General features: G+C 35.8%; 1 protein-coding gene across 1 annotated transcript; it reads right to left on the bottom strand.

Annotated features, from left to right (window-relative positions):
* Positions 1-54,482: 54,482 nt before the first annotated feature.
* On the bottom strand, positions 54,483-102,573 carry LOC124353667 (frizzled-2). Its single transcript, XM_046803616.1, has 3 exons — positions 102,474-102,573; positions 82,112-82,166; positions 54,483-71,173 (listed from the first exon to the last, which is right to left on the bottom strand). The coding sequence occupies exon 3, from the start codon at positions 71,131-71,133 to the stop codon at positions 69,214-69,216; it is 1,920 nt and encodes a 639-aa protein (XP_046659572.1). The 5' UTR covers positions 71,134-71,173; positions 82,112-82,166; positions 102,474-102,573; the 3' UTR covers positions 54,483-69,213.
* Positions 102,574-144,179: the final 41,606 nt, after the last annotated feature.

The raw sequence follows: 144,179 nt of genomic DNA, 5'->3' as shown, positions 1-144,179 counted from the left end.
AATGTCCGAGAAATCCTGTTATCCTATCAAACCTTCCATCATCAATAACAAACAAAGGTGGTAACAGTTTCGTTACCTTCCGTACAAAGAGTTTCAGCGCGGCGTATTGTTTGAAAATTGAACAGGAAACACCTCTAGCAAGTTCCTATAGTGGTAGGCTGTTTCGGTGTCTGCGTAACATCCGGTCTTAACCATAAACGTGCGAGCCGGTGGAGATTGCCTCCAGTGACACGTGCCAGGGTCACGTATCACGTATCACGTAGCGCATGCGGTCCCCATGTTAATTCCGAGAGACGTCAATCACATGTCTCGGACATGAGGACGCATTAATATGGTGACATCATATGTTTAGCTTACCCTCCATTCGTAGCAACGTATTACCCAATATCCGTTACCCAGGCGTAAAACACCGAAATGTTGTTTTATTTCTTAATAATTTACAGGTTGAATGATAGTGTTTGTGGCTATTACGTGTAGAGATATACATTACGTAATTTACGAGAGTTGAAGAAAGAAAATAATTTTAAAACAGCTGCACAACCAAAATAATAGCATCATGTATTTCTTTGTTTGAAGTTTATTTTCGACGATGGATGGATTGTAAAGGAAACAGGATTATTCCGGACATTTTCCATCATTCAGTGGAACAAAAAAAAATCAGTAACACTACGTTTCGAGATCGGCAATCTGATCTCTTCTTTAGGTAAATAACTAACCTAACACATAATTACAAACTAGGCTAAAATAAACAAATCATACCAGAGCCTAAGTTAAGGCAACATAACCACCATGTTGTGTGTCAACTTCACTAGCTCTAAAACATGTACGTACTAAAAAACTAAACACAACACTAATTATTAAAACTGAACTACAGAATACAGGTCACAATACGTCTGCATTCGTCGATCAACCACCTACGACTGACCAACGGCCAATAACAAATGGCGATCGTCACGGTAGAAACAAGATGGCAAGATCATTTATTTGTCAATTAAACATTGACATTAGTTTTGACAAAACAATTAGCAAATGTATAACTTTTTACATACAGATTTACGTGAAGATAGTGATAAAAAATGGAAAATCGTTTCCACAGATGGGCATACAACTAACATTATTGGAACAAAAGTCCTCAACTCTGCAAGAACTCTTTCAACTGCCTCTCAAACACCCATACACTACCTTCAATCTTCAGCGAATGCAGCAGAGAGTTACAGACCCTAGAACCATTGCACAGTATCTCCCATAAAACGCGGTTTTACGTCTTGGAATTGTTATTTGTATGGTTAGTTTTTCAAATCCAAATTAAAATACTATGATTTCCCCAGATTCATTTCTTTACATTGACTACCGACAGAGTGTGTGTTTTCAAAATCAAGCAAGATATACATCTCCCTCAGGACGGCTCACTTCTGGCTGGTTTATACCTTCCAGTTGAACCCACACTGGGCACAACAAAATCCGATATGTCACTTAAATCTGGACAACCTTATGGGTGTCCAGGAGCGGCACATCACTAACCGCAAATGTCTAGGTTCTGGGGGTACAAGGGTAATTCGATAGGTCTAGTCAACTGCGGGAGATGACTGTGGGATTCGTACCCTAAGAGTCAAAGGATCTTGCTACCCTAGACATAAGGGTGTACCACCTCGTCTGCTTTGTATAAAGAGGCTGGTTCAACACTGGCTTCCCCTTCTTCTGGGGGAACATGACTTGAGATTAGTGCCCTAAATTTGTCCTCATGGATCTCGACAGGAGGCGACCCCTACCCCCGACCTTACCCATCCAGAATATCCTGTCACTCCGGAAGCAGCGCAAAGGTCCTTATAGGACTAGGTGCCATTTTCTAAGCTTCTTGTCCTAAGAGAATAAAAAGATATATGTGCAGTTTTGAGAGCTACATGTGCCCGTCTTCTTCGTGAATCTTTCGCCATTTCAAGAAAACGGTTATGAGGCCTTTTACAAGACTCGTTTTATTTTGTCTATTAACACTTTAGAAACCATAGCTATATGAGTCGTAAGGCATATTTTACTATGGAGTAGGCTATATCACAATAACACTTACTAAACAATAAATGATGACAGGAGTGCGTGAATCTTGCGTGAACTTTGACACTTTAACAATGTAATTGAGAGTTTCAGTTTGTGGCTCACCATTCATAATTTATTTATCAGCAATAAAATATATTCTACATTCAAAACTATTCGTAATTTATCACTTATGAGTGTCCTAAAAGAATCCTTTCATTTTAAGAAACATAATGTTTAAGATTTTATTTATTTTAAACATTTATAAAGGTGAGAATACTGTTATGGTTTCAACTTTGGAGTTATGCAACTATAACAGAACCGTTTACTTTTCTTTTTTATCCTCCAGTAGTGTTTTGATAATGAGTGTTTCGGAAACGACATAATTGTTTAACAAAAATGTGATAGTTTGGTAGTAATTTTGGGTTTTATAGCCTTCTCTAACACTTAACTTGTGGACCAACGGCTTAAAGGTGACTTCCGAACCACCACCAATGGCCGGGCAGGCGAACTGCTTGCAAGGACAAGATCGCTCAGCGGTCACCCATTCAAGCACCGGCCCCAAGCTTTAAGCTGCCTGATTCGGTTATCTTGCGATAACCTCTACACCCACTAAACTGCACAATTGGCAAATTTGTATGGCTTATACTAAATATGTACAATCAAATAACAAACACGTAATAGAATACATAATATAAAGATAGAAATGAACATAATACATGACTTTTTGTACTATTTTTATTAAATATAATAATGGAAAATCAATTTATATTTTATGTTATACTTCCGTTAAAATTTTGTATGTGGCGTGTAACAGGGTTCACTAAGGTTGCATGCAATAGTTGTAACAAAACTACATCTGTTCCTACGTCACGAGTTAAAACGTTTGTATACAAATTTGTTTATGGTGTGATTTTCTCACTGTCATCATTGTTACATATAGGACCATTGTAAAAATGTTCACTTACGGTCAGCCAAAAACCCATGGAATAACAAGAACTATCATCAAATTTGATGTTTTCCATCTATATAAATAAAGCTATTTCCATACATCGTCCAAAATTTTAGTCTATAAGTTGGTTTTCTATCGAGGTAACGCGCGGACAGACAGACAGAAATGAAATATTTTCCAGCCTCTCGAGTAATAGGCTTTGCTAACGCGTTCTTGGCCTTCTTTCATCTCTAGCTACCATAGCCATTATAATCGCGACATTATATCCGCTTATCCACGGAAAAGCTGCTACATGTAGACTCAAAGCATAATTCGTAGTTTTGAATAATATAGTTCAACACGAATAAAAATTATTGAATATATCTTACAAAGTAACCTCTAGTAGGACTAAAAACTTTGCCTTACAATTTACTCGCCCAACGTCAAAGGAATAATTCATGACCTTCGAGCATTACTGGGTTAAGTGTTGGATAGAGGATGGTCATAAGAACCAGCATAGCCCGTTAAGGACGTCTTCAAAGCTGAGTCCCGTATGACCAACGCCCGGTCAGCTGGAAATCCACTGGAGGTAGATGGAATTTATTACAATAGGTAGGATGAGATTGGTGGGATCAGAGAGCTCATAGACTAGTAAAGAATAGTACAACAGCCATGCTTGCAAAAGGCCTTACCTACCAGCAATCCAATATTTTCAATGTCATGACGCCCTCAATATCCATCTGTGCTGATAAAACGACTGGGTTTTCAACATGAAGCTTACCAAATCACAAGTGACGGTTTAAAAAACTGTCCCTGGATAGCTTTAGCGAGCCATCTTTCCACGGTAGTAACTAGTCCACTGGGTCTCCAAACACAAATTCAAAATCTTTATTTGTCTCATGGAATTAATAGGACAATACAATAAATTGCCATTGCACGAGACCCCACGTAGATTCAAAGATTGTTAGTGGGGCCGAGTTCATTAAAATATTATGGTCTCAAGGGTGGCACAGATTAAAACAAGAAACTAAAATTGTTTATAAATTCTGTAACGTAAACAAAGCTATTGCATTATACGGAACAGAAATAAAGGTTAAAATATTGTAGTAGGTGTGAGGATTACAAATCAAATAGTTAAACAGTACTAAATGTTAAGAAAACTATGCTTTCCAATATGGTTTATTTTTTGGACGAGGCCCTTCGAAACCAAAGGTTTCATCATCAGACGACTCCATTCGAAAGACTTCGTCCAAAAAACAAACCATATTGGAAAGTATTGTTTTTATTGACATTTAGTACTATTTAAAGGTTTTGTTCCAAGGGAGTGCCGATGGCCGAGCAGTCTAAGTCGTTAGACTTTAGGTCTGAGTACTCTAACTACAAACCTGCGCAGGTTCTCTATCTCTATAACGCAGGTTCAAATCCTGTCTGTGACCATTGCACTTTTTATCAGTACCACTGACCTTGTACTGTATCGACTCCCCCTTATTCTGTTTGATAAGATCCTCGCACAGGCCAGTGGCCCATAAGGGCGGACAGAATAAGGCTTAAAAGGGGATCGGCCTCCCCTTTAAAAAAAAAAAAAAAAAAAAAAATTGCTTCAACAGTCTTCAAATCAAATAGTGCCAAAATTATATAAATAAAGAGGAATATACGATGAAGCTGTACAAATTTACTAAAAACAACAACCAATTAGGTAAATAATAGGAAGATGACAATATTGAAATAACAGAAAAATAATATCATTCTACCGCATGAACGCACGCACTTACACACACGCCCACACAAAAAACTCATGCACTTCTCACTTCAAGGAAAAAATTAGATTAAATGCCCGGAGCAATCTTTAAAATGCTTGGCCTGTTCGAGTCCTTCATCAGTCAACAGAATTCAGACGTTATCATGGCTTCGTCGGCGTGCCTACCAGCAGAGAATAACCAATCAGCAACAATCTGTTTATACAACACCATGCTGCAGGGGCTCACGTTACGAATTTCAATGGGTAAGTGTTGATACAAGGTGTGTGCTAGATAATAAGAGTTTGTTTAATTAATTGTTTTAATTGTCACGCTTGGGTATCTGGTAGATTAGACATGGTAAGGTACTTCCAATAAATTGAAGTTGTTTTGGAAACTATATTTGATAAGGGTTTTGCCAATGGCGCAGTGTAGCGGGTACGGCGGTTATCACGAGATAACCGAATCAAGCAACGTCGAGCGTGGCTGCTGCTTGGATAAGTGACCGCTGAGCGATCCTGTCCTTGCAAGCAGCCCGCCTGCCCGGCCATTGGTGGTGGTTCGGAAGTCACCTTTAAGCTGTTTGGTCTCAGGTTAAATGTTAGAGAGGGCTTTTTAGCCCTAACTTCGCCTGGTAAAATAAGATAGCTATACAACTCAAGAAGAATTAGTGAGCTACCAACAACGGGATCAAGACCGTAGCTAGGACTTTGGGGGGGGGGGGAGGGGGTCAAGACAACTAATATTTTCCCAAAGTGCACAGACAGTAAGGCCCTATTTTGTTCCTAAAAACATTCTTGACCCGTATCTATGTTGAGAACGACCTTTCAGCAGTACATGTCAGTAATACTGAGTTATTAAATGAATAATAATTGTTTAGTAAAATATTAATTTAAAAAGTTAAAAATTTGGGGGGTCCGGACCCCTTGAACTCCCTCAATAGTTACGTCCCTGCCAAGAATTGTTAACTCCGGGTAGCTTGAGAGTTAGCCGTTTAAAATATGGCTATAGTATTCAGTGTTTGTAAAAATGAATAATTTACTACCGGAATACCACTGCCATTGCTACGCCCCTGGAGGTGAGGACATGAGCAGTGCACCTGGGCGCTACGCCACGCCGAGCGTACGTGCGTACTACCGCGACTTACCGCCAGGGTGCGGCACGGCCCGGCTTCATTATGGCCAGTTACGACCGACATTTGTGGACCGTGAAATGGAATCGAGCCGCCTACTCACGCACACGCATGGGCTGCAGACAAAACATCGCGGGTAGCCGCTTGGTCAGAGCACAACAAGAAGGCTGGGTGCGAAGTATTAACGTGACCAAACATTGGGTACATTAAAAATGGACAATGGATCCCACACATAAAAGTGAGAACGTTAATAGCGACAATTTCCTGAGAAAATAACCAGGTTCAGATTGTTTTGTCTCAGACTAAATATGACTCCTAAAGCATGACTTTATGGAATTTTGATGCATACGGGGTGTCGCTTAAGTCTGAAACGATAATTCTTTGTTACCCGCAAGTTATATTTTTCGTAGAACCGAAGGCATTAGCATCATGCCGTTTGGGAACTATAAATACTATTCTTGCTCAAACAATCAAAAGGCGGGTTTTCTTGATTTGCATCATTATTTAAAGTATCAAAAAAGTTTACGTTTTGTGGACAGCTAACCAAGTTTCACCCATTAAAAGGGCTTAAGGAAGATTACTGAGGGATGGTTAGAGAAAACACTGCAGGATTAATACTTTTGGAGGACATACGCAAATGATACGGAATTGTACGTAACTACTTATTTTCAATTTGCCAGTAACACAAATTGAAAGACTGGAGAGTAAGGATATAATAGAAAAGCTGATAGGATGGGAAATATTACGCGTAATACTGAACTTAGTTTTACTTACCAGGGGATCATAATGGGATTTTGGATTGAGCTGGAGTGAAAAATGTTCTTGTATCCCAAATAATTTAGCAGTTTTTCTGTGAACATAGGTAACAGATTGTTATTACTGGTGAAAATTACTGCCCAGAGTTGAACATTAAAACTACTTTTATATAATATCTAAAATAACGTAGACTAAATTTATATAAACGTTACCTTTACACATAGTGAAGCTACAAAGACCAGCTGTTCAAAAAGGACTCCGTTACGATTTACAGAGTGATCCGTAATGACTTCAATATTTTAGGGTATGATTCACGTCAAAATGAGAAACAAATTCGATTGAAGGATTGTCCAGAAACGCACTGTTTTACCCACTATTTACAAAATAATAGTTTGATCATCTACAATAAAATTATACACGGATATAATGGGAGTTAAAGGAATTAGTTTTGCAACGGTATTGTTTGTCCAAGTCAAAACTATTTGATTAAATAACGAAACTACCTACTACCACCTTGTATAAATATTCTACAAAAATACTTTATTTGTCTAAATCTTATTGCAATACCAATAATAGGTCTACCTAAATTAATTGAAATCGTACAACAAATAAGAAGGCTATGGCATTAATCTTAAATTTATGATTTAATTCAGTGGCGTAACTAAAGGGGTGCGGGGGGAGAATGGGACGGAATCTTCCCCCAAAAGTTCTAAAAATTTAAATAACAATATTTGTGTGACAGGTGACAGGTATACAACTAGTTTGAAGTAATGTGGTTAAATGTTTAAATTTGAATTAAGCTTATCTATTTTATTAAAATTTAGATTTATTTATTCCATACCCCGGTCTAGTTTGCTCTCCAATCATTCCCCCAAACGCAGTTCTAGTTACGCCACTGATAAACATCGTTCAACTTCTTAAAGGTACTTTAGTATACTTAAGTCACTGTAGACTCAACTAATAGCCAAAATACTAAATAGTTGATTCGTTGTTGCAATGACACAGCTGACTAATATTGTGTCATAACAAAATAATAGTAAGGGATTGTTGCATCAAGATGGAAATCTTACATGAAGTGCTGACACAGTGTACTTACGGATTTTCTAATGGCAACGTCCTTCAAGCACAGGAGTGTCGACGGCTATGTTCAAATAGGCATCATCAACTAAAGATGCGTTTTGCGACACTTTTCTGTGACTCTCTGGAACTGGGTCTACTAAATGTTCCAAGACATCAGTTATAAATTAGTATCAGTTATAAATTTTAAAACTTCATAACTATCAAAAATCAAAGCAAATATAATTACAACATCAAATCATTATCATTTGTTATGCATGATCAAGAATATTAGTGATTTAGTTACATGTATTTATTTATTTTACGGAAAATAACACGATATTCATTGGTAAAATATCTAAAACAGCTGTCTAGACAGTAATAATCGTAAGTGTCTTAGTCATTAATAGAATCATAATTATTCGTTGTGAAATCTCTATAAATTGGGAAGAATTGTATTATAAGTTGCTATACAAATTAATCATCAATATTAACTCGACTTTAAGGAAGATCAGTGCAAATCTACAAAGAAATCATAATAATCTGATATAGTACACAGCAAACTGTAGCAGCTTTGTGTATTTGCATTGTTTGTGTCAAATGCTATGAATATTATTTGAGTAGCAATCAAACACCGTGAAGTGTTAATATTAACAGCTCTTAGTTAATTTTCGTGTACGAAGAGTATCTTGTTATATCTGTAGAATAAGAATATACTTTAGCAGGAGTTAATACTGAAGCTTCCGGTATCAAACTCCGAGAGCCGAGAGCTAATTTCCACTCTACAAGCACTTAACTAGTTCTTTGCGACAGGGACGTAGCCAGCGAGGGGATTCAAGGGGGTCCGGACCCCCCAAATTTTCAAAATTTTCAATTACTTACTTAGTAAACGATTATTATTATTTAAATAACTCAGTATTACTGTAATGTACTGCTGAAAGATCGTTCTCCCCAAAGAAACGGGTCAAGAAATTTTTAAGGAACAAAATGGTGCCTTACTCTCTGTCCACTACGGGAAAATATCAGTTGTCAAGACCCCCCAAAATTTTTTCTTGGTTACGTCCTTGCTTTGCGAATTTATATTGGATTTTCTCTTAAGAGTTAGTTTTGGTGGAGATCAAAATGGGAACTTGATTCCGGGTCAGATTCCGTTATATAACTCCAACGCTTAAACTTTTTTCAATAAAACTATGTAGTTGAGTAACAGAACTAACATTATGCCCCCAACGCTAATTTTTCATTTACGGATGATTATAATGAATTACAATTGGTTACTAGCTAAGAAAAAAGGGTACTTACGTATTATATCAACCACACCCCTACATTTCTCCAAACACAAAAATTCAAATCTTTATTGAAAGAAACACACCAAACTTGTTTTTATTCTTGATCACACTCCGCCACCCAAAATGTGAGTGCCTCCGGCCTTGATGTCAACGAAAGAAAAATATCCCTCGAGATAGTACCTATCAGTAAAATATCAAATTCTAAAGGGGCTGATCAGAAATATGAATTGAATTGTAATGGAAAGGCAATTATGTACCGTGCAAAAAACTTAAATAATCATGTGATGCCACGCGGCCTGCCGTAATCGGGATTCTCGAGAAAGATAATATAACAGCGACAACAATACCGATCGCAATACCTGGAAATGCTTGTTGATTGATGAAATGTTAGTTCTGTTACTCAACTACATCGTTTTAAAACATTCTAAGTTCATTGAAAAAAGTTTAAGCGTTGCGTTGGGGCGTATAACGGAATCTGACCGATTCCGGGATTAAAATGCCGAATGATAAATTCGTTAGTAGGTGATATGTTTTGGTTGTAAATACTTATAACTAATCACCACATACATAAATAATAATTACTATTTCGGAGTCAGCTAACGAGAGAGATGTGGAGACTGAAAATTTGTCACTTTCTACCAAGTAAATAGTCGGACTTTGTTTTATTGGCTGGCAATAATATTAAATCTATTTAAATATTTACCCTACGTTATGTATTGTTGTAAATGTTGAAATATAAACAATTTGTACACTCACAAAAACTAGCGCTTCTAATCAACATTTGTCTAGCAATTTCACGTAGATGTGTGTTTATACGATACGATCCGGCTTCCAAACTACTAAGTTTAAGTAAACTCTGATAGCGAACTTCATAAACTCAAGTGTTTGAACTAATCCTATATGAAAACATATTTCAGCTATATTTCAGTCAGGACACTGACTGGGTTTGTTTATCATATGCAACTTTCATGACTTCCATGTGTTCATACTTAGTTGCGTTATTTGCGTTTGTAAATTCTTGGACATTTCCTTTTCAGAAACATTTCAAGTGTTTTGAAACTTCGGATAACTATTTTCAATAATCGGTAGTGGATTTTAAACTCTAAACTTCTAGTTCCACTAAACACTGTTACCGTGTTTTCTTCTGGGAATGTCTGAACAATTAAAGAATTAAATAACATAAATGAATGTATTTCGAATGTGTTAATTTAATTAAAATGTTTCATTGATCTTATTGTCAAGAAACTTAAGATTGAAAATGAATGGTGGTCCATAAAATTCAGTTAATTTCAATATTTTAACTGGCATTGGATTGTTTGATAAATTTCGACAAAAAGTTATGTTTGAAATTTTCTTCTAAAATAACTACTTTTGCAATATTTCGGCTCACATACTTTAAGTGGCCACCATTTTGTTACTGTTATTTGCAAATTCGACCAAATATACAGACAAAACGAAAAGGCATATTGCATTTGATTCTGTTTCAATTCACCATCGGAATAATATCATAAAGTTTGCACCAAACTCTGCATCACCTAACAATTATTCACATGCATTGATATGGTGAACACATTACACAATGCATTGCTTATCATACTATTTTCACAAAACAAAGTTTTCTTAGAAAATGTTGACTTTAAACTGAAAAATACCCAGCCGATTAGTGTATCTGTACTTAATTAGAAATCAAAGTCTGTTTCCGCAGATATGATCATGTCACGTTCTGAGAAACTGTGATGAAAACATCGCCTCTGGGCTGAGCTTAGTTAGAGTTCAGTGGAAAGTCAACGAACGGAATAGACAAAGGGGGATTGTTCACAACAAGGAACAGCCTGTTCTTGTCAATCGGTTCTGGTTATCAGTTGATTAATTTATTAGCCGATAACATCTGGCCCTCGCTCGGTCAGTTCTTGTGGCCTTCGGTAGATTCTCCGCCTCTCAATTGACTTTTGTAACATTTCTTACTGATTAAACATATCTCTCGCCTTTGAAAATTGAAATAGGATCACGTACAATTAAATCGCAAGAATGGGCCATCATAAATCTTTTCTCACATTTGACATTTATACAGTCTCGAGCAGACAACACATAACACTGCGATAATAACTAATAGTGGTGACATCTGAATTGTAAAAAACATGCATTCTGGCGTAGTCAGAAAAAGGTAAATTTTGATGTAGTTGAAATTATGAAAAACCAGAATATGTGTTATTAATTTTAAGGTTGGAAATAAAAATGCTGTACAAGGAAGAACGAGTAACATTCAACGTATGCTTTCCAAATAATTTTATTTTTTCATATTATATTTTGTACGTTTTCCAAAAATAAAACAATGATATTATATTTAAAACGAGTTTACTTAATTGAGCACTTTTCTTCATAAAACTCTTTAAAACCTAGATAAAAAAGTGTTAACGGTAAAGCCATATTTAGTCTCTAAACATTCGCGAAATAAATTGTTATTTTACCTCCATGTCTATAGGATATCTCGACGAATTGACTTGTAGACTCAAATATAACTTTATTACCGTTCACTAAGGCAAGACCAAGTTGAACGATTGTGCATGTTTCTCCATGTGACTCGTCAAGTTGAACATCAAAGAAGTATACATTTAAGGAGGATATTCAAACAAATTTATATATGGGCTTCAAACTTTGTATTAAACATAATTTTTATACAGGCAAGATTTAGTTGATGGTGCAATTCTTTACAGCAGTCCTTCCTGATATTATTACAGGACAACTTATTATACTTTTTTGGTGATAGCTAGGTGAAGTCAGTTTTTTTGGAATATGGGATGAACTATATTAAAGTAGAAGTAAAGTAAAAAATGTTTAATTTTAGTTATCATACGTAGTTAAGGCTAAGAAGCCCTCTCTAACACATACTGGTGACCAACGGCTTAAGTGACTTCTGAACCACCACCAATGGCCGGGGCAGGCGGGCTGCTTGCAAGGACAGGATCACTCAGCGGTCACCCATTCAAGCAGCAGCCACGCTCTACGTTGCTTGATCAGGTTATCTTGCGAAAACCTCTGTATTTACTACACTGCGCCCTTCGCTATTAGATTCCCCGCTGCATGCAATCGAGAAAACGCCAATGGTCTCGAAAGTTAGCGAAACCTGTCACACTCACGTGTTCTGGCGTATATTGTCAACATTAGTAGCAATCAGTTGAGTTTCACAATTAGCATATTCTCTTAAATTTTTGGTATGTTATTATATATTTCACAAAAATTTACATGACAATCATATGTCAATTATACCAAATATCTAAGAATTATTAATAATAATGTTTTACGATTCTTTGAAGTACAATACACATTCGAAATTTTTAACAGTCGCTTCTACGAATGTGTTAAAAAAATTATGGTTGCCTGTAAAGTCGGTTTTACGGGCGAAGATTTTACGTGACAACGTCTTTTTCTCGGTAGAATATTTATTGATATGAATATTATTAAATTGCACAATAGGAACAAGGAATTGAATGAAAATAAGAATTGCACAAATTTTAACTATAGAAATATATTTTGTTTACTAAAACATTGTACATAATTTGAAATTAATTAATATTTGTTATTGTAAATGGTAAAGTTGAATAAAACATTTACTAAAATTGGAATTTGAAATTCTTGCTAAACACAGTTAAATTCTAACTCCGCGCGTGGTGATTGGTCAGTTTAGTTCGTTTGTTTGGTCGCACTGTTATGACAGGTTAGAGGTTATAATTTGTTATTTTAAATGTTTGACTAGCAATACGCGCTGTTTCTTCTCAATCGACTGAATTACGATTGATTGCAGAGTGATTTAAACTAATAATTTACTTAACACTATCAACATTTGTCAATAGTATGACATAACCTATAAACTCAGTTTCTCAACTTTTGTGTCAATCTAACAATTAATCAATCAATCATAGTTTACGATAATGAAATATCAGTGTACAATTATTTACCTTTATTGTTGTAAATGACGAATCTAAGCACTCCACATTTTCACGAATAAACATAGTTATCTGCTTTATCCCGTGCGGCGGACCCACAGTTATCTGCTTTATCCCGTGCGGATCCCGTGCGGCGGACCCACTGGACGGGCATCGTAACGTTACCGGGCGTTACACTTTTTCATGAGTGACTCCGAGCCGCAACCTAATTTAAGACGTTGTCACGTCAAAAGTTTACAGTTTCTAAATATCAATACAGTTTCTAAAAGAACTTTTGGTTTGATCTGTAATGCGTAATATTCGACATAAACAGCTACACAAGTAATAGACCAATTATGATAAGCAGTTCAGAATTACGGTAGCTATCGTGTTTACTTGGATGAGTCACTGATAGATACAACATGTTTGTTTGTTCCCTTCTCAAGCCTTATATGGCCAGCACTAGCGCGCTTTTTGATTGCATGTGCAATTTATGTTTTTAAACACAAACCGTGTTGAAGAAGGTTAACCAAAGTAAATAAAAATATAAAATATTAATGTGACAAACTAATAACTAATGCTAGGTAAATTTCACTATATAGTAACTAATTATTTATAATCCCTCAATTTTAGTTTTGGTAATTAAGTTTGATATTGTTTGAGTTCTTACATTTACTTTTATGTGTGTTCCCTACATCACATATATAATATTAATGGTATTGTTTGTGATATTATATGTTAAATTATTGATCCGTCTGAGGAAGACATCATATATTTGTTTTTAAACAATGCTTCTCACAGTTTTTAATATCAAACAATGAGAATGTGTTTGTAACAATTTAATTACACATTCAAATTCTGTGGTCGTTAAAAATAAAATATCACTTTTTTAAACCATAACAGATTTTTTTAAAGAAGTAATGTTTTAAGCAAATTTGTTCTCTTCTTATTTTAAACTACTAAATTCACATTAGAATAATAATAAATTCCATAGTTTTTGTAGTATTAAGGACTAAATTTTTAGTATTAGGGACGTTTATAGCACCATGAGTAACCAGGGAAATAATTAAAATGGACTATATGCTTTAAAAAACTTATGTTTCAACTGTTTACTTTTAGCTTGAGAAGAGGAAATCATGGATAAATATTCAACCTTTTTTAAAATAAGGGAACATTTTACGATTTTTTTCCATACAAAAATAAGTATTGTTATATTTAATACGAGTTATTACGTGCCGTTCCCACAGATATTGTGCTTTCTTGTTAATTAGTTATCGTTTCGTTATAACAAAATGGCTTAGCTATTTCTAAAGTTAGAAACAATTACGTAAACAAGTTTTATCAAGTTTATAATCAAGTATGATATATTTATGTGTCGAAAACAATTTGGTATATCTTTTAAATATAAAACTTCAATTCAGTATTAATTCAATTAGATAAATATCCCTTTCGGCTTGATCGGAATAAAGGTAGATTTAACATGTGGGTGTTATTTCTAAATGTCAAACTGGACATTTATTTAATTTATACGTTTATTTTGTACAATACTTGTTCATATTCTTATAATTCTTCAAAATATGTGTAAACTCCATCATCATCTTGAAATTTTACACAACAAAATTCGTCCTAACACATAAACTTGTTTATAAAATGTAGATGTATTTCAGCTGACAATAAATTAAAGGAGTGTCATAAACATGAATGCCGTATTAAATTAGCAAATAAATATTACTAAACACATAAATTCTCACATTTTATTTGATTGCTTCTTTTATTTACATATCAAATTATGTTTGCCACTGAAACAATGCGCAAACATCTGGTCTCAGTTTATTACCTCGGTTGATTGATTCATGACAGTTCCGGTTTATGAGAGGTGTTGATCACGCTCAGCCCTCTGGTGTCACGTGACCATCAGGATCGTGTAGGATGTAGGTTGTGCAACTTGAAGATTTTTGTTGAAAAGTTTGAACTAAATCAGATCATTTTTAATGTTACATGTAACACAATTATTTTATAAATACACATTTTTTAAATACTCAAGTAGCTTTTAACAACAATGTAGGCTAATTTTAAAATAATACATTTACCTAAGTTATTCAACGATGTATATGCAGGTGCTCTGGCCAGAATGTAAAAAGAGGAACACAGATGCATCTTATGCCTAAACTGTCTGGTCTAGGTTTTAAAATTAGCTGATGGGAGATTTAAACTTACGTTCAATTTATTGTATTTAAATAGGGTTTAGGATTTTTTTCTCAAAGAAAAATTCCTTTTAGCTTGAAGCGAAATTATTTTGGTTATGAATGAATCGTAAGTGCAGATAATGACCATTAAGAATGTTGAAGAATGATATTAAGCCAATGATTAGTAATTCTTACTCTAAAAAGAGTTACTGTTTTGCAAATAGGATCTCTGGGACAAAATTTATAGGTATATGTAAATCCATACGTTAGACTGAGAATCTTAGCTCAGATAAAAAAAGGCTACTTCCGACGCTCATATTCTACTGCAGAGTGAACACTTTCGGCTGTTCTTTACTCTTCTATAACCCTACATTGGTGCAAAATCTCTTCATTGTACGTCAATAGGTTTTCGAGACAAAGTTTAGACAAACCTATGCATGGATATAAGGTTTTTTCATAAACGAGTTTTTAAAGTACCTAAAGTAAATAAATCGTTATTTAAGCATTCATATCAATACATTGGGCCCAAATTGTTCAACTGTTTGCCTTTCAACAAAAATAATTGTAAAAATTAAAAAAAAAATAAATAAAATAAAAGTTTGGCTTTCTTGTATTGATGATGCGGATCTATTAAAACTTAAATTGTAAAGATATTATTAATTGTCAAATGTCAGCAGAATATATTAACATTACTACTGGAATTTACATTAACGGTTTTACCATGAAGTTTTGTATTATGTTTTAAGTTATTTCTTATTTCTGTAATTGTTCATGTTTTAATTTTTTACAAATTTATATTCAGAATATGTTATTATTAAGGCTAAAAGTGCCAGTTTACATTCTTTGTACATTTATAAGATGGGTTAGTAATTTACTATAAAAAATACTTCTTATTAATTATAATATATTATTAAATGTGACTGATAACTATTGTAATTAATGCCGGTAGTGATAAAGTATATACAGATTTTCATTTTTTTCTCTATGAAATAATTTTTCTTGCAAGCGCCACAGATAGCGAGTTTTTTGACTTTTTTGACAAGTTGACTTGACTCTTGTTTTTTAAGTGAATTTTGTTTTTAGTTGTTTTTTAGGTTAGAGTTGGCCACACATACTTGTAATTGTGGTTAACTAATATTCCTGTTTGTTAATTTTTTTTTCTCATTATATTCAGTACATTTTATACTGTATGTTGTCATTTAAAGGAATAAATTTCATTATTTTACATACTCAATCACATGAAACCATATCCAATAAATTTACATAATGGATCGTATTTTGTAGACGTGGAAGAGCATGACTTTTTTGTTTGGATTATAATTAATTTCGAATTTATTTTAAATTCCATTTCAGTAATTTACTAATGTTTATTATTTTAAGAAATATTTTGTTGTGTTTGAGTATGTTGTGTTTATGGTCGCGTTTTATTTTGCGTCATATTATAAAGCAACTTATATTAGTTTCTCAATGCTTTTCTCAATAACTTTTGTTTCCGTTAAACATCCAAAAGTTGGTTTTAATACATCCTACTCTTACAAGAAAAATATTTATTTAATATTACAAAATCTGTAAATCCGAATAGTTTTTTAGTTAGTTAAATTATAATTTTTTGCTATAATGATGAATTATTCGAAGGGAGACCTTGCAGTAGGGTATTTTTTTCGTAACGCAAGTAAGTTTTTTTTTTACATTTTTTGTACCTTTTTATATGCGGTTTGTAAAATTAGAAAAATACACAATTAATTACTAAAGTACTCTAATAATAAAGAAAATATTCCTCGTTATCGTATTCTCCTCGTTATCGTTTCGAGGAGAATACGAACGTACTTATAATCGTATGAATTGTTTAGTTTACGCTGTGTTTGTTAACTAAAAGAGGGAGTATAGCATAGAGTTATACTCCTATGTTTCATATACTCAAAAATAGGTTAAGGTTCCATGATTGAAATTGGTAAATGTTTAAAATATAATTATTCAGCTACTTAAACGGCCCTGGGATATATTTGGGAACAGTGGAAGATCCACTGTAAGGTATAATATTCATTAAACCCACCGAAGAAGAATTCCTTAGCAGGTATTCTTGAGGTTTTTTATTTGGTGATAAAATTCTAATATTTTTAGCTCATACATTTTTGTACAGTTCCAGAATTTATAACCTGCGAACGATAACATAAATGGGGTTGTTCAATCCGAAGGCCCCGAATTCCTCGATAGTCAACGTTCCGGTAAATATCGTCACCGACGCGAAATGACAGCAAGTAAATTCAATCCCGAACCAACTTCCCTAGCAATCCCGCCTGGAATTGGCAATAGGCTGGCCGGACGATTCCGTATGATCTGATTTTTCGGCTGATTGCTCTCCTACCCCCCCTCCCCCACCTTTCCGCGAACATATCAGCAACCGCGGGTAACCGCATTAGAGTGCTCCGAAGTCCGGTTTCCTTCCTCTCCGAGGTATTTCGTCATTGGACGGTATTTATATATCGATTGAAACTAGAATCCAATTTCCTAAGATGAAACTTTTCAGTTCGGCAAATGGTAGGTGCAAAAGCAAAGTATTCTATGACGCTCTTTTCCTTCCTCAGATTCACCCGAGGTCAGATTCCGTTATATGCCCCCAACGCTTACATTTTTTTTAATGAACTTAGAACGTTATAAAACGATGTAGTTGAGTAACAGAACTAACATTATGCCCCCAACGCTAATTTTTCATTTACGGATGATTATGATGAATTACAATTGGTTACTAGCTAAGAAAAAAGGGTACTTACGTATTATATCGACCACACCCCTACATTTCTCCAAACACAAAAATTCAACAAAAACAAACATTACCAAACAAACAAAAACTAAACCCTTTATTGAAAAAAACACACAAAACTTGTTTTTATTCTTAATCACACTCCGCCACCCAAAATGCGAGTGCCTCCGGCCATCAGTGAGGCCTTCGGCATCGGTGCTGCCCCGCGCTGATGTCAACGAAAGAAAAACATCCCTTGAGATAGTACCTATCAGTAAAATATCAAATTCTAGAGGGGCTGATCAGAAATATAAATTGAATTGTAATGGAAAGGCAATTATGTACCGTGTAAAAAACTGAAATAATTCCCTAATCGGGATTCTCGAGAAAGATAAGATAACAGCGATAACAATACCGATCGCAATACCTGGAAATGCTTGTTGATTGATGGAATGTTAGTTCTGTTACTCAACTACATCGTTTTATAACGTTCTAAGTTCACTGAAAAAAGTATAAGCGTTGGGGGCATATAACGGAATCTGACCTGACCCGAAAATTAAAGAATAATAGATTCCATTGTGTTTTGGCCACGACTTTTTTTTAACGCACGAAGATACGAGTAAAGCTAACTAATCAACAAATGTAATGAATGCAAAACTGTGATGTAAATTATACTTGACACTGATATCAGACTCTAACTTTCAGTCTGAGTTAGAGAGAGAGCAGGTCCGAATTCTGTCTGTGACCTTAGCACTTTTTATCAGTACCTTCGATCTTGTACTGTATCGACTCTCCCCCTTGTTCTGTTTGATAAGATCCCCGCACAGCCCAGAGGCCCATGAGGATGGACAGAATAAGGCATACAAGGGGATCGGCTTCTCCTTAAAAGTGTGGAACAGGACACGTAGGTTGGCACTGATTTGGACTGTAAAAGATATGTTAAAGAAATGTTGGTAACAATGAAGAATTAAGTGAAATTCCTGTTTTATATGGTTTCTAGGCTAAGGAATCAGTTTTACAGATGCTAGTGTCCATTAATACTCTAAGTTGGTTGGTAGAGAATCTGAATTCTCCGATAGCAAAGTTCTTGGAACGTTAAGACCGTTACTTATAGGAATCATTACTGAGCACTAAGTCAGCCATTTATACTCTGGTATACTAGTAACAGTACTGCAGTAGTTCAATCGTACACCATCCAATCATCCCTTAGGATGAAGTCGGGTAATTAATAACTATAATAACTGCGTCAAATCATCCATTTCCTCTGCCTTTTATATCCTTTTCCACCCTTCTCTCTGTTGTTCCTTTTATACTGTATAGCTGGCAGTGTAGAAATTAGTTAAACAGATATTACATGAGGTTTTGTGAAATTGGCAAATAAATATACAAAAAGTACAAAGATTAAATTTTTGGTCAAAACAATTTAACATATTTGCGAGAAAATTTCTCTCAGAGGTCCAGTTTCAAGTCCGCTCATAAGACTCTATTTACATCAAAAATCATTTAGCCATTTACTATCTTTGACTAGGTAATATTAGCAAAAATTCAAGTAATCTAAAGTTAGAGAAAACGGGTAGAACAAGTGCGTAGCGCTCTGGATAATTGTGCTGTAATCCAAAATCAATTGATACCTAAAAATGGTAATTAATTGATAAAATTGAAGTTAATATCACTTACTGGAGTAGTAAAATTAATATTTTAATGAGTTTTCAACGATATAAATAAAGCATTAGCTGTGTTGATTAATTGACTAGGTTAAAACTTTGGATGGTTCAGTGGTTATCTTTTGATAACAAATAAAAACAACAACTAGGACGGTGGCGAGTCACTGGCAAGTGTTCTTTTTCATGTGAGCTGCTTGTATACCCAACACAACGATATAATTCAGACGTTAATAATTTAAAGCTATGTTAATTTACTGATAATTTTACTGATAGAGACGGTAGTGACCTTTCCCTTGTCTGGACAAACAAGTACACTTATGATTTATCCGGGCCAAACGTTCTAGAAAATATGCGTAAAAATTAAAGTTTTAATGTGTAACTTGAAAATATTTCAGCTTTGCTGTGGAAAGCCATTTTTAGCCAACAAGTGTTCAACCAAAACCAGTAATTCACAACGCAAAGTAAATTAAGAGGGCGGACCTTTATCGTGATTGGCTGAACCAGTCAAAGACTGGCCAAACACCGGCTATCAATAACTGGTTTCTTCGTAACAGGCTGCCTATTTTTTGATAATCTCTTACTATCTCTTTGTTGAAGTTATTTTCTTCTTTGCGTCTATCGAATTCTCTTTCTACCATTGGGCAATAATGTGGAATTATGTAAGTAATTTGTTTTGTCGTGTGCTGTTGTTTATTTGTAAAACTGTGTCATCTTCTCATGCCTATAATTTGATCACGAACTCGAGTGTGTATTAAACGTTTTTCTTCACTGTAGGATGAGTCGCACATGCGTTAAATTGCATTCACTAATATCGACTGGAAAACATAGGTGACATACATGAGGCAGCCGCATAAACATATGAATTAAGAATACAGGTTCCTATATTCATTGTTAATTATTTTTTCTAATTATATTCAAATAGTAACTATCAGTGAATAATCAATCACTCGCATTGCTCATCGTTTAGCTAGTATTCACCGATGGAAACACCGATTAATAAAAGAATCTAAACTATTAAACTTCAGAGATACATACAATTGTTATTCGTAAGTTAAATTTGTATGTGTCAATCAGTGGCGTAGCGAAGGGGGGGTCCAGGGGGTCCGGACCCCCCCCCGAAATTTTAAGACATATTAAAAAATAAAGCATGGAGCAGGAGGCAAAAGGACAGTTATCATTACTCTTGTCTACAAACATTAAATTGATTGATTTCACTGATTGAAGTGACCGTTGTTAAAAATATAATTGTCCTTTCGTTTAAATCATAAAGTATCAAACGATACTTTTGGGCTCGGTCTTTCGGATAGTGTAGTGTAATCACGGTATTTCTATAGGGCGCGGTCACGTGACGTCGCAAAGTAACCTGAACCGTAACACGACGAACAGTTTAAATTAGCGACCACTTCGTTCAAATTCGTCGTGGGGACGTAAAGTGACTACATAGAATTAAGTTAAGACGTTGATTTTAGGTGTCATAAACTGTAAACGTGTATATAATTATCGAAAAAATCACTTTCGGTCGGAAAATACACTTGAAAAACTCTACTGATTAGAACTTCAACTACTTGGACTTCAATTTTTTTCGATCATCCTCTATTTCTGGTGGTAAAAATTTAGAAGATTTTAAAACGTAGGCTGTAAGTTATGTATCAGTCTTATGAATGAGTGTGGACTGTGTATGAACGGGTATGAATGGGGGCAATTTAAAATAGATATACATATTTCTAAATAATTTAATTTGACGCTTGTATGCAATTTTTATTATTGTTGACACAATAAAAAGTATTATTATTACCTCCGGTCGGAATATACCAAGGAAAAGCTCTACTGATTCAGATTTTGACGATTTTGGGTTTCACTGGTTGAGTCGTTGAGATAAAAGTGGTACTTAGAATTAATTATGTTAGAACATTGATTTTAGGTATCAACTGAACGCCGACTAATATCTATATAATTATCAAATAAAAATTGAAAAAAATCGCTTTTCTGTCAGATAATACACCGGAAAAAAAACTCTACTGATAACAAGTTCCGACTACTTTGGATTTCACTGACTGAGGTATTATTTCATTTTCCGATCGGAAGTGATTATTTTTGTTTTTTTTTTCTTGATAATTATACAGGGTGATTCAAAACTAAACGGCAATCTCTCGAGAGCTTATTCTATAGCTAAAAACAAGTAAAAAAGTTCATATAAACCATATGCCCGGAAACGCTTCCGTTAGCGAGTTACGCCTAGCGAAAGATTTCGCCCCCGGATTTCAGAACCCTTGGTGAAGTCAGGCCGTATAAAAATGGTAAAGGTAGTTACAAAGATACAAATACGATTGTTTTTTATGTTTTTATATCTGACAAATTTATTAAAATTCGTCCCAGAGCTTGTAAATGCAATACTTTCAGAGATATCTTACGTAAAACACAAGAATTGGTGCAAAGAAATAAACACATTTTTGTGTTTAACGTAAGATTACTTCCGTAAATGTTAAATAAAGGTCATTTTTTCTTAAACAGATTTGTAGAACATTTAATTCTGAAAAGATTCATTTGAATTACTTAGGAAAAAAATTAATAATAGGTATTGAAATTTAGCTTTATTTAAAAATAAAACAGACGCACAAAAATGCATATTCTTATCTGCATAAAATAATTAACTAATGTTTAGGTTGTGAGTAACAGCTAACATAATTATAAGTACTACTTTTACCTCAACCACCGACCGGAAGTGATTTTATTTCTCGATAATTATATAGGTAGTCGAGTACAGTTTAATGATAACAAAAAAATCGTCGTCCTAACTCAATAAAAGAATACCACGTTTACCTCAACAACCGAAGTCCGAAGTAGTTGAAGTTCTTCAGGTGTATTTTATTTCCGACCGAAAGTGATTTTTTCCGATAATTATATACTCGTCTACAGTGTAATGATACAAAAAATCGTCATTATAACTCATTCATAAATACCCCAATCAGTGAAATCCAAAGTGGCCGAACTTCTAATCAGTAGAGTTTTTCCGGTGCATTTTCCGACCGTTAGTTTGATCTGTACCCGAGCAACGCTCGAAAATCGCCCTTCTCTTCTAAAGGGTTTTTCGGCCGTCACCAGTGGCCCAATGTCCCCGAAGGAGTATTTCATTTTCTCCACAGAATATAGTTGAGTCAATTATGACGCTTGAGTGAAGCTCTGTTTTGATCTTTTATTTCTTATCCAGTGAATCCAACATCAGCACTTTGGTGCCTTCTACTTGGCCAGAATCGAACTTCGTAAAGTTTTTGTAGCTATACAAGAAAATTTGTGGTACTAGAGTTGCTGTGAGAGTTTAATTTGCCTATTAGGGCCTACTTCTTTCCGCTTTCTATAAGGCGTAGTTACTAAAGCTCCATATTTTTTGGTATTTACCTTTTACCAGTGAATTCATAGGCAAATAACACACAAAATGTCCCCCGGATCCCCCGGTTTCGGACCCCCCCCCCCCCCGAACGAAATTTCTGGCTACGCTACTGGTGTCAATGTATGTACCGTTTAGTAGGCAATATATCACTATCACATGGTGTATAGTCCGTAAAGGCATCACACACGTGTAGAATATGATGTCATCTGGAAATCTTGAATTGCGCATGCGCAGTGCGATACTTGGCCAGAGTTGGGCCACGGGCGGGGAATTTCAATTAATAAATTATTGCTCAACATGCTTCGTCTCACACGTGTTGAATGTGATTAAGCCATTAGCTGCCACGCGAATCAGGCTAATGGTCAAGGCATTGTTATGAATGGTTTGATTCCAAAGTGCTGGAAACCTTTTGGAGATGTGCACTTCAATTTCAGAGATTTTTAACAGATTTATAATTTTTATCTGTTTTGATATGAATGGCCTCACACATAAATAAGAGAAATAGTAACTATTTACTACTCAGAACAATAGCTTCCTTTATTAATCAATCAAGCTTTTGACATTTGACTAGGAGATCGCCCAATCAGGAGATTGGGCGATCCATATTTGGCACTGCAGGAGGAAAATTGGTGAAGGATGTAAGATGAATGAATGTTGAATTGCATATATGAGTCTGTTCCTGATGTGGGGAGAATGTACAAAATTTTAGCTCTGACCTTTTAATATGGACGTTTACTATACGTGTAATCATGTCTTTGCAATAAAGATTGATTGAGATCTACTGTATGTCTGTTTGATCGTAGCTGCCACAAAGAATACCTTTTAGGTTCAAGTGCAGTAGATTATTCTCAGGTTTTTGTACAAAAAAAGGACGGTTGCCTAATTTTTATAAGATCAACAGAACTACCAATGTGGAAAGTCGAATTTTAATTGACAGGAGTAGATAGTGTCCGCATACACATGAATTTACTGACAGTCGTTGGAAAGGAGCAAATGGAACAAAACGTATTCTATAACATTCCGGGTCATAAAGTACTTATTGTGAATCAATCTTTATCGATATTAAATTAGGTTATTGCCTTTTATACATTTTTAATGCATATTAACTCTTTTTACAGGTATTTTCTCTTCCCATCACATGCTTATTCTTTGTTATTTAAACATACGTGTGACAGGAAAGCTTAAATAAAAAAATGAATGGATCACAAAAAGTAAGGCATCCATATTGTTGTGAAGGTGGTTCTTGGGTTTTAGTAACCTGCGTATCTCACAGAAACGTTTATTATTTAAAAACTGTTTTGGGACCAAACTCAATGAACAATCTCGAGAGCGAAATGAGCAAGTTTGGTTTACCATGTCATTTGTCAAGCATAGTTAGCGAAGTCTGTTTCGAGACACGTGGTTAGTAAAATAATTAACTACTCTAACATGAACACGGGTGTGAAATCTTAAATATACGGAGTGCAAATAAAGTCCGACAGATGAAAAATATCCAAAATCCTGTTATTCTTAAAATAAAAAAAGATTATTTACGAGTATTTTTAGTGGAGAGTTATATAAATGGGTTAAATAATGATAAACCACAAAACTTCTAGCAATCACTGACAATTCAGTATTTTCTAATGGGTTTTTATCGTTGCTAGTTCCTGTATTGCTTAAAAATATAATGAAATTCTTTGTTGATTACTCAATATTTTGTTCGAAGATATTTTCTGGTTCCATTACACTTGAAAATATGCAACATCAGGATAAAACAGTTACAGAGATGATCTTTAAGATAAAATCACAGACGAAGCAAGAAGTCAAGTGAAACGCCTCTCGGAAGCGGCAACGGCTTTTTGAGTCATTCCGACAGACAATATCGAGCAAGCCTGCGACAACCCCCGTGTTTACTGAAGGGGCTGTTCTTGTGGGGGAGACTGCACAGAGAGACAGCTAGGATACAGCTGCATCTACAGGATATATTCCTGTCTCTGATAAATCTCTTGGGATATGAATCTATTCAATGTTTGCGGATAAACACGGTTGAGAAATTATATACTGCTTCCCTACTTATAAAATTACCGTATACTACCTCTCCCCACCTTGACAAAGGAGTTGTAATGTATCCATAGATATTCGTAACGCGAGTGGCAAATCATATCGCCTCAAATCTCCCCAGTTTCTAGTGCAATTTTTACTCTTTTTGTCCCCTTTATATGACTATGGTGACAATTATAAATACACCAAAATATCGGAAAATTCAGTTAACTCAAAAATGTGGTCCACAAATATTTAGCAGAAGTATGGCTCATGTTCATAAACGGATCTGTAGCAAGGCATTCTTCATTCGACTCTGAACAAATCTCTCTAAATATCTGTTTTCACATGTTCAATGACATGTTTGTTTAATGAAACATTATTTTACCCACATTTTTAACTTAATCTACAAAATGTAGTTCTTAGATTTCTCGTTGTTGTCTTCCAAGAACTGCAAGATGACTTCAAATAATGTTATTCAGTAACCATCAGCTGTTTTTCAAATAAGATTGATCACAATGCGTTCTTTACGGATTGCCTATATCTGTATATTCAAAGAATTAAAAAAAAAATATTATACTGAGCACTTGAAAATAAATATATTGATATTCATGTTCAATAGCATTAAATTAATTTCCAAATGATATATCTACAAGAATGTATAATATCTGCAAGAATTGATTTACAAAGTCAATACTATTGAATGCATTAGAAGATGGAGAACAACCGTGAACAACGGAACTCAAATAAAGGAGGCACTCCTTCAATGTCTGATAGATAAGGGGAGAAAAGTTTCAATGGAACTGGTGGAGTTTTTATCAACGTGCAGTTGAGTTGTTCTTATCAGTTCCTCGTTCTCCACCCTGTTTCCTGCAAATTCCCAGATAAAATTGGCAGCTTCTAGAATGATAAAGTTGTTTTTAAAATTGTTGTCGTGTGATAATGTCATTACTTTCAACTAACCAACTAACTTTATAATTGCTATTTTAACTGAGATAATAGTTTATTTCAATAATGTATTGTTATGTTCTGATAATTCTTATTCTTGGTAAAAACTTACGTTAACCAATTCTGTAAAGTTTTCCATATTTATGAAATAACTGTTCTTTGAAAACTAAAGAATTTCAATTTGTTGCTCTTACTGGAATATTAAAATATTCATTGAAAGTGGAATATATGAGAAACAGAACTAGTAGTACTAGTACGTTCACAATGCGATTGTTAAGTTTAGCTTCAGTTCACCCTCCACTCAATGCAGTGTCTACAATCTGGCTCTGAATCAACCCTTCCCTCTATAATTACATATGTCTCTGATGCCGAAACAATGCAAAGCTTTTGTTTTGGACGTTTTTGTAGCTGACTTTTCTGGACCTCTTCTGAGGACGGATGCAGATTCCAGAAGTTAAGTGCGTGACTATCAGATTTCAGATGATGCACATAGCTGAGGTTTAAATGAATCTAAACTCCATATTCACGTAATAAGTTCAGTTGAAGTTGGATAAGATTAATATGATTTAAAGGATCTGGATCCGGATAAAAATTGTGCGATATAGAAGTACAAACACTCGAATGGCAAATTTGTTATTATAATAGCTGCTCTGTCTATAAATCTATAAAATATTGAAACTGATCTGTTCTGTTGTATTTTCAGCAAAAAAAAATGGAGAAATGGTGGAGACGGAAAATACCACAAGCAGTGAGAATGGAAATTTTGTAAAAAACCCCGTTTTATAAGAATTTACTCATGGAAATTTTATACAAAACCGTATTATAAGCAGTGAACCACGGGAATTTTGTAAAAAAAAACCCGTATTATAAACATTGAGCCAAGGGGAATTTGTAAAAAACTCGTATTATAAGACATGAGTTATGGACATATTGTACAAAACAGTATTATAAGCAGTGAATCATGGGAATTTTGTAAAAGCTCCGAATTTTAAGTCATGGGAATTTTGAACAAAACCGTTTTATAAGCAGAGTGTCATGAGAATCACGTAAAAACCCGTATTATTAACATTGAGCCATGGGAAATTTGTAATAAAACCCGTATTATAAGACATGAGTTATGGACATACTCGTATTGTACAAAACAGTATTATAAGCAGTGAATCATGGGAATTTTGTAAATACCCATTTTTATTATAAGAAATGAGTTATGTGAACTTTATACAAAACCGCATTATAAGCAGTGAGTCATGTATGCCCCAACTGAATCTTGACCTCAACTCTGGTCCATGGCTTCTTTATCAGTGAGCTAGTTCTGTTATCAGCTCGTGTGTTTATGTCGTCTTATCAGCTCCCTACACAGGTCTGCTTGTCGAGGCACAGATGCTCACCAATCGGCAGGATTTGGCGAAGGATTATCGATATCATCTTTGCTCTTATCTTCTATTTACATTGTGAACGTTAATATTTGCTAAGGTTTAACTTCAGTTTTTGATAACTCTCGTAACTTCAACTTGTTTTCTATGCTTATTCAATTTAAACAAATATTATGATTTCTTAAATTTGCTGTTTTTCTTAAACGTTAACACGACTAAAGAGTTTTGATCTAAAGTAGTATGTTTATTTTACCGAAAAAGATCGTTGGAACGGAATAAAACGTTTGTAATTTAAGCACAAAAAGAATAAAATTTATTACACAATTCTTCTTTTGTCTGAAACCAACAAATAGACCCTCGTAATGACTGTCATGATAATTAGATCACTGTTTTCGACTATGGTTCTTATTTGTAATCTTACAATGACTAAAGGATATTAAAAAGGTATGAAAATTCATACAGTATCTAGTGCTGGTTATAAACATTTCGAGCACATATAGCATGGCTATAGCGAGAAGAGTTGATTCAATGTTGATGTTGAGTTTAGCTCCAGTTCACCTTCCACTTAGCGTAGCATCTGCAATGTAACCCTGTCACATGTATGACTCATGGAATCTTGAGTTATGTGCGGCTGAAGAGCCCAAAAAAAGCCGAAGACGAAGAAGCTCAAAACGAACTCTTTTCACTCGTTTGACATCAGATACACCTAAACTACAAAATCAAGTGTAATATAGATGAAGAGGTGTTCTTGTTGTCTCATCAGGTGCACAATTGAGTTCACTACGATGCTTCAGACACGCCCAAAGCACGGTGGAGCAAGCGAGTTTTCTTCCAGATACCAGACGCTGCAAAAAAGGAAGGTGAACTGGGCTAAACTCAACATTCAAAAGCTTTATATTCTATTTTTTTTGAGATCTCCCAAATCTCACAAACAGCAGTTTCGTTAAAACAACGGGTTATCCTACAATTTCTAATTACGTAAAATTACATTTATGAAGGAATTTCGTTTTGAAGATATTCCAGCCACGGTGGCGTTAGTGGGATGGGAAATGGGAAGGTATTGAAAGGTTTGAGTATACAACAAAGTCTTTCTCAGCCCACATATTTTAGTTATCATATTTATTACCTTATCATCAGACGCCCAAATCATTACTGTAATTATAGCGACATAGATTGTAAGTACCTATTAACAGCCAAATGTTGTATCTTTACCTAACTGGCTGATGCTGCATTAATTCGTTTACGTTTTGACCATTGGTTTGGTGTGTTTTAAGTTAAAAAATAAAACGTGTGAAAGGAGTAGTTTTATATGTTTCGCTTTTAACATACTTATTCATTTAGATTTTGTAAAATACTAGCAATTTTACACAAGGTGGAGTCCTTTTAATTTTTACGAAAACTGGGTTTTAAATAAACAATGCAAGTTAGTTCTCAATTATAATTGAACATACAATCCACAAAATCAAGCCTTTGTATACAACATAAAAATAGACAACGTTAAAAGAAAAACCTCAGACTGCTGTGCGTTTGAAAATTTCGTGTTTAATTGTTTGTATGGTTACGTCTGTTGGATGTTTTGTTTATTGTTCTTGTTTACAATATTTGCTCTACAAACTATAACCTATCAGTAATGTAATAACTTGGGTATCTTAATTTGTTATTGAACCGTTCTTTATTCTTAAATTAATAATTTTGTTTACTTCTTTTTTATTTTGTACATTTATTCAATTAAAAGTAATTTCATGCCGACTCATATATTTTTTCAAACATTCCTTCTCTTATTTAAAATATTAATCTTACACTACAAGTAATTTACTAAGACCACCATATGGGTAAGCGGTTGCTCTATCAAAGTTCTTTGCGATATTATATCGTATATCCAAAATACACTGTGTGATAAAATATAAATAAAATTTATCATTATTTTTATCACTTATCAAATTTATCACTTATGTATGAAATTTTATTAAAACGCCCTAAGCAGTATCACAGCCCAGTTGTGTGTTAATTGGTATTATACCACGTGGCAGCAAACGTGGTTCAATCACGTTCAACAAACAACGTGGATTAGCGTCCGATTCATCGACTATTAATGAGAATCGCTTATTAATATAACTAACAATATGCCCAACCAGGTCATTTAGTACCACATATACCCACCTTAAATTTTACATCTTGTTACATTTGGAAATCCACATTAAAATACCAAACCACTAATGTGGACTTCAAACAGGTTTCGTCAAAAACCGTGATACTTTGGACTAGGACTCCGTGTCACACTGTAATAACAACCTTGAACCCAAGGCAGATCATATGTCGCATAACAGGCTTCGCTAAGTTTTGAGGTCAAGAGCGTTTACTCGCATCTAGCGTGATATGGTTCATCCTATTGTCCTAAACTGCCTTGGACTAGCTACTGCCAAAAAGTTCTAAACGTTGCCCTACAAAGGGATCTGTCGTCTTCTTGAACCCCTGTTTTTAGAGGAGAAGGACGTACCCTCGACGTACGCAGGTTAGATGAGGAACGTTCCAAGAAGGCACAGGCGCCATTGTCAAAATCAATCTTGCTTTTTAAGAAACGAAAGTAGTGGTCTTTTACAGGGACTCGAACTGCTGAGTCAGCGAAAATAATTTGCTGGCGGAGAAGTGAGATGGATATGTTTATGATATTGTGTAAGTTTTATAATTTTCTTAGATGTTAATTGTTGGATGGTGAGTAAAATGTATTGGATTAAAAATAGTACTATTGTTTTAAGTTCAAGGTCACATCGATCTATAAAAAAAACCATTATCTTAAATGGAATGTGTTGGGAGTACACCTTCCATTTAAGATAATGTTCTTTTTATCTTTATTTAAATTGATTGTACTAAATTTAACATTACGTTTTACTACAACATAGTTTGACTAGATTAGTTTAACATATTTCCATAAATAATTAATTATTATCAAATTATAAAGTAACGTCTCTGCAATGGAGAGTCCTTGTTTGAAGGAGTTACAATTAGAACTGATATTTCTCTTGATTCATTAGGATATTTTAAAAACTTTGGTGAGTTGGTTCACAACAGGGGAATGGGGTTAGATCTCACAGTAATTTTTTTATCCCTGAACCGTTCTATTCTTGAACCGTTCTATACCTGAACCGTTCTACCCCTGAACCGTTCCATCCCTGAACCGTTCTATCCCTGAATCGTTCTATCCCTGAACCGTTATATCCTTGAACCGTTCTATCCCTGAACCGTCCTATCCCTGAACCGTTCTATCCCTGAATCGTTTTTCCCTCAACCGTTCTATCCCTGAACCGTTCAGCACCTCAGGCTCGGATCGTTATTCTGTTAGGGTACGAAAACGGCGTGCTCCAACTGGGACTCAATCCCTTGGAGTGATACAACCAATCAGCTACCAGGAACGGCTTTGTCATTACAAAATCTAATGTATTTACTGACCAATAAGTGTGTCATATTGGTGTTTAACATGAGCTAATTTGTAGTCTCCCTCAAGCGATGTTTATCTTTAATGTAAACCAATCTCCCTTTGAGAAAAACAATAAAAGGATATGTTCAAGGATTATCGGTGTCCAGATATGACATCAGTATCTGAAGATGGACACAGTGAATACTGCTATACGAGTACATCTCGACCTTTTCCTGCTTTTGTGTAAATGAATAGGAAATGGTGTAGTATTCCTCTAGAGAGTTATCAACGCCCAAGTAGTCTGCCTTGAGATCATGCGGAAGATAGAGATAATCTCCCAAAGGACTCCGTCTGCATCAACTTTTTTGATAAGACACACTATGCCACTAATTAAGAACTGGAGAGCACAATGCCTCAATAGAATACAGACTCTGTCTATGGAGATATGGATTTATCAGGCTCTTGCATCAAAAAAGGGTCTTTTCCTTGATGGCCTATTGGATCACAGATTTGATGTTACTTAAAGATTAGAGGTTAAATGTATGAAAATTTCTTTCTTCCCTTTCAATATACGCCACCTACAACTAAGCAATAGTATTTATTCCTCTATTTTCCACATCTTAACTTTATTTTTCTCCTGCTTTATCCCCATAACTAAGGCAACACCTATTGTTACGGAAAAATTATTATCACACATTTAATTAATTTTTATTTTATATATTGCAGGTTTTATTATTCATGTACTGTTTTATTACATTTACTGCTTATAATTATTCGTCATGGTAGTTTTATTTAATCAATATTGCTATTGTTATGCCTAATTTGGAACTTTATTGCTTGTTAATGTTATTGTTTTGTTTGTTACTGTTAGTATTAAATCACTACACTATTATTCTAATTGTTTTTGCTTATTACTGGATTGTTATCATTATACTTTATTGGTTATTTGTAACATTAAAAAGCTATTGCTATTGGAAATTGGTTACTGAATTGTTCAGTTATTGAGACAGCCACATTATCTCGGACTTATTATCTTCTCTTAATTGGTTTTTAATCAATAATTTTCAAATTTTACGTGTTGATTGTAATGGAAAATTGTAAATTGTCGTTTGCCGTTGGTGTGTAAATAAATTAATCCTCTAATCAGCTGTTGGTACGGTGGTGTTTGCATTGAGATAAATCACGAGTACTCTGTAATACTAAGATTACTCAAAGATCTAAACAAGCTGTATGAGGAACTCTAGATTTGATAATATTGTATAAGTATCGCGTTTCTGACACTGGTTTTCTCAGCAATACCGAACGTAAAATATAATTTTTATGAAAAATTTTAAACAGAAAGTCAATTACAAAACATACTAAAATATACAGACTATTCAAATTTATAATTAATGGTAAATTTTTATAAATCTCTGATTCGTGTTTGTATTATGAAAGTTGTTTTTTCTTGTATGATGTTAGTGAAGGCATACTGCGAGTCAACTTGGAATCAAATTTAAAAAATCGTTACGAAAATGTATTGTACATACTGGGCATAGCTAGAGTCTATTTATAAACCAAGATATGTTTGACTATATGTTTCAATTGTACTATTACACATAACTATAACTGGAGTAATTTGATTGATTTATATCCTATTTAATCAAAGTTTATATTTAATTTCGAAGTATTTATTTGAAAGTTTATCACGAATATAATATGACTGCATTATTACTAGACAGTATTGACACTTATGGGTTGCTTTCCAAATAAAACAGAACCAATTTTATAGTTTTTTCCCACAAATGTCTTTAAGAGATATTTGCATTATGTGATAAAGCCAGATAAATACATTAATAAATACAGACTTCATTATTTCACTGACGTTTTCAATACGGAACAATCAATATTGGAGTAAATATAAGAAAACATTACACACAAATTTTAACAGTGTGATTAAACATTATGGACACACTCAGTTCTTTTTGTTTTGTTTTGGGTAAATATGGAGGGATGGAACTCGGGACACCTTCCTAGGAAATAGAAGTGAACTTTACCCATTTCCCAAAAATGGGATTTGGTGGGGAGGGGGAGGCTCAACATTTTTATGTAGACCCATTAAGTGACCGATAAGTACTGGATTCAGATAGAAAGATCTAGTTTGCACTGTTCTTCTTCTTTTATCAAGACCTTTCAAATAAGGTGTCACTTAATGGGTCTTTACATTTAACACCTCCCTAAAATCCCATTTTTGGAAATGGGCAAAGTTGTAACAGTGACTAAAATGTTCACTTATATTTCCAAGAAAGGTGTTCCGAGTCCCATCCCTCCATATTTACCCAAAACAAAACAAAAAGAACTGAGTGTATCCATACTTTTAACTCACACATATGTTTGTATGGTTTAATTTTGAACTGACACATACAATTTTCAATACTAAAATGAATACCGACTACAATGAATCATAATGATGTTACCGAAAAATGTCCAGAAAACAATCATACTGAACGCTTCTGAAGCGTTTGTAGACGTGGCTGAGGTTAACACCCACTTCCGGTATAAACTTGGTGAATTCCGTTAGACAAATTGGCCTGTCTCAGTCACGAGAATGAAACCCGTGAGCTCTGTTTGCACGCACTAGTAATTAATTGTGTTTATTACAATATTGTATAAAGCGAAAATTTTAATGTAAATAGTAACCTACAATATTGTACCTGTTGCTTTTTACGATAAATTATGAACCTATTCAGTTCTTTCTTTTATATTTGCGAGGAACAGTGATTTAAAAATCCCGGAAATTGAAAATCAAGGAAATATTCTCGGGGCATATTGCCAGCAATATTTCCAAAATTCATAAATTCACGAGAAATTATTAATTATTAGCAAGATAGCTCAAAAACGGATAAAAATAGGTAAAAACAGTAAATATGGTTAACTTAAATTCTAAAACTAAAATATATTTTTTTATTAAAATTATAATTAAATAAAACTGGTAGTATAAAAATATATAGGTTTAATACTTATAAATTGTAAATCTGAAAAATATAAATAATCAGTGAATTTATAAAAATATGTAGTTTTTTAAATATTTTAGTTCTAGGATGTTTGAACATGAGATGAAATTACTTCTTAAAAATTCTTGAGTTTTTAATGATGGTTTAGAAATCGAAATCCATTTAGTTCTATAAATTCCCAGGGTATTGTCTATACATAAAATTAATGCATGGAATGATAATAATTCTCGGATTAAAATGTATGAATTCTTTTATTTAACCTTATTTTAAGGTTTAACTGTTAAAACATTCAAAATTATAAATTTTTATAAATTCCAAATTTTTTGGGAATCTTCCCGGACCAAAGAAATATTACCGGCAATATTCCCGACCTACACCACTAGTGAGGACCAAAACCAGTAGTGAAGCAGTTTTCATTTTTATTTATTAATGGATCAGCTTATAGCTTGAATTGAATTTGAAAGAAAACGATTTGCGTACTTTGCTCCCAAATTATATAATGAACTGTCCTCCAGCGTAACAGGCCAGGGTGTATCTGAAACGACATACAAAGAAAATATATACAAGTATTTAATGTACAATACAAGATGATATAGCCATATATAACTGTATGTCTAATATTATGTTTTATTTATTAATAACTATAAAATAAGCTTTTAATTTTTTAAGAACTATAATAAGACATGAGTCGTTTTGTAAACCAGCAATTATTGTTGAAAACCGCTCCAAAATAAAGTCCTTATTTATTTATTTATAGCTAATTAGTTTTGGATTTTTTGGGCGGTTTCGTGGTGGAATCTCTCGTTGAGCCCTAAGGATTTCGTGGTAATCAGCACTCGTGGAACCAAGATTTGTGGTCTTGCACTTTAAGGAAAGTATTTTCATTTGGAACATTAATGGGAAAGTTTTTCCAACTTTCAGAACAACTGTCAGAAAGCGTGTTTTCAGGATTGTCTGTATAAGTCTGTGTAATGTATGTCGATCAGATATAATCATCCCAGATAAAGTATGAGTACCGTATTCTACTGTATGGTGCTCACGAGTAGAGTAGATGCCAGCCAGGGCTCCCTGTCAATCACTTTTCATGCATTTCTAAAAACATTATTTATTTAATTTGTAATTCGAATAAACTGCTATAATTTGACTACATTGTTTCTTCGATTCAAACAACTGCATGTTTGTCTAGCACGATTAATAATATGTTTAGGTCGTTGTTCTTGTTTTATTTTTGTCTATTACACTATTTTACTTGGTTTACAATTATGGCAAGGTTAACAATTATGTTAATGTGATTTCAGCATTGCATTGCATTGATTGTATTGCTACTTTTCGTATAAGTTAGTGAAAGTCTAACCAAATATTTTTGAAATGATTATTTCAAGGAATTCGAATTCTGTCCCCCACACACCCATCACTACAACAAACTTGAGCTTCCTACAGTATCAGATGTTGTAATACTTTACTATTACCACTTCTGAAAGGCTAAGATTCATCTACTGGTATAAACGCCCCTGTACTTTGTTGTTATGATTCTTATAAGCTATTTGAAGTCTGTCTGAAACCTATCGTTTTTATGTGCCGTCATTAAAGAATATTGGCCAGCATGTGTACAAAATGGTTGTGTCTACTCTTTCAACAATAATTAATGTTTATTAAAAACAAATCTTTGCATAAACGTTTCTTAGAATATTTCAGTATAAAAAATAAACAATATTTCGTTTGTATATTCATGAAAATTATAGTTACATTCATATGTAAATAGTCAGAGGAAGTTTTTGAAAGTGAGATTACCATTGGAACCAATACGTGAAATACACAACTGCTTTGAAATTCCAAACAGCTCCAAAACTGTATCAGGCCAGTGAAGGGGGTGAGGTGTAAGACATTGTTTGCGCAAATGCTGGAAATGTTTAATGCATATTAATGCGTGACGCTAACATCGACGCTGTGTGTCACTCTTGTTAGTGATTCGAATCACGACTGGGCGTACAGGAATGTGATGTGATAAAAATCCTATAGAACTTGTGAAACACCAAGCTTCTTAACTGTACTAATTCCTGTACAAATTAACTCTATAAAAATTTCTTTTCTTAGTTCTTCTTGTCTTCTGATTACCTGTTGAATTTATGATTTTATAACTTTCACTTCTGTTTAAAAACGATAATTTGGATGTGTTTGGGAAGGATTCTAGCCTGTTTCCGGGATTTATTTAAATTTGATATGTTTTTTTATTTTTTTACATATTTTATTCTTTAATTATTAGATTCCGATGGTTTATTTATGTGCGAATATGAGAGGAAGGAGTGATACTATTACAGAGCGAGTGATGGCACTCTTGTAGAACTAGTCTTTTTACCATTTCCTGTCCTTGCCCTCCCGTATTTAATCAAATATCCCACACCTAAGATACTAGTTTAATGTTTAAGATACTAGTTCTGAACCACTTTAGTATCACGTAACTGTGACTGATATACCAATGTTATGTATGTATAATATAACACAGCGTTAATGAGAGATTTCTCAATATTAGGTCTTCACTTCGGTTTCTCAAATCAAAAGCAACAAGAGGACGTTCTAAGCAACGTTAGTACCGTAATGCTTTTAGAACACTTACTTTAAGCTACTAGAAAGATAGCTTATTACTTACTGGCTTGCTTAATTATCTGGAGACTTACTAGGAAACCTGGTAGCTACACGGTTTAAGGCGAAGCACTTGAAGTCTGGATTAACGTAAGTTCAAATCCTAGATAAGCTACTGTATCGAATCTTTCCCATGTTATGTTGGATAAGACTTTCATACTGACCACTGGCCCATGAGAATAGATAGAATAAGCCTCTAAAGGAAACAGCACATATAACATCTTATCTGAATTAACTTTTATAATTAGCAACAAAAGCTACTATGACCTTGATATTTAATGTTCTGCTGTTATTTTACATTATGTCATCCATCTACACAGTGCACAAATAACCTCTTTATCTACAGTACCTATATGGTACTTCATTAGAATTAAACGTGGTGTTTGGAAATAATGTTTGTAATTATGTGTTAGGTTAGTTATTTACCTGAAGAAAGATCAGATTGCAGATCTCGAAACGTAGTGTTACTGAGTTTTTGGATCACTGAACGATGGTAAATGTCCGGAAAAAATCCTATTTCCGAGGTCGTAGATGGTTGGTCGACGAATTGTGACCTGTATTCTGTAGTTCAGTTAGAATGATTAGTGTTGTGATACTGCGCTTGCCAGATTAGTTTATCACAAATATGTTGCTAGTAGTTTTAAAGTTAAAGTTAACCTTTACAAGCACTTAGGTGATCAGATGCTACAATTTGAGTACTACCTCCAGGAATGTTTTTCTTTTTCACCACAAGTTTGGGGTTGCGCCGATTGTCAGCAATATTTTGGATCGGTACTTTCACGACTTAAGATCGCGTGCCAGATCGTCCAACGTCGGAAAAGTACCGATTGAAAATGCCCATGGCTATCAGTGCGAACTTGGGTGGCGCCTTATGCGCTACCCCGCACTTCTAGCGAAAGAAGAAAACCATAGAGTTTTTCTTTTTATAATAGGCCTACGTACGTCCGTATTTACTTACGTATATCGCGTATAAGTAGTAGATAGATGCGTCGTATGTGGTTGGTCGACGAATGCAGACCTATTGTGACCTGTATTCTGTAGTTCAGTTTCAATAATTAGAGTTGTGTTTAGTTTTTCATTAAGTGCATGTTTCAGTAGTTAGTGAAGTTGACACACAACATGGTGGTTGTGATTCCTGACTTACGCGTGTCACAACGCTCTGGTATTTTTTTTTATTTTAACCTAATTTTTAATTATATGTTAGGTTAGTTATTTACCAGAAGAAGAGATCAGATTGCAGATCTCGAAACGTAGTGTTACCGGTACTGATTTTTTGTAGCAATGAACAATGACAAATATCCGGAAGAAATCCTGTTTCCTTCACAATCCTTCCATCACCAAAAACAAACTTCAAACAAAGAAGTAGGCTATTGTTTGTTAAATTGATTACAGTAAGTTCGGTAATCATTCTGAGACGAATGCATGAAGCTGTCATCTAAGCTAAAGCCTTGATTATGGATGAAGGGCTAAAGCAAAACACTTCAAAATATCCGTCCAGTATCAAGTGGTTACTGTAATCACGTGACCATACGGATAGTGAAACACTTTCATACTACATACTTAATCAAACACACAGCTCTTAACTCAGGATTTCAACACCGGAACAAAGAATACGTTTAACGATTCGCGATACAATGAACATAAACTGTAACCAAACATAACCTCCAAATAGTGGTGTAGTAACTGCAATCGCACGCGCCAATAATAAACAGCTGTTCGACCCGCGCCGACTCCAACGTTCTCTATCGAGAACCGTCATAATTAATTAACTCACGTTCGTAGTTCTCGAGTTCCCCGCACGACGTCGCTGCTCCGTTCTCATTATGAACAAAACGTGCCGCTCTTCCCGTGTCGGCTCTTTATAAACACGCCCATTCAAATCGGAGCGCCCATCATCACATTGTGTTTTGTTTATTATGTTTGGCTGTTATTGCCGGGGTGTCCGTGACTAAACGGAGGACGCAATGGCATTGAGGTCGTGCTGCAGAAGCGTCTGCTTATAAAAGCCAATACGGGACCTAGGACTCAATGCTGTGACAGCAACTTCAAAGTGAAAAAAATATGATGACAGAATGCAACTCATATTAAACTGAAATTGATTACTTAAGATTGTTTAAAATTTCTCAAAAACGTTATTGGACCACGGAATAAAATGTTTTCGGTATCCACCTTACAAAACGGTCTAGGATGCTATTATCCTAGATATCCCCCAACACATTGGCTACTTAGAACAGTTTAAAAGTAATTTTTTCATTCTGCCTCCTACGCTCATTCTGTACCACAGGTTGGTTGATGTGTTTTGGATTTTTAATTACCATGTTCTCACGATAATGGCGGAAGAGGTTTTGCAAAAATGTTTTTCACTCAAATAAAAACAGTAATCGGATTCAAAGTCACTATAAATTTGAGAGCAGTAATTTTCAAATGGCTTAATAATTGTCGAAATTACGAATAATAACAATTGTTCACGTTTACTGTGGTAAAATGTTATTGCTGAAAATCTCTCTTGTTTCATGGGTGTGAGACACTACGCAGAGTAAATAAAAACAAAAATTCTGAAGATAAAAAAACACTAATTTATTTATGTTTAAAAACTATGATTTTAATAGGAATGCACTGTAAAAACAAGCACGGAGGAGTATTTTAAAGCCCGATTTATGTGTGGTAAAAACTTTAATCAGATATGGATGAATCAGTGAAGAGTATTTTGAACAATTTTGAATATTTAGGATATTTTGCTTAGGAGTATGCTACTTCTCTGGCAATGGTTATACAAATGTGATATGTTTCTTACATCAAACTTATAAATGATATACAAATTTGTATATCGAAATTTTATATCAAAATTGTATAAAACTACACTTGATATACGTGTATAAACACAGTTTAATATAGGCCTATACAGGATGTACTGATTGAAGGTTTTCAGAGATTGAAACATTTACCCCCTAAAGATTGAAATACGAACTTGGTTCATGCACATTAACTTATTAGGGCTGTCAACGGTTTGGATTAAAGATGGTAATTTATTCTATAAAGTGATGTAATTATTACATCCAACTTCGTTAAAGTGGACAAATTATTCCTCTGTTTAGTATTTCACTGAATTGCTCCTCAGGTAACATATTTTAGAAGAAGAGTTTTCTTGCTAAAACTTAATGAATTTTAATTGAGGAAACTGGGATAATTTATTTTAAAATGTATAATTTGAATTCAAATAAAACAAAAACCCTACTTTGAAGGGTTTCCTCACAGTATTTAAAAACGTTCGCGGTGATGGCGAATAATTCCGACTACATTTTAATGTATTAGATATAAAGACTTAATAATTGAATAACTCAAATGCTGGATAAACACATTCACCATAAACAACACACACAATCATTTTTAGTCAATGTATCAATCAATATATACTTAGTTTCAAGCATAGACTATTAAACAAATCTAAAATATCAAAAAAATGAAAGCCAATCCGAATCTCTTTTATACAGTTTTTAAGGGGGTTCTTTCTACACAGTTTGTCACATCAATTGAGTGTACTTAACGTTTTAGGGAAAAACGTCAATAATTCACTTAGAAATATTTATTGACTTCCCCGAAAATCGAACCCGTGACCTCCGGGTTAGAGTGCCACAACCTTACCCCTACTCTACGGCGAAAGTCAAGTTTAGCATGAACAAAACGGTGGCAATTAACGAAAAGCCGAATTTGCGTGTACACGGCTAACACAGAATTTAACAACCGCAAAGGTTCATTATCTAGCAGAATATTTAAATTAACATTCATTATTCGTAGACTGTATCTTTTCCCCAAAAGTTTTTCATAAAGTTAAGAGTTTAATTGTAAGGGCTGAAGATTGAATTAATAACAATTAATCACGTATTGACAATGAATAATTTAAGTAATCTAACTAAACAAGAACCATAATAATTGAACAGTAATTGCACATATTCGTCTAACCAAATTATCGATGTTTATTTATCGATAGTTCGTATCGATTTTAACGCTCCCAGTTAATTTCCCATGTAAAGTGTACACGAATACCTTTCTAAACTGCTGTTCTTAGAAATGGAATGGACGGAAAAAGTGGGGCGAACGGTGAAGAGGTATTCCGGTTATTTCAGAGACTCTGAATTAACTAGTGCGGGTAAAAATAGAGCAGTCGACAGTCGATAAATATCCTGGGTCGTATAGATGTCCTGTCTGTGTAACCTGGGGAACTAATAGCGTCAATAAATAGTCTACGTCTACAGTTCCTAGTTCTAGCCACAGGATGACCAAGCGCATTCTTGGTGGAGGCTAGCTGAGAGTAGCCAGAACTATGTTCTCAAATTTCCGGTGATGAAGCGAGCGATTTTGAATGCTTATAGGCATCTATTCTGAATTGTAATGTCCAGATTTAAACTGATGACATTGAGATATACAGGGTGTTCGCTAGGCTTTTGCACAACTTTCCAGGAATTGTCAGTGGACACAAAAAGAAGCAAAAAAGTTATGTGAATATGTCCTATCTGATCTCTTCTTCAGGTAATAACTAACCTAATACATAACTTAGTTTGTAATTATGTATTCAGTTAGTTATTACCTGAAAAAGAGATCAGATTGCAGATCTCGAAACATAGTGTTACTGATTTTTTGTTTTACTGAACGATGGCAAATGTCCGGAAAAATCCTGTTTCCTTCGCAATCCTTCCATCGTCAAAAATAACCTTCAAACAAAGAATGTCCTATCTCGCTTCTTTTAGCGACTGTCTGACCGTGAATGTCATTTTCCTGTCCATAAATATAATTCACTTTCTCAATGTAGTCTACAGTACATACAGTAACTGTTATAGTAACTACTATAAAGTTGCAAATGTGTTATTGTTTGTTATTAAATTGTTCTATTTCTTGTTGTCTCATTCAGCTCTTATTTTGTTGTTACTTAAGTAATTTTGTTTGTTGTTGCTTTTTTATTGTGTTGTTGTCAATTATCATGTTCAGCTGTTGTTAGTGCTCGTGTAATTGTGATTGTATAACATGTATTCGGCATATTGGCTGTAAGAATTTACTGAGTTTTGTCATTTTTTACTGGTTATAAATAACCATTTAGACTTATTTATTCATTAGTAAATTCGTATATTAAATGCCTTATTAGCTAATAATTGTTATTGTATATTATATTTAATTTTCATACCTAATAACATTGGTAATATTAGCTGGTTCTTGGTTATTCTATGCTATTTTTAATTAGTTGTTATAATTCTGTAAAGATAAATTTAAGAACATTTTGTAAATTGTGTTAGCTGTACAGAAAGAATAGCTGCATAGCGTAAATCACTTTCTAACTTATTATTCCATAAACTATGTATTAGTATAACAACTATTCTGCGCCAGTTCAACAGAACTCATGGAATATGTACTTCTAGAAAATAAAATGTTTTTGAACTTAAACTTGAACTTGACATTTCCCATAAGCTGGTGGTCTTGTTTAGAAGTTACGATGGGGACGATTTTTTGTGTGCTGTTATGTGATGGTGTTTGCGCTTTTGCAAATACATATGTTAATATTTTAAGGAACTGTAAAAATTTATTTATTTTCGTCAGTCTATCTGCCTGCTGTCCCCACGATATCTTGAAAACTGACCTATATACTTGACATTTTTCATGAAGCTTAATTTCTATGTAGAAAACACTGAGATCCACGGTAATTAATGTCACTTCTTGAGATTTGGCTGAGCATTATCTAACATCATCACATTGGTCTTATGGGTAACCAAGATGATAACTATAAAATACAAGAATAAATGAATTTGCAAAGAAGTTGATTAAAACCGTGTGTGATTTTAATATGTCTATGTAGCTTACATAAGGTAGCTTATTTATACGGTAAAAATAAAAAATTATAGAGTGTAAAGTGAGTATTAAAAACAGACAAGATTTAATTTCTGCGCACTCTTTCATTGTAGTGTCCTCCGTACCTCACTGGAAGTTTATATTATTTAAACAACGCTATGAAACCTCACTCAATGATCAAAGTTGTGAATGTATCATAATTATGATAAGATATCTTGAGGAAGTTTCATCTGTATACTTTAAACTTGACATGAAACTTCATTTCTATATAGACAAAAATTCGTTCAATGATAATAGTTCGTGTTCAACAAAGGAATTTTAATGATCGCCATTGAAGACTTTCACTTGGTAGGATGAAACAATGTCTCTTTTATCTGGTGTATGTAAAAATTAGTTTTCCGTACGATTCTTTGGCTATCTTTCCATGGAACATCTCCAGAATGATATGGTATACAGACTTGAAATTTTGTTTGAAAATCCCACCACAAAAGCCTCTTATGCAAAACTCTGTGTGGCGTACCACTGCCTAATCGTTATATATTTGTAGAGCACCACCTGATGCAGATGTCGAAAGTCACTACAGTACAACGAAATACGTGATTCACGTATGCTGTGTCTGTAAAAAGAATACGATATTATTCTTTGTTTAAAGTTTGTTATTGACGATGGAACCTTTGAAAGAATAACAGGAATTCGAACATTTGCCATCGTTATATGTAACAAAAAGTAAACCACAACGTTTCGTGGATTGGAATCTACCCTCTTCGTCAGGAGGAGTGGGGATTAATAAATACGTAAATAAAGAAAAAAAAAAGAAAAGAAGGGAAAAATATATAATCGTCTATCTCATTTTGTACTACAACAATTTACTAGTTGCTTACTAGTTACAATTTAATTATTGCTTGGTTAAAATGACAATGTATATTAAATAAAATATATTAATATATTAAAAAAAAACAAAAAAGTACCAACAATAGTATTTTAAAATACGTAAATATTATACAAACGTTCGAGTATTAGAGTGTTTTAAAGGAGTTGGACGTGGAAAGATATTTTGTAACATATAATGTTATTTCTGGGATCACTACAATGTAAAGTGTCATGTTTCCTTGTTTACAAGGTAACATTTAGGCCTGCTAAATAAATATTCATGCGTTACTGTTTTTTTAACGCTCTCAGAGGCTGAACATTGTTATTCGTATATTCCATATCACGTTTGTTCGTGAGAGCACATTTATTCGTATTTGAAAAACGTACTTTACGTACAATACCCAGTTGATTCACTGCTTGCTTAACGATGAACGAGAGATGTGAATACGCCGTGTAACACTTTTACGAGTTAGCGATGTTTAATGCAAAGTGTATCACATTTGGGTCAATGTATATGGGACATCTTTACTCGTACCGTTTTACATTAACATCATAATATATATATATATATATATATATATATATATATATATATATATATATATATATATATTATTGAAGTTCCATATCTGTCCCCAACAATTCAACTTTGCTACTTCACTAATTGAAATAGAAATGCAAACAACTAAATAGACTTTATGATTTTTCGAAGAATATAAAGTATTTTTAGCCTCGTAATCTTATCTTATCGAATTTCTAGTTTCTTGTTATCTTATCAAAATTTTTGGTATACTAACTGTTATCTTATAGAATTTCTATATTATCTTATCGAGTTTATAGTCTCCTCATTATTATTTTATCGAATTTCTAGTCTCATAACTGTTATATTATCGAATTTCTAGTTTCCTAACTGTTATCTTATCGAATTTCTAGTCTCTAACTGTTATCTTATAGAATTTCCAGTTTCCTAATTGATATCTTATCGAATTTTTATTCTCCTCACTGTTACCTTATCGAATCACATTGGATCTGATTCAATCACTATTTATACTGGGCTGACACTGCCAACGAGGAGTAAAACATCCCTCGAGGTAGTAGTAACTGTCACGCATCAGATCAAAATCCTCGAGGGTCTGATCACAAGTTAGAAATTCGCCCAACTTCCTAGTAAAACGTTTTGGAGACGAATAAAGGAATCTAACCGAAACTGATCACTCCTGATTCATCCATACACAGTCGTTATTCTAAGCCTTTCGCCCCAAGTACCCACATGAATCAGTTTGTTTTGACGAAAGTAAAAATGTTCGTTTATAGCCTTATGAATAATTTTCATGTAATGGATCAAATAATAAAACTTACATATGTATATTTTGCTACAATAAAAACCTTTTTGTTTACATACCTTATGAATGACGAAATATATATTGATACCAAATAAGAAAAATGTGTAAGTTGAAAAAAATGTAATAACAAGTATATGTAATAACTTTCTTATTTGACACACATTCTGAAAATTCACTTTTAGATCACATCCTTCCAGTGAGTATTTTGTATGAATTACTCATAGCAACAGTCTTCAAATCCTGTCCACCAAAGGTGGTGGAGCCATAGCATCGATATTTTTGGTGATTAACGAACTGAAGATGTCCCATTTCAAGGAAGCATCCAAGCGTACAATTTTTGTAATCGATTAAATAAAACGTGTACACGATACAAATTCTCCAACTTCCGTCCACTGACGCAGTTATAACGGCAGGGTGGACCCAGAACGAATTAGTAATGAAAGCTTAATCAGCATCTCGTCGCGCACCCCCCAGCCCACCCCACCCCTCACTGTCCCGTCACATAGTCATCACATCTGACGGCGTCACAACGATCAGTGTCAGTGTCACATCGGAACTGCTGCCTACGCAGTTTTGTCACAAACTGCCCGGTGACGATGTGGCAATATTCGCGCTCAAATTGGTTTCAATAATGACGCACATTATGTGTACAACGCGACACACGCTGCTGTGAGGGCATGTTTACAATGCCGGCGCGCGTGTCCAATCGGGAATCGCCGCCTGTTAAAATTCGCGTGAGTCAGTAAATACAGGTGTTGTAGGTCACACTGCTAACTAGATTTTTATATACTGTACATTAACAGCTACCATGACAAGAATAGATCATAAATACACCTTGCTTTGTTTAATTTCACCGATGTTTAATTCTTTCTAAGTGCGAATGTTGTTGAGTTTAGCTCCAGTTCAGCTTCCTTTTACGTGCAGCGTCTGAAATCTTTCTAAGTGGCTGAGCGTAAGCGAAGCTTATCACTCAATAGACTGAACAAATTTCATTTCTGTCTGTCTGTGAATACGATATCTTGAAAATGCGCTGACCTAAAGACTTGATGTTTTGCATAAAACTTCATTTTTATAAAGGCATCACTACGGTCGATAATGGTGCATTTCACTCCATGGTATTTGGCTGAGCATAATCGGACAATTGTCTAATGGATGTAATGTGACTTTAATAAACATGGTGTAAAGTCCCGCACGGGCTTGATAAGCAATAACACTTGGTACATCATTACCGCACCTATACATCTACTTTTTGAAGTAACCACTATTTTTTTTGTCATGTCAGGGCGATGGCCCGCAAGGAGTCGGGAGGAAATCTTAAACAAGAGCATAGGTCGTGTAGTACATCAAATTAAAGGTCTCTATTAGAAGAGGACAATGCCGCAAATCTCACCTAAAAAGGTTTAGCATATACAAAATTACGCTGGTTTAAAGATTGAAACATTTACAATGTAGGTCCTGTTCTAAATGGTTTAATATTCTTGTCTTGGCTCAAGTTGTGAAAGTTGAACTTAGTAAATGAATACTGGACTTAAAAAATAGTTTTTACGGTAGTTATTGGCTCTTCATATCAAATGCTGTTCGTTTAAAATAATGTACATCTTTGTCTATGTTAACCACTATGTTAACGTTAACATTGTTTGCCGAACTCCTTGTCATCCTCCAATGGATGTGAAGAGTCAATAACTACTAAATCCATACTTTTAACTCACACTGTATGTAAAATCGTTTTCCAAAATACCTAATTCACTTTGCATATTTCTGACAAACGTTTGCAACAATTCTTTATTTCCGGCAATAAAACCATAATATATTCTACGTTGACTAGAACAGCCATTTACTTGGATGTAGTCATATTTAGTACAATTCGTCTACGTGTAAAACATTTTCTAATGTATCATATATAGGATATCCCATTCGAGACCTGTAACTATACAGCAAAGAAACAGTAAAGAATATTTTTTTATAGTGTTGAATGTAGAAATTCATTTAGTTACTATGTCCCCATCAGATACAGATGTTAAAGCTAAAACAGTATATTGTAATTAATCATGTATTATTATTTTATCTTCTAGTATGAAATCAATTTTACAATTAATTCTATAAATTTCAGAAAATTGTACTCAGATATATTTTATAGCAACTGTATGCACAGAGGATACAATTTACTAGATTTATTGCTGTCGCCTCGTGATTATATTGCACATGTTATCTACATGCAATACATAATGCATAATACATAATACGTGCAGTTTTTACAATATATCTGGATCTTTGTTCTTAAAATTAATTTGGAATATGACAAACATTTATAAATCAGTTATGCCTATAATGGTTTACTCAGTAACACAGATTTTCACGGAAAAATGTTCGACATGGTAAAGGTTCTAAAAGAATGAAGGTGGTTCTACACATCAGTTGTCAAAGTGTGCATTATCAAAGTGTGCCAGGTTATACTTTTATTCGAACCAAACACTAATTGGTAGTGTGTTGAACGCCTGAATTCAAATGTTTAAACGAGATTAGAACTACTTAACATTCTAGATTCTTAACCTTCTTGAGCATCGAGACAACAGTGAAATCTATTTTCAATTTAGATCACTCGTAGTTACTAAAAGTACTATTTATCATTTACTGACAAAGAAATATTTATAACTCATAAGAATAATATATAAGAATATATAATATATGAGAACGAGCTCAGTTTTAAGCTCACTAGATTTAAAAATGTTACCTGCAATTTGTTCACCGGTTAACACCTGAAGACGTATTGTATTTAAGTTACCTTACAAAACTACAGTATCTTTTGAACTGCATTTATGAAATCGTAACATCAGTAGTGACTCAAGGATTTTATTGAACTCATCTGCAAACATATTTTTTTAAAGAGAAACTATACTTAGATAGTTTGTACCAGGTTCCATCCAAGATGAAACGCAATATAAACCAAAATTGTTCTTTATCTGGTTGCTTGAAAATATATGTGTAAAATCAGTTCTTTTTGATAGGAAGTTCTTGCTCTGATACCATACGGTGTTAAGGACCATTATTTGCAAAATGTGTATACAAAGTTAGCACTAAGTAGGTCCTTGGATATGGATGATTAATTCTAAATTGTTCGTTATCAGGCTTGAATCCTTCTTTTTCACTAAACTCCAAGGTAAATCAGTAAAATAAGTTTTCGCACTGGAAACATATTGGAGGTAGAGTTCCATAGTCTACTTCCTTTTAAACTAAAAGGAGGGGGGGAGGGGTTAGAAGACAATAGGATCAGGATCAGGATAGTAAGATGTAATTTACTGGCCGGTAGAATTTGAAACTATTTCTGCAAAAGTGTCTCTGACTCCAACCTATGTGACAGATGGAATCTGTTATCAGTAACGTTTTTGCCTAATAGGATGATGCAAGATCTTGACGAAACAGCGTCCAACCAAGCGACATCTGTCTATCGCAATTTCATCTCCTTGCTTCTGTATTATTATGCTTAATATCTATTTACCTTATTTACTATCCAAAGTATACAAATATTCCAGTATTTCCAATATTACTCACAGTAGCCTATTTTTTAACAATCAGCAGATACCAACTCATATTGGCATTTGTTAAAAGGCGAGGCAAGTGACTGTTGTCTAGCTTTATGTATGATCTCTGAAAGTACGATATGGATTAATACATTCAGATTTAGTGCCTTATTTATAACGTTGACTAATTGTAAATATAATAAAAAAATGTACAACTTGTCTTATACTTCTTTGTAGATTGTTTACTGCGTTACAGTATTTATTTATCCATTTATGTAAATAATATATTGACTAATTATACCGCTAAATAACTTACTGGTCGAGGGAATTATGGAACATTTACGTATTTACTAAACCAGTGTTTCTATTTACTTGAATAACTACTAGTATTGGTCGATAATTACTAATATGGTTTGATAACTATGATTACTGGTATGATTTATATAAAAATAGCAAGTACATGCGAAGCTAATGACATAACCTTGGTGAATGGAGCACGTAGAATCTGACCTAATTCCAGTTAAAATAATAACATTGCTTATCATAAAGAATATTATACTCGTAAGGATATATGATAGTATCGAGCGTTTCTATTAGCTAAGTGTATGGTGGAAAATGCCTAATTGCTTTCGCGAATAAATTTTATCTAAGTTATAACAAAATTTTCTTGTGCGTCCAAGTAAAAACAGTATTCTCTAAAGCAAGTGTTGATGCCTACATGTTTGAATATAAGAATGTGAATATGTTTAGCAAAAGTAGCCTGGCATTTTTGACACCATCAAAACTTGTTCGTTGTTATTTTCGTTTGACCTAAAATTCATGATTTTTAACCTGTATTTTCCCAAAAATTACTCTATAATTTTTTAGACTTCTTCAATTTGATGCGAAGTAAAAACAACATATACCACGTCTAATTAAAGTTGTAGTAAATTTAAAAAAGGTAAATTAGAATTTGATCTAAATAAGACAATTATTGTGATTGGTATCATGCGAATGTTAAATTGTTACAAAATTCAATATATGACCAATTAACATCTAACTAGAAAAGTTAAAAAAATTTAACTTACTTTAATTTGAAGATTTTAGATCAAAATCAATTATTTTCATAGAAAAAGCATCCTTTAAATAAAAAATTCAATCTTCCTTAAGAACTTAAAACAGACTACTGGTTAATCATTGTATACATCAGATACACATCAAAATTGCTATTTAATACACTTCATTCTGATTGTCTAAATGTGCAAAAACATCAGATCGATAAGGATCACAACGAATTCTAATAAATTTAGACTCTGATAATTTGGAAACGACGATATATGGTGTTAAAAGAAAGTGCTACCGAAGATTGGTACTATTCATTATTTCAATTTCATTAAAATCTGTTGTTAACCAAGTATACAATATTAGCAAAAGTAAAAAAGTAAAATTTCTTATTTTAACACGTGAAGTTTAAGAAGCTCTCTCTAACACTTAACCTGGGGACCAACGGCTTAAAGATGACTTCCGAACCACCACCAATGGCCGGGCAGGCGGGCTGCTTAGTGCTTGCAAGGACAGGATCGCTCAGCGGTCAACCATCCAAGCAGCAGCCACGCTCGACGTTGCTTGATTCGGTTATCTTGCGATGTAACCGTCATATCCGCTACTCTACGTAATTGGTATATTAATGGATATTAAATTAAAATAAAATACCCATAGGTTTTGAATTATTTTTCCTTGTTTATAACCTCAACATCGTTTCTATTCAGTCATCTGTAATATTTTCACCATATCAACTCAATTGTGACACAGACCGTTGCAGTAATTAAATACTCACCCTATCAAAGCTGTTCCTGCGGATGTACGATGAATGTCCTGGAGGAAGTCCTTTTCATGCTATTCGATGAAACTGTATTTTCACATTGGCAGGTGTGGAAGTGAATGAATTGGAAACGACTACTTGGTTATTGAAACGGAATTGGAGTCAGTTCAATGAGTTCGTCACTTCATAACCTGCAGAAACATTCACAGCTTCTGTCGTCTTTGTCAAGAATATCAGCGACGGTGTTTTAATTAACATGAACTAATAATTCAGGTTAAAACTCACAGTTGCTGGCATTGCTAAAGTCAATGCTGAAACGTAAGGCCATTCCTCGTACATTTTAACTATAAAATAGAATCATCTGATTAGCATATGCTAATCATAATAATATTATATATGAGAAAGTGCTTTTTTTATTTTTGCCATCACGAGTAAATTATTCAACCGATTGTACTGGAACTTTACATGGAAATTCTTAAGGTCCCTAAGATGAATTTAGGCGTATTCTTATTTCAATATTCTCTCCGGGCTACGCCCCACTGGTCTTTGAAGTAGTGAAAAATACCATCTTGGTCTCTAAATTTGTGAAATATTAATTGAAACCTGTCAAATGATATCAACTGTTCTGTGTAAACATTGTTTTATGACAGCACAATGATATGTTTAATTAATTTAACCACTGTTTGAAATTTGTTTACATTTATAGTTTGTAAATTCTCTAAGGAGTAACGATTAGTTTTCACGGCGTTTTTAGATTTCAGCGATTAGGTAAGTACTCTACCTTAGCAATATAGAAAATGTCATAAAATATAAGATAATCAGAATTTGAGTCAAATCACTAAATTTGAAGTAGTCAGCGAGAAGTTCGCTGGACTGTGCTTGTTAACTAATGTACCAATTCAAATTCTAAATGTTTTAAAGTATCAAACATATTTTTCAGTTTATAAAGAAAGAAACACGTAAATAGTGTCATTGTTAATAAACTTTTAATTGCAATTGTTTTAGCAAATATCAAGAATTAGATATAAAAAACAAAGGTTACTATTTAACTTTACTATAAATTTAAATAAAGACTGTTATAAAATCCATCTTAGTTGTCTTTTAACAAAAGTAGGCTCAGGCTTATGTATTATATATATATATATTTTTGGATCAGGAAATAAGTTGATCCCAAATAAAAAAAATACTGATACAGGAGTAAATTAAAATGGCCATAAATATACACTTTTTAACATATTTTCTTTCTCGTGGCAAGAAGGCAAACTCAACATTGGCATCGGAAATACAATTCACTCGAACTAGAAGTGCTAATAAAGGTGCGAAGCCGCGAGTACCTGCTGGTAGCGTTATAAATGCGCTAGTGCTTTTGTTTGTTTGTTTTGCGTAAATTCAACCGATTGTACTGAAATCTTAAATGGCATACAGCGTACCTGGGATGAGTAAAGAGAGGCCTATCCTTATTTCCCTCTAGGGCCCACCGGGCTACGCCCCACTGGTCTAGTCTATAGTCAAATATTAACCAAAAGAGCCTGTTAAATGTAATAAGCAGGCTATTTAAACATTATACAGTATTATGACAAAACTATCATATTATGTTTAATTAATTTAAATCCAATTTTAAATATGTGTCCGTCTATAGTCCTCAAAACAAAAAGCAAGCTTTAAAATAACACTTATTATTAATTTGAATATTGGGTTTAGCTCCAGTTCACTTATATTTTATTGCAGCGTCTGGTATCTGACACTTTCTCAGAGTTGACTCCTGGAATCTGCAATCATTTCGTCCGAAGAGATCCAAAGAGTCGACGACGAACTCTACTACATCGTTTCGACATCGTCTCTTCTCGATGTTTCGATGTCTCTAATCTATAAATATGTGAAGTGGTAGTCTCATTGTCTCCTCATGTGCACAATTGAGTACACATTTTTTCTCCAGATGATAAAGTTGGTAGATTTAATAATACTATACATTTAACCGTACATTTTAGCAAACGTTAAGAATGCAATAGATCAGTAGTGCAACGGAGAATTATAAAAGATGTTTCTACCTAGTTTTGTCTGCAGATTTTTAAGATCGTTATAAAACTAATTCAAGTTGGTTTTCGATAGAAGTAGACTTCTTAGAATTGCGCATCTGTATATTTTTATTGATCAATAAACAAGGCAAATTCAACTACGGAACAACAAATAATAAGACCAGAATAAATTGTAATGGCCATATTATACATTTTTTGGCAGATTTTCTTGGTTGTGATAAAAAAAAAAAAAAAAAAAAAAAAAAAAAAAAAAAAACTGAACACTGGTGTCAGAAATATAAATCACTCTAAGTGCTCATACACGTGCAAAGTACACGTAATTGCGTGCGAATCCAGGGGTAACTGCTAGTTGAAAATTTCTTTAACCCTTAAGTGGCTTGGTTATTTGTGACACAATTACTGGTGCTGGAGTCAACCAGACTTTTATTTAAGTAAATTGTTAATAAATATACAAAAATTATTAAATATTAATACGATTTTATCATAATTTAGGTGGTATTTAATTGTTGCATCATAGTTTGAAATACTTTAATCAGATTTTTTAATATTTTACCTGCTTTCATTCCCATCCTTAAAATTTTGTGTAAATAACGCTTTTTATCAAAGTGGTTTAAAAAATGAAGATAATACTTTATAAGCCTTTTAACGTTATAAAAATGTAACATTGAAAATGTATTTTCAATATATTTTCTTTTGATTTATAATGATACATTTCTTATATTTGTTACTTAAAATTAACTAACTTTTGATAAAATATGCCTTCGTGGTTTACAAAAACATAACAGACATTTCTTTTGTATAAACTTGTTTAATTGACCAAATGTTCTGCTTATAATTAAGAGCAAAACATAGAATATATATAAAGTACGGATGATTACCGGGGGCAATTAATTAATTACTTAAGCAAAAATTCTAATTCAGCTTCGGGTTTCAAGCAATATTAAAGAATATGTGCTTTATCCACAAGTGTTTACTACATTTTTAGAGAAAGCACTTGTTTTTATTCCCCTGTTCCTTTGACACACTACGCATTCCATCTTTTCACATTTGTTCTGTTATGTTTCCTTTCTCAAAAAGAACTTGTTCAATCGTCTTTGCAGACTAGCGGATATATTTTGAAATATGAGCAATGGCAGGTTGCTACAGTTTGTTTCTCACCATTGATAATCCAATATCCTTACCCTTGTCGTCCTAGTAGAATCAGTGTCTTGGTCAGAAGCATTGGTATAGTCAGTCCTCTTCATCACGATTGATTCTAGGTCAATAAGAAAGTTATCGGCTTCATAATTCTGGCCTAATTTCACGAAATGTCTAAAACGAACTGACCTATTGATTGGAAGTGCAAAAAGTTTCATTTCTATATGTCAAATTGAATTTAATGATGGTGCTTATTACTCCATGGATTTGGCTGAGCGTTAGTGAACGTTTCTACATTTGTCTTATGAGTAATAATAATGTTTGAAATTAGAAAACCGCAAAATATATGATAAAGTATTGTAAAATGTGTATTTTACAATTTGAAAAATATATTTCACATAACGTAGATGTCAGACATATTATACATGATAAGACATACTATACATAACAAGACATACCACTGTAAGAGATGCCATACATGTTACACAAACATTACATGGTAACGTTACTACACGTTATGTAATCATGGAAACAATACAATGCACATAAAATGGATAAATTTGGATAATTATCGTGCGGAAATTAAATTGATTTATCTTCTCGTACCAACAAAAATTGTATTTGCAATTTCTTATCTTATCAACACTACTAATTAGCTGAGCTTTAGCGAAGCCTATACTTGAGGAGCTGGAAAATTTTCATTTCAATTGTCAAGAATGAAATGAGCTATATGTTTTGACATTTTGTATGCAACCATAGCGAAGCCTGGCATACTTCTACTTTGTACCTGCAATTTCTGTATTTCATTAACCATCCTTCATTTTCAATTGTGTAATCACATACAAGCACATATTTGACACTGGTTTTCTTGGAAACGTATTCTCTCGCACTTGTACTATGTGCTGTATGGTGACTGATTGTATACAAGCACAATGGAAGGCTCACCTACAAGTTTGTATACAATGGATTGTATATACAAAGGCCATGAGAAACACAATAGGATCTAAACGAACAATAGTGATTTGCAATCAGTAATTTGGTACTGTATTAGTCAAGTACCAATGGAACAGTGTTGTTTCAATACAATTTACTACTAGTTTAAATTTTTCCAATTGCTCCAAGAGTCTTCAAGTACAAATGTTTATTTACAACTTTTATCTCTGAAAATGTCACAATTTAATCCTTGACGATTTACAGAGAATACATAAAACTAGTTGCATAACCAATTGCAAGTGATGAAACAGTAAATTTTTCAACAATGCTTGTTGATTGAGGCAGGAACGTTCTTAGTTAATTCATGTAATACTATACAGATGCAACACTACTTACAGAACATAAGTTGGAAGATGTTCAACACATTGCCTTCACAAGGAAGTTTTTCTATAGTCTTACCTAAAACATTTATAAATTTAAAATGTTTAAAACTTCAAACAATTACTCTTTTTATATTTTATATAAATAAATTACATATTTAGTCGAAGAAAATACTGATGATTTAGGCGAATTAAAAAAAATCAATAGTTATACCTATTAAATGAAAATAAATCCACAATTTTAATTTTCTGATGATAAAATTGATTAAAAAGCACCAAAATGTTTTTGTTGTTTTTTTTTTAGTTTGATTAATTTTTGGCTTTTTGATTGTAAAGCCTCTTTTGCAGTAATCACATACATACTTTTAGAGAACTGAAAATCAACTTAACTAAGGGAATGAAGAAATATACAGGGTTAGTTATTAAAAAGTGTATATTTTAATAAATCCAATATCATATATTGTTTATACAGTTAGCGATATATACAACGGAACGGTTGGTTACATACATTATAATGGGATAACACAACATTCACAATAGATAAATCATTACAATTAAAGAGTTTACCCTGCATTTCGAATAACAAAGAAGAACTACCAAAATGGGGATGATATGTATAAAATAACTTTGTGTAATAAAGCATTTTTGTCTTCCGCAGAAGCGGGGCGATAAAATTACTGTACTCACAATGAACAAGACGTAATTTTTATAACTACTGCAATTCACTATTGCGGTATGTGTTTGTGGTGCGAAAGAGTGAAGAAAATCAAGTTTGTTATCTGTTCAGTTCCTACATCTATTTGATTAATTACAAAAAGTATCTGTGTTACAAACAAGATAGAATGTCTAATGGTTATTGATAAAAATCTAAACTGTTTATACTTATTCTAATAAATGCAGATTGTTTTAAAAATAACAATTATAATGGTTGCGTTCCCCAAGTCACTATTGTTAAATCAAAAGTACATGTTGGTTATTGAATACATGAATTTACAAGTACTGATATAATTCAGGAATTCTTTTTAAACCAAAATGAACATATTTTCTAAAAATGCAACAAGAAACAAAGCAGATCATAGAAAATAAAAATAGTTTGTAATAGTGGTAAAAACGGAAATAATTTTTCTGAAAAGCACAAATACACTAAATTGTACAACCTTGACATTTATATGATTTTCTGAAATTAGATAATGTTAAATACCAAGGAGCTCTGGAGAACATTAACCACTTTACAATTAGGTGAAAGTAATTAAACTCCTAGCACAGCTAGCATTAAACCTGCATTTTATAAACATTAAATCAATGAAGAGTTTTTGTGGGTAAAACAACAAAGTAACAAAAGAATATATAAAGAGTATCTTTCAAAAGAGTTTATAATGAAAATTACATTAGAAAATTTATTGGAATGTGAGTAAACATAGAAAATTAGAGTATTGTTTAACAAAAACAATACACAAGATTTTCAGTTTTGTTAAACATTTTCAAAGAATTTGTCTGCCATTAATGTCTATTTAATTTAAGAACTACTTACAGTATAAACAAACATAGCTGACATTTTTAAAGAATAACTCAAATTGTTTAACATACAATAGTTGAGGAACCAGAACAAAAACAGATTCCAACAATACGAACAATGTGTTTCACAAATAATTGCACAAAAATACAGTACTCCTTATTTATCTCCCACTTATGGCAATAAATCAGTAACTATCTAAGCTAATTTAATTATCATCGTATAAAAACACATAACTGGTGATAAGTTGTGATAACAAAGGGTCAAACCTGATAACAGAGATATAGTCGTATACAGCCACAGTGGCAACTTGGTATGGCACTAACATATGACTAGACCATGCCTAACCTAATTAAGACAGGAACATAATGGTGGACTATGGACTGACACAAGGTTCCGTACTGGGTCCAACAATTTTCTTCTTTTTCGTTCAATCGAAGCCTACTTTTCAATATCAATTTTTCGTAGGTCAGGTTTTTAAGATAAAATATTTTTTAACATAATGCAGATTATGGGATACATATTGTCACTAAAGGGTATACGCTTTTGTTTTTCATGTATTAATAATAAAATAACGAAAGGTGTTTAGTTCAAATTTACAATCAAATGCATATTTTTTTACTTAGTTGCATTTAGAATCACCGAAAATATTATCTTTCTTTTAAAAAAACTAACCACCTGACTAAAATTAACACATTAGGCAATAATTCAACAAATCCTGAAATTATAAAACATAATTTTAATACGTGCGGTAATTCCATCCCTAGGCTATTTTCAGGACCTTGCACCAACACACGGATAGAACACGTTGGGGGCGTGCGCTCAGACAGTCCAAATCCAACAATGCTAGGATGTTATTGTTGCTTGGATCAATAAACAAGCTGGAAATAAACCACCCATTATCGGTAAACAACAAGCGGCTGAGAAAGCAGGAGAGTCTGTCTCTCTGGTCTGTCTGTCTATCTGTTTGGGACCTGGGTACCCGCATCTTCTCGGATGTCCTTGGGCTGTACAAGTTTATGCCCATGAACAAGCGTCTGGACACCTCAAGGACAAGCTTAACAATCTGAGCCACCGTTAAGTTTCGGTTTTATGTTCTTGTCTTCTGGGAATCTGTCTATTTGTATTTAAATGTCCAAATGTAATGTACCAGTAGAGGTAAAAGTTTGGAAAGTCAAATTAATTCTAAGAACGGGAAATGTTAGATCTTGTCTAATTGAATAAATCCTTGGAGGACACAATAATTAAAAATTATGTCAGTATGAAAGAAGGCACGGTCTAAAGGCTACCCAATTCAACACTTTTATAATCGCCAGAGCCGAGTAAGTGAACAATTTGAATAGCCGGCTAAAAAGATTACAAGGGAAGCGTATACGTTAAGCCCGGCTGTGCGTCCACTCAATGGATCTCCCTCATTCCCTCATTTGAAAAGCAAATCCCTTATTGTGAAAGCTGTGCCGGGTATTCTTCTAAATTACCGCCGTACTTGGTCATCCCGTCCTGGGCTGCGACCGAAGAAGTGGCCCCACAATGGAATAATTACTCCAGGATACACAGGAGACAATGGCGGTCTTTTAGTGAATGTAATTAAAAACACAATGGGAAGACGGGGGAGAGGGGATGGCAACAATGTTCTGTTGCCATGGTGACCGTAATGCAATCATTGATCTGGATAAACTAATGATGCTGCTGCGAGCGTGTGTGCGTGTGGATGCCAGGTGGTTCTCGTCCCCCGTTCCTTGTCCAATCCATCCTCACTAATTGCCCCAAAAACCACCCCTGCCCTGACACTAAACAAATCAAGTCCCCGTTGGCCCGGTTTTTGCCCCGACGCGCCGGTTTTTGGAAAGAGCCGCGCCCAGACGTTTACTAACAGAGGGTCAGACACTTGATGGCACTCGAGAAGACGCGCGCCGTTCTTCAAGAGGAGCTTCAAGAGGAATTCAGAAAGGATGTGGCCTTTGTAGTTATCACAGGCCGGGCATGATTGTGCTCAATTAGACCTCCATTTTATGACTCCGAAGGCTTAAAAATACCCCTCGCCCTGTTCTCCTGGGAAGTATTTAAAACGGGCAAACGTTTCTTGAATCCCAAACCACTGAGATTTTACTGTTTAGACAAAAATATTTTAATGCAAATTAATTAGTCCTAATAAAATTGTATAGATTTGTGTTGTTCATTCTCAAATTCATCATTGTTCGCAAATTAGGTTTTATCATCGAATTAATTAATTAATGCTATCCGATTCCACCCTCTCCCATTAAGAAAATATTCCTTTGTGTGGGTCCCCAAAATGTAAATTGTACATGCAGCCCTGTCCTGAAATGGACAAATCGGTTTGAAATTTTAGGTAATTAAACAGTTAGTATTTCCTATTAACCTACCCATGGCCAACACCAGAAATATAAATGCAGACGCAACGAATGCGTGGATAACAATTTTTGACGTAATATGTATTAAATACATAAATTGTTTGGGAAGAGTACTAATACAATTTTACTTTGGGAGAGAAATACCAAATGTATTGATCCTGCATTAAGAAAGAGGCGCCTAAATAATGTTAATCCGGCCGAGGCATTGGACAGTCCTCAGGAGGTTGAGGTACACATCTCGTGTAAACCGGCATACACGTACTGGACGATCAATACTGTACCCACCACAAGGAATATACGAGTGTGAGCAGCACCTGTTTTGACGTCATCACAATCCGCACCCCACAAAGACCACGAGAGCGCGATATCAAAGGGGCAGTACAAAGTGAAGGCAGAAAGAAGGCGGAAGGGAAGGAAAGACCCGAGTGATGTGAGTAGTGCTTTGAGTCGCCAAATTGCTACTTGTCCTGTTCCCCTTCTTATTGCGCGGGAGTGTTAAATATTAAACCCAAAGGGAATGCGGAACACGTCCACTAAAAGCCGTTTTCTTACCTCCGCGACTTATCTCTTTTATTGGCCCGACTATGAGCGGTCCGTGTCAAAGGCGTCTTTAAAATATCCTTAGAGGCCGAGTAGAGTTAAAGCGGTCCGTGAATATTTGAAAGAGTCTAGAAGATGATGAGGGGGTTAATCACCCCCTCTACACCACGGTTATGTAACATACTGAGCAGAGACTTATACATCAAAGTCTTCTTATGAAAGAAATCTGGAGAGCTAGAGAGATCCGGGTCAAATTTTGTTGCAATGGTCAGGTGAAATATTTTGAAATAAAACTTACTTTTCTTCAAAACTTCTTTTGTCTCTCCAAACTAAATTTCGAAAAATTAAAGTACGAATGAACTACAATGTTTTAACCCCATAGTTCAATTTTTTCTGTTAAAAAGCATCCAGTGTTTTTAGTATACTCTCAAATATACTAGAACCACTAACTCTCCTTCAATAGTACGGAGTGAAATTTCTCCTGTCTCTCCAAAGCAAATTTCGTAAAAATAAAGTACGAGTGATCCACAATATTTAAACCACATTGTTCAATTTCTGTTAAAATTTTTCTGTTAAAAAGCATCCAGTGGTTTTTAGTATACTCTCAAATAAACTAGAACCACTGACCGAACAAAACAAAGCCAACAAAGCGTAACTTTAGCTATAACACGCATTTTCAGTCGGAGATACTGGATACCCCCTTGTGATAGTATTTTGGAGACAGAAACGAAATTCACAAGATACTTTGTAAATGCCCCGGTAGGGCGCGTGTATCACCCCACGTCGCCCGCAGGTGACGGAAAGAAGCCCTGGGCGATAAAAGCTAACGAACCGCGAACGGGGGTCGTTGTCACGTCAACACACAGTTCGTCACAAACTGTGACGTCAGGACTTCTAAATCATGATTTCCCTTCTAAAGTAAAATGGGCCAATACTGGTTTCCGAAATCGTAAAATTTCAATAAGATGAAAAAGTAAATGTTTAAGAACCTAGAGGAATTTTAAATTATTTTGCTATCAATGAACTATTCTAGATGATTAACGTAATTTGAACTTTTTTCATAAAGAATTAAAGCTTTTTGTTACTCATGCAAAAACAAAGTTGTCGTTACGATTTTTTGAAGATATATTTGGAAGGTCTTTGTCAAAACCTTTCGTTTCTTAACTATGGATGACTACAAGCCTATTACCATTAACTGCAAAATGATGTTTTATCAGCTAAATATTTAAGAGAACCTCTTAAATGAGAACCAGAGAAAATTATCCGAGATGAATAACGTAAAGAGGTTCTACTTCTTAGATCTCTAATATTCGTAGGCTAGCTGACCAAATAACAAATGCATCCAAAATATCTCAAATAAGGTAGGTTTATGCAAAACTTCAAGAAAATGTTTTAAAATATGTGGTCTTATAATACGTGAAAGATTTGAGAGAATAGTATATGTTCAAATTGTATCCTTCCGGTTATGAGAGTTACTAAAAAAGTTATCACAATATTTTATTTTCCATAGGGGTTTGGGAGAATCCGGAATGAAAAATGTCGTTTCGCACGCGAAGTACTTCTCACCCACTAGAAGATGAGTAGCAATACAAATTACACAATTAAACCAAAGATTGCCTGTATTTACACCCGAGGACCGAGAAAAGCACTTCACGGTAGCTTATGTTTGTCCGGAAACTGTGTCCACGCGCTGCCAATCTCTAACCTAACCTAACCCGGGCCTAACAGAAGCTTTTAAAGTGACATAACAAAAGCAGTGGGAAACTGATCAGATGTTCAGCCCTTCTCTTTGACAGGAGCATTTAAGAGCAGCCTCCCCTCACCCCCCGCCCGGCTAGACAATCAGAGGGTGTGAGAGTCCATTAGGGACAAATGGGGAGCTATCCGGTTGCTGTGAGTCATTGGAAATTTGGTCCTCAACCAAATATTTGTTCCATCTTCAACATTATGGCATCAATAAGAGCGATAGAGAATTCAAAGTCATGGGTTCGATTTAGGATGTTCATGATACAGAACTTGAATAGTCTCACCTTTAATTGAATTTGGCATTTTAAATTAGCACCTAAACGATTCAGTTGATACAAATTAACATGTGTGCAAGTTTTCAATTCTTCCTGAAACATATGCTGCCAAGATGGAACAACAAAGTAGAATCCGAAAAAAAGAACTATTGCCAAAACCCCACCAAGTGCTCCCAGAAGGATATCTTGTTCTAACTCTTAATGCAATTCAAATTATGTTGCTCTTGATGCAATGCTTGATCACGACTTGAACTGTAATGTATTTTATAAAATAACTTCTCTTCAGAAGTGTACATCACACTGTGAAAAGTTTGCGGGATATTTTACGACGCTATTGGAATACTGTCGAGGGAATGTTTCAACCCGAAGGATCAAACACATATCGACCGATGGGAGCGACCCATGTGTATGATGAAGCTCACTGGAGGCAAGTACGAAGCCAGCTTTACCTGGGCGGGATAATTAAAATAACACGGGGAGAGCGCGAGCAGGAACAAAAGACGCGGTGACACAAATACCCTCCTTTCAGTGGCCGTGTTCAGATCCTGCTTCGCTCTGCGCCGTTCGGTCCAATTACAGGATTGAAACAGTGGCGTACAGAGGAAGATGAAAGGGAAGCAAAAGGCGGAACTATTAAAGTGATTCAATAATGAAGGGAAAACAAAAGGGGTGCGTGGAAGCGTGCTCTAGCCCGACACCCTTGAGGAGGCATTGTGAGCACACCCCGCGTCTCCCGTGGTATCAAAGGCGCCGGCCCTTCTGGCTGCTTGATGAGAGGGAGGACGTGTCTCGAGTCCACCTGCGTGTGCGAGCAAGGCGAGGGCATGTCAGAGCGCATTCAGTAGCATTGTCCAGTGACCTTAGTTTCCAAAAATAAGCGTCCAACAGCGTCGTTACCGAAGACACCCTAATTAATTTTGGATAACGGTATACATTATTAGGAATTCTGTGTTTAGGTGAACAAAAATTTGAGATCATCGCTGCAAATGAAAAGTGAAGAAATCCTTTGAAATTTCTAAATCTTCTCGCACCTTGCAAAAGGTTTTTGACTTCATACTTCAGACATGCTTGAATGACCTTTTTGGGAACTGTAACTGAATAAAAAGGGAATACCAGGACTCGTACTTTACTGAAAGGAACATCTCATAACAACTTTTGATATGTGTTGTGAAGTACGAAAATCGTTACCAAAACTCACTTCAGCCCTACCGCAGATGCAAAACTACCAGGACTGTTCCACCGTTTAGCAGCTGGTAGTTGCGACCCCTCAATTTGCAGTTATCGGCGGGTGACATCGCCCATACGCTGCGGGAGTGGCTGGAACACGTGCTGTCGCACAGAGGGGAGGGTAGCTGTCGATCACGGCACAAAGCAAGGGTTACTTCTGGGAACGTGGTCAAACACAAGGACAATAGCGTGTCGTTGTCCCCGGCTCTGTGAAGCGGGTGTGGCGAATTGAGCGTATCAGACGGCAAAGTTGTACTTTTACATGATTTCGTCAACAGAGGGTAAGTTTGCTTGTAGGGTGAATTAGCTCATTAATGAAACCAAATTCGCTTACAGATACGTTAGTAAAAGCATCATACAGATTTTCAATGTCTGGTTTCTGAAAGGGGTTGTGTTTAATGTTATCATTAGCCTAAAACGTCCTCAATATGTCATCCTTGCGCTTTACTATCTTGTGTTGAATACTTCTAAAAGTACACGTAGCCTTTGATCCTTGATTATGAAACCTGCTCAGAACCCAGGCTTTGTTTGATATATCACATTATTTGGAGGTTGCTGGAAGAATACTGAAGAAGGGTGAACGCACGACACATTAGATGTTAGGGGAAACACGGATAAGGCTAAAACAATGTTGCAGCCTACGAACTTGGAACAAAGATCACACAGTGAACCAGCAACCTTTAATCATAACATGCTTTCAGTGGAGGCGGATCCAATTCACATTACCCATTGAAACCCCTCCGTAAAAATACTAGTAAAAGCCGCAACACAAAAGTCTGCAACCGCCGATCCCTATAATAACGGCATAGTGCCGACCTGAAAGACACGGAACAAAACAAGGAAGATAAAAGAGTTTCAACCCTTTATATGCACAATGCGTTGCAGCTCACAAACGGAACGGAGAACGTATAAATGTATCAATGGCGGACAGTGGTGGGATAAATAAAAAGGCGACAAAAACCCAGACAAAACCTTTGTAGAACAGATCATTACGCCGGATCGATGCAGCGGCGACATATGGCAAAGCGAGGTCATTTTTGTAATACGAGTGCAGTATTTTCATTTGTGAAAACATGAAAGAAACCTTTGGCGTGAGGGGCTCATTGTGTCAAGTGCTAGAGGGGAGTGAGCCTCACGCCTCCAACCCCCCGGATCCATTACACCCTGCGCCACGACGCTTGTATCGCCGCGACGCAGCTACCTGCCGCCTTCGTATCCGACTGACGGCGATTGTCGGCCGAGCTCACTAAGAGATTGGAGACATGCATTTCAACGAGGATTAAATGGAGACCGGCCCGCTCTGGTGAACTACAGGCCGATATCACTCGTGTCGGGTTTCTGAAATTTTTCCCTGATGACTTTTCACCCCATTTCCACTTGGCGGGAGCTTGAGCTGCTCTTGTTAATGTGATGACGTGTGGGCTGAATCGGGGCTTTAGACACAAGTGTAGAGCCATCGAAGTGATTTCTTTCATCACTATTTCGTTTTTGTTTTCCCTTAACCGTTCCCCAAACTTTCACAAGTGCTTTATGTACATCATTCCTCATCAGTATTATATATTGGAAAAAGCAAGAGGGTTATTACGAAGTGATATTACAAGAAACAATCCATACTGAATAGTAAATACATCAACAATAACGTTAACATAGGCCTACTTGGCAGTATCAAAATGCAGAGTCTCTCACTTCAATTACGGCTGAATAATACGCAAAGCTTTCAAAAGAGAGTAGGCAAAACGATTATTTATGGTGATTAAAAGTAACTGTATATGTGACATAATGTACGAAGTAAAGTATTGGGAAACTTTCAGACAGAGGGAGAGGGACTTGTTGAATAAATAATAGCCACGAAAACATCAGCTCGTAAAAAATAAGCGTTGCATCGTCATTCTTGCGGGACACGCTAACACACAAACCTGTTTGGCCGCATAATAAACGTATCTAATAAATCAGCGGCCATAAATAACGTACGAGAACAAGTCGTGTGATTGTTAGTTATGATTGCAAAACGTTACACCTAACCTATAAAACTAACACGGATTAATTGCGCGCCAACAATCGGCCAGCTGATTAACGCCCACTGCTGCCAACCCAGATCGGCTCGGGAGTGAAAGCTGACGAATTGCGACATATCATAACAGATGTGATTTGTTAGGGAAACGCTCGCAGCAGAATTTGATTAGTTTGAGTTGATCCTTTAATCAATCTTCCTAAAAGCCAGTCACTGATGTGAAGTAACAGTCAATCAATTTTAAAAACATGAACGTATTTATGTAAAAATTACATCACTCTGCGTGATGACGAACATAAAATCCTGTGCGGTTCAGGCGTGCCAACCTCCAAGAGTGGAAACTAGAGTGCGCGTATTATAATAAAATTGTGACAATAAACCCAAGCAATCTCCCGTCGCTCGTAAACGGTGGCTTCTGTCGTCTGACTCTTCTCGTCTCTTGACAAGAATTGGGGTTAGAAACCGCGTGTTCCGTTTGACTGAACCAGAATCTTACATTTACAAAAACTGCATTGTCATCATTGTTTTGTTAGCCAAATTACACTGCACAAATTTTACAACAACCAATAATTTGTTTCTGTAAATATACGATTATTGCTATAAACATTTTGCAACAAATGATGATTATTAGAGGTTTTATACAAGAAATCTAAAAAAATAATTATAAAAATCGTAAAAACATAAATATTTATTAAAACAAGTTTATGTTATTCTTTTGAATTTAATTACTTTGCCATTATTTACAAATACTTTTGTAACTTTAGATTAATACATAACATTTAGATTTCAAAATATACATTTCCTTTGGTATTTAAAACATTACATAGCCCTCTAAATAAGTAATTTCCAGTATAGAAAAGCCAGGTATTAAACACGTTTCACCAGTTGTCTGACAGGGAACAAATTTGGGAAATGATTTGTAACCAAAGTGAATTCCCAGGAAAGTGGCGTGTTTCCGCCAAAACAGCTGTTAGCGCCGGAAGTCATATGCAGGGTTGCCAACCGCTGAACAAACACGTCGTGTTTTGACACATAACAGCGTCCTGTCAGTCCTGAACTGATCGCATTGTACGAGCCAACGCAGGAACAATGGACTGTTTATTTGTCGTCATTTGTCAGGCGTCCGATGGCGTTAAATGAAGCTTCAAAATGGCTCGTTCGTGGGATGGCGCGTGATTTATTTTTATTGGTCCCTGTCAGGGCGCCAAAGTTTCGGTATATTGGGCTTAGTCTCAAGGGATGTGGTGCAGTTGTAACTATACGGGACGGCTATAAATGATTGAACTGTGATACATTTAGTACATGCCTGTTTATAGGGGTAAAGTTGAAATTAAGTGGACCACGAAGGGCAAATGGAATGAATTTGATAAAATCAAAATGAGATCCACCATTCCCTATTTTTTTACCAGACAATAAATTAATTGTAATTGGATTGAAGCTTGGTATTGGTCAGTCTTGAACTATCCTGCTTCCTCGACCAAGAATTTATTTGAAGAATAAATACACTTACTTTTACATATAAATATTGAAAATTATTTGCATAATATCAAAATATATATTGATCTCGACATTTTCTTTGACTTTAGACAAGTATGTTAAAAACGAAAATTTTAGACCTAGCCACGACGAACAAAAGAAACTACAAGAAAGGATGGTGTAAAATAAAAGTAAGCCGGAAGCAGAGGGTAATTTCGACGAGCAAAAAAGCCCTCACGATAAAACATCCGTGTGGAGATCGGTGGTTGGTAATTTGTCAAGGTTTCGTTACTTTCACCCCTCTCCACCCCTCTATCACACAACCCGGGGCAGAACATAGATCACTCTGATAGTAGTCGGTTATTTACGCGCCTATCTCGCAACTGGGGTACCCTCGGATACCGTGGGGGATTTATAGAGAGATTGAGGTCTTTTGGGAACCTGCCGAGCTACACTGCCCCGCCATTTATATCCGGGAACTTCGGTAGCAAGAGAAACGAGGGTGGCTAGCTCCCCAACAGTGACATTGGATCATAATGGGATTTTTGTGTAACTTCTACAGACAGAGAGGGAACATTATATTCCACAGCATTTCATTAAACATTTGGCCCGAGTAAGGAACCTTGTGGTAGTCCATATTCCAAATCTACTCTAAGACAACATACATTACAATAACTTAGCCATACATGACAATAAGCTTAAATACAAACATATACACTCTGTACACATCTATATGTACATATATAATTCTTATGTACACAAAAACAATTTACATATTTACAATCAACAAAGTATAAATTATTGTATTCCTGCTGGCAGTACTACTTACACGTTCATAAAGATTACCTACAAAATAAGTCCACGTATTGTGCATCACTTTATTACGTATATCGGTTCACATATGCTAAAAAATAGTCCTCTCTTTTACGTTATAACACACTTAAAATAAATGATCTGCCCGAGTAATGTGCCCGGGATACTCTCAAGTTCAATATTGCTTCAGTTTCAATACTCCAGAGAATTCTCTTACCACAATAAGTTCAACATAAACACATAGGGGTATTATTGGTAACCCTGCTGTCTACTCGAATTATGTGACGTTTAATACAACATAAGATCTAACTTAGAATGGTAGACGTACGTAAATTTATGGCAATTACTGGTGCAGTGACGAAATACACGTGTACAATGCTGCTATGTGTGACACATATGCTTTATGTAACGAGAAAGAGACGGATTAAAAACCACGAGTTCTCTCAAATGTATGAAGCTAAACGTTGGCCGCGGATCCTATAACAGCACGCACTAATCCTGCGTTAAATGATGGATTGTTTTCCGATATGGGTGGGATTGCGGATTGCGATTGCCTTTTTCATAATTTATTTTCAATCGCGGCTTATTGGAATTTCTCGCATGGCTGCGATCCGGGGACCAATTTGTATTTATGGGTCGGGAAACCTACGCGCGTCGGTCTGGTTTTGTTCGTAGAGTGATTATCACTGATTACAGCTTTGATTTTTGCATTTCCAGTGGCATTGTCATTTAAACTGCGTACAGTTTTTGCACACGTTTGCTCGTAGAAGTTGCTCTTAAATACGAAAATAAATTTTATGAGAAAGTCGAGAGGTCGAAAAGGTCTTGGTGCGAACTATTTTACGATTGCCAGTTGCTATCTTCATAATTATCCAATTGTAAGTAAGCATTAAACGAGGGATCAAAGTATCACAAAGGCTCAAGAATAATAAAGTTAAGGGCTAATGAAAATGGAAAGCAAATTGCAAAAACGCTTTCTTTGAAAAAGACGAGTCTAGCTGTGAACGAAAGCGCATTTGACGTAATAATTGCCCGAAATACAAATAAAACAGAAGTGGCTCAAAGACTTCAAAGCCGTCCAGAGTCAAATGCCGCCAAGGTGAAAGCGAAAGCGACAGCGAATGGTACAAAGGTTAAAAAGACGATTTGTGACTGAATTACTGTTGCGTACAGTCAAAGAAAGGGGATTCAATAAGCGCAGTACTCGGCAAATTGCGAAAGTTTGCGCAATCAGAGTGAACTCCCGCGAACGTGCGAGGGGGTAATGCAATCAGTCCCCATACTGCGACGTTATTTGATTTCTGTTGGCGGCGCTCCGTTTGACATGCTTCTTGAACTACCGTTGAAATGGTAGATTATCGGCCAATTTCACTCTCCTATCAGTCTGCAAGATCTAATAATCTTCACAATCACTTATGGAAAAAAAATTGGTCCAAGTAAGGAACATTGTGGTAGTCCATATTCTTAATATACTCGAAGATAATTGAAGTTAAAATAACTTAGAGGTACATATCATACGCAACTTCTACCACAACTTATGTTGGAACTTGTAATTGAGCTGGGAATAATGTGCGTTCATTATTAGATCTTAAGGGAGCAGACAATGAAAACACTCTTTAAGAAAAAGAGCACTGTTTGCTAGGCGAAGCGTTAAAATTTGTTTAAAATAATTTTATCAACTTCTAAATGTTTAAAGGTTGAAACCAGGATGTCGTAAAAGTGCATGAACAATGAACTCGAACATTAAATTAACTCCTTATGTTCCATTACTACGGAACAGTCATAAATATGAAGATAATCGCACACGAACGAACCTAACCGGAGTCCCAGAGGTAATAACCTAATGCGGATTCTAAACGTCGATCAGAGGATAAATTAATAGAACTGAGAGGCTGCAGCGGCTATAAATTCCGGTGAGAACCGCAGTACAAGATACAGGAGCACGCGATGCAAGTGACGCAAGCGGATGGCTGTGGGACACCGACATGACCGACGATGTGATCAATAAGCGGGCGAAGCGATGTAATTGCATTCCGCCGACGACGGAATGTTTATTAGAGGCCAATCCAATTGTCAATGTTTTCCCAGTGAATTTGTCAACTCCGGACGGCTGTCAATCGGCCTGGAAGTTTACGCCTGGGATGATACAAGTTTCAATCAATCATCTGGTAACGCTTTGGAACGGCTTTGAAAATACTAAATGCTTTCAACGCGGAATTGAGATGTTCAATTTGATATTGAAGGTAAATTGAGACTGAAACATTTTTTAATTTACAAATGTCACGCGTTCCTACATGCTACTACAAAGTGTGGAAGTAGACCTAAATCGGATAGCTTTTCTTTTTTCTTTTTGGCAAACGAAAAAGAAAACTGGTGGTGAAGGTTTTGGAAATTCCTAACCCCACGAGAGCACTCGAAAATCGCACAGCTAAGCAGGAACAAAAGACGAACGGCTCGCAGTCAAGTGCTTGTCCAGGTGCCATGACTGGCGTGTCTCGGACAAACTAGTTACAAATTCACCCGAGTCGTGGCAGCGCCAAGAACTCTCCAGCTTTGTTCCTCGGTCACGGCTCGATCGGAGAGCACTCGTGGTCCATCCAATCACTATGACATCAGGCTTTCGCCTGCCTTCTTGGGAGTGTTTGTTTTCCTCTCGGCCTCACAACTCGTCATCCTCTCAAGAGCCGATTGTGTTTAGTCACACATCATCGAGAAGCGAGCATCGGTATCATTCGATGTGGGATGATCGAGTATCCAACAATGAAGGTTCCGGATCGATTTCTGTATCACGAGTGAAGATATACCAAGTGGGTTCAAATGTCGAAATGCTTTGTTGATTTATTAATCCAAAAGCTTGCGCGAACTCAAAATTTACAATAAAAAAGATTAGTATTACATGAAAGATCAGTCGTAACTGATCACAATTGAACACAGTTGACTTTGAATAGAGTATGGAATAAACGTCACATAATTCAAGTAGATGTTGAAACTAACGTTTAAAATAAAGTGAAATGTCAAAATAATGTAAACAACAGAGTCATGTCTGTTCCGGCTGAGCTAAATCTGAGTTAAGTTAGAACTTACAACCGAGTCACCTGACCGGCCCACAACTATATGGGCCCGTAGTTGCTGAGGGCAGGGGCCGAGTCGGGGGTCTCGGAGTGGGGCTTCTGTCATACGTGGGTCAGCGGGGCTTGCTGAGCCTGCTTGATCATGTGGTGGTGTAGGCTCCCGGACGTGGGGATGCTGCCGGGGGCGACGTGGGGGCCCGTGAGGAGGGTGCTGCTGGGGGCCGGCACCACGGGGACCAGGTACTGCTGCTTCATCACCCGTTGTTTTCCGGAATTGATGAGGACTTGCCCGTGACCGTGACCTCCACCGAATAGCCTCCTCCAAAGACGACTCCAAGATCCCAAAGTCTTCCCTGACCAGATCCAGACTCCAGAGGTGATTCCTACGGCGAGAGCCATGAAGTATTTCAGCATCAGCACGGAGTAGAGGGGACGGAAGCGAGCCCTATGGTGAGCAACGGTTTCGTTACAAGGGCACACTAAGGGGGTCATCCAGTCCGTGTAGAGAGTAGACTCGTAGAAGTGGCATCCTATGACCGTGGTGGCAGGGAGAGTGTACAGCACACTGAAAATTCCTATCCTGATCATCAACTTCTCCAACTTGTCGGCTTTACTCCTTCCACCGATTCCACCTTGTTGCTTGATCACGCTGCGGATCCTGAACAAAGACACAAATCCACCGAGTAAGAAAGAAGTTCCGAGAAGCAGGTAGACGAAGAGTGGTCCCAATACGAAGATGCGAAGATTATCAGCATTCTGGTTACCAACATAGCAAATTCCTGCCACAGGATCCCCGTCCACAGCAGCCATTACTAACACCCCAACCGACTTAACAGTAGGTATCAACCAAGCAGCAAGGTGGAAATACTGTGCGTATCCGGCAATAGCTTCATTTCCCCATTTCAAACCGGCGGCCAGAAACCAAGTGAAGGACAAAACGACCCACCATATTGAAGAAGCCATTCCAAAATAGTAGATTAGAAGAAACACTAAAGTGCATGGTATGGGTCCTGACGCACTGTACCTTATCATCCTTCCTTCACATGCAACTTCTTCATGTCCAAGCGCCACTCTTATCAGATATCCTACACTGACCATGAAATAACAGGCTGACAAGAAAACTATGGGTCTCTCCGGGTACTTGAATCTTTCAGTGTCGATCAAAAAAGTAGTCAAAGTCATCAGTGTAGACACCGCACATAGTCCTGACCATAACGTGATCCAAATTGACGCAAATTCTTTTTCCTCCTGGGTGAAAAAGACGCCTCGACATGGGAACGCACAATTGTCTACGCCAGCCACCGAAATACTCCTGTTGTACAGAAAATTGTCTCTCTCCAAAGTGATGAGTGGTGGCCGACATCTGCAAGCACAGTCTTTGCCGTTGGGGTGAGCAAACTCCCCCAGAGGGTAAAGCGAGTTGGGTTCCCGGCACTTTCCATTTTTCCCGGTCTTGCAACGGGTCGTCGTACTACTCGGCTTCTTAGTAGGCCTTGTTGCAGGAGTAACCGGGGCATAGTGTGACGTCATATCGGTCCGATTGTTCTGCTCCATGCAGAGGTTGTCCGGGTCACTGTTGTGCACTGGAAGTTTCTCACAGGCCATCCTCTCTGGCCATTGGAAGCCGTACTGTTGCATAAGTGGTGCACAGCCGTCCCTGGCTCTGATACAGACGCTCCTGCAGGCTGGCAGGGGCTTGTGGTAGTCTTCTATGCAGATAGGGGCGTACATGGAGCACAGGAAGAACTTCAAGTCGGGAGAACACCTGATCTCCACAAGGGGCCAAAACTGGTGGACCTCCAGTCCGGCTTCCTCTTGGGTATCGTGGTTGAGTTCGTTGGGCATCGAAGTCATATTGTAGCCGATCCCACGGCACATGGGGATCGTGATTTCTTCACATCTCGAGTTGGGCGCAGACCCTGAAGACGACCCTCCGTTGGGCGACGAGGCCACCACAACCGGGTTTAAGTCCGCTGAAGCCCTTGAGAGGGTGAAGGCGAAAAACAGAAGTCCACGGAGCATCTCGGAGCAGTTATCGCATCATCAGCTCGCAGAAGTCTCCCTGAAACAAACGGGACTGATTAATGATAAGCGGTGATAAATCACCGGCCGCATTTCGGTCGTCGAACCGAGTGGGCCTTTCAATGCTAGTGCATTAATTAAATTTAATGAAAGCGCGAACGCTTCTCGGTCGAGGAGTTGTTGGGCGGGAGTTACGGACAGGGACGCCCACTTGTTACGTGGATTTACTGCCCGGGAGTGTGTGAGAGTTCTACGAGAGGTTTATTTCGACACGGTCGTCCTCTGTTTATGTCCGATCAAGGCTTATACGGGCTGTTAATGGGGAAACATGGGGGGAGGGGAGTTATCTCCCAGTCAAAACACCCCAACTACTTTTATTAGTGCTTTATATGGACTTTAAAATTTAAAGGGATACTTTTGATGAAGGCCACGAAGTATCCCACTGTTTGTAGATGTTCAGGAATGTTATCAACTTCAACAATGTTTATGTTACTACACATCCACAAATGACGCTTCCAAGCTTCTCTCAAGCGAATGCATGGAACACTATGAAACTTAAAACTAATCTACTTCCTATAGCAACTTAAAAAAGGATGCTTTTTTGCAATACGAGCGATACGTTACTGAAAAGACGCACTGTGTTGTATGTAGACTCTGAATATATTAGCCGAGGATTAAATGTTATCACAGAACTTCCATTCGTTGCCTATAATGCTGTAATTTCAGTGGGTAGAAACGCAGATGGGTCTATGAGTACTCTTTGGAACTGAATAACCCCGGCATGAAAATCACAAAAAGTTCGAGTTGTAAAGTAACTATGCCTGTCGAGGAGACGTGCCTGGGGGATGGGGGGACGTTGGGGGGATAGGCAGCAGACAGATGCATCGATTGATATTGCTCATTACCACAACCTGTGTCTCAATTGCCCCCTCCCCTCCACGAACTTCCCTACCACGACTCACCACCCACCCCTTCAATTGGACTCTTTTCATCACGGCTCCAAACGGTTCTTAAGTTGAATTGAAATTCGTACTCAATGGCTTTTATTATCAATTCCGCCCGCGAGTTCACCAAGAGCCGCTCCCGCGACTCCCTCCCGTAGCAAAAGCTCTCATCCTCACAAATTGTATCGGGATCTTACTCCGGCAATCGGAGCGGCTTTAATGTTCGGTCTCATTTTACTCGGCCTCCAAATTGTTCTTGGTAAAGGCGGAGTCTAATTTGTCCGTTGTCACAGGGGAACGAAGTCTATTCAGGGGGAGACGCCACGTTTAGGTTTCTCTTTCAAATAACCAGTAATTGACTTTTAGGATATTCCTAATAATAAAAATATCTGATTCAACCGGAATTAGAAAGACTCTACTGAGATTTTGTAAATGTGTAGAGGTTTGTCTGTAACTATATCAAAAAAACATTTCTTATGCTCTTGCTGATGTTGGAAAATACTTGAGAAAATTACAATCAATGCAGATTAGAAGAGATATCGCTCCAAATTATGTTCTTAGATTACTCAGGTTTTAATTTACCACTCTTTCTCTTGAAGGAAATGTAGCATTTTAAAGTGCCTAAAGGAAACCGGAATGAACTCTTGGATAACTGTGATAAAACAACGAAACCGGAAGGAACTTTTAGAGAATTGTGATAAAACAACGAAACCGGAAGGAACTCTTGGAGATTTCTGATAAACCAACGAAACCGGAAGGAACTCTTAGAGAATTGTGATAAAACAATGAGTCAATAGTCTACAATCCATGTCAACTCTGCGAGAATATGGAAGCTGTGCAGCCCAGCAAGCCATGTAGATATCTAGGCGAGACCAAGTCCCACGAAGGAGCTGGGCGTGGCGGGTTGTTTGCATAGATTAGAAACCGCCAGCAAAAACTGCCAACGCAGTGAGTGTTCTGTCTGCCTCCGCTAAACTTTGGTACAAAATAAATGTTGCATTTCTGTGTCTTGTGTTGTTCTGGTAGTCCGCAACAATTAATAATGACTTGGATTTATACTCTGAGCAGGTTGGGCACTTCGATTGCTATCGATACTCAAGTTATGCATCGTGTCTACTCAGATCCTTTTAGAACAACTGTATTCGTACTGTATACAGTTGTGATATTTTGAAATGGTAATTACTTATTCGGGGTTTCGACTTTGATTTTTGTTTTGACCCAGTTTGATTATTTAGGAACCCTTTTCAAAATAAAGAAAAACTAATCATTGGCCGGTACAAATCAACTACCACTGACTCGCCACAAGTTTTGGCATATTAGGGCTAGGAAATATTGCATTTAAAGATAACCAATTTAAAACAGAATGGTTCCTTCACAGTAGCCACGTGACGTAAAACCTTCAGTTAAAGGCTACATCCTCGGATTCCTATATAAATTTGCCTTAAGTTGATTTAAATTAATTAACCCCAAGCGACAAGTTACAAAAGAACGCTGCGAATGCTCCCCGTCAAGACGGAACACGAGGCGTTGTAAAACGACAAAAGCTGCTCCAGGACGCCTTCACGCCTACTCAGCCCTCCAGCGCTGCAGCATTTCAACACACCAAGCTTCCAAGGAGATTCATTTCGCAACCCTTTGAATGTGTAAGTCAAAGCTATAATTGTAAAAGCCCGTCTCGTTTTACACCCTTTCTATAATAGGGTTTTAAACCTCTTTACCTACACCTTTTCCATGTTTTTATCCCCGACTCTTATTCCCAGCCACTTGCCATCTTTGATGTTTCGTCAGCAAAGTCAGAATTGCGACAAATCGGAATGTGTGAAAAGTTACACACGTTAAAATTGCTCGATATTTGCGATAATACGTGATGCCGTAGTCATCATGATTAAATAGGTCATGCAATAACCATTTCTAGGAATCCTCCAAATGGTTCCAGTTTCAAATGATGACAGCGGTGAATCATCAACTAGTGCTGTATCAGTAGTACAAGCTAAACCATGATTGACATTAACTACTGACCCCAGCCGCAACCCGGGCCGGAGATCTGATTAAAACAAATGAAGTGAGAGAGACTCAAGTGACAATCAGGAGAAGTGACAAGTGAAATGATTAGTTTCACTTGGGAGTGTCGCCTCGTCCGCACTGATTGGATCAAGTGATGAAGAGTGACATGTAGTTAGCGCCTCGGGAGAGGCTAGTGTTAGCGCTCCGTGAGAGGCTACGTGACACGGGAAACACGTACTTGACCGCCTCAACGAGATTTGGGGAAGAAAGTTGGCGTCCGACATGGAACTACTCTGGATCCAATTTTGTTTACGGCTACCTTAAATGAGATTTCCTTTCGTTGATATGGTCACAAATAACAGGATTTAAGGATGGCGATTTTGTATTTCCAGGGATTTGTGCTTTCTGCCAAATTCATTACAAATTATTGTTATTTTATGTTCTTAAAGAAAGCAATAAGAAATTAGCTATACGGGTCTGACTAACGTAGTAAAATTCCTGCTCATGATATCAACTATCTATGAATAGGCCTAAGAGATACTCACTCTATCCATAAACCCTCGGAGTTTTCTGCAATTAATTCCATGCCCATTGCATAAACATATCCATAGATTATGCACCACAGTGTGGTCTACTGCTGGTTAAGCTTCACAACTCAATCACTATGAAATATATGAATGGACGATATCAACGTAATACGCAATTATACTTTTTAGAGGAAGATATTTTGGATATAACAATATCTTTACAACAAACTCTTTTTAATTTTAATGTGCTATTTACTTATGGAGCACTGTTAATAGAGTAAACCTTGATTTCAAACAACATTTGTACGCTTATTATGCTAAAGATGAAAAATGACAAGGGAAACTCTATCGGCATCGAACAACGAAACGATCGCAAATTAGCTACAGCCAAACGACGCGGTGGATCGTTTCAGTTGCGCGGTTCTATTTCCGAGTGTTTGGTTTAACGAGCGGTGCAGAGCCAACAGTTAGCATTTATGTGAACAAACAAACAGTCAATATTTTACGCGAGCAAAGGCAGAAATAACTACTTGTGGTAAACCCTGGTTCTGTTCGTTCCTGACGCCTGGGGAGGAGATCCCCAAGGTAGAGCTTTGGGACCAATGTGTTTTCCATTTTTCACATACGTAAACGTTTTAACATACTATGGAATGAGTTAACGCAATAACTTGAACTTATGAACTGTTTATTGCTTATTAATGCTTTAGGATATTCTCCACCAAATTTTAAGAGCTTATTAAAGAAAGAATAACCTTACATGATGCCAATTTTGAACTAGCGACTTCTTTGCGATCGATAACATCTGCTTTGACCCAAATAGGTGTTGAAATTAGGGATCAGCTACGACTGAGGTAAATAGGTAGTAAAGGCGTCGAAAACAAACATTTAATAGAGTAGATAACGCTTTCTTATTGGAGAAATGACCGCGATTACTTCAAAGAAAAGGACGGAGAAGTGATCAAAGAAACTAGGGTGTGAAAGAGCACTGCAAACATCTCCCGCATTAGGGGACTGATGATAAATTAACAATCATCAGCGGCACCATGATGAGTGGGATATGTAGTTGGGGTGGGAGAGGTAAGTGTGAGGGTGACAACCCCTGTGACGTCACACGTCATTATCTCGCCTCGACGCGGAAGTAGACGTGATACAGTTACCATTGATTCACCCCACCGCTCCGCGCGGTTACTATTGCAATTGCAATCACTGGAAAATAACATCTTCCAACCCTAACTACAAAGTTACGAAGTGACAGTGCTCTCGTTTGATTGAGATGTGACTTAGTTGGAAATTGGTTTATGAAGCTTTTTTTGGAATGCACATGATGTTTTTAGACAGTTGTGGCGATTTAAAACGTCTCAACCACAATTCAAACTCAAAACACAAATGCATAAGAACACAATAAAGAATTTAAAATTGATTGCTATCCACTTAGTTTTTGTGATAAACTCTAATTAGCCCTGACAAGTTCATGAAGAAGACCCAAGTCAAAAGGATCAATATTTAATCCTTTATAATGCTCTGGTACCAAAACTGTTCCATAATTCAACAGTTCATCTCATTAATGCACCACTGTATGTTTTTTTAAAAATAAAATTTGTATTTTTTTCAAAAAAGTACACTTTTTAGAGCCATTTTAGAAATCAGCAGTAGTAGTATCTAGTAGTCAGTTCATTTCTTGTCTTTTTGGAAGTTGCCAATATTCTCAAAATTCTTAAACTCAAAATTCTCTACTAGGCTATATTTAAACTTTAAACCATTTTCAACTAACAATACATTATTAAATTGTAGTTTTATTGTAGTGGAGTGCATCCCACAACCTGTTTTCTTCAAGGCCCATGATCCTTCTAGTTACGGAAGACCTAATATACGGTGTGCGAGGCTCCAAAAGTCGTCTGGAAGGACCGAACACCGTCTGCGGCGAGCCTGTAGCGCCGTCGGGCCTCGGAAATGCAGAGTTACAGCGTCTGCGACCAGCCGATGCATGCAGATAAGGCTTCCAGGAGGGGAAGGAGAGGTGAGAGAGAGGGGGCGGAGAGAGGCAGAGAGAGGAGAGATGGAGATAGGTTTACTAACAACAGGAGGTGATTAAGCACGACAGACCAGGAGAAATATCGCGCCGGCCCAGCACCGTCCTGGGGGGGAGGAGAGGGGGATCTGATAACCTTCCAAGCTCAAAACAAACGATCCGGCCATATTTATTGGCATTATCGGGACGGCCGCATGTAAATGAACCGGTCGAGCCCGACTGTGGTGCGGTAGAGCTACAACATTCTGAGCAGTTTTCTGGTTCGGGGGATAACCGGCTACTTTGCTTACGTTGTTTCTGGAACGACCCAAGAAAACTGTATCCGGATTTTGGAAAGCTCCGTGGGTACTTCCAAGTATGGAGAGCTTCCAATCTACAAAAAGATATTACAAATTTTCAATATTCAAGATTATGAGGTGAGTACAATCTTTAACTTTCTCCAAACACTTTCTACGGCCAAATTACTGATTATGGCTAAAGCCTTTGAATTATTTTGGTTCAATACGATTTTGCATTGTTTAGTTTCCTGCCCGTTCAGTTAATCCACGTCAGGAAATGTCCTGCATTTCGGTGTAAATACTCTTGATTATAGACCATCCTGAGGATCTATAATAAAGGGTAATACGTAAAGCAAACGTTAGAATTATGATGAACAATTTTAAATCGATTTTTATTTCATTTAAGATGAACAGACAAACCATCCACCTTCCAACAGAGTGCCTCGTAGTAAGATCCCATTTTCTGGGGTACAACGATGAAGACCAGTTTTGGAACTGGATTTCTCCAGTAACAATCTTTATTGACAACGTCACTACACCATTTCCCGGCGACTTCCTGCTCAATTTTTGCCCTAATGTCATTTCCCCGTCCATTTCCCAGCAGCTAAAACGCCGCGCCGCCCTTCCGTCACCCTCCACGTCAGGTAAAGTACCCCATCAGCGCCGCGCCTCTGTGCTCGGCTAAATCAATCACGGAGGTGTGAAGAGCTCTCCTACAGTCACTATAGGACGGAGCTCTCCCATAGTCGAGTTGTCAGTTCCACTCGCCGTTAATGGATTCAACGCACGTCGTCGCCCTCGAGCGCAGAAGAGGAAGTGGAGGGGAAGGAAAGGGTGAGATTCGGAAGGAAAGGTTTTGATCGAACGCTTTCAAAGTGAGTGTTTGGTCTTGACACTTTACTCTTGGTAAGGATGGGAAAGGAAGCGAGAATAACAAAAAGAGCTGTCTCTTAGTAACATCTCCATGACGACATTAATTATGGAATAAGGCTAGTTTCATGAATGTATCGGAAATCCGGAAAACCAGTACCTAACCTACATGTGCTTATATTATCACGCGTTCCCTTAATTTATGGAAACAGTTGAAGTACGCTTAAATTAACAATCCAAAGGATTATTCTATACCTAACATATATAATCCAAAGCTAAATATTACAATAATTGTATGTAGTTAAATATTATAATTAGTAAACCCTATATTGGCTGATATATCATAAACGTAATTTCCGAATACAATTTTTTTCCGAGTCTCGATAGTCCGATATAAACGGCGAAGCAAAAATACCGCATAATTGACATTTGAAGAAAACTTAAATAAAAGATGTTTCATGTTTAATACGAAATATTACCAGTTAAACCATTTTAGTGCAAGTCGTTAAGTACAAGAAATTGCATTAGGACATTAATTCAATATTAGATTAAAACAATTTAATCCATCCAGTGCAAAATAGCACAAAGACTACAGCCAAAGATACAAATTGCAAGATTGTAACACGGTAACAATACAAACTAGACGCTTACAGGGTATTTTCTCTTTAACCTCCCACCCATCTGGAATTACTTCGGTCAACACGGAATGTCGGATAAACGAGGGTCGGATGATCGAGATTTTTCTGCATGACCACTGTTGCTTTAAATGATTTATTATAAAACATATTAAGACCGTACCACAAATATTTCAGTAATTATTTGCCCACAAAACTATTCGCGACACAAATCTGAAGTATCAAATATTTTATTGATTTACTTGGATTGTATCTCTTAGTATGAGAAATGTTGTAAAAGTAATTTTTACGGAAATCCTGGATCCCTGGAATCCGAGGCGCCGACACTCTTGTTAGTCTGGAGGAGCGGAGTAGGTATCGGATGTTTCGCCACACTTTAGCCGACTTGGGACCGGTTTGGCCCACCACGTCGACCAATAGACCGGGCAACCAGTTAACTATGTGTGCACTGAATCACGCCTCTTGCAGCCAAGTGGCGTGAACTTGAGATCCAGCTACTTGGAGGTCACATTCTGAGTATGTTGGAATATAACGACATAGGACATCCTGTGTTGCCTGCTTGACACAGGTGTTATCGTGGTGTACACGTAATCATCGAGGGAAACACTTAAGCAAGTTATAGAATTTGGCAATTAAACTGGAAATTGGAATTTTATCAATATAGCCAACGAAATCGTGATTTAAATTCGGTGCAAATCTTCAATCACTTATCAAAAACTAGGTTTTCAATAATGAAACTTGAATAAATCGTGCTATTGTTGTATTAAAAAAACTTAAACACGACCTTTCAAGAACCGTCATTTATCTTCTTCTTCAGGTGACGAAACCAATGCGCATGCACGATTATTAACAAACTAAATTCAATTACAATTTAAAAATTGAAACAAATATTATCCTTGGATTTTCATGACATGGTTTAATACCTGAAGACGAGAACAGATATAAATATTCGAAACGTCGTGATTCAATTTTTTGCAAAGTAAATGGACGGAAATTTCAAATTATCCGTCGTGAGTAGTGAGCTAAATTAATGATACTCGTTACAAAAACAACCCTATTTCCGTCCGTTACACTCATCCTTCATCCTTACGCCATCCTTCATTAAAATTCTACTTAAAACACATATCCTACTATATATTGCCCCATATATACTGTAACTCAAAAAACTAATTTTTATAAACCTGACTGCAAAAATGTTGAAAAACGCCAGTCAATTTCCGAACAGTGTCATTAAAACGGAAAGCTATAAATACTTCTAGGCAAAGCTATCAATGAAACAGGAAACTAAAGTGTTGACATTCGCTTAACGGCGAGTGCCACTTTTATTGCCGGGACTCTTTGATTGTTAAACTGCGATAAACCGGCGGTGGTGTGGTGGTGGGGGGGAGGGTGTAAGGGGAGGGGAACTATTGAGCTAGGCTATCATACCGCACAATGCAGGCTGCACCCGGCACAGTATGTAAACGGAATGGCATCAGGCCTGGTTAGTTTCTTGTTATCAGGGGATATCCGCAAACGCCAACACAGTCGCTATCAAAGTGGGGTAAAGATTTTAACACGTAGTTCCCAACTTTATTGAACTTTCAATTGCAATTCGTATTTGGGTTTGAAAAAGAAATGATAGAGCCTAATTTAACTTATGTAGCCTATTATTGAATCTAACAACGACTTAAGCCTGATTGATTCTGCTATTTTGATTCCTCGTAAAGTGTTAAATATTTGTCTATTACGAGGCTCATACGTGTACGTAAAAATTGCTTCTGCGCATGTTCTTTTGTATCAACGAATGGATATAACTAGATTCGGAAATATACAGCAGTGGCTAGTTCTAATTAAACATAAAAAATATAATCTATATCCAAAATGCTATAAAAACTATTTTTATCGCAATTTAAACCACAATATATGAATTTTACGTCGATTACGAACACCAAACGAATATGTAAAGCAACCTAAAAACACACGATCTCAAAATAACCCATCACAGTGCCTACTATCTTGTTCAAATTTATAACCTCAAAATTAATGAAGTGCACACACATGTGGTGCACCATATGTTTAATTTTTGTTTGTTTTTAGTTAGTCAGTCAATTAGAAATCCACAAATCATGCTTTATCGCAAAAATGTAATGTCATGCTAATTCAATTTGGTATATGACTCTTCGAAATAAAATGCTTCTCAAACAAGTAAACTAATAATTTGATTACCTAACCAATAATTGAATAAAACCAATTAAAGTCCCAGGTGAGACAACTTGCAAAGGATTCTAGACGATGTAAAAATTACGTGCGCAAAAAAAAGTAAATGCATTTAAAATAAATGTAATCTTTTAGCATTTATCGCATTTATTAATTACGTTTATAAGGGTTCATTGTATTACAACTAAGTACATATGTAACAGTATAGACCTATATCCATATTATTGAACAATCGGAAAACGTATAAAAATGTTTTTGAAATGCACAATACAATACAAATATATTCATGCACTGCTTTTATCCGATCCTGTAATAGAGAATTATGCATATTAAGCCCTGAAGTCAAACGAGTAGCCTACCGTTGACCCGGATGGTCGATCAACTGAGCCCAAACCGTGTTTGGAGAAAGTACGGAGCGGCGCGGCGGGGCAGTTAGGAGATGAGCAGGTAGAGGTCACAGGTCAATTGAGCTACAACAGGACAGATATACCGGGGAAATTCCGTCACCTGAAATAAGCTTTCATTCCTTGCATTCTAGTCGGAGCCTTGATAGAGTTGAACCCTGCTGAATCATACATGAGTGGTAGTAAGCCCTGATCTATCTATTATTTTTTTTCAACTTTTTAGTTAATTGTAGTCATGTAAATATCCTTACACATCCTACAACGTCACTATTGATATTATTTAATACAAGCTAAAAAATATGTACGAAGTACATTGAAATAATACAAATAAAAGGAAACTGTCGAATCAATACTAGCTTATATTTGTAATAAAAAGCCACAGTAAATGGCTAATTAAACTATGAATATCAGTCGAGAATAAGTTTTATATATCTGAACATAGACATTAAATGCATATTGATGCCTTTTTTATAGTTTCATATAATTACAACCATTATTTGGCCAAAAACATTTTATATGAAGCTTGAAAAACTACCGTAAAATATTTTAGTCGTATAACGATCCCAAAATAATTTAAAGCTGAAGAATAAAACTGGTACCAATTCAATACGGTTCATAGAAATACACACAAATATATTCAGTATTATGCAACGTTACTGCAACAAGTAAGCTCATTTTATTTAAATTTAATTGCTCTTTTTCAATTAATAATGTACTACAATAAATCTAAAGGGATTGTGATTGACTCTTTCCATAAAAACTCATTGGACGTTTATAACAAAACCTGTCTTTGTATAGGTCTAACCTAGCGTGACCGAAATCAGTGTCAGAAGTGTAGGTAACATGCAGTACGAGAGGGGAGCAGATGGTGTTATCTCTGTACACACAGATCCTGATAGCTACCGGTCCCTTATCAGCGCTTGTCTCAGACCTCGGGCTACACCAGTGAGCTGGTTCCAAGCGCCTGAACCCTATCTGTTAAACACAGATTTCGTGGAAACAGAGATATCGTGGAATTAGAGATTTCGTGGAAACAGAGATTTCGTGGAATTTTAAATGATGAACCTTACGGAGAAATCCATACTCACCAATTCCTGAATTGAGTATTTCCAGTTCAATTGGACGAGAATAATCCTCTAACTCCTGAAACAAAATAACAGTGTAATTAAAACTTGGATTAAATGTAATTCGTTAATAATTTAAATTTAATTATAGTACAATTTGTGTCACAATAATGTAACCTAATTAAAAGGAATAGTTTCTTGTCTTAGGTTAATATTATTTAATTATTTTCAACTATACGTGTTGCATATCCATTGCACGAATTGTATTTGCAAAATATCGCAATTCAATTAAAAAAGTCAAAGCTCAATTAATTGAGAAATCTATTGGTGTCGAGAGTGTTCTACTCTGTTGAAGAGTTTATGATGAGCCGCTAGGATAAAATTTGAAATTAATTTGTACAATCCTTTGGTTCTGTTCTAAATTGTAATCAGCATAGCTGAAAACTGTTTAATAAGTGAAATGAGGTGTGTTTAACTTGATTTATACAGTTCAATTGTATTTTAATACGTCTATATTGACGATTGTATACAATTTTTCTTAACTTGTGAACGCAATAAAGATTTATTATTAATTAAACCCTTGCAGGCTATGGCAAAACAACGTATACATACACACACAAAAAGGTTATGACAATGACGAAATACTAAAAAAACTTTAGTGTCTAAAATTAATTTATTTTACATAATTATGTTTTTGGCGTCAAATGAGTAAGTGTTCAAATGTTTTGATTTGTAGCACTAAAGGCATTTTTCTATGAAGGGAACGGTCCAAATCTGTGTGTGATGTACAATGATGTTGCCATTTACGTAGTTATGTTATTAGTTAAGGATCCTCAGCAGAACGGTGCTTGTATAGCTCAATGACCGGGGAAACTAACAGGCTTGATTAACATGGATTCCGAACCACTTGTGTTTGATCCGATTAACTTGATAAGCCCTACTCTCAACACAACTGTGCTTTAGAGGCCGAATAACGCATGTGGTCGATCTTTGCATACCAAATTTTTCTAGTTGTGTCTAACCAGGTATAAAGTACACGAGCAACCACCCCTGGCACAGAAGGGAGAGCGTATACACATATGTAAGTATCACATATAAAGACCGGTCTCCAAAAAATGTCATGCTCGAGGATCAGATTTTCTGCAAAACCCAAACAAACCAGCGAGACTAACCGATTCGCGCCGGTGGGGGTAGACTCTACGAGACATCCTCAAGGCCATTATTTACATGTGGAAAGCACGAACAAGCGTGGTTAGCGCGGTACTAGCAGGGCTGAAAACATCGTCCGGTCAACTACCTCTCCGCCCGCCCGCCTGGTTCGCCGGGAGCCTCCTCGGTATCGACATTTGCATCACCGAATGCAAAAATCGAGTGGGAATTCCTTGCAATAACCCCTCTTTTTCCAATTTCTCCAAGAGCCTTCAATAACTTCCGGAGCATATACACAAGTTCAATATTGGTTAGGTCATTTAGAACATCTAAGCGAATGAGATAACCCTTACTCTAATGAGATTCACTGAAACTTTCACAATAGATTGATTAGTACCTGGGCGAAAGGAGTTCAAGGATTGAAACTAGTATTGATTTAGTCTACCACGTCTTTCTCTCGACAATTTAAATTTATCGATGGTAAATTTATCAATTTCCAACGATGGTTACATAAGTCAGACTTCCTTACAATTCCAGTCTGATTCGTGAATGTGTTGATTGACAATACATAGTCTTGATTAGATGTCACAAAACATAAATTCGTTTCACATTAAACAGAACATAAGAAATATCTTACAGGACTACAAGAATCAGGCCGATAACTGAGTGGTTCGGATCTCACATTGAACTATATACATAACATCAAAATTATCTTATAAAACTACAACAATCAGGCCGATAACTGAGTGGTTCGGATCCCACATAAACTGTATACATAACATCCAAATTATCGAAGAAGACTACAATATTTGGTTGATTCCTGAGTGGTTCGGATCCCACATTAAACTGTAGACTGAACATCAAAAATATCTAATAAGACTTCAGTCCACAACCACACTCATTTTACAAATTTATAATTTACGTACGCGGCTCAATTGCCGCAGTCAAACACCGAATAAAAGTTATCGATACCCGTCTCACATCGAATGGACAGACGGATAATTGCAGATTGGAAAAACAAATTGCGAAGCGAACAGCCGCCAATTTGGCTCGGGCCGAAGTCCTAAATCATCGGCAAGTGGGACATTTAATTATCGCCTTCACGCAACGATATTCTGGCGGTATTAAGTACCTGCATGGTACGAGCTGTCAGTCGGTCTTCAGGGTTGTAACCAGTAGTCGACCTAGCATATTCGAGTGCTAGTGCAGTATTTTTAAGTGCTGCCTAAGAAGATTATGTTGGAAACTTAGAACTTACCAATGAAAATTAAGAAGAAAGAAAAGAAAGAATCGTTGATTAACAAAAGAAACTCTGAACATAGCAAAATTTCTCACATGTATTTTTTGTCAAGTAAAAAATACTTATTAATCAAATGGTAAATTTTGTACATATTCTGAAAACTATAAATACGGGTGTGATTAAAACACACTTCAAAAGCATTAAAACTTATCAACTTTAGCGGTTTATCTTCTCCGTTTTTAATGCACAGCTTGGAATATGCTAAGGGTATCTTAATAGAAAGCACTTTGAACCACATCTCGTATAAACAAGTCTAGGGCATATTTTTATTTAACAATTTACGTACTGTACAAGTCGAGTAGTTTAAACTGATAAATAATGACGTAGTTTAAGTCGAAAGTCCAAGATTGGAGTCTTTTGCTACTATAGTAAGGAACATTCTCTTGTTATGGAAGAGCAATTTCAAATGATTTAGAATTATTGATCAATTATTATATTAAAACGTCGAAAAACTTGTTTTTAGAAATAAAGGATAAGACAGTGATTGCAATGAATTTGTGAAATGGGCGAAGGTAAAGAGTATCTTATAATCTACAATATATGAACCATGATGTTCTTCAATATGTTAGTACTTCAGGCATAGAAATTCAGTTTCTATTGCCAAATGTCCCTCTTCATCACCAACTGAAATTGGTTCAGAACACCTTCACATAAGATTCAAATTGCCCAAGGACTTCATAATTCCAACATTCCCGTGCCCTGCCCATCGTCAGAATCCAACCAGCAAGTAGCAGGATTACAGAGTCGCGTCATTGTAACCAGTTCTGGTTGGCATAATGTCGCAGCGCATATGCTCGGGGGCCACAGCCCGGTTCACAGTTGAACCAACAAGCGGCCCACTCCGGTCGGAGGCGAAGGGAAAGCACGCCGCAAATCATATAGCTAACCGCAGGAATTCACAGCTTTCTAACCGTAAGTACCGCGCCGTGCTGGTGTCGCTACCGCTACCGCAGCGGTATGACGGGTCGATGGTTCGTTCCACTGCTGGATTGTTAAGATTACGTGTTGACAGAGCTTGCAAGACTCCAGGCAAGATTTGGCAATGGCTGTTGAAATCTTTGCTTGGTGAACGTCTTCCAGATAAATGTCAGCCCAGAGTCACTATGGCAAATAAGAATTGCAGTAATACTGAAATCCAAGTGGTCCTCCTCCATCAACACAAACAGAGAAAGAACAAAAAGATAGTAACAAGAGAATAAAAAATACGTCGGTATCAAAAATGTTGACTCTTCTAAATCTTCTGAATACTAAAGTTAGGGTAATCTATTGTAGACGAATTTGAAGGTGTTTTCACTCGAACAATATCTGCAGTTTTAGCTTCGCAATAATAAAATATATGTGTTTGCCATGTCGTAGCTTTTCACAACAGCGGTTTTCTTGACAACTGAGATATAATGATCAAATTTAGGTAGTAGAACCATCCATTATGTTGGTAACTTAAAACTTATCTATTTCAAACGTTAAAGAAAAACAAGATCTTGATTATGAAGAAAAAGAAAGAAAGAATCGTTGATTAACAAAAGGAACTCTGAATATAGCAGAATTTATCACATGTCGTCTTTTGTCAAGTACTTCTTATTAATCAAATCGCGAATTTTGTAAATATTTTGAAAGCTATATATACAGGTGAGATTAAAACACACTTCAAAAGCATTAAAACATATCAACTTTATCGGTTTATCTTCTCCTAAATGCACAGCTTGGAATATGCTGAGGGTATCTTTATCGGTTTTAAGAAGATTAGATCCCACAAGTTGTTCAAGCTTGAATAGTACTTGTACAGATGTTGATATCCGCAGTTCAATTGGTAATGGGCAAAACAGGTCTCCATTCAGTTTTCAAAAACCGTTATTGAATACTGAAAAAGCAGAAAAATCCGTTTCCAAAAGTAAATTTGTAGATTTGAAAAGAACATTCTGAATGGAAAATTCCACTCGGTTTGTTTACTAAATGACCGGCCATGTCACATTCACGGTGACGGCGTAAGATATAGATTGTGGTTCTGAAAGCTGTATTACTTTCTTTTTAGGCACAAATATTGCAACTATGGGCTGGTTTAATCAAATAAGCGACTCTTCCACATTGCCCCTTTTGATGGAAATTTCAGCCGTATTAATTGGACAAAACGCAGCCGAGTGGTGTCAAAACGCATTCTACTGGAGACCTCTTCATCACCACGAATAATGGCATTAACTCTGCGTGCCGGGTAAATGGGAGAGATAATATGGCAACACCAATTAGCAGAATTGTGAACACGACGGGTGTTGTAACCGTGTATAACCGTGCCACTGGGCGGTGCGCTCGGTTAACGAACAAAACTGTACTTGTCTGTGGAGGTATCCAAACCGTAACAACGTTTAATGGATCGTTCTTTACAATTTCAGATCAGAAGTAACGAAGTGTGATGCCTCAGATTGAATTGGTGCTAAGCGGTTTGATTAAAATTATTTAAAATTGATATATTCCTTTCGATTTGTTCTTTGGATATTGTGCAAGGGTGTGTGTTTTAGGTTTGGTTACGTTTATTATTATCCTAGCAGGAGAGACAAACTAGACTTTGTTTAAGGTAAAAACTTGTTTATGTCTACGTAACTTAACTTAAGGCCAGGAGGTTTGTTGGAAACTGGAACGTGTATTTCAACGTAGTTTCTGATGAATTGATCAGTTGATTTGACTAACTTGACAACGATGATTCGAGGACTGAATACCTTATCAGGTCATTCTAGATTGACCCTACTTATCTGAATGTGTCTGTATTGGCAGGGAATGACCCGGTAGTGTCTAGCTAACTTCGGATGATAAGGGTCAAATAATTTCTCAAATCATCCAAACTCCAAAAAGAGAGATTACAGACCTGCTTTACTCCTCTCGATGGAAAATTTATGTTAGGACTTTTGGTAAAGGTAAAAGGTTTACACCATTTCTTGGTCTCGGAATGCTGACAAAAGAAAGACTTTTCATTTACCCAATGAATGATTTCCTCCACCACAACTGAAAGCTAGTCAAAAGGTAAATCGCATTCTTGACTATGTTTTGACACACTAGAGTATGAATTGGGTGCCGATCTGAAGGTTTGTGTGTCTTCCATATCATCCACTGTTTGTTCAGGCCTCTCCATCACGCATAAGCCAACACTCCCCCGAACTTTGCCAACACCTCCCTATTCCATTATGCCTGATTGATAGGCCGGCAGAAGCTGCTGAAACCCAAGTCAAGTGTGTAATGTTATTGAGAAACTTAATAAAGCATACTTGGCCCTTACCACTAAAGGATAAAATGTAGACCAATTTCTTTACTGTCACCCTTTTTCAAAAATTATAATTTAAGATTAAATTACCTCTCAATGCTCTACCTTTTTTGAAACATTTGCGACGCTGATTTCAATCCTACAGTACAACTTTGTGTGACTTAACATTTAATACCTCTTTACACAACTATCATGCACTATACAATAAAAAGTGATAAAATTACATTACGTTGAATTAGGTTCAAATTGAAGAGAAACGGATCGTCAATAACTCAAGAATAGAGGGATTTAAATACAGTCACCACTCCGATGAACTCCTTAATCAGCCACATAAAGGACTTTCACCCTCCATACTCTACCTACACAATGCGCCGATGCTGTAATGGATAATGGGAGGCTATTACTATCCTACCTCCCCGTGCCGTATCGCTTCGATTGTCTTCAATCTGTGACCCCATCCTGATAATGTGGACTAAATCGTAAACAATGGTGCAACGAGCTGATCGCAACATAGATCGGCAGTGGCTACAACAATGGGCAGAAGTTGGAACTCGAAGGCGGGGGATGGAACCTCTCCCCGGGATATTTGCCTTTAGAACGGTACAGTTTGACGTCACGAACTCTTAGTTTCCAAGATATAAAATTCCAGACCCTTAATCTTAAAAATTGAACACTCAAAATCTCAGAATGTTGTAAATCAAACTCTTTCCAATGTCCTGAAAAACATCACCGACAACATTCTTTATTTTCGTTTTGGAATCAGAAACTCTGGGTGGGTGCAATTTGTGAGGCATCTATTGGTCTGTAGTTGGTAAAGTTTTCAAAAGATTATGAAGTAAAGTAGGGCTGCAGTATAATAAGAGGTACCCCCACAATAGAATCCTATTATATCCTTAAAAACCAGTAAAAAGTAACTAAATGTTAAACTGTTTTGTTTGTTACATTTTATAGATGCATATAACGTAATTCGTAAAAACATTTTTGTTTCTATAGTTTAGATAATCATAAATATGATTCTATTGTGGTGGTGGCCTATTATTATACTGCTGCCCTTTTGCTTTACAACTGATAAGCGAGTTACGCGGTATGGCTGTCAGTCATACCGTTATTCAAAATACTGCCACTCAAAATGATCGGTATGTACTGTACGTATGATTCGGCTAAGCTAGCTTCCGCATTACAGACCGGGTGGTCGCGTGCCAAACTCTACCGTTTTACAGCCTTTTTATTTCTTTTTTCCTTGAGCGGATGACTCGCGGAATTCGTTTCTCACGCTATACCTATGTTTCTTTCTCTCCGGTTGTGGGACAGACTGGTAAATGAAGGCCGGCCTCTTAATTGATTATTTTACTGCCCACTTGGGGTTTAATCGCCCGAGTTGGGGTTCGGCTCAAAGCCACCGGTCGGTAGTAAAGTTCGCGTTTATCTCCAAGCGTTAATCTCGGACCTCTGTTGAAACTCTCGCCCGCTTTATTGGCCAGATCCAGTCTACGACTAAGGTCGAATTCCTGATTTTACAGTTTTGATCAAATGTTGAGAAAGTATTTGAATCCGCCCTGAAGAAGTACAGGACGAGTAACAATAATGTACTTTAGCAACAGAGTAATACAATATTCACCTCATGGTAAAAAGTAGTTATGTTCTTTGGGACAAATTCTCGAATCAATATGTTAATCTAGCTTAAGAGTTTTATTGGGAGATAGAACAGGATCAGCTACTATAAATTTGTGATACTTACTGAGAACTTAATTCACAAAACATAAAATACTCAATTGTGTTGTAAAATTCACAGTTATGAAAAAAGTTTACTGTAGGTGCCATACTTACGACCTTTTAAAAATATTGTAATTTTGGACTATTTCAGGACACAAAGAACGAAAATATTCCCTACATTTTGCAAATAAGTGCCAACAAAATTATTTATCGCGCATTTTATTTCGCTAGCTAAAGAATTCACACCAGATCAGTCAGATATGACGATTTAGGTACAAATTCGAAAGCAATTTAACTAAATTCTAAAATTGTAAAAATATAAAATTAACGGGATAATAAGCTGATAAGTTGATGTAAAAGCTCGTTAGCATCAGATTTGGAAAATAGATCACGCTGCTCTATAAGCCGCACCAAATAAAGGTGCCACCTTAAGCCAGCCAGTAAGCCTTCCTATAGATCGCAATCTGCGAAAAGCACTCACGCCAATGTCCACTCACTCCTTTATCGCAACGTCATCTGAAGTCCTCCGGGAAAGTCCTAACGAGAACTGTGATTGACAGAAACAAGGAGGACTAATCGGCAGAACGCCTGGGTAAATGGCTTGGCCGGACTCTTACCTGGAAAGGACGACAGCTAGAGACCATTTGGAAGACTATTGTACGACATGACTTTAGTTTTGTCTCCGTCCATCCATCCTGTGGGCGACATCTGTCGCTGTAAATCCTTACCAGGGGTTGGGTGCGAGGAGGGAAAAAATAGCCAGTCACTGTAGCCGCCAGAAGTCAGCAAAGTCGAGTATACCTACACCTGAGTTTTCCACCTCTGAACACTGCATTGGAACGTTGGAAAGATTCATTTTGTAAAATTCTGTGTCAAAATATTCGTAAAGTGCGAGAATAAATTGGACCTGTCTCGCTTGGGAGACAGGCTTAAGATAACGATTAAGGATCTAAGGATTTATGGTTCATCCAATTGTCCCTAAAACTGATTTGACCTAACTGTAGCTAAAAGTACTATAAGGTACCTTGCATTCATGATGGAAACCCATTTGGAGGTCAAGAACGTATCCTCTAACACTTAACCTGGGGACCAAAGGCTTAAAGGTGACTTCCGAACCACCAGCAATGGCTGAGCAGACGGGATGCTTGCAAGGACAGGATAGCTTAGCGCAAGGACCCATCCAAGCAGCAGCCACGCTCGACGTTGCATGATCCGGTTATCTTGCGATAACCGTTGTACCCGCTACACTACGCCATTGGATGAGCGATCCAGGAAGAAAGACCATCAAAAGAACTCGATCTTGCCTACGTAGATGTGCAATTTTCGTGTAAACTTCTTTTTTGTATGTTTTACTCTCTTTCAATCTTTCCGCAGGATATTCCAAGAGTGAAATGTGTTACAGATCTGAAATTTTGCATGCATCCTCAGTGAAGGATGTTGTATCACGTAGTGTGGTGTACGTCTACCTTGTCTACACAGAAATGGAGTTCCTTGCAAAATTCCAAGCATGTAGCTCAATTCTTTGTCGAGATATCCTGGAATAGAAGGACAGACAGAGAGAAGAGAACTTTTCCCAGCGTTAAATACCCCGAGTAAAAGCCTTTGCTAATGCTCTGCCAGTATAAGAATGTCCCAAAATGTTGTAACATATCCACCTTTCACGCCCTCCTTCACCCTTGGTTGTCTGTTACACACAGATAATTAATTGTATTCGGATATTGCTGTTCTACATCCGGCACAATAAGGACCATAACCAGAGGAAAAGTCAGTGTAAGATCTGACGAATAATCCACTACTTCAAAGAAGGACCTAACTAGTGTAAAAGACACCGTCGCGCCGTAACCAGGTTTAATCCTTGCACAAAGGACGTCATTACTGAAATGTAAATATACCTGATCCGAAGCGAGTCCGATTTCAGGTTCGTTCCGGGAAATTAAGCCATGTAATTATACCGTAACCTTTTTGTAAGTACTCCGCCGATTGAATCGGAACACGGCCTCCTTGATCGTGCACTTATTACCGTACACGTATCCGAGGCTCGGTGGACCCGGGGGCTGGAATAAAAACTATTCAGGTAGCAGAAAAAGGGAAAACGACCGGCCGCGAACAGCGTACATGGAGGCAGGGCTCGTTAAATGAGTTAATTACGAAATCACTTGAGGTGGGGGTAATTAGCTTAATGACCGGAGTGTATAAATAATGCATGAAACATTGCTAAACGGTGTGAATACTGATTGGTAGAAAGCGTTGACGTTGACGTCACCGATATCTCCACTGATCGGACTGGATTGACGGACTAATTAGTATAAAAGTTGACGTTTATGGTAGGCTACCTATAAAAGACTCAATTCAACCCAATGTAGGATAAAAACTAAAGTCTCTTTTAGCTGACTTTGATGGCACCGAAGAATTCGTTTAAAGATAACTGGAAATAATGAAGAAATAATATATCATTCTTAAAAAAACATCGGAAATATAGTGAACTTTGTTTTGTGCTCCATTTAATCAAACAGTTGTTACTTTTCTATGTAAATAACACAATTTCTATTCTTTTAATAGAATCGATTAAGTCGGAAATTTTTTCAATCAAGATATAGATGTGTTTAGTATTAAATTTAGATAGTAATTCGGGGAATAGGCCAATGCCTCCTATACTGAAAACAAACTAATCTGGGTTATATAAAATGCATATTACTAATTCCGAGTTCATGTATTGAGTTATCAGTTTGGCATTGAGTTATCAGTTTGGGTTTACGTCAAACATTACAATCGTATGAACGATTTTGATTGAAAAGCTTTGAATTCAATTACCCCTACATAACCCCAAGTATGTGTCTAATATATTTAAGCTGGTGACGTCACTTTGGCTATTTTTATGCTAAAAGAAGTTTTGTCAATGCCCTTTAAGAGATTACGATTTAGTTTGATAATTTCATGAGAAATTGCAATTATTTAGTCATATTTGGGAGAATCCTGATATCATTAAGACAGAGAAATGGTAGGAGATAAGGAAATACAATTCTTACGGCATATACACACAATATATATTAAAATTGGTTTTTGAAATAAGTTACTTTGAAGTAAAGTAAGATTTTAGGCATGGCATGTTTAAAATTAAATATCTATGTAAGGCAATTTAATAGTATATACATTTAATAAACATGTCAACATTCAATGCTCCGCCATATATATATATATATATATATATATATATATATATATATATATATATAAAACATTTTAAATTAAACTTTATGTGTTAGGCAAGGTCATTCTATCATTTAACAAACATGTCAACATTCAATCATCCGTCACATATATTGGTTGATTGGAGGATTAAATGTATACAATGTTACATGCTTTACATACAATACTTTATATAAAATATGTAATTCCTAATATCTTAATTTACTAAAAAGTTACATTTATTTTAAAATTAAAACAGAAAAAACCAGATTATAATTTATATATACGTACCGATATTGTAAAATATAATATCCTTATCTTTAGCTTTTTATTAGGGGTGGGGGAGGGGTAATGCGGTCCAAAATTACTACGTGAAAAGTTTAATTGAAGTAGACGCCAACGCTGGAAATATAAAAAGATTTGTCACAGCTTCGTACTTGAAAAGCTCCAAAACTTCGCGGACAGGAAGGAACAGTGGAAAGGAATTAAACAGACGAAGTTGGCGGCATCAATCAAGGAGTCGGCGGAAAGTTCACGGCGATCCGTCACAAGTTGTGGAAAGATCACTCGACAGATCCGGAGTTGCAGAGGAATTTGTCTCGGGTTTGAACGGTCAGCTGGTTGTTCTATCGTTCGTTATCAAAGTTTGGGGTAAACAAGTTGATGATTCGGCAAACAACGAGAGGGGATTTATCATCAACCACTGTTTGGAGAAGTTTTACATTCTCGATTAACCTCCAAACAGAATGGCGCAACTGGAGTTCTCGACGGATTTCTCCCTTCGGGTTTCTACAGTTCAGAAGATAATATTTTATACTTAATAAACACATATTTGTATAGCGATGGTAACGTTCTGGTGACGTATTTAAATAATACTCTCTCTGTTGTCCTGATTGGATCATTTATATTGGATTTATTCACTATTGTTGTAATAAAATATAACAATAAACTTCATACGATATTTTACGAAAATATTACAGATAAACGGTTTAAAATTTTACAATGATAAAAATTATTTGAAATATTGTTTTTGAATATAACAAACCTGAGGTCTTATATATACGAGTATGTATAGTACGTAAGGGAAGAAACGTTTTTGAATAACATTTATAGAGGACTTGTTCAGTTAGTGTTTCCATGGCCAATAATTACTTATGCCCAACGAGCAATTAACAATTACCATGGTTTTGGAAGATCTCGATAGTATATTATGATATTCGAAACTCAACCTAAGCTTAAAGAACGAAATAATAATTTGCTACCACTTAAACAGAGACGAAAACAAAACACGTGTAATAAGTATTCCACAAAATGTACCATTCAGTGTAAAATTTTGTGCTTGAATCGAAACCGAATAAGTTAATAAGTGATATTTGTAGCAGAGAAACCAAAACACAGTTTATTTCGTAACATACTGTCTTTTCCGCAACCTAACTGTTTTTCAGCAGAATGAACGAATAAAAGAAGTCAAACTAAATTAAACACTCATTATGTTTAAAGGATTACTATTTCTGCGTAATTATTGTTAACTAATTTAAAATCTTGCACTTTACAAGAGGTACACGGGTTTCCACGTCTGGAAAGAACACCTGTACAAAAAGTGATATAAGAAGAAAGAGATCTTTTCCAGTGACCACTGGATATCTGCGAGGAAACAAGTGATCAAACATGACGGTGATAGTTAAGTGGCCGGAAAAACTCGACTTCCGGTGTAAAACATGACGGAGCCTATCGCTAAACAAGCCACTTCCGCTCGCGACAAGGCTGCGAATGCAAATATGACCGAATTGGGCTAACCGCTATCTGTTCCGCTGTGACGCCGGAAATTGGCTGTCCAGACACATCCTACGTCCAGGAAGAGTTTTTAGCGATATGTTGTTTTGACGTGGATCTGGGCAGACTAAATGCATGTTAGGTAAGCCGAAGAATTGCAATTTACCAAGGACTTCTTAAGAGGTTTACTCTTCGATGCAGACACCGATGGACGCACTTAGCTTGGTCATAATATTGTGACGGGTGACGTTAGAGGGTAAAAACGTCCTTTGGTTTTATTGAAATATGAAATTGAAGATCCGGATGTCTTTTAGTGCCTTTATTTGTATAGTCTTTGACAATCGTATTAGAAACAGTAAGGAATTAAGTTCCTTTTCTTAAGAAACCGTTCTATGCCGTCTGAAACATATCTTAAAAATATTAAATCCATTTAAACATGTTTATTCTTGTCCACAGATGTTCTTCGCCTTTTACGCGAGGAACACCTGAAGAAGAGAGAGGATAAAAATTCTCGAAACGTCATGGTTTAGTTTGTATAAGGTAAAACTATAGCAAATGCCGTAATTTTGTGAGTTAATCTTGCATCACATAAATATTAACTAAAGAAAAGTCACGAACGGTTATAAATAATACAATTAATAATACAAGATATTACTACTATTAACTTGATGCGTACTGTTTGGAATGGAACTGGAGCTAATGAAACATATTGGAAAACCTTACAATTACCAAACACATAAGAATTAATAACACATAATATTAATAAAATATATCAATATTCTTGTTACAAGTTACACTAAGCAAATAACAAATTAAAATCCTGAAAACTTAAAAATCGTCTATTTCAAAATAAAGAATTATATATAATTATATACAGAGTTTATGTAGGAATATTTATCTCAAAAGAATCTTAAAATCTCACGAATCGATCAATTATTTTAATTTATTTAAAGTAAAACTGTTACGGACTGAAGGAAAGTTAATAATAATTTGTTTTCTAAAGATATAACATACAAAAAACACACAATTTAAATTTGTTTAAAGTTTAACAGTTTCATAAATATGTTTGGACTTTATTAAATTGCACTAGTTCAAAAAACCAAATCATTAAGATATTAAAACAATATTACAATTGGGATTTCCAAGGAAGAGACAGCACTGTTGAGATTGTCTTCTAAGAATAAACATTGTACAAGACCAGTTCCCGGAATCAAGCCCGACAACGCCAGTGCATTCAAACTGCAATTGCATTCTCGACACGAAAGGCGATAACAATAAACCCTCTTATCTACTCGTAGAAAGAAAATTAACACCTGTTCTGCCCAGCAGCATCGAGATGCCTCCATTAGGACGAGAACATCCTGTTAAGGATTCCTCTGGAAAGTTGATCTCGGTTTTGCCACTGCGGAATCCCATTACTGCATGTCTGACGTGATTAGAGCCTCTGTCCTTGTCCAACTCAATGGAGAGCATATAATCTTCCATCTCTGTCTTCCTTGCGGTTTCCTCTCCCCACCAACAAGACTGCAATTCTTCATCATCCTGTTGTAATTTTCTATCTCGTTTCTCCCCATTTTCTCGTCTCGCGAGAAGATTCGTCAACGTGTTCCGCAACAAGAGTGATTTACGGATCACTCCTTCTGCAGAAACACACAACAAACTGTTGTTTTAATAAACCCAATACATCAAAACCATCCAAAGCGTAAAAAACATCAAATATTGGTAATACTAAGCGGAAAGGGAGATGGAGCTTTGCTAAATTTTTGTATTGAACCAACCCTTCCCAAACTAGGTTGCTGTGCCATACTTTGAGATCGTCTCTGAAATATCGCAAAGCACACAATTGTGCACTTGAGAACACCTCTTCATCTAGGCTACACTGGACCAGACTAAGCTCCTCTGTAGTCTAGGGGCCTCTGATGCAAGGAATTCATATTGAACATCTTCGTCGCCGACTTTTAATGGATCTCTTCAGACAAATGTGGACTGTAAATTCCAGGACTTGATCTGTTCGATTTTAAACGATGCAATAAGCGGAAAGTAAAAATTGAGCTTTAACTCAATATTTCCATTCAAACAACCATTCTTACGATGGCTACTTTATGTGTAGAAAACTAGGTTACTCTGCCATGCTTTGAAGATCGTCTCTGAAAAATTGTAATGTACACAATTGTGCACCTGATGAGACGATCAGAACACCTCTTCATCTAAGCTACACTTGACCATATTAAGCTAGGTGTCACTGATGTCAAAACGATGTAAGGATTTCGTACTTTTAATGGATATCTTCAGTCAGACGTGGACTGTAAATTCCAGGATTCAATCTGTTCCAGAGTCAGATTTCAAATGAAGGTTAACTCAATATTCATATAGTTCATCTACTAGTTTGGTATCAGTATATAGCTTTAGGATGTTTCCTCGCATTCTCAGTCGTACAGGACTTTCCGGACAGTTTCCGCCTTCCTCCATCCTTCTTCTACAATGAAAGATCGGGCAGTGCTCCCGCGACTTTCCGTCCTTGTCCTGCAACGAAGCGGTATTTTCCATCTCTCTCCTGACTCCCGCTTCCCGCGGCCCCCTCCTCCCACTCAATCTCTCTCTCTCTCTCACACACTCTCGCTCGCCTCCTTGTTAGCCTCTGATCGCCGGCCGATAATGACTTATGACAACCCGCTGCCTCCTGACGCCTCGCGACCGACTCTGCTCGCATTAGACAAAAAGCTGTTTCATATTTTGACATCTGTTTTCCACTCGCCTGTCCAACACTTCTTATCAATACCTGTCTTGTCACCCCCCCCCCCCCACTCACGGCTGATCCGTTAAGTGCCCCGCGATGAGTAATCCGACAGTCCCCGGTTCTAATCCGCTAATCGGACCGTTCGCTCGGTCGCTCCGCTCTAATTAACCCCTCCCCCCGTTGCCCCTCAGAGGATTAATTCAGATCGCACCGTCGGGATAAGGAGCTAAAAAGCCAGTTCTTGTACCCGGCCATATATTAACGCCTTCAAGTACCTTATCGAAACGGTGGAATCTTAAGTGTGCTTGCGTGAAACAATTTTGTCGTAAGAAGATTTCAAAAGCAGATTTCACACATTAATTGATAACTAGACTTGTACCATTTTTTTTGTCAATACCACAATTCACTTACATCCCTACCAAAGAAATTGTAGCCCAATTCGACTTCCCATCGATGTTGGACTCACTTCAAGTCAATAAATGTTGTCTTTTGAAATTAAAAAATAAAGACCGTTAACTTACCAAGTCCGTAGTCAGGAAAACATGTTTGGCGGAGGGGAGTAGAGGGGGGGGGCGTCAAGACTACTGATATGTTTCCGCAGTGGACGAAATTGAGGCAAGTGCAGTCAACCGCTCATTCTCCACTTCGTTCCTTAACAATTTTCGACGCTTGTCAATGTTGAGAACGATCTTTCAGCAGTACATGTCAGTAATAATGAATTATTTAAATAATAACCGTTGCCTAAACATTAATTCGTAATTTGGGGAGGGGGTGTCAGGACCCACTAGACTCCCTCACTAGTTACGTCCTTGAATTGTACGTATTTACAAATAACACGTCTTTTACTGGTTTCTTTCAAGCATAATCGAGAATGTTTAGTATTTTTTTCCTATTTTAATGTAGCTCTTCAAAAAAGTCAACGTGATGGATTGGTCAATTTTCGACCAATCGTTACCGCACTTTTCTTATTTGTTTTCCAACGTTGGTTAGTAGGACTTCATGTTAGTGTTGATTCACGAACAGGAACGAAGCACCTGGGGACAGCAATTTTCCGAACGATTCCGTCCCTCGGATTGAAAAATCGATACAGTTAAATTTGAACATAATGAAGACACCTAGCCTGCACCAGAGTGGGGGCACTCGAGTCGAGTAACTTCAAACGGGGTTTCAAAATAATCAACGAGTCACACACTCTCTTGATTAGCATTCAGCGCTAAGTCTAGACCCCCATTTAATGACCTGCTCCTGCGGATCGGTTGTTGCTTTTCAAAAAAATCGTCGACCATTATCCCGGAAACGGAAACGCGTTCCCGCCGTGAATGAATCTACTTGCAGTATTGAAACCCGTGCGCAGTTTGGCTCGAATAGCGGACTTACCCTTACTGCAAGGGATGTGAAACGATTATTGGAAACCAAGTTGTTAATCAAAAGTCGAGTGCGTTACGAGTGCTCCGGGAGGGGAGGGGGAGGAAGGGGTTGGACCCTTTCACCTTTTGATTAATTTTACTCCTCGTCAACTTCGAATTGTAAAAGGTACAGGGTATCGCTCCGAGGCCTGCTCCAATGGGTTTGGTCCACCGTAGCGAATGTACCTATTACCGTACCTCTAAATCTGAAAGAACACGTTCTTAACGTTCTGATAGTCCACGATCCTTTCCCACTGCGGTTCTCAATTAATGGTTCATTATGTGGCCCTTCACGTACTGGAGGGCTTGAGGAAAATGGTCGCAACCCTTTGTAAAATCTTACACAGTGTTCATACAAGAGATGGAGGCTTGAGGGAGGAACATAATGAGATTTAAATCGAGCATTACATTTAATTACGTTTACTAATCACTTTAAATGTGGCTTGCATTTACTGTTCATCGTGCATGTGGCATTTACCTTCCACTCTATACATTTAATACTTCAGCAAACACAATTTCCTTAATTTAAGTAGCAGATTTAAAAATGCTGACAGGAAAGATGACATATGTACAATGTAGGTATATTGCAAAATGCTGCCCTGTTTTCTTATCACTCTTTTATAATCTTGTCAGTAAGGAAATGCCGAAAGGGCCCATTGAAACGCTACATCTAAGCTTTAATATTGAGGCAAGAATTAATTTTATGAACGATAAATTGAATGCACTATTATATTAACATAATCACAAAATCGCCATAGCGCGGATGGGTTGAATGGTAAATGACACTGAGAAGTATGTATATATAGCATAAACACAAATTAGAAGGAGCCTTAAAATTTATCAAACATATTCAGAACACATTTAAAAAATAAATAATATTTCTGTAAACTTTATAACTGAAATCTGCTTAATTTCTCGTTTCATTTTACGAACGCCCTGCATGCTTCAGTAATTAATGTTCTACTTTATATTTTATTATTTTGCATAGGTTTTGCACAAATTCAACGTTTTTTACAATATAGTTACCGTATTATGGCACAGTATCTTTTGAGTATTGCACTAGTATTATAATAAGCACAAAATTTGCAGGTTCATATCCGGTATTTTAATGTGAGAGAGGGGTGACAACAGTGAATATGTAGAAAATCACTAAATTATTAAAGTTTGCAATCATTAATTATTAACGTTAAAAACTAACGCGTTGCAAATGTACTCGGCCAAAAACTTAGAAGTAATATATACCTTGGTTTTTAAACATAGCAGAAATTAAAAATTTTAGTGAGGAATTGGGTTTATTCCACATAGTCTATTAATATAGCTTTTGTTACATCTTTATAGTGTTTGTATGAAATGATGTTATAGTGAAGGAACATCGAGAACTTACCTTATCATTGTTATCTGTATCAAAACTGTTTCTAAGAATTTAAGCTTGTTTCAAGGATCATTCATGATTAGACCCTCTAGAATTTTGATATGATAGACACTACTATCTCAAGGGATGATTTCACTAATCGACAACAGGCTCAGCCCGATAAGAAATACGATTTGATAAGATAACAGCTCCGAAACTGGAAATCTTTTTAATCCTGTTCTAACAACGATAAAGACTCTTTTCCACTGTTTTGAGTTTCTATTTTAGTATGTGGTATAGAAAGTTCTTTACACAGATGAGGGAATTGAACCTTATACTGGACGGATTAAACATATCAAGTAACGGATATTTAATAAAACGAGTCTCTTCATACATTAAAATTGGTGTTACGTGATTATTAGCAAATGTTAACAATTCCAGTTGGACAAAGCGCTCGAAGTTATTTCTAAAAGTTCTTGAACCTATAACATTACCTATAACCTACATCGGATAAAAAAAATCGTTGTGAGTTTTGAAAAATTAGGAAAATTCATAGCTAGCGATGAGGATTTTGATAAAACTGAGAAATTTGATTCATCCAATATAAAAATTATCAAAGTATTCATGGTCTAAATCACAATGACACTTTTGAAAATACATTATTCTGTAAACCTATTCGGCATGTGCATCAAAATTCAAACCCAATTTACCTAAGAACATTAGAACAAGCACACCAATTGGTTTTTAAAGAGCAAAATTCCACAAGGCCTCAACATCAGATAACTTAGCCAAAAACGTTTAAATTTAAAATCAACATATGGAAGAATTGATCATTGGTATTTATTATTATTTATTCACTGTTTATTTACTTTTGTTTGTATTATGTTCTTTTATATTTTATACAATCTATTCGCCTGGAGACGGTTTTTACCGAAATATTAAAAACCAATTTGTTAAAAACAATTTTATTTGTACAGTAATTTACTAAAAGTTATATATAAAGCCTCTAGGCATCAACTCACAATGTAAAAAAGTATTAACTTTTTATGGTTACAGCCATATTATGATAAAAGTAAATATCGATGCCGATCGAATACCACCTGATAGACAAGTTGAAAGTTCATTATGTTGAAGCAATAAATTTGCGATTTGGACCATACAGGTATTGTCAAAAACAATGACTTTTCTGTAGTCTGCAGGTGTTTTGTTCTGACATTGTTGGATGCCTGGAAGGCAAGGAAGGTGAACGCGTTGCTCCGAGGAAGACACCCCCACAAAGGCAGATTTACGGCTCCACTGTGACCCTACTGAGTAGGACAATGGCTAGACATTTATGGCCATGAATGGTCTATTCACTACTGCACTCTGGCTCGCCATATTTCATCATCAACACTGGGCTCGGCCGTCTCCGCTAATTCATAATTACCGTGGTTGTTTTATGGCACTTGGGTGCATTTTGAGTAGAAAAGGGTGACCTTCGAAAGCGTAAAATTCGTAGAGAAGCAAGTTTGAATATCTAGCGAAATATTTGCATCAAAGCATACTTAACAAAGTGCTCTCGGCAGACAAATATACATTATTTATAGAATATTATCCTATTCTCGACCTCAATAAAATGACGAATAACTTGGTGGAAGGATTATCAATCCTGAAACCTTCAGTTTTCAACTCGGTGGCCTCAGGTTCGAACATTAATTCTAGCTGTAATTTTTGGTAACTACTTAATATCAGTGGCTAGACTGAAGTAAATTGCATCCATAATGTCCAGTTTTAAAATAAAATAATAAATTAAAAAGCATTACAGTTTAGGAGTTATTTACTATCAAAAACCTTCCTTGCAAAATTAAAATATTATTCTGAATAAAGATATGTAAATATTAGTTATAAAGTTAGTAACGAAGAAATGCAAATAGGTTTTATTTTAACGTTTTGAGGTAATTATTACGATTCTGGTAGAATATTTTAATTTAGTTTTACCACAATACAAACTAATGTTAATCAAAATATTGCTATCTATAAAGCAGTATTTTTCCAATTTAAACCGGTACCGTATATAAGTAATGTCAGTAAACTTTAAATTGATTTAATCTCGTGTATAGAACTTAGCAGAAAATTCAACGCACTATAAACCAATTTACATGTAATTTTACTGAATATTTGACACGTTAATTAAATATATATACTAAATGTATATAGGTACTGTTTTTAATGCGTACGTCAATAATAATGTTCTACATACACTAAAAAACTTAAAAACATGTTTTTGTTTGGATTGTTTTCTTCTTAATAGGATTGTTGAGTAAAAATTAGCTACACAACTTCTAAAAGTTTTACTGGAGGTCTATTAATATGAAGAGAATTTAGTAGCGGATAAACAAAACATATAACATGATTGTATGGAAATACATATGTAGTCAATGTTTACATGTTTTCAAACCGGCGTGTTATTATTACTTTTGTGCAAAATATAAATAATAATCATACTCTAAGGTGGAATAAAATGGTAAAATAATATTTCACTAACCAGTTGATGATAATCCGAAATCGCACAGTACACAATAATCACAAACGAAACAAGGCAGCGCGCACAACGACCTGCCAACGACACTGAACAACGACGACTGGCGGGCTACTGGAGAACTGAAAACATCGGCTCTGCCCTCCCCTCCCCACCGTCGTAAACACAGCTGGTTATCCCCACCACTTCTCCTCCCGCCCCCCAGACTAAATATCCACTGATTTATGGCATCGAAAGCCTTCGTCTTGTCTTATTTACATAACACGGCCGAAAGTTGTTTATGTTTTTCTGTCAATTTGCCTTATTTTTCTCGTCTACGGCCGGACAGTCGTATCGTCTTGTTATCTTACGATCTGTTGCAACGCCTACGTAAGTACGGCGACGCGACACTTACGACCGTCACTGTTTTACACCTCGATAAATAAACCGGACACCTACGGTTCAGTCCGGTAATTTTTCATAAGCTGCCGAGAAATTCGCCCGCTCAGGTGGTCTCGGTTAAATATAGGAGGAGACGGCCGTCTCCTAGGTTTGTTTTCTTCGGTTTTACGATCGTGTGCGATTGTAAAACACACGGCCACTGTAATAAACTTGTCAAAATCAGGAGGGAGCGGATGAAACATGTGTTTGCATGTGGTAACACAACTATTGGATGTGGTCGTAAACAGGATGTATATTTGTTTATTGCAGAAACCATTGCATAAAATAGCTACGAATGGGAGCTTGCAAAAAATACCCGCAAAATCGTTGTTTGCAAAAAATTTTATTGTTCAGTATATCAGCTGTTTACGCGTTTAACGCAAATAAATAATATAATAACGACCGGTTTTAAATTATTTTACTTTCCAATTTTATTGTCCTAGTTCATATCAATTTTATTTATCGTCCAAAAACTTTTGTGTGGTATGATTTTTGAAACTTCTAAGAACACCTTTTTAATGTGCGATTCTGTTATAAAATATTCTTCAAAGTTGCCAAAAAGTCTTTCCTTTTTTTCGAATTTACCCAAAATGTGCCTTGGATGGGTGGTGCGCTTTGTTTCTATTGGTGTATTGTTCTTTTTTTTAATTTCATAGTCACAGCCTTTTAAATAACATTTTAATAGAGTAAAAAAGAATGGAATAGTTTTTATTTATTACTCCTTGAGGAATTATACACATTTAAAGTAGAAGATTAGAATAGTTTTATAAAAAGGCTCCAGGATACCCCGTCCAGTAAAGGATTAAAAGCTTTTGTAGTGCGTTTATATATTATAATTTAAGATAATGAATGTTTTGAAACAAAATATAACTTATTTTAGTTGGCAGAAATATATATGCGACATAAGCCGATTTTCTGATACCAAGATCCAATTACTAATTGAAAATGCCTACAATTTCTCGTGCAACGGTAGGAAAATTCCATTTGTTTTTCCTGTCTTTAGAAAGGACTATGATTAAAAAAGCTGTCTTCTTAGCTTAAATCGTTTTAATGGAAATTAAAATTGAATTAATCCGTTTAAAAATGTTAAACCCATTTTGTGGGATTGGAGATCGTCGATTCTTATATTTCAAGAAAAAAGATACTTAAGAGGTAAAGAAACAAATCTATTAGATCGAAAGTAACTTCTATTCAACAGTATAGGAAATGTTTTAAAACTCAATTTCTGAAACATGCTCGCTTTAGTATGGGTTGTTAGACAACTTATTTCAACATCTAAACTGTTATTTATTTCAACTCTTTAACCAAGCTAAATGATGTTTCGTCACCACGTGTTACGAACTTCTCTGACATATTTGGGCGGAACCAACAGCCGACCAGGTAAACAGTCCTGGAGACGGGCCGCTGACGGGAGAAATCACGGTGTCAACGGTAGGTGATCGATCAAATCTGTGTGTCGAGGGAATGCTGGTCGCTTTATTGGAGTCTGAGATCTAGTTGGAAGTGTACTAGTGGAATCCTTGGGCAAACTCTCTAATACGGTTCTCGCTTTTTCGGTGTCGCCCCTCACACTTCCCGACTGGTGCGTGTGCTTTGGTGGTTCGTGACTGAGCCATTGTGTGGTCAAACTAAGTTACATTACGTAAATGAGAAGTGGAGTATGCATGCGCTGTGGCCTAAATTATTACTGCATTCCTCCAGCTGAAGCTCTGTAATAGTAGAACTTAGAAATTCTTCGGCAAAGCTACAAATTCAAAGAGGTTGCTCAAATCAAAAGATTTTGGAAAGGATGCACCTTTAAAAGGATACCTCCTTGTTCGACTAGAAGATACTGTGAGAGTTCTTTCTCTTCAATTTATAAATCCTAAACACTTTCAACCTCTAAGTTCCTTCCTCTAAGATGCATTAAACAGAAAGAAACCCTGCTGTTACTCCCTGTGTGTGTCTGCCAAGCCACTATATTGGAGGGCTTATGTTTATCTAGGCTCTATCCGTAGCATTATTCACAAAGGTTCTACTCTATTGGTCTCTTCTTCACTTCTCAGAATTTGATCTAGATAAGATAGCCCAGCCAATTCTTTGGATCACACGATATTAGTTACGTTATGTTAGTATTCAAGTAAGCGATTACTATATACAGAAGATAAACAGTATAGATTAGAGATAAGAAAGGTTCGTTTCATCCCTTGACTTGAGCATTACTTATAAACAGGCCGTTTGGAAAGTCTCTCTTATTAGTCTGCCTGATAAGACCTTCCCAAACACAAATACAGAGATAAAAAAAAACAAAAAAGATAAATACAACTGTATTAGCACCCTCAATACATCAATGTTATTTTCCAGCGGCGTGACGAATTTGGTAGACTCAATGGAGAGCCTGTTAATATATTTTAACTATCTTGGAAAAACGCAAACTCGGAACCGTTATCAAATTTATGTAAAGGTAAATGGAAAATGAGATTGCTTATATTATAATCAAGTAAAAATAGTTTTATTTTTATAACTGAAAACAAATAGTTATAACACGTTTGACGTTATACCATCGGAAAGTTTTTAATTCATTTTAAGAAAGCAGCATGCTCTCAAATTAGCATAAACTCTTTGGACGTGGACATTCAGCAATTTTAAATAATCCCAATTATTCCATTTTTCTCACTGCCCATATTTGTATTAAACAAAAACTTATTTGTGAATAATATCTTAATTTAAGAGAGTAAACAGTTTAAAAAATGTGAAATAAGTTTAATGGTTTAAGCTAAATTCATCGTTTATAGTTTTTCGATTGTACAATAAAAAAAACTTCCACGATAAGTGGAAACTACTAAATTTTCAGTTGTGTTCCACGTCAACCCGCTGTTTTTCAATGTAAGAATAGAGTAATATTTTCAGAATTTTTGGAAAACCTAAAAAGTGTTATTATGACTTGTTTGATGTATTTAAAATTTTATTTAGATGAAATTTCCGAACATCCAGACAATGGAAACATGGCAAACAATTCCGTGATAGGTACAATTTCACTAGTGAAGTCTGATTGTGAATTCGTCCCCAAGAAGCCAGCCGCCCGAGTCATCATCCCCTCTGACAACTCTATTTCGCGGCTGAGGGAACGGGGCGTGGAGCGTATGGCGTGGGGCAAGGGTTGGGCGGCTAATAGGCGACTAATACCGGCAAAGGGTTGACGCCTGGGGTGTGAAGTATGCCCAGGCACGTCCCGGCACAAGCACGGGGTAACGATATGCTTGTGATAACAAAGGTGATTAGTGATAAGAGTATGGTTGACACCCTCTCCGCTGGGTTTGGGCCTTCGTTAGTTTGAGTATTGACGTGCATGAAGTAGTTTGCTCATTTTTATTTCCTTTGTTGAGTCGATGGTAATTATTAATTATAATATATAACGTTGAAGAATATAAGAGGCGTCAAATGGGGTGAATCCTTTAAAAGACATAGGTTTTATTTTATAAATTGATATTTCAAAGCAAAAGCATGACTGATAATTACGTCAAGTTGACACCAATTGTTGTGATATTGTTTAATTAATGCCATAGTAAAATTGCTTGCTATTAACTCCACATAATGTTTGCTATTTTGACTGTCATTTACGATTGGCCGCAGGTCAAACTGTCAGTTATTGGTTTTTACGAGCCTTGTATTGCGAAATATGTTTTTGATTCAATTTGTAACAATTAGTGTTGTTTTATTAAGTTCACATTGTGAGAGTTCACATAGTATCGATTCACAACACTTTTTTGTGATATTTGCCTTTTCGAAACTAGTGATGGGAAATTTCCGGAAATTTAAAATCGAGGAAATATTCCCAGGGATTATTTCCAGTAATATTCCCAAAATTTCCGGGAAATTATGATTAATTTGCATGATAGCTCAAAAAACGGAAAATAATAGGTAAAAGCAGTGATTATATGGTTAAATGAAACTATAAAACTGAAATATATTTTGAAATAACATTATAATTAAATTAAACTGGTAATATAAAAATGGGAATATTGGCAATTATTGGCTTAATAATTATAAATTGTAAAGCTGAAAAACATTAAGAAACAGTGAATTTATTAAAAATTAGTATTTATTTTAATATTTTAGATATAGGATGTTTGAACATGAGTTCAAAGTTGAAACTGCTTCTTTAAAAAATGCTTGTTTTTTAAATGCTTGAGCGTTTAATAATGGTTTAGGAATCGAAACCCATTTAGTTCCATAACTTTCCAGGATATCGTCTATACAGAAAATTAATGCGTGGAATGGTAACTCTCGGATTAAAAGTATGAATTCTTTTAGTTAACCTGGGTTTGAGATTCTTTAACTGTTAAAACATTCAAAATTACAAATCTTCATAAATTCCCAATTTTTGGTAATCTTCCCGGCCCACATCACTATTCAAAACTAATTGTTAGTCTATGTGTTTGGTTAGTCATACCTAAGAAAGTATTAAGACTGCATATATCCCGAAACGTTAGTAGTATTACTGTGGTTTTATTGTTTAATAATGGACATTTTTTGATACGTTTATGTTACCTTCCTTGTCAAAATCGTTCCTACTTTAATACAACAAATGCAAAATTATTGTACTGCGTAAATTTTGCAATGTTTAATTAACAGTACAGTTGCAGACAGATGGAATCAATTAAATAGTAAATCATGAAAATAACTTTGTTCTAACTTAAGTTATTATTTGGCCTGTATTTTTTGTAGAATTCCTTGCTGCATTATTTGTTCCCAACAAAGATCATTTACTTTGTATGCATCTCAGGCAGTTTAAGTTGCAGTTTAATTATGTCATGTTATTTTATTAACGGTGAGTCAGTTATACTGGTTGAAGTGTAGTTGAAGTAGACTCTTTGCTTGAAAGACTTCAATGAATGTTGCCAATGAATTGTTTGAATGTTGCCCTAGCATTCATTGCTGCTACTAATATGAGAGAGCTAAAGAAGTATCGATCGATATTTGGACTAAGACCCCAAATCTACCTGTTCGAGTCAAACCCTCGTCAAAATGTGGTGTCCGACTCTGCGATCTTTGCAGTCTGTCAGGGTTCACGCGCTCTTCGTCCAACCCGCTGAAAGCTGAAGAAAAGAATTTTTGACAATTTACTCTTTGGCCTCTTAGTTACCGTATTGGTCTGTAAAATCAGTTATAACAAACTTGGCTTAAAGAATCATACATAAGGAACTTGGCTTTCGTCTAGCTCTTCTCTAAATTGCAGCGGAACATTTGAAGAGTTTGTTGACTTTAGAGAGGTTCTTAAAATCATTGTACTAAAAGGGAATGCTAATTTTAAAACCTTTTGATAGAAGTTAAATATCCACAGCGAGGACTCAATACTCGAAATAATAACTGTGTTAATCGGAAAACTTAGGAGATAGTAATGACAACTGCTCTAAGATAAGAATTTAAGCCCTCGTCTAAGGTTCTTCCCTACCATGGCGCGGATACACTATTTTTATCAAGCTGCTCAAAAACCTTTGATTTTCCATCCGATTGGTGGAAGTGGTATTTTTTTACTTTTTTTCCTTCAAAAAACAAAAAATAAAAAATTGGTAGAAAATCGAGAAATTTCTGTTGACCTAATCATGTATCTTACCACAAGTAAACATATTAAAAAAAACACGATTTTCAAGGTAATTAAAAAAGTGATGAAAAGTATTATAATTTCAGGCCGACTTGCGTCGGTGGGGACTATCCGTAGACACGTTCACGACACACACGCCATAGAGTAAGATATTATACCGTTATACCGATATGATACGTTACTCTATGCTCGATAGACAGTGGATTCCACACGTGCATACCCTACCTACACTCGCACAGCGTCTATGTGTCATTGATTCATACTTCGTAGCTAACAATTCCTCCCATATTCAAGATTCCAAATTGTATTTGCTGAAGAGGAAAATGGTAACACATTTTTCATTGCAAGATGAAGAATTTGTTTCTGGTGTTACTTTACTTTAGAGACACCATTCAACAATGAACATTTATGTAAACATTTCCTGAAATTTTTATTCTAAAACTCGTATGAAAACTGCACATAAAAAGGTGAGCGAAAGTCGACACATTACTTTTTTCCTAAAATATTTTTTTAATTGGTGATTTTGAATCAGAAAAATGAAATTCTATTTACTGGTAAAATACATTTGACCTCTGAAGTGATATCACAGAAATTCTGCACGTACTATACAATCTATTCATTTTTGTTTGTAAAGTTTTCCTGCTAAAAACAACAAAAAACATCTTTACTATTAACATTTTATCTGATTAACCTTATTATTGTACCTTATAAAATTAGAATAATTTGAATTTATATTCTGATGAAAATTAAATTGAACACATCCAATTATTCTGGTGGAAGTTGGCACGTAACTATTATTAATTCATTTAGAAACTTAATCATTGATTGATATTTATAGGATTTTAGAATTACGAAGTTTATTACAAAAATTATATTCTTGGTCAATATAATTTCTCAAAGTTTGAGTTCTTATGACCTCACAGACATTTAGGCAATGCATAAACAACATCTGTATAGCAAAAATGTCACTCGTATCCTTTTGATGTCGTGTGCAAAACATATTTGAACCCATAGAGGTCAAGGGTGTCTGTTAATATGAAAAAAGGTAAATTGAAAAAGTTAAGAAAACACTTAGCAGTATTTATGGAATGAAATAATTCAACTTCTTTAAGGTGAGTTTACTACTAAAAATCATAACAACTCTTTACGTCTCCTTAGAAACCCCAAAGTAATTCTCACAAAACCTTCAGTCGAGTTTTAACTGTATTACTGGAAAGTTAAGAAATTTGCATAATCGCATCAGTATTCATTTAGAGAGAAAACTTTCATCATGGACGTCTTGAAGCGTTAGGGCGCATACTTCCCGAGTTTTGAAAGAATTCCGCTTATTAGTTTAACCGGATTAAGGAGCACAGCGGCGCTCGGGTGGGGAGAGTTCATCTGGAAAAGAACATTTGATGAATGAGGGTCGGTGGAGGGTGGGGGGTGAGGGGAAATTAACATAGTTTCATAATTCATAAATGGCAAAATTGAGAAAGTAGATTTGAAGTTTGAACGTTTTTTTTCCGCTAAGTTGACTTGAAACGTTGGAGGAAGGGGCGACACATTCCGGAGGGATCTCGGACTATTTCGCCTCGGCACCTCGTAACTCCCTCAGAGGCCCGGGCCATCTGTGCGGGGGGCGTCGACAGTCTGATGGTGACTAATAGGCTGTGGAACAGGAGACTCCAGCCTGTTCCAGCCCGGGCGCGACATTCTCCAGGGTTCTCCAGGAGTTTGGACTTCATAACGCACAGCGCGGGAAGGTTGGGTCCAAAAGTCACTAGCGAGGTCTTTGTTTTAAGCACTTTTCATAACAAAGGCTACATGAATTTACATGATTTGTCTACTCTTGGTGAAGCTCAGATTGAGGACTTTCCAAAAATGACTGAAATCCACAAGTTAGATTTAAAGAAAAATCAAAACGGTTTACTGTACCTTGAAAACACTAGAATGAATATAACTATTACCCATTTTAGAAGCCATTATAAATGACTTTTTTGGTGAAGATCCTTTTAGGTACACAGTGAAGATAAATTCCTCTATTCCGTCCGCTCAATCACAGAGAGATATACTCCGTTCTCTATGGTGTACCTCAAGGGCCTATACTGGGCCATGTACTATTTAATCTGTATATATTACTAAATGTTAATAAAAACAATACTTTTCCACATGGTTTATTTTTTGGACGAGGCCTTTCGAAACTAAAGGTTTAATCATAAAGCAACTTCACAAAAAAATTTCGAAATGCCTCGTCCAAAAAATAAACCATTTCGAAAAGTATTGTTTTTATTAACATTTAGTAATATTCAAAAATTGTCCAATTGCTCCAAGAGTCTTCGATAACCTGTATAGCCTACGTTTGATATTTCTCTTCCAGAGAATGCTTCGTAAATGACTTTTGTGATGAAGATCCTTTCAGATACATTGAAAATGCTTTAGGCTTGGACATATTTGAACATTGCATGAACGTTATAACAGTTCAATAACATTTCGAAGCGAGTTATTAAAAATGGGTTCTTATATAATTCAGTCCACTATCTAAAAATCAGTCAAATCTACAAATAACGTTGTTACTTTTTTTTAATTTAATATTTTTTGAAGTAATTAAATGTTCATCTCTAAAAAAATGTATTGTTTCATGTTTAACACCTTCAATTTTTGTTTACACCATTATTTTAATTTTGTTTGAGATGATTTGGAACACATTAATTTAAAACAGTTTATTTATTTGAAATAAAAGAATCGCGAGTATGAAATATTACCACTTTAAAAAACTCAGAGCTGTAACGATACTAATTAATCATCTCTTAATTAATCTAGACTGCCATAAATCATCCGCGAAAAATTCAACTGCAGTTGAAAATCCATTATTAATTGAAATTAGATACTCACTTGAAACGGTTGCAATTCGAGATAATTAATAGCTTTGAATAAATAATAAATGAGCAAATGTACATGATTAGTGTTTAATGTCGAATAAATTTAAATTTGAGTTTGTGTTAGGAGTGTAATACAGAGAACAAGATTACAAAATTTAATGTTTCTTTAAAAGTAAACACGAAATAAATAGTAATAAGTAGATTTACAGGCACCTTCCTAAAAAATGTTTGCTAGAAAATTATTTTAAACTTTAAGGAATGCAAATCCTTCTCGAAGCAATTCCACTTACCGTGGCACATTGAATGGATTAGCTTGCATTAATCAGAATAATTTACGGAATTGATGCTCCCTCCTGAAGTTTTATGAGTTTTCCTCTTCCAAGCCTTGCAGATAGTGCTGATCGAACCTCGTTTATAAAGTTTAATGAAGAGTAAGGCGGGATTAGGTTTAAAGACCGTAAACGGAAGATATAGATAATAAATTTGTCCAATCGAATGGGTTTCAAGGATTTAAACCTATTTTATAAGGTCATTAATGTAAATAATATTTATTTGTATCACTCGTCGAATTTCTAAATCTAATAAATTTAAAAAGTGTAAATAGTAAAAATTTTAAAGAATACAGTTTATGTTAAAACTATTTGAAGAATCTTCTGTTAACTTGGAATTAAACCGTAATGACCGCAAGAGGGGTCAACATTTTTGAAAGGCAACTGGTTTGTATTCCAACAACCCTATAAGAACTCTTATCCATTTAAAAACTACATATTTTCAGTATGCACTTACATTGTGCATGAAAGTCTTATACCTTCACCACGAGCGCCATGCCATTACTAAAGTATTAACAGATACCGGAGTCTAGTCTGATGTTTTCGACTAAGATAGTAGCGAATGCCGACATCTCAGGGCTGATTATCAACTACGCTATCAGCTGATCAATCAATCAGAGTGGCAGCCTAGATAAGTTATCAGTCGTGTTGCCCCGCCAGCAGAGTCACGGCCCAGATTCGGGCACAATGTCCACGGATCATCTCGCTTGTGGGGACTTCCCACACTTCTGGCGGTTTGGGTCAGTGGGACTGACGGTCCAGCAGTTCTGGACTGACGTAGAAGCTCAGAATGATTCTGGGACTGACGTAATCTCCATATGGAGATTAGTCGATTGTTACGTTTCATTTTAAAGGAAGTACAAATTTTTCGAAACAACTCGATGAAAACAGGAATGTAGCACATGTTTAGTTACCAGATTAAAACGAAATAAAGAAGAGGGATTTAAAAAAATAAAAGTAATATATTGGGCTTATGCCTTTTCATCTCCTTCCAATATGTCATCAAGTTATAATTTGTGTTGATACTTCTGAAATAACAGTGACCTCTATAAAGATTTAGATGATTGTTTTTGCAAACACATCACCGTACAGACCCTTTTCTTTGGAAAGGCATCTAAAAAGTAAAGAAAATAGTTAACATTAAAAATACATTTAGATAATAATATATTATTGTATCACATACTCTTTTAGGTAGATAGTCTTACATAATTTCCATATTAAAATCAACGTATTAGGCATTGAGGAGTATTTTCTACAGAACACAAAAGAATTTCACTTCTTTGATTGCATTTGACAATTGACACGAGCCTTTTTGGAATTACTGAGATGCATCTTTCACAGAATATTAACCCAGAAGGCCTTGCATTGAAGCTAGGATAATAAAGAACAGCGGATTTCTGAGATTGTCTTCATAAATTTATAATGATACAAAAATAATGAAGTGTGACAAACAATTTTCTTGAGGTCAATTTCTTACCAATGGTGAAGGACCCTATATATCGGCTGCTGTTGTGAAGACAGTACCTGCAACAATTGAAAAAATAAATTATCTATACAAATTTGACATTAAACAGAAATATATGATAGTAGGAACAGCAGGACAATGAAGAAATCATGTGATTATCAATTTACAGGGTGAAACAAAAAGGTTGGGCTGGCTATGCAATTTTAGATTTGTTTTTTGATAGGTATCAGCTGTTTTACATTGGCAATACATTTTCTTAAAGATACCAACTATTTGGACAATGTTATTACAATTCCAACGGTACTTATTACAACAAATGTACGAAAGTACGGAATTTTTAACAGACACCATTTTGTTAATATTAAAAAAATAACACAATTTTTTTATTTCCCTCTTACCTATTCAGACCTATGTGCCAAATTTGAAATTTTTAGCTTTACCAGTTTTAGAGATAGTAATTTTTTAATAAAAAAACAAAATGGTGGCTAGCGGCTAAACGAAGTGGAAATTGGGAACAGTTATTCTTCATTTTTAGCTTAGAATCACACACAGAATTTGAAAATACATAGCGAGCCCAACCTTTTTATTACACACTGTAATGGATTCTACGTACTCTGTAATTGCTTAGCCTATATACCAGAAGTCTCATAAGACTGTCTCATATTTGTAAAATTTTCAAAATAAAGATTTTGTAACCTATAGAGTACTGTGCTTATTTATCATTTTCTTACTCATCCACTTAAACTCATCTACCAATTGTACTACTATCGACTTGCTATAGAAAAAATTAATACTTCTAATACATAATAATTGAGGGAAAGTATGCTACATTCTTCCTTTTTTTATAGTAACCAAGAAGAATGATAATTTAATTACATTCACAAGGTTGCAAAGTTGACTTGGCTAAAAACGCTGTTGATAAAAATACCAATATGATAATATAAGAACTCCCCCAGCCATATTATCCTGCTCAGAATTAGGGGGACTGATTTAGCCACTATTGTAGTCGAACATTCCTGAGGGAACGCCCTTACTTACACGAGGCGAAGCGCAATTGTCAGACCACTTGGCTGTATTCCGCTGCTAATGGCTCATTAGCCAAGGGATTCTGTCTTAGTGGTTACATTGACGGTAATATCGCACAATTGCGCTCCAGCTTTGTCATTACTCCATGGAAAATTCGTTAGCGTAATAATCTCGCATGTTGTGACGACTAAATACACCGTTAATTCACAACCCTGACCTAAATGTATTTGGATCAATATATCAAATTTTTCCAAAAGCATAATAATCTCAGTTGAAAAGAATTGTTTTGCCTATTTAGCTATTTGCCTAGATAAAGTCGTACATTTCTTACATCAAGATCCTTATTTGTATTCGCCGATGGCTTGTATTCCTCAGTCACACGAATCTAGTATGTTGGGACGACTACAATCGTTATTTCACAACCTCAAACTAAATGTATTTGAATCAATATATAAAATGTTACTAAAAGCATAATAATTCCAGTTTAAAAAATAAAAGTTTTAAATATTTGGCTATTTGTCTAGATCAAGTGGTCCATTTCTTCCATCAAAATCTTTACTTATCTTCTCCGATGATTTATATTCCTCTGTCAGACGAATCTAATGAACTTGCCTTTTCTGAAGACTTACAGAAATCCACAAGAGGAAACCAACTTTACTGTTACAAGCTTTTAAAAGACTCCCTCTATATTTCTTATCACTTCTATATTGTTTGTTTTTTTTTTGTATCAAATTTGCTCTTGTTTAGTATCGTTGATCTTATTTTATTATGTATTTCTCAAATATTGATAAAATTTCGGAAATTATGACTCGGATAAAAAAGCTACTTAAGGTAGTGGGGAATCTAAAAGGTGACTAATTAGGAAAACAACTGCCTAATTAGGAAAAGTCAAATTTTGCCTATTTATCTAGATCAAGTGGTCCATTTCTTCCATCAAAATCCTTACTTGCCTTCTCCGATGAGTTATATTCATCTGTCACACGAATATAATGATTATGCCTTTTCTGAAGACACAGAAATCCACAAAAGGAAACCTACTTTATTATTACAAGCTTTAAACAGACTAATGTACCTCTATATTTATTATTATTTCTATATTGTTTGTTTTTTTTATCAAATTTTCCCTTGTTTAGAATCGTTTATCTTATTTATTACGTACTTCTGAAATACTGTATAAAATTTTGGAAATTACGACTTGAGTAAAAAAAGTTACTTAAGCTAGTGGGTGGGGAATCTAAAGGTGACTAATTAGGAAAACAGCTGCCTAATTAGAAAAATAAATTTTGCCTATTTGTGTAGATCAAGTGGTCCATTTCTTCCATCAAAATCCTTACTTTGTCTCCTCCGATGAGTTGTATTCCTCTGTCACACGTATCTAATGATTATGCTTTTTCAGAAGACTTACAAAAATCCACAAAAGGAAACCCAATTTATTCTTACAAGCTTTAAACAGAGTACCTCTATATTTCTTATTACCTCAATATTGTTTTTTTTTATCAAATTTGACTTTGTTTAGAATCGTTTATCTTATTTTATAACGTACTTCTGAAATACTGTATAAAATTTAGGAAATCACGACTCGGGTAAAAAAGTTACTTAAGCTAGTGGGGAATCTAAAGGTGACTAATTAGGAAAACAACTGCCTAATTAGGAAAAGTCAAATTTTGCCTATTTATCTAGATCAAGTGGTCCATTTCTTCCATCAAAATCTTTACTTGCCTTCTCCGATGAGTTATATTCATCTGTCACACGAATATAATGATTATGCCTTTTTCTGAAGACACAAAAATCCACAAAAGGAAACCCAATTTATTCTTACAAGCTTTAAACAGAGTACCTCTATATTTCTTATTACCTCAATATTGTTTTTTTTATCAAATTTGCCCTTGTTTGCAATCGTTTATCTTATTTTAAAACGTACTTCTGAAATACTGTATAAAATTTAGGAAATCACGACTCGGGTAAAAAAGTTACTTAAGCTAGTGGGGAATTTAAAAGGTGACTAATTAGTAAAACAGCTGCGGGCATCCGAGTGTAGGTGAATAGCCCGGGCCAGTCACAAGTAGAAGGAGGGTGAGAAGACAGGTTACTTCATACAGACTGAAAAGATGAAGATTAATAGTTTACATTGCACTGCAGTAAAATGTCACGATGATGACTTTCTATTCCACACTAAGTGTTACTTTCTGGAACACTGTTACTAATTTTGTAAATTATTTGATAAACCAAGCAGAAGTATAAAAATAAATTCTCAAACAGCTGATTGCTTTAGTAAAATCTATGTTTCTATAGTTTTTAAAAGGATTGATCAAATTTCAAGACGTATCAACACCCCCACTGAAAACCTATATATTACAAGCACAAGCAGAACAAAAGAGTTGTTCTTAGTTCTTTATTAAGAAACTGCCTAAAAGAAACAGATCTCTGTTTTAGTGTAATTTAGTCCGTCATCGAGCACTGCAAGATTTTACTAAAAGTTCCAAACAAATTTAGGACACTTGAAGGACAAATAGGGCAGAAATAAAACATTTGAGTTTGAAGTGGACCCAATCCATAACCCAATAGTTGGTGCAGAGAGGATACTGATCTCTTCTAAAAAATACTATGTGCTGAAGAAATGTACATTCAAAACACAATTATTGATCAACAATTATTTTAAAGTTTATGTCATTTAGGTGTTTCATGAACGATCTAATTTTAGTGCAAACATCCCTTTGGATAATATTACTAAATATTCCTCAAATTAATTACAACCATGTCTTACAAAAAAAAAAAAAAAAAAAAAAAAAAAAATAGAGTTTGGCAATATTTAAAATTGAAGAAGGTTTATGAACTTTGCTACTGTTAAAACAACCATATGTTTGTTGCGTCTTGTCTTTGAAAAATGTAGACCAAAACAGCATAAAAATCTCAGGCTTTGGGCAGAATTTGAACTTGCCCTATTTCTATCCTGGTTTAAATTACACTCCTTCTAGGGACTGTACCAACTAAAGCTAACTCGCATGCATGATATGATTACAAAGCGTGTAACAACAGGCACAATGCGTGCTGAGATTTACGATGACGTCAGCAAGCTTGATCTGTTTGTACGCATGTTCCCACCAGCTGGTAGTAGCCTAAGCCGTTGAGTTCCTAGAGGTATGGCGTCAGCGCGTGAACACCCGGCGTGACCTGATTCAGCATTCGGCAAGCATTGTACTTAATCTGTGAGAAAATGGCGAGCTGGCATAAGTCTCTATTTCATGACTAAGATGTTCTGATTAGTGTAGCGTTATTTCCTGAAACTGTACGTTCGAACCTGTCCTCTGGAAGTGTTTCTCATCGTTATTTGATATTTAACGCTTTCAGAGTAGTACGTGTCAGAATGGTATTTTGCCCATGGATGAGTAAACTTAAATCAAAAAGATGTTGTAAAGCAAGTCATTGTTAAGCATTCGAAATAAATAGCTATAATTCAAATTACAATAAAGTAATCCCCGCACGTTTTTTAACAACTCATGAATATGTTTCGATATCAGAGACACCTAAAAGTAGGCATTCTATCCAAAGACAAAAACAAATTAAGAAAGCAAGAACCAATAACAGTTCCAAAGCCTAACTTTGCATTTTTTTTCAAATAGTTATTGTTTTTTGGGACCTAAAATGTTTAGTATAATTTCTTCAATTATTAATTGTGAGAATATAAAGTTATTTTCAAAAACATTAAAGAAGTGGTTATTGGGTTTTGATAAATTAGATTTTCTTCTCTGCATAGATTCCTAGTTAATTAAAGAAGGTAACAGTAAATTTTAGTTTGACTTTATTTAAGTGGATTTTCATTTGCTTTGTAACTGCAGTAGCACACTTTTAATCAATTTTGTTTCGGAGCTTATAAAAAAATCAAAGTTTTGTTGAAATTTTCTTTGAGCTGAAAAAGAGTTTTGTTGTAAAAGGAACCTCTCCACAGGCACTTGCCTCTAGAGGCCCTAGTTATTTTTGAAAATATTTCTTTTAATTTACGAGTGTGTTTGTTTTAATTTTATTTACAAGAATGTTAAATTTTTATTTAAGTTTGCTCATTAGGTTTGTACATTGTGTATACATTTGGTTGTTTAGGTTACTTTATTGATTTATTACATTGTGTATACCATTGTATATAATGTGTTATTGTAATATTTTCAAAAATAAATCATATTCTATTCTATTCTAAGAGTTACTCGTTCTTGAGCTTCTGCGTCGCCGACTTTTTCCATCGGATGTGGACTCCACATTCCAGGAGTCAAATCTGTGGCAGCGTCAGTTTTCTGATGCTACACTAAGCGAAAGTTGGAATATAGCTGAACTCAACATTCGAATTGAGTTTACCCTTGATTCTTTATTTCCAGTCCATTATTTTATAGACCATTATTTTAAGGTATATGCTTTAAAACGTCCATACTGATTAATAAATTAGCAATAATTTTATGTTTTCAAAATATTTCCCACCTCTCAAAAATAATTTGTCCAAAATCACTTGTCGTTACTCTGGGATAAGTTATAAATATGTAAAAATGATTGAAAATATTCTATTTTAATCGCTTCACTAAAAAACAATTACACTCTATTGCAAAAAGACATTGAGATAAAAATATGAATTTTAATTCCAAATAACAGTAAATGTTCTGCGTATAGACAATATGAAAAAACCAGACAACCTGAAGACATGGAATCAAAATAATTTAGAAATAATTTTGCTTTACAAAATAGAGGGGGAGACTCTAAAACTCTAGGATAAGTTTTAAATATACGAAAATCATGTGAAATATTCTATTTTAATAGCTTCACTCAAAAACCATTATAACTCAAAAGGCATTGAAACAAAAATATAAATTTTAATCCAAAATAACGGTAATTTTTTTTGTATAGAAAATATGAAAAAACCAGACAACCAGAAACCATGGAGTCAAAATACTCCTAGATTACAAAAGTAGTGGTGGCAGGGATGATGGAAGTCGTTCTCTTGTTCTTTCACAGTCTGCGGTGGTGCTGTCAAAAACGTCACTCAACCGAACAGTCGACAGTCACCATTCCAGTGAATTTCTCTAAGTAACCATTTTCCCACACTTAACTCCTGGCAGGACGACAATGGACACGGTAACGGTCAGCTTAGTGGCGTCACGTCGACCCGGGACAGTAGCAAGGGCTGGAAGGGCTGAACTTCCCTGCCATTACCTTTGTTCCGGCCCTTTGTCCACAGCTCGTTAGTGCTGCCTGTCTTCCAGTGAAAGGCAGAAGCCACGATGGGATCGTTCAGTGATGCAACGTCCATGTGGCTACCTCATAAGGAGAACCTTCAAATTGGGTTTTCCAAGAAGCACTAAACTTGGATAATTTTTAGTACCCCGATTGCGGTCTAACGGGTTATACTTGTCTTAGGCATTGTTTTATTTAAACCCTTTTTGGCCCAAGGAATATTCCTGGAATAGAAACCACGTGGGGATTCTTCTAAACTCATGTAAAGGAATTTGAAGTGAAACATGTTTAAAGCAAAAAAGACCGAAATGTACTAAAGTTACAAAAGTACGTATATGAAACACAGTATGTACAGGAAGTATTCTGAAAGAAAAAAAGAGGTTAATTTGTACATTGTAGGAATATTATTATATTACAACACAATTTCTTTACCTTTATAAGAGCCGCCTGTAATGAAACGATCTTGAGGTTTTAGCAATAAGAATCATACATTCTACCAGCTTCTTCCTATTGGAATCAAGTATTTTATTTATAAACAAGACACTCCAATAACATGAAAGGCCTCACAAAAATACAATTTCATAATTATTGGGGTGTTTTTTTTTATAAATTAATCAGAATCATGTTAAAAGTAAATCACTTTTAGGTTTTAAGGGGGCAGTGATTTCTATTGCAATAGTGTGCAGATTTGTGGCGTTATTCAGCGCAATGGCATTTAGGGAGACATCTACCAGTATCGCAACACCACCACAGACTATGCCGTGACGGTGATCCTAGCGAAAAGCGTCGTATAGCCATTTATTTTTTATCTTGTTTGGAGTAACAACTCTCTTGAATGGATAATGATTTGGGTCTTCTGGTGTTAATAAGCATTATTATGTCTTCAAAATGATTTCTGAAACCGTTAATATTCCAGTGTAATAACATTTTTCCTTCTTAGTAGATTAAAAAAAATATTTATCGTCATTTCATTGTAATTTTCTTCCTTCGGGAACTGAACGGAAAGTTCCATTTACAGTTTGGAACTCACTCTATGACTGCAAAGGGTCCTCAACCATATCATCATCACGAATAGACAGCTGAGAGGACCTGGATGAGAACGAGTTAGAATTCTTTCCTGGCATTTTGGATCTGTTATCTACTTGTGTTTGATTTTTTTTTTATTTTCTCCACGAGCTTCTTTCTTTCGGGAAAAGCGCGCTCAACTTGGGCTCGCCCGTGGCGACAGGGGCACCAACATCCCGGACTATTTAGCAGTTCCTGACCAGAGGCCGAAGTGGCTGGTTTCTGACCAGCCTCGGCTGAGACAAGCTCACATCAGCTCTCATCAGCACCAGACAAGGCTACCAGCACCGGCTTAAACGCGTATAGCGTGCCATACTCAGGAGCTGTCGAGTAAGACAAGGAAAAGAGAAAATAAAGAGAAAAGGCTACTGGAAATCCCAAGTGTCGGAAGTAGAAGAGGGCAGCCGAAATTTTCTTCGAGAAGAAAATAAGAAAATACGTGGGATTATTTTTAAAAGAAACTTACAGGAAACCTCGGAAGGAGCATGTCACAAGTGAGTGGAAGTAATGACATACTCAGCTCGGGCAACCCCTGGTCACCATCCACATACTCATAAAGCTTATGAGCCCCCGGAGAACCGCTGAGATAAGTAACGCAGATCATCAAACCATACGCCATAAAATCAGCCGCTAGTTTCAGATAATTTTATAAGTAAAATACTAAAAACTACGTATTTTTAAGTACTGGACTTGATCTTGAAAACAATTGAATTGTTTACATGGATATTTCAAGTAGTTTTATATTATTCAATCTGTTCTAATTATATTTAAATTTAAATAGGGATTTTGGTAGTGTATTATATTTAGATAGGAGTAGTACTGTAGCCAACAGGTGACACTTTAGTTTTAATACCACTCAATTATAAAGAAACCGGTTGAAAACAATAAACACAAAAGCAATTCCACGAAATCTAGTTTTGTAATGTTCTTCTCATCAGCCACTACAAATTGGCTCGTAAATGAAGCACACCGTGGTGGATGACAAACTAAACTGTATGTTTTGTACAAATCCGAGCACTCAAAGTGTCCCATTATTGTCTGGTTTATTGTTATTGGCACTAGAGTGATAACTAGAGTGCCCACACTTCACTGTAGATAACAACCTCTCGGTAGAGTCGGTCCCACCACTTTAGTATCACGTAGCCACTGCATTATGCTACCTTAATTACCTCCCAAATAGGTAGCCAGCCACAAAAAGCTTATTCGGGTACAAAGGTAACGAGGTCGTTAGTGTGATTATGAATGCTGCTTATCGTCCGTGTGTTTTATTTACCAAAACGATCGTTTATTTACTGCTCCTAAAAGGTAGGATTGTTCAAAACCTGTAATGATAATTGTTCCTTTTTTAATTTAATACTTAAAAAAAGTACATTAGTACAAGATTCTTATTGTGTCCTATATGTGCCTTTATTAAAGGAAAGACCGATCACCTTTTAAGTCCCATTCTGTCCGTCCTCATAGGCCACTGGCCTGTGCGAGGATCTTATCAAATAGAATAATGAGGAAAATTAAAACAGTAGAAGGTCGATGGTAGTGATAAAAAGTGCTACGGTCAAAGACAGGAATGATCCTACCCTATCTCTAATTCAGATCCAAAATCCGAGGTCTTAGATCAATAAAGGCGAAAACCTAACTTCTTTGTCCTCGTCTTAACTCTTAAGCTTACTTCCGGTGACATGGCTACGTACATTGAATGCGGTGATATGCGTAGATATTGTCGAATCAAACTAAACGGAAAGTAAAGATGTCTTATATTACCAGGTGAAGTTAGGGCTAAGAAGCCCTCTCTAACACTTAACCTGGGGACCAACGGCTAAAAGGTGAACCACCACCAATGGCCGGGCAAGGCGGGCTGCTTGCAAGGACAGGATCACTCAGCTGTCACCCATCCAAGCAGCAGCCACGCTCGACGTTGCTTGATCTGGTTATCTTGCGATAACCGTATCAATTTTATCGGTTATTCTCGAAGTAGACGATTTTATCGATTTCACTGATCAAGCGATCAACATCGAAGGACTTACACAAGTATATTTTTCGTCTCTTTCCACTGACCAACTTCACCTACTATTCTCCATCTTTCGTTGCTATCACCATCCTAGTGTAATTTTTGTCTGTTTTTCAAATTGATAGAGGTTTTAAAGCAATTAAAATATATATGTAATATAGAGAAAGCACAAGGTCGGTGCTTCGAGCAAATATCATGCAGTCATTTGTTACTGTATCCATATTCAGCGTTTTAGTAAAGTAACATTCGTTAACCCAAAAAGTTAAAGTAATACCTGAAGTATTTACGAGCAAGTCCATACTATGTTAACAGTATAGGCATATATTGTTGCTTTAAAGCGGTAACAACAGCCACACTTAAAACTAGAGTTCTTCACAACAATACTACCTCCGAAAACAACACACGTGTTGGTACGTTAGCAGAGTCATAGATTGGATCTAGTTCAAAAAGCGTGTCGATGAGTTTATGAACTGGATACCGAACTGTGTCCTCAGGACAAACTATAATTGGGAATAACCAGACCACGTGCTGTTCAACAGTCTTCAAGGCCATGAAGGATTTCCTGGCCAAATACTGGTGGGTATGGCTCTTCCCATTGTCAGAAAAGCTCTCTTATCCTACCTCCAAAATGTACTGAATCTGCTGCCTCCTAGATCACCCACTGAATTTTTCAAGGCTATAGCCGTAGTAACCATTGGATTCTGTCCTGTTGGAGAAAATCACGCGGATAGACACACAATTACATCGGAATCGATCTTGCATATGTAGAACCGAAGGTATATGACAATTTCAAGTCTTCAGCGAAATTCTTTCTCAAAACATTCCCCGTGCGAAAGGCTTCGATAACGCTTAGACAAATGCTATAGATGGAAACATATCATCACACAACTCGATCTCGTCTATGTAGAAGGTCAAGTCTACAGCTATATTCGTTCTCCAGATATCCTACTGCTATACGTGCAAACAAGGATATGAATTTTTCCAGACTCCTCAGTTATAAGCTTTGCTAACGCTCAGCCTACTGAATTATAATGAATAACATAAATGAAGTTTATACAAAAAATTATGGGAAAAAACCCTGGTATACTCAAGGTTAACCCGCTTTAATTCATCTAATTCCTCTGAGAGGAAAGGTAACCCTCTACTTTTGCTTCTGAAGCTATGATTAAGTTTAGCTTCTTGTGATTATCTAATATAATCAGCTAAAAGTTACACGATAGCGTCGGAATACTCGTCGTGATTTCCCTAGAGCCGACATGTAAAGCACAACTCTCTAAGAACTCTTAGGAGACAAGACAATGAGTTAGTGCACATCGTGCTTGTGAGGCCAACCCCCTCTATGGCGGCGACTCCAATACTATGTCGTATTTATAGCGTGCAACTACTGGTAGTACTAAACAACACAGAACTTTCTTTGTTTAAAGAACTCAGTTGGCGGATTAGGCCAACCTGTACTTGTAGTTCACACTCAGACGCTTTCTTACTTTCATAGTAAAGCACTATGCTTTAACTGTGGTTCGGACCCAGAAAAGAACGATCCACCACAACCTGTAAACATTGAACACTTCAAACAATTTCTTCGTAAGTTTGTACTGATTTTTTTCCAGTAATTTTGTATGAAAAAAGTCCAAACATGAAGCAATTAATACACTATATACATTTAACAAATGATAGAACGTGAAAAAACATTATGATGACCTTCTATAGATTGGATTTGCCTTAAATAATATATCAAAGACTATAAATAAAAAAGTAGGAGTAAAATTTATGAAATTATAAAAGGTTCTGAGCATTCCTCATCTTAGCGTGTCGCAAAAACTTAGGTACTATGTTTAATTCACGAGGTTGGGGTTGTACGAAAATTAACCTTATGATTTGAGTTTTTCAGTATTTCAAGAAAAGTGAAAGTAGATGTTCAATATTTCACCATTAAGTTAATTTTTATAACAATTACACTGTTAAAAGTTCACTTTTTAATTTTTAAAATTAATTACTTATTAATAAAGAGTATTAATATGTAACATTTTAAATTTAAATAAGAACTTTACTCAATCAACGTCTTTTCTAGGCAATAATATCAATATTTTGCATTCACCGAATAATTATTTTTCCAAACTCTCCTTATTATTACTCTTTGTTACTGAAAAGTGGATTAAACATTTTTTAGTTTCTACACTTACCTTAAGTGTTTATTACGTATAGTCTTTAGTAAAATAGCACGTTTTTAGTGCCATATAACAATGGTAAATTTTCAAAATCCTGTCATAAATGTTTATTTCAAATTTTTGGAAAAATACTTTAAAAAAACTTATGCATTGCTACCAAATTCTCCTTAACAACAACTTAAGTTATATAGTCATTTCACATTTACTACTACTCACCGAATGAAACGGTACAAACCTAACATCTTAGCTCAAGTTTATAGATAAAGTTTTTACCTGACTTTGAATCTCATTTATGTTTAACGAGCCATCAAAGAAACGGAAAACGCCTTCAATTGGGTTTCTTCACACTAAACTGTTTTGAAACAAAAATATAACAAAATTTTCTGATAAAACTCAGAAAGTTCGGTCAGTGAAGTTGCTTGACTTGGACAGATAAAAAAAGATAAATAGATCTCATCATATTGAGAACTTGTACTGAAGGACTCCTAGTGTCAGTTACGTGATTTGGAAATTAAGAGATATTATTACTAGAGTATTTAAGAACAATATATTGTATGAAATCAGGCAAAATTTGTTTTTTTTTGTGCAACAGAGAATGGTAAGTACACTTTTATTAGTTGCCGACCACAGTTCTTTCATTTTTCAGTTTACTATACACATCTTAATACATAATCACCTAGACGTTTTCACCACCAAATAGGAAATGTAATGGATATAATAATGGAAAAATAGAAAATATTAAAAGCTTAAGCTTATTATTAACCTGCATACTGTACCTTAAATTAGGACGTCACAGAAGTTAAACTGTGTTAACTTATTTAACAATTTAGATCTGTTCATACTGTATTTTTACTGTGTTTTAAGTAATCAATTTCAAGTGTTAGGTAGATTTAATGTCCTCACTCGACTCTTCACTAGATTATATTATTTGTATGTAAAACTCTTGCATCATTATAATATGAATGTATTTTTGCAGTTTAATTTAAAACAATGCCTACTGCAATGTTTGCAAATTTGAGCAACAAAAACGCAACATGCGATTTCAATTATAATTTTTAGCGAGTTACTACGCCTCTGACCAATTATTACTCCCACACTCATGTACAAATACGCTGGCAACTACGCATATGACCCGGAACACTCCTCTCATATGCCAACCATATGTTTGGACGCTAGAGAAAAAGTAGGATTGATTACTTTTTTCATCCACCCACAAAACACGTAACCGATTTATAACTGTGATGTGGTAGTTGATTGCTTAACCATTTGATTAATGGGCTGATTTCTTAAGGGGTTCTTTCTACGCCAAATGCATTTCAATTTATTGACCTAATCAATTTTGAAAGGAATTGGTCCAAACTCAACTATAAATTGACCTCTCCGGGAATCGAACCTGTGACCTGTGGGTTAGAAGACGACGACCTTACCGCTACGTTACTGTGAAGGCCAATCTCTCGTCTGTTCACGATAGATTAGTTCGAATTACGGAAAAACTAAAAGGGATAATAATGAGACTATTTATTTCACAAACTAACCACTATTAATATCCTTCCCGACTCTCTCCTAACCGAGATTTTAAATAGTAATTTATTAATGATTTACAAACCACACTGAAAATTAGACCACGATCAATCTCCTTACTTACGATTACGTAAGAATTGCCTTAGCTAATTATGATCAGTATGAACTGACATCAAATTATTTTAAACAGTCTGTAATTCTTTTGGAATCCTGACTTAATAAACCAATAAAAAGTATTATTGAAGGACGAAACGAAGGTCTTGGTCAATCCAACAAAGTAACACAATTTGTTACTGAGTCGCATAATCAAATGTCATATGATTGGTTGTTTGTTTACAGACTCTTTTATTATGAGATTTTTCGGTTCCATCACTGTTACCTATAAAACGAATGTAAAAAACAACTCATAAAGCAGCTATGGTGGGAAGGGCTGGAAATGTGAAAGTTGAATTTAGGTCCAGTTCACCTTCCTCTTACGTGCAGCATCTGAAATCTGATGCTGTTGCAGACTTGACTCCTGAAATCTGGAGTCATGGTTGTCTGAAGGGACCCAAAAATAGTCGGTGACGAAGAACAAAGGCGCTCAAAAAGAACCCCCGTCGTCGTTTGTACATCGGAGACACCTAGACTACAAAAAATAGTGCAATCTAGGTGAAGAGGTATTCTGATTTTCTCATGAACCTTTTGTGCGCTCAATTGTGCACCTGATGAGACAATGAGAATACCACCGTGAATAGCACTAAATTTCAGGAGTCACAGATTTCAGATGCTACACGTAAGAGGAAGGTGAACTGGAGCTAAACTCATTCACATAATGTAAAAATGTTTTAAGGTAAAGTTAAAAAAATAAAAACAAAACTTTCTCTCCAGTCATAATGTAAAACGATATATCCCTATCTTCAACCGTTTCTGGTTAGCCCTGATTTTAAGATCCTCCTGAATTCAATTTTTTTTCTGATTCTGCTGTAAATAAAGACCTGACTTTGTCATTAGAGACTGTAATGTTAAAAACAAATGAGCACTTATGGAGAAGTTGCATGGAGGGCGAGTGTTCTCCTCCATAAAGCAAGGTACCGGATGTACGTAATTTGTGTAAAATATTGGCGACGATGCGGTGGGGATATTGGTGCAGCGAACTCTACAGTAGTTACATTAGCCTACCCATAAATACGGGGTAAGTACTCACTCCGACGTTTATAGGGCATTACCCCCTTTCGCCCCCTCCCTCACATTCACCCCCCTCACCATCACCAACAACAACACTCTCCGAGCAACTCGACCCTCTGTACCCACTCTGGCCTGAGATGTGTTCTGACGTTTTCACCTTCAATTTTGCGTTAATTATTCTTAAAAAATTGTTTAACCAAACTTGTTCTAAATACAAACGCAAACCACCTTTAGTTCAAGATCCTCTTACTTTGTGACATTGGGGCTTAGGATTCCTCTACTTTATTCTTTTAGCACATGTCCACATTCAGGATTCTCTGCAGTCTATAGTTTCTGAACTATCTAGGTGCAGATGAACAATTTTTTTGTCCTATAGCTTCACAAATCGCTAACATAATAAGAATCTGGTATGATTCTGGTATATTTTTTAATTCAAATCAAATTTCTCTCGATTCATGTGGAAATAAACGGAAGTATTCCAGTTCCGCTATATTCAAGTTTATATTCGTTAATCCTTTGTTCAAATTCCTTTCTGATCTTCAAAGGTTCTTAATTTAATTTATCTAAATCACGCATAGTCTATGACCTTTTACTTTAAGGCTGTCGAGTTAATATAAAAGTATCTTTCTACTGTATCCTTCTGTTTAAGTTCGCTATTTTCGAAAGAACCCCTATTAATCGCTTTTGATTCAAAGATATTACCTTCTCTAAATTTCTTGGAGGTCAATTTTCTTCTAGGTCCCTTTTACTACTAATTAATCATTTTTTATTCAGTAAAAATAACCTCATTTAAATTTCTTTACATCTGAAACCCTCAAAATCCCAATCCGCATTATTTGAGTGTCTTGGATTCTCCTTTTCCAAATTCATTGGTGCGAGTTTTCTCAGATTATGGGTATTCATGGTGGATTCTTGCATGCCAATTTATAACTGTTGTATTCTTCGGCAAATCCCACATTTTCCAGATAGGATCTTCAATTCTTAAGTTAAAATTTGGGCTCAAAAACGTCTACGGTATCTTCTTCATAACGCATATCGTCAGAGTAATCACCAAGACAAGTGGTTCCAGGAAGAACTGTGGGAAAGTAAAACCACTGGAAACACATGACGGAAAGCTACGAAGTACCTAAAATAAAACTTAGCATTATGTACCAATTCGACAAAAAGGCCTCTTGTGTTCTACTCTTTCCATCAAGTAAGTCCTTGAATGAAATTTCAGGAAGTATCCAATGTTCTACATTGGCCTAAAGTGCAATATTTAATACCATGATAAAGGTAACACATCTTTATAACAGTAAATATTGCTATTTTGGGTAGTTTACATATATTGACAATTAAAACGCCAGAAACAAGAGTGGAAATTAAAGTTACTTTGAATTTGAAAAAGAATATCCCCATCTAGCTTTGAATCAAAATTACTTTTGTGGACAGAAGAACTCAAATGCTTAATAACTACGAGGTAAATTCGATTTATTTTACGGTATTTGTTAATATAATTTTCTTAAAGGCATAGTTAGTATGATTTAACAGGAATCGTTGAGATTTTTTGTTACATCCCATAATGACAAAGCTACGAGGAGCTAGTGTGATTTGCTTCTGGAAACATAAAAGGCATTCGCATTTCCCTTTTCACCTTTGTTGAAATCAATTTCACCGGAATGGGCACTTTGAAGTTCGCTTAGCGTAATGTTTCTGTTTGCACGGAATTGTAATGAAAAGCTTTGTTGTGTTAAAACTAATTTCAAGACGTTTATATTAATAGAAACCGTGTTTTAAAATCAGCGCTCAAACACTCTTCAACACTTGGTTCTTGCAGTGTTCTTTAAGTGAAAGTTATGCTTTGAGAAACTAAATTTTGTTTAAAAGATTTCGGTTATGGTATATTAATGCAATGGATCAAAATGCAGAACATCAATTGATTCAGTTTTTTGGAATTTTAGAGAAGTCAAATGTCTTTTTATGATCAATCCCAAATTCTGGCGTGATTTTATTTTCAAAACTCTTTACAAGAGGCGCCAAGGATCCTCACTCCACAAAATATTTTTTGATGAATCGTGTAGTAAAATGTGATTAAGGAATATATATTATTCTTAAGAGCATCCATTGCGCTCCAAAATAGGTAAATGAGAGTCCCCTTAAAGAATTTCGAGTGTAAACCCTACCAAACGTCACCTTAGCATCAAGTTGGATACGAAAAAGAAATAAACGTAGCCGAGAAAACCAAACCTTGACGACTGCATCCTAATATTCAGCTAATTGAGAATACAATCTCTAATAGTTCAACCAAAATTCTACACTGGATTGTTGTTGGGTTTCTTGCTTTGGTAATATGAATACATATTATGTTTCTTGCCTTCTAAGAGTCTTCATAAATGGGTAAAAATTCCGTTGAAGATTTTGAAATTTCTATGAGCTCTCTATATTTGGAGATAGGTAACTGATTTAATATGTGAAGATTAATAGAAATTTTTAGGAATTTAGGAAATTTAAAGAGAATTTAAGGAGTGTAAACCATTCTAAAACCAACAGGTTCGAAAAGAGTGTGTTTATACTTAATGGATATATTTTTAGCGTTTCTTGCTCAGTGGGAGCAAAGAATATATATTTCTGTTATATATGGATTGGAAAAATTCTCATTTGCTTTATACGTCAGGCTCATCCTAAACACAGTAATGCCATTGGAAATAGAACTATTTTAGATGGGTATTCTTAGAAAAATTAGAACGCCACGTAAGCCAGTTTTTAGATTTTGAAGCAACTCAAGCAGTAGACATTAAATACTGTGTCAGATATCAGTCACATGTATTAAAAATGTAGATATTGGACATGACGAGAAACAATAATTGATTACTTTTGCATAAATTACTGTAATAAAGATCTAATTTCAATAATGTAGATCCCTGTTTTGTAAGTATTTCTTACAAAGTAATGCTTTAGCTTCATTTCTTTTAAGTCGGTATGTATTTTTTTATAACCTAAAATACAGTTCCATTCTGTGAAATGTGTACCACTAGTTTACTTCATAACTAATAAACGGTACAATAGCAAACTAATTACTTTGCTAACTAATATTCCTAGCCAGAATCTCCCAATCTGAAGCCAGCGGATGATTAATTAATCTGAGATACCAAACCGCGCCGACCGTGATGTAGTTAGTTCGGGTTGTCCGCCGCATTGTAGCGCTGCCGTCGAACATGACAATGAATTACTTGGGAAGTTTCCTTGTCAGTCCCTTCCCCACAACGTTTCCCTATACGGAATATGGTGTAATGCGGTCACGTACACAGCGACAACCAGGCGTGGACGGAGAAGTGTGTACCACATCTTGGCCTGTACTAGATCACATTACAATCAATTCCATTACATTTAAAATTAAGGAACCTTTTCTGATTCTTAGCAAAACACAAAGTTGTATACACTTTGGCTTTATAGTTTATAAATAAGTCAGACCACTCCAATCAACATCGTTATAGAACTGAGATGCGAACTGTTTTACTGTCGATGGTGTTAGTATTCGACTTGCAGAGGATAGTAGCTAAGACTGTAGTCGGTGTCGGCATTAAACTTGTCTAGGACAGGAGTATCAACTGTTGACGGTGTCAGCATTAAACTTGTCGAGGACAGGAGTATCAACTGTTGGCGGTGTCAGCATTAAACTTGTCGAGGACAGGAATATCAACTGTTGACGGTGTCAGCATTAAACTTGTCGAGGACAGGAGTATCAACTGTTGACGGTGTCAGCATTAAACTTGTCGAGGACAGGAGTATCAACTGTTGACGGTGTCAGCATTAAACTTGTCGAGGACAGGAGTATCAACTGTTGACTGTGTCAGCATTAAACTTGTCGAGGACAGGAGTATTGACTGTTGACGGTGTCAGCATTAAACTTGTCGAGGACAGGAGTATCAACTGTTGGCTGTGTCAGCATTAAACTTGTCGAGGACAGGAGTATCAACTGTTGGCGGTGTCAGCATTAAACTTGTCGAGGACAGGAGTATCAACTGTGACGGTGTCAGCATTAAACTTGTCGAGGACAGGAGTATTAACTGTTGGCGGTGTCAGCATTAAACTTGTCGAGGACAGGAGTATTAACTGTTGACGGTGTCAGCATTAAACTTGTCGAGGACATGTGTATTAACGGTTGAAAGTGTCAGCATTAAACTAGTCGAGGACAGGAGTATTGACTGTTGACGGTGTCAGCATTAAACTTGTCGAAGACAGTAATCTACAAAAAACTACCATTAAATCAAAGTAAATTCCATTCCAAGTAAATTTTATTTAATCCTTCCTGATAAATTGTTAATTACAATGCAGCACTCTTTAAAGTTTCTTCAATCGCCGCTGCTTGGAGCTTTAGCGGTAACTTTGGAGAGTCAATAACTCGGAGAGCCTAGCAAATTAGAGAACTACATTGATAACAGCTCATGACTTCCTCCCATGTTTAAGGGTGTTATCGTCCACTTCTTCAGGGAAGACAACTAAGTCAATGTCAAACATAGAAGAGGGTTTTCTCACTTACGTCATTGATAATTTCAGTCCATCGAGGCCATCTTAAACATCCAAGATCAATACCTGCATTCGAAGTGCAGCAAAATCATGAAAACTATTAACGGATGGTACAAGAAGCAACTTGCGTTTCTGAAAGCACTGTACAAGCACACTTGTGATGTTATTTGTAGAAATCAATCCTAAAAATGCGTATGTTAGGTAGAAGTAAGTCACGCTACGTGTCATAACAAGCATGCAAATTCTCAAATCTACAGTTAATTTCATTCTTAAGCTCAGTCAATGAAGGGACACCAACTTCGATGTAACTTTCAAATTCCATGAAATTGGCAAAACCAACCAAGTTTGTTCCATACTTAATGTTACATTTCTGATTATATTTAAGCAACTGATGGCACAACTGTTGAAGTCTAACCAACGAAAATTAAACGACAAAAATAGGTCAATATGGATTCTTTGTTACAGACAGTCAATGTTTGACTGTTTGGTTATTGGTTACATTGCTTATAAGTTACATGTTTTATTATTACTAAGTTTTATCTTAGACCAAGAAATTACCTCACCTACGTCGGTTGAATTTTGTTTAGTAGCTGCTGAAAAAAAACCGTCGTTCAGTTAAATATTGTTGTGTCACTGAGACTTATTTCCTTTTCTAAGAATTTGCTGCAATAATGCAGATTGGCCTACATGCAAGACTAAACTTATTAACTCCACAAACGTTATAAATAATACATAGGTATTACTTTATTGAAGTGTTCCAGATGTAAAATATCTCCACGTAGCTCTTTCAGAGTATGAAAGTTCAATTTCATCACTCCGCAAAGATAAATACGTGTCATAATCCGCGCAGAATATCATGAATGTTAATTAGGCCGTTAGTTTAGGCGTTTATTATATGCCCTGTTCACTCCCACCGCCGGTTTCTCTCAGGACGTAAAATGATCAATGTAAGGAGAATTCTTTTATATGGTGAGATACTTAACAACGGATTCTGAGTAATGGGCGAGATAGTTAATATGATTATCGTTCGTTATTTAAAACAATGTAATTTCTTTCTTTCGGTGATATTTTAATTGTATTTTTGAACTATAAAATAATGTGGCGTAAAGAAAATATTTTTCCACTCAGCTATGTTTTATGTTTTTCGGCCACTTGTGTTATACAGAGTGATGTTTATGTAATTAAATTTCGTTATGATAAACTATTTTACAAAATACATCAGTAATTTAAGTCACAAGGAAATAAACAAATCATATTAACATGTTCTAACACGTGTATATACCTATACAAACTATATTTGATGTATTAATTTTTATTTTAATACACAGCAGCAGGTGTTTCTTGGAAATATACTCTTATAGTATACTGAAATGAAAAATGTTATAAGAAAATGGTAAACTTTATTAATCTATTTTCCTTATTTTAGTTCTAAAGCACAGTCCAGCGAACTTGTTTCTAGCATAGTTCTTACCGACTGCTTCAAAAGGAAATCTACGGTGTCAAATTCTAACCATCTTGTGTCTTGGGCATTTTATAACGTAGATAAGTACTTACTTAATCGCTGAACTCAAAACCGGCGTTAAAAATATTTGTTATTCCTTAGAAAATGTACTTAATGTAGACGTAAACAAATTGAAAATAATAAACAGTTGATTACATTAGACAGGCTCTTTTAATTAATATTTCACAACATTAGAGACCAAAATCGGATTTTCGCTACTAAAGACCAGTGGGGCGTAGCCCGGAGGGATTTTCAAAATGAGAATAGGCCTATATTAATCCTAGGGCCGAAAGAATGCCGATATAAAATTTCAGTACAAACGTTTGAATAGTTAAAGCGTGAAAGCTAAACAAACAAACAAAGGCACTTTTGTATTTATACTATTAGTAGGATTAGGATATACGATTTTGAAAATCACTCAAAAAATGATAAATGCGTTTTATTAATTATACATTTGTCTCCCCACTACCGTTTTAATTTTGAGAATCTTCTCTGTTTTAGAATTTGTTCTACCCTCGTCAACAGATTTGAACTGCAAGATCAATGATTTTGAAAAAAGTGGCTTAAAGTTACGGTTCTCGTGCGATCACTCTGGTAGAGGAAGCCTGCAGTGTAAGCTTGCTAGGCGTGGAATAATTAACCGGGACGCGGAGCACAAATACTAAAATCCAATATATCCGAGTTAACTCCCTTAGTATTCAAGGGACTGTAGACCCGATGTCGCAAAAACGTCCGTAAGATAATCAGGGCCTGACATTTATGTAGACCACGTACTCTGCTGCCTGCACAACCCCGCTACTGACTGTATATCACCGCACACTCAATGTTTAGCTTTGTGTTACACAAGAAATGTCACCATCATTGCACAGTACACTGTTAAAACTTGAATAATGTAATATATAATATTTAAAAAAATATTTTCCTTTATTATAACCCAAAATTGTAATCCAACTCAGTTTTTAGATACGGCTACGTACCTATTAAATACTTATTTATTTAATTTTAAATAAGATATACGTTTTATATTGATTCCAGAAGCATGAGAAAAAAGTAAAGTAAAAAATGTCTTATTTTACCAGGCAAAGTTAGGGCTAAGAAGCCCTCTTTAACACAACCTGGGGACCAACGGCTTAAAGGTGATTTCCGAACCACCACCAATGGCCGGGCAGGCGGGCTGCTTGCAAGGACAGGATCGCTCAGCAGTCACCCATCCAAGCAGCAGCCATACTCGACGTTGCTTGATTTGGTTATCTTCTTCTGATAACCGTTGTACCCGCTACACTGCACCATTGGAAAAAGAGGAAGGCGAGTCAGGATATTATAAACAAATTATAATAACCATACTGACTCGGATTAGTACAATTAAGACTAACTCTATGACCTGGAAATCCATAATAGTCTTGACTTTAGCTCCAGTTCACCTTCCTCTTACGTGCTGCATCCAAAATCTGATGCTGTCGCGGACTTGACTCCTGAAATCTGGAGTCATATTCGTCTGAATGAATCCAAAAGCAGTCGGCGACGAAGAACGAAGCTCGAAACGAACTAGTTTCGACATCAGATACACCTGGACTACAGAATGTAGTGCAATCTAGGTGAAGAGGCATTCCGTTGTCTCATCAGGTGCACAATTGCTCCAACGTGCTTTGGGATTGTGTCTGGAACATTGTAGTGCTTTCAATTCTGCACCAGACAACAACAATTGTGAATATACGATTGTTTCAATTGTGTTTTGGTATGATCTACGACTGTAAACGAATTATAATTACAAAGTTAATTATTTACAATACTAAATCATACTTCGTACCGATTCCTGTAGTATAATCTAAGGGGTTGTGAGTTTCATACAGTCATAAAGGTTCCAATGAGGACAACCGTTGTACTCCTGGCACGAGCACAAAAGGGGAGGAATCCACATCAGTATCCCCACAAATAACCTCTTAGAGTAAGTTTGACATTTATTGACCATTACACCCTCAGACCCTTTTTGTGCAGTTTTGTGCGGCGAAATTGCCACGCCGCCGCAACAACTTGTGTTTCTTATTATTTTACGTTTCGTGTTGGGTTATCCGACTGGAGTTTTTACGAGAGATTAACCAGAGGATCGATTTTTGTTTGTCAAGCAATTTATTTGTTTGTTGATTTTTCAGTTGAAAAAATAAAAATTAACTATGCTATTAGATTGGTAGATACATAATTTGCTCGATTTTGATAAGCGAAAAAATCAACCCGTTTGAAGAATTTATTTATTTCTCTATAAGTTTGAATATATAATAATTTTAATCTGACTTTCCTTTCACACATTTTGTTTCACATTCCTTTAAATAAATTAAACACTCTTTATCATACATTGAGTTTAGATTTTTATTTCCAATTTTCCACTATTTGAAATTAAGGTGCAGGCTACTATGGCTTATAAAGTTTTTTAGTTTATCTATTTTGCATAAAATAAAACTATAACTAAACGTGTTTATTGAACAATGTAATATCTTATACTCCGTATAATAGATTAACTCTAAAGATCGGTTTAAAACATTCGAGAAAACATCAGTATGTCACGAAAACAGAATGTGCGGAAAATATCGAGTAAATCACCTCGATATATCGAAAAGAAATGGGTGAAATCCAAAACAACATGATTCATCGATTGGTAAAGCCTTGGTTTTTCTGCCTCTAATCGTTACTACTGGAAACGAGAACTATCGTCCAGCCACTTGAAAGACAATTGCTTAAGCAAGCAAAGCGAAGGCCTACGGTACAGATCTAATATCTTAGTTTTATGATTAAGATCTATATTTTGATTGGGCTTGATGACGTGGTCCTGTATTAAAACCATTGAAATCGATTTTTAGGGATTGTTTGTGTGTGTTTAAAGGGATTTGGTTGGAGTCGTGTTTCCTTTTTCATCATATGTAATCACTTTTTTATAAATGACGTTTGTAAAGATTACAGGAATTACTGTCACATGATTGCAAGGAATGCTGAATTGGATTTCAGTAGTATACCGTTATAATCAAGACCAGCTCCTGTGTGGTTCGCAATCCAAAGGAAAAAGCATTCCATTGTTTGCTAGTAGAAATTGGCATAATCATTTATGGTACTTCCTAACATACAAATCTTAGCTAGAAACCAGGCTACACTTCATTCAGGATATTTCATTCTCTTTTCCATTTAAAAGTCACTAAAAATAAATTATTGACTTGCAAATACGAACCAAAAGAAATAAAAGAAACGAATAAAAGCACTAAATAAAATACAACGCGTAAAGGAAGCAAACTAAGTCACGAAAATATATGGCGTGGATCATATCAGATGAAACAACCGGATGTGTTTTGTAACAACCGAATATTATCACAATATTCGCATTCGTATTGATACGTTTGTAACTTCAGTTGTCAGTTGGAAGGCAGTTTGAATGAAATAATTGTTTTATGAAAAAAAAAAAAAAAAAAAAAAAAAAAAAAAACGTAACCGATCTACGTTGAAGTGGTAATTGCAGCTCGATCTTGTCAGGCAATATTTTTTGTCAGGAAGGAAGAGTCTCCCGTCTTTCTTCTCCCCCTTCCTAGAGGTTTCAAGTTCATTAATTTTCACTTAGTGTCACGGTGTCACTATCCAGATTAAAATTTACAGTAGATAGATACTAAATTCTAATCATTCTTTTCAACAAATCTTAGAAAAAGTAATTCTGTACGTTAGTTAAGATATTATCTGAACGGATCTATCATATAAAGCATTCTTTATATTCAAAGCCATCGTGTTTTCCTAAGTAATTTAGTATGAGTAAGTTTTTATACTTAAATAAGTGTGAAACTTCGTGCTCAAAGAGATTTTGACATCCTTTTTAGGTTCAAAGAGAACAACGATAAAGATATCCAGCTTAGAATATTGAAATAAAAATTTCAATATGATAAACGCAAAATTTCATAGACAAACTGCGAGAAAAAGTCGCGCATAATTAATAAGTTATTTACCTGACAAAGAAATCAGATTGAAGATCTCGAAACGCAGTGTTACTGATTTTTTTCACTGAACAATAGAAAAATGTCCGGTAAAATCCTATTTCCTTCACAATCCTTCTATTGTAAAAAACAAACTTTAAACTAAGAATAGTAGATAGGGACAGAGTGGCTATTGGTTTTTCAATACGTATAATTAATCTTCTTCAAATCGCTCATCGTTATGATCTGCTTTGGTTTCAAAACTTGACCGCTAACGGTACAGGATGAGAAGAGTAGAGATTATAATACAGTACTGCAGTAAGAAACGTGACGTCAGACACTGTTTTATGTATTCACAAAATCTGTGAACAAGCAATGTAGAGTTTTGACTAACATTCAATATTCTCGAGGAGTACATTGAGATTCTATGCACCCGGTGGCCTCAGCGCGACACTCGGTGTTATACATTAGACTCACGTACTGCTGCTGTCTGCATAACTTGGGTGCCAACTTCCATATTATTTCACACCGAATGTCATGTGTTGGGTGTTTAAACGCGCCAACTTCACCATTATTCACCCAGTGATCTGCGGGAACGGTTCTAAATTTGGAACCCGCGTCTCTGTAAATCGTTGTACACATGATGAAGAAATGTTACCCCATACAAGTTGCCCAGGATATTTGATAGCATTGGCGTAGAACTTTGATGTAGAGCGTTTCTTTATTAATGTGACTGCAATAGATTCGTTAAAGATAATTTCACAGGGTGTTAAACAACACAGCGTAGTATGTAGGCAGTACAAACGTAGATTTTGTTATACATTAATTTAAAGGAAAAATGTAGTTTATTAATCTAAGTAACAACAAAGCAATTCTGGGGTTTCAAAGATAAGCGTATATTTTAAAGTCAAAGAATGTTTTAAATTCCTAGTTAAGGTTAAGAAGCCCTCTCTAACACTTAACGACCAACGGCTTAAAGTTGACTTCCGAATCACACCAATGGCTCAGAAGGCGGGCTGCTTGCAAGGACAGGATCGCTCAGCAGTCACCCATCCAAGCAGAAGCCACGCTCGACGTTGCTTGCTTCGGTTATCTTGCGATAACCGCTGTACCCTCTACACTGAGCATTGATTAACGCATTGAACACTTCTTAATACTTTCGTAAAGTGAGCTTTAAAACCAGCCCAACAAAGGTCTAAATTTTAGAAAATTCATAAAATTGTTTCATATACTTCTCTTTATTACATTACAAATACAAAAAAGGTCTACGCCGGACCACGTATCGAGCGTAATAAGCTTCGCTAACGATTTAATGAAGAAAATTCCATGGAAAGAGATGCACCATCATTGAACTCTATCTGCTCTTGTGAAAAATTACGTTTCATACAAAATTGAAAGTCTATAGCTCACTTCCTTCTCATGGTATCCTTAGGACAGACAGACACACAGAAGAGACAAAAATTGTCAACCCCTTTGAGTGATTAGCTTTGCTGACGCTCAGTTATTTATAGATTAGATTGCTTTTCAAACTTTCTATATGTAGCTGTAGTGGAATAAATAATTATTTTTAACTGTGTATTTTACATATTTTTCAAGTCACGAATGACACTCTTTTTAGAAAAAAACCTTTTAAAAAAAAAAACCTTTAGAAATTGTGAAGGAAACAGGATTTTCCGGACATTTGCCATCGTTCAGTGAAACAATAAATCAGTAACACTACGTTTCGAGATCTAAAAATAACCTTCAAACAAAGAATTTAGTAATACGTATATTAGAGGGAGGTTTATTAATAACACTCCCCTGTTCAGGAAATTATAGCATAGCGGTTATGACAGATAACTCAGAGTGAGTGAGCACGAACCCTCGCCCTATAATTAACTCTGTGTTCGTAGTTACAATAACTAATGTACAGCGACCTGTGGTATAACTCCAACGACCACATTTGCTATTGTGCCTCCCAGTACGACCATTGAATGCCTTTGGGAGGGGACAGACTCAGTGAGATGGCAAAGCACAAAATCCTCAATGTGTTGAAAGTTGAAAAGTTAGCGCTTAACGCTTTCAGTGTCAACGTCATTTTGATCGAACGTTGGTTGCATTGCCGAAAAATGAAAACCCTACTAATAGGATGTTCGTCAATGCCGTGACTTAAAAACATGGAAATTCTAAGTCGTACGTTAAGATATGTTATGAACCCCTAATATTAGTGTTAGTGTGTCAAAATTCATTTCAGCATAAAATCTTCAGATTTACGGTACCAGACTCGAAACATGTTGGTGAATAAGTAACTTGTTGAAACCTTTATGGGATCGTTAGTAGTCATCGACTGAAATTAGTGAAAAACATTGCTTAAGAAGAAAATAGGCTTTTTCCTGACATTTTCCATCGTCCAGTGATAACAAAATCAGTAACACTACGTTTCAAGATATTCAATCTGATCTCTTCCTCAGGTCAATACCTAACCTAACACATAACGAAAATCTACTCCATGTACACTAACTCCAACACATGCACTTAATAAAAACTAAACACTAATTGATGTAACTGAATTACAAAATTTAGGTCACAATAGGTTCGCTCTCACTGGCCAACCAAATGAAACTGACCAGAGGCCAATGGAAAATGGCGATCGTCACGGCAGGTAGAAGGTGGCGGCAAAAAAGGGGACGGGAGTGGGTATTTTTATTTTTTTTTTAAACACACTATTATTTAAACAAACTTCAAACAAAGAGTTAAAAGTCGCAATCATCGAGAATCTCCGGTCTATTGCACTAGTGTGAGAAACACCCGATCCATTACCGATAGGAGAGAGGCTGTGGACATTTGTGGTCGCCCAATATCACCTACCCGAGAAGCAGCCAGGTATGTCGCTACTTGATTGTGTAGTCTAGTGATAACCTCTAGGCCACCTCATTGGTTACTATTTGATGCATCAAAGCACGCATATCTCCGATGCCAGTGGATGTATCCTTTGGATATCCGTGGATATATTCGGATATATCCGTAGAGCACGATATTCGAAGCCTTCAACAGATAGCTCTAACCCACGTCACGATAAGTCTAATATTATATCAGAAGTGGCCATTGAGATCCAACTTGTCCGGAGCATTGTTTTTCGCTTCGTAGCAGAATCTCTTGCCTTGTAAATTCCAAGTATGATGCCATTTTTGTGGTGAAATATCTTTAAGCACTACTGAGGTAAATAATAGTATTGGAAAAATCTTACTATCAGCGCTTCAGCCACTCTTGATGCTCTATCATCCCCGAAAATTTCGTTAAGGGGTAAAATTTGGTAGAGGTTACGTGCTTGAATCTAATCTTTCACTGACTAATCTGACTCATATCCATTCAACAATTAATTGCTTTCTTTTTCACAAGCTGCCAGTTTCTCTATAATTTGATGTCATCTTCTTTGGTGAAGATATCACAATATTGATACTCTTAAATTATCTGCAGATTTGCATTATATCAAAGAAAAAATATTTAAAGATTTCAATCGTCTTAGCAATTTTTTTGACGCTGTGTGAACAGAAAAGCCTATATGAGACATGTAATGAAGTATGAGCTTCCTAATAGGCTCAGCTCGAAGTCTACCTTTGTTCCAAATTTCATATTTCTAACGCTCCAGGAGTTCTTTAAACTTTTGTGGGTGAAAAACGATTAAGTCATCACGTGATGCTTTATAATATTTCATGTATCATTGGACCCACCCAGGTCAGATGCCAAAGTTAATTAATAAGCAGACACATACAGTGATATAACCACACCATAAACCAAATGGGCTAACCTATAATGTGCATTAATCAATTTCAAGTATTGACCGCAAATTATCCACGTAACACTTTTCGAAATTAATACTGAATTATTTGACCATAAATTTAAAAATTCCTGGAAAATATGGGATTATTCTTTTAACATTGGAAAATTGAATTCATTGCCGTCTTATTGTTGGCGATTTTGGGGTTGGATTTATCCATCTTACATTAGGCACCTTCTTGAAGAGATGTAAACAGCTTTTCTAAGAGGAAGCAGTTCGGGTGGTGGATTTTTAAATATTAAAAGTAGGTATAAGCGCCTCCCCCACTCCACTTATAACAAGTTCCTAACAGTATAAGTAGCCAGTGCGTTACACCATAATGGATGTTTTTTCCTTATTTCTTCCAGATGACTAAAATCCACTTGCTTAGACTTGAATTATTAGTAAAGCAACATGCCAACGCAGGTAATAGAGTTTCAAAACACGTGTATATACTTATATAGTTAGTAGCACAAGTTGGCAACACTGTTAACAGAGTGGCTTGTGTCTTACCCATCAACAGTTAGGTTTGAATATATCGTTCATGCACAGTATTTAGGTGCCCTAATAAAAATAATCATCTGATACAATTAGTTGTAAAAGACTGTGGTATACATAAAACATTTGTAAGTTACTTTGTTTCTATACCAGAAATTAGAATTATAGACTTACCACATAACCTATTGCGTTCAGGATTGAATATTACTTGCGAAGTTCATCAAAAGTTCAAACCGGAGCAGTACTTTATCCCGTCCAAAGTTCATTCAAAGCGCACAAACGCAAAATCAGAAGGTGCCAGTGAACTTTCAGCAAGTGATTATTATTTAGTTTAGAAGCAATCACGAGAAAACGACGTTGTGTAGTTAAGTCAACTGTTAATTAACCCCGAGATTCCCTTGCTCTAAGGCGATTATCGCTGAGCCATGAGCCGTAGTGGGGCTTGGAATTAGGCTTTGTTGTTCTTGTCGTCAAATATATTCCGTGGACACACAAGATTTCTAAATTCGTACGATTTACTTCCATTTTGTACATACTTATTAACATCGGACATACGACAATTACGCGTAACTTGTTCGACAGCGTGGATAGAACTGGGTAGGTAATCTGTGCGCAGAACAAATTCTGCTCGACGAACGTGTTAGGCGATCCACTCACTGTCTGTTTTAGTACGCACCAAAGGAATGCTCGCCGAAATGTTACGAGGTAATCTGTGAGCAGAACAAATTCTGCTCGACGAACGTGTTACGCGATCCACTCACTGTCTGTTTTAGTACGCACCAAAGGAATGCTCGCCGAAATGTTACGAGGTAATCTGTGAGCAGAACAAATTCTGCTCGACGAACGTGTTACGCGATCCACTCACTGTCTGTTTTAGTACGCACCAAAGGAATGCTCGCCGAAATGTTACGAGGTAATCTGTGAGCAGAACAAATTCTGCTCGACGAAGGAAAATTAATTTAGTAATGAAATCTCTTATTAAGCTTAATTTGATTCACACTCTTCCAACAGCTGTAATTTCAGTTCTATTTCGTACATTAGATTCCATGACATTTGTGCAAACAAAATTCAGCATAATTTCAAAATATTTAGACAATATTGTTTTTCAGCGTTTGTATTAGATATATATTTTCCGAAGCGTGCGAATATTTAAGTAAATCTTATACGTTTTTATTATTAATTCTAAAATGTAATACAATTTCCTCATCTTCACCTTTTACTCTTTCGTACCATCTAGTGTATAGTGCAGAAGTTAACACATTTTCCATGTATAAACTTAAACTGAGAGATATTTTGTAATATATGAAATAATATAGTAATTAAATTAAATTGCTTTAAGTTCTTCGATTTCCCACTGCGTATGCGAGTACTAGGTGGTAGGCACATGCCCGACTACGGATTAGTTTGTAAGAAGGCCATTTGTTCTGTCATTATAAATATTGTAATGTTCTGTAAAGTACTCCTCGACCTAACTCTCGTGTCCAAGGTTGTGGGATACTGTGCTGGTCGATAAATATAGATTGATTATGATGAAATATTGATTATTTTTTTACAATACATCTTTCAATTATACTTTGGAGCATCCTTGAGACCATGTTGGTGGGCTGGAGCTCCCATAACTTCCCTTGGCTATGTTACTGAATTTTATTTGTTCCGAGAAAAGGCAGTATCTCACCAGCTAGCCACATTGAAGTTATGTGAATATTGATTGAGGTAGGGTTAATTTTGCATCCTACACAATTCTTTACACGTTTTACATCCATCAACTGTAAAAAAAGTATCTTTTGTCCTCTATAATAAACCATTTATTGGATAAACGAATATTTTTTACAAATTATTTTCATTTCTTTAAAGAAATTTGTTTGGCCAAAACTGCTAATTTGTAAATTAGTCCAAAAAGATTTGAAATTTAATAAACTTTACTTTAACTTATTTTAAGTCGTAACAGCCAGAAACCCCGTTGTTTCGTATATTAGAGAACAGGCTTTAGAAGAAAGAACTACCTAATAATTTTTAATATTGTAATCTCAAATACAATTATTTATATTGGAAATCAGCATGTACCCCAACATCGATAAAAAAGTGTTAAAAAAATTAAAGATTTAACAATGCTACAATAAACCGTATAAACTTTATAAGAAGTTGGAATGAACAGAGCAACTAATTCTTAAACACTTGCAGATTGTCTGCGGTTGTACAGATCTGTATGCAGATTGTCTGCGGTTGTACAGATCTGTATGCAGATTGTCTGCGGTTGTACAGATCTGTATGCAGATTGTCTGCGATTGTGCAGATCTGTCTGCAGATTGTACACCGACACAGTTTTTGATTCAAGTTTTCGACTTGTATTCATTCCACAATAATCAGACAGTGTTTGTCCATCTGATGACTGAAGAGGGTTTGGTTTTAGTTTGTGCGTGAGTCCAAACATGAGGCTAATATACTAAGAAAGAGGCAATGGTGGAGCCGCAAGTTTCTTGATGAGACTTCACACTATGTTAAAACTTTTTTATCGTGTTTTATTTCGATTTTCGTAGTCTGGAGGGTTTACATTCCGCAATAATGGACGGAAATACAAATCTTCAACCAGTTTTATCGTCGTCTTGATTCCACATGGCCTCTTTAGTTAATTAAACCAGTACCTCCAACAA

This window comes from Homalodisca vitripennis, chromosome 2 (genome assembly GCF_021130785.1).
Source record: "Homalodisca vitripennis isolate AUS2020 chromosome 2, UT_GWSS_2.1, whole genome shotgun sequence".
Taxonomy (NCBI): domain Eukaryota; kingdom Metazoa; phylum Arthropoda; class Insecta; order Hemiptera; family Cicadellidae; genus Homalodisca; species Homalodisca vitripennis.
This window is presented reverse-complemented; position numbering and strand designations above follow the sequence as displayed.

Excerpts from the sequence above, each read along its gene's own strand:
- LOC124353667 (XM_046803616.1), bottom strand. The coding sequence starts at position 71,133 with ATGCTCCGTGGACTTCTGTTTTTCGCCTTCACCCTCTCAAGGGCTTCA.